Source organism: Sorex fumeus, unplaced genomic scaffold, assembly GCF_029834395.1.
Source record: "Sorex fumeus unplaced genomic scaffold, SorFum_2.1 ptg000265l, whole genome shotgun sequence".
Taxonomy (NCBI): Eukaryota; Metazoa; Chordata; class Mammalia; order Eulipotyphla; family Soricidae; genus Sorex; species Sorex fumeus.
Genome location: NW_026606322.1, coordinates 29,190,252 through 29,334,430, shown reverse-complemented (window position 1 = coordinate 29,334,430; position 144,179 = coordinate 29,190,252). Strand labels below are relative to the sequence as shown.

The following is a 144,179-nucleotide window of genomic DNA, read 5'->3' as shown; positions in this document are numbered from 1 at the left end:
CACACCCAGAGTGGGGGTATGGGGGTCAAAGGGGGTGGTGATCACTCTTTCTGGTGGTCAGACCCTCGGTGGTACTTAAAGCTACATGCTGATGACATTGCCAGGAATCCCTTGCAGGGGACTAGAGCGATAGTACAGTGGGTAGGGCATTGGCCTTCCATGCGTCCGACCTGGATTCAATCCCCAGCATCCCATATGGTCCTCCAAGCACCACCAGGAGTAATTCCTGAGTGCAGAGCCAGGAGTAACCCCTGAGCATCGCTGGGTGTGACCCAAAAAGCAAAAAAAAAAAAAAAAGAAATCCCTTGCAGGGGCCAGACCTTGAGGCCACTGACCCAGGTTCCATCCCCAGTACCACAGATGGTTCCAGAACCCTGCCAGGAGTCAGCCCTGCGCACAGCCAGGTGTGACCCAGAAACAATAGAAAAAGATCATTAAAAAATCATCGAGGGGGAGGCAGGGAGATAGTACTTAGGCTACGGCACCAACTGGACAGGCAGCTGGAGCCGGGAACCTGCTTCAAACTCAGCACCACAGTGACGCCCCAAGCACAGAGCCAGGAGTCACCCCGAGCACTGCTGTGGCCCCCAAAAGCAAAATACGTATCTAGATAGATAGATAGATAGACAGATAGATATAGATAGATCCATCACTGGCAGGGCAGGAGAGATAATGCGCATGACTGATTCCAGTTTGATCTCCAGATGTTTCCCTTAACCAACCCCCCCCCACCACAAAGTGATCCGTAAGCACACAGCCAGGAATGAGCCCTGAGCACTGCTGGGTATGGTCCCAAAGTAAAAATGTGTATAAAACACTGGTAAAAGAAAATGTGCAGTTTAAAGTTAAAAAATGAAAGACAATTATTGTTAACAGTCTGGGATGCAACTCAACCGAAGAGTTCCTGACTGACATAGAAGGTTGGGTTCCATCCCTGCACCATACACACACACACAAACACTTTCACACATTCTTACACTACACACAAACACTCAGACACGCAACCACACATTCTTACTCCACATACACTAACACATACACCCAGACACACACTCTCTTTTTTGGGGGCGTCACAACCAGCGATGCATAGGGGTTACTCCTGGCTCTGCACTCAGGAGTTATTCCTGGAGGTGCTCAGGGGACCATAGAGGATGCTGGGAATCGAACCCGGGTCGGCCGCGTACAAGGCAGACACCCTACCCACTATGCTATCACCAGCCCCTAAGACACACACTCTTGCACCACACACTCACACTCTAACACACATACACAAACACACTCTTACATTCTAACATACACTTCACACTCTTACACTCTTAAACATACACTAACAGACACAAAAACTCATATATATGCACACACACACTAACACACTCATACACATACACACTCATTCACACTACCATACACACACACACAATATCACTGGTCACCAAGGGCTTCTTGCCTGAGGATGGATATTGGGGTGATGAAAAAGCCCAGGAAGGTTATGTAGGAAGCCCAGTGATGTCCACCCCTCAGCCAACCCTTCCAGTATGACTTAGAAGACAGGCCAAAGGACTGGGGTTGCTGCTTTGCCTATACCAAGCCCCAAGCTCAAGTCACAGAACCAGATGCCCCCCCAGCACTGCAGGATGGAGGCCTGGAGGTGCCCCCAGTACCATTGGCTGGGCCCTGAGGTCCCCCCAGCACCAAACCCATCCTATCACATGGTGACATGGTGGCCTCAAGACCATCCCTTCCCCCACAGCTCCCTACGCCCAGCACTGCTGGCAAAGCAAACAGCCTTCAACTACAGAGAACAAAAGCAAAGAAGTGTCCATCTGTGAAGGCCAAGGCCGGCCAGCCATTGTGAGTGAAGTGGTCAGCAGAGAGAGAGAGAGATCAGGAGGTGAGGCCATGGCCTGTGGCTGACCCTACCACCACACCAGCCCCGTCAGTACAGAGCCAGGAACTGGCTGTGAGCACCTCCGAGCATGGTCCGACTCCATGCCTGCTCCCCATCGGACCCCCCAAAAAAGGGAAGGAAAAGCAGAGAATAAAAAGAAGCAGAGGAAAGAGCAGAGGACGAATGGCGCAGTTTTCAGCATCTCTTCCTCGTCCTCCCTCAAGAAGACCCTGACAACACAGCCTCTCTGTGGAAGGGCTCTGGTATCCTTTAAGGTCTCGTACCTTCACCACAGAATCATCAGAGATGTTAGGCCGGTTTGGGGGGTGTGGGTGGGTGGGTGTCGGGATCAAACATTGCAGGGGGGCGGGGGGGAGGGTACAACCATCATGTGAAGCTCTTTTTTAATCGTAATAATACTGTTGGGAAAAAAAGAAAGAAGGAAAGAAAAGAAACCAACAGAAATGACCAGGGTGCAAGGCTGACGCCGTGTGATCCGGGCTGTGCTGTGTTTTCACTGAAACGCCAGTTTGTAGAGCAACTCTCCCACTTGGCTGCTAACAGGCTCTGAGCAACAGCAACACCTTCTGCAGAATTGGCAGGGACAGCGTGGTGGAATATTTCAGAAATTTCAAGGCAAGGGACAAACAAACAACCACACACACACACCCATACACACATGCACACGCACACATAAAATCCCTCCACTTGTACTTGGAGGGGAAAGAAGGAGCTGGGACTGGAGAATGAATAACATCCAGGTCTCTGGGTGGAGGTTGGGGGGGGGGTCTGAAAGGAAGCCTCTTGGAGGTTTGTTTCTGAGGGATCACACCCAGTGACGCTCAGGGGTCACTCCTGTCTCTGCACTCAGCAGTCACTCCTGGAGGTGCTCAGGGGACCCTATGGGAAGCCGGGATTTGAGCCCCGGGTCGGCTGTGTGCAAGGCAAACGCTCCACCCCTGTACTAACTCTCCGGTCCCCAGTGCTTCGGTTTCTTTTACGCTATGTGTTCTTGGGCAAGTTACTTGATGACTCATCTGTGTGTGTATATGTGTGTGTGTGTGTGTGTGAGAGAGAGAGAGAGAGAGAGAGAGAGAGAGAGAGAGAGAGAGCTGAGCAGGGCTGCTTCTTTAGGTCACACCCTGCAAAATGCTCAGAGCTGGCTTCAGGCTCTGTGCTCAGGGACCATTCCTGGTGGGGCTCAGGGGATTGTACATGGTGCTGGGGATCGAACCCAGGTTGAATGTGAGCAAGGCCAGTTCTACCTTCCCTGCAGCCCTATCTCTAACCCTCCTGAGATTTTTTATTTTTATTTATTTATGTTTGCTTCTGGGGTCACACCCAATGATGCACAGGGTTTGCTCCTGGCTCTGCACTCAGGAATTACTCCTGGCAGTGCTCGGGGGACCATATGGGATGCTGGGAATCGAACCCGGGTTGGCCTGGATAGCACAGTGGGTACGGCAAATGCCCTACCCACTGTGCTATCGCTCCAGTCCCCCTCTTGAGATTTTTTAAAGCATCGTGCCCATGTGCATTTTGGTCACTGGGCTCATGGGGTGCGGGGCTTGGTGCATACTTGGTTGTGGTGCACGAGACGACTCAGTAAGCCAGAGAGTATGTGTTTGTTGTGATGCAGCCATGCCAGGAGGCAATGCCATCAGGAGCGAGCTCGGTGCTCATGGGGGCAGTGCCTATGATTAAACCCTCACACCTGCGAAGCCGGTGACCTGCAATGGAGCCCTCCTGGGCCAACATCTGTCACTGAGATCTCAGTTGACATTTCTCTCCCACTATGACACTGCAAATATAAGAGAGGGAAATCAGTGTTTTCCTTCTCATCCTTATCTACCCCGTCCTTCCTCCTATTGTATCCACAGACACACACACCCAAGTTTTATTATCACTCTTTATAAAAAAATGAGCGGGCTTAGGCGTGCCATAAAAATAACGCTTCAATGGGGGATGGTTCAGAGTTAGGACAGAGAAGCTTGGGTGAGTAACTTATTCACACAATCATTCGGGAAAATAATATGTAAGGCCTTAGAGTGTGAGCCCTGAAAAGAAAGAGAAGGAAAGAGGAAAGGAGGAAGGAAGGAAGAGAGGGAGGGAAGAAAGGAAGACAAAAGGAAGGAATACAGAAAGGGAGGGAGGGAGGGAAAGAGGGAGGGAGGGAGGGAGGGAAGGAAGGAAGGAAGGAAGGAAGGAAGGAAGGAAGGAAGGAAGGGAAGGAAGGAAGAAAGAAGGAAGGAGGGAGGGAAGGAAGGAAGACAGGGAGGGAGGAAGAGAAGGAAGGAAGGGAGGAAGGCAGGAAGGAAGGGAGGGAGGGAAGAAAGGAAGAAAAGAAGGAAGACAAGAAGGGAGGAAGGAAGGGAAGGAAAGAAGGCAGAAAGGAAAGAAGGGGGGAAGGAGGGAGGGAGGGAAGGAGGGAAGGAGGGAGGGAGGAAAACTTCCAGCACCCGCTGGCTGTATTTTCTCCCTGGATCTGGTGTCCAGAGGTGCTCAGGGGCTACTGCTGGCTGTGCTCAGAGGTCACTCCAGGTGGTGCTTAGGGGCCTGGTGCCAGGCAACGAATATACAAGGTAGCACCTTAACCCCTGTGATCTTTTCCTGTCCTCCCCCAGGCTTTTATTTTTAACCTCCACGAATCTGTAAGCCTTTTATTGAACCCCCCCCCCCCGTAAACAAAATCTCTTCGTTGCACCCATGTTACCTTGAAGCAAACGTGAATTTGAAAACAAGAAGAAAAGAAGTCAAACCTAGTGCCACACAGCCCGTGGGAGAGAGTCATGGAGTAATTAGGGTTGGTGGATATGAGGAACGCTTTCATTTGCAAAGAAGCTGACACTGGTGACATTTGTAACATGCTGCAGAGTAGCTGGGAATTGAGATCCTGAAACTAAACCAACTGTAAGAAACGTTTGGCCTGACTCCATCAAAGCCACCGTCAGGAGATAATCACAGGTCCATTTGAGAGCAAAGATGGGCTTATAATTATCTCCCCAGCCTCTCTGAGCATCTCTGGGCAATGAGAACAAGTAACATTCATTGATTTAAACAGGGGTACCAAGTTTATTGGGGGGCAGAGGCATACTCGGCAATGCTCACAGGCTAATCCTAGCGCAGTGCTCAGGGGACCACATGTAATGCCAGGGATTCTGACAGGGGTCAGTGGGATGCAAGGCAAGTGCCTTAGCCTAGGCAGTCTTCTGAGGAACTTGCAGGGCCAGGGATCAAACCGACCCCTGCATGCAATCATGTGAGGGGGAACACGTAGTACTGTGGATGGAATAGATGGAACCAGGGTGGCCCACATGCAAGGCAAGTGTCTTATGGAAATTATGGGTTACATGACCTTGTGGACAGATTATTGGGCCCATTGGAGATGCCCAGGATGTCCCTGACCAGATGTGTTTTCTGTGTCACAAAAAGCCTAAGCAAGGGGCTGGAGCTATAGTACATCAGGTAGGGTGTTTGCCTTGCACGCAGCTGACCCGGGTTCGATTCTCAGCATCCCATATGGTCCCCCAAGCACCACTAGGCCTAATTCCTGAGTGCAGAGCCAGGAGCAACCCCTGTGCTTTGCTGGGTATGACCCAAAAAGAAAAAAATAAAGCCTAAGCAAGAAGACCCAGGGAGTGTGGTCTAATGGTGAGCACAAGCAGGGGCATTCTTTTACCTTCCCCCAGCATAGTGCTGACTCATCAGACAAGAGTGCTGACTCATAAGATGAGAGTGCTGAGTCATCGGAAGGAAGCAGAGTGCTGAGTCATGGAAGGGAAGCAGCCTACCTTGGCTAGCTATAGAGCAGCCACTGACAGACACCGGACAGGAGAGGTTGTCTCTCCCCCGAGTTCCAGACACAACCCCCCTCTCCTCCCGGCCTGCCTCTTTCCTGATTCAGTCCCCTCTTTGGAGGCCTGAGCGCCCGTCTGCCCACCTCCGTTTCCTTCAGTGACCTCACCTCGCTACTGCGTCCAGCTCAAAGACCGTGACCCTCAGGGAGTCACACTTCCTCCTGGAGGGCACCCAGAGATTTGGAATTTAGTACAAAAGCAAAACGCAGAACCCTTGACTCAACACTCGACATAGCAACGGCAGAGCGTGAAGTCGAATTAGGTGCTGGTCCCCAGTGCAAGATGCAGGTTGCATGCCATCAAACTGGCCCCCGGTGTGGAGGCAGCTGAACAAGAGCAGGATTGTCATGGAAACACCCCCCCCCACACACACACACACATACTCCTACTGGTGCTTATTAACATCCCACTGAAGCTGAGCAGGTGACTTGAAGGGGCATTAGCAACCCCCACCCCTCTCCTGCCACGAGACTGGACATTCTAAATATAGACAAATACCACAGTAGAAGCTTTCCTGGCAATGTCACATCAATAAAAGATTTTGTTTTGGGTCCAAAGAGATGATACAATAGATAAGGCACTTGCCTTGGATGAAGCCCAGCCCAGTTCCATCCCAGCACTTGCAAACGGTCTCCCATGAACTGCCAGGCATGAGCCCTGAGCACTGCTGGTGTGGCCCCAGGCAATCCAAAAAGCAATAGAAAATATTTTTTTCTGGGAGGTAGTTAAACCATGCATTATCTCAGTTATTAAAGATGTAGTATGTGAGAAAGATTGGCTTTGACTTTTTTTTTTGCTTTTTTGGGTCACACTCAGTGACACTCAGGGGTTACTCCTGTCTCTGCACCCAGGAATTACTCCTGGCGGTGCTCATGGGAACATATGAGATGCTGGGAATCGAACCTGGGTCGGTGGCGTGCAAGGCAAACGCCCTACCAGCTGTGCTATTGTTCCAATCCCAAGATTGGCTTCGAAATAGCAATCACAGCAGGGAAGTCTCTTGCCTTTCATGAAACCAACAAAGATTCAATTTCTGGCACTTCCTGTGATTCCCGGAGCCCCTCCAAAAGTGATCTCAGAGCACAAGGTCAGGAATAAGCCCTGAAATTAGCTGGTGGCCCAAGAACAAGAAAGAAAAATTAGGGGCTGGAACGATAGTCCTGCAGGTAGGGCGGCTGACCCAGGTTTGATTCCCAGCATCCATTTGGTATCTCTAGCCCACCAGGAGTGATCCATGAGAACCATCAGGTGTGGCCCAAAAACAAAACAAAAAGAAAGATTAGTTTCAACTGTTTCATCACATATAGCAAATTATGTATCTATCTAGGACTGCAAAGAGTTTTTCTGAGTTTTCATTCACTTAAGACAGCCGTGACTCAATTACACAGTTTAACTTCACTGTCACTGTCACTGTCCTCCCATTGTTTGATTTGCTAGAGTGGGCCCAGTAACATTCTGAGACTTGTTACTGTGTTTGGCATATCGAATACGCCACAGGTAGCTTGCCAGACTTTGCTGTGCAGGCGAGATACTCTCGGTAGCTTGCTGGGCTCTCTGAGAGGGGTGGAGGAATCGAACTCGGGCTGGCCATGTTGGCTGCATGCAAGGCAAACGCCCTACCTGCTGTGCTATCGCTCCAGCCCCTAGTTTAACTTCAATTTATTGTATTTTTTTAAATTTTTTGCTTTTTGGGTCATACCCGGTGATGCTCAGGGGTTAAGTCTTGGCTCTGCACTCAGGAATTACTCCTAGCAGTGCTCAGGGGACCATATGGGATGCCGGGAATCGAACTCAGGTTGGCCGCATGCAAGGCAAATGCCCTACCCACTGTACTATCACTCCAGGCCCAATTTCATTTTTTTTTTTTTGCTTTTTGGGTCACACCCAGCGATGCACAGGGGTTACTCCTGGCTCTGCACTCAGGAGTTACCCCTGGCAGTGCTCAGGGGACCATATGGGATGCTGGGAATCAAACCCAGGTTGGCCACGTGCAAGGAAAACACCCCACCTGCTGTGCCATCTCCCCAGCCCCCCAATTTCAATTTTTTTAATTCTAGCTATTCTTTTCATGATGCTGGTCACTCTTCTTGAAGATGCTGTTTCATTTGTATGTCTTTCACTTGATCACTTAACTTCCCGTTAGTCGTTGATTTGCTCGAGCGGGCGCCAATAACGTCTCCATTTGTCCCTGTCGCGTGCTAGTGTAGCCCAATGGCATCTGTTCGCTCCGGGAACATGAAGGGCCTCAAACCGATCATTCATGATCTTGACGAAGAAGTCTGACCATCTGGAAGGTGGGCAGCCACGCGGTCTTTTGACATCCCGTGGAATCCAGTCAGTAACAGCTCTAGTCCAGCGGTCGTCTTTAAATCTCATTACGTGACTAGCCCATCTGATTTTCGACACCTTGGCATATGAGACAGCGTCCCTGATTCTTGATCGTCGACAGATGTCAGAATTCCGGATTCTCTCTCTCATTTGAGTGAAACGTGATATTCCAAGCATAGCTCTTTCTATTCTTCTTTGGGAGACCTGAATAGCGTTCTCATCTTGTTTGCGTAGGGCCCAGGTCTCTGAGGCATATGTTAATGCAGGAAGAACAGTGGAATCAAAGAGATGTGCCCGGAGCCGGAGGTTCTTCGTCCTCTTAGCTATTTCTTCGACACTCTTGAAGGCGTTCCAAGCCGCTCTCTTCCTCCTGCGCAGCTCAGGTGCCAGGTCATTTGTCATGTTGACCTCTCGACCTAGGTACACATAGCTGTTGCATTCGGAGATGGTCGTTCCATTGAGAGCGAATGGGACGTCAGGAACAAGGCTGTTTCTCATAAACATTGTCTTCGTAAGATTCAGCTGTAGTCCTACCTTTCCACACTCACGGTCAAAGTCGGCCAGCATTTGTGCCGCTTGGCTGATGTTTGGTGTTATTAAAACAATGTCATCAGCAAAGCGGAGGTGGTGTAGTTGCCGACCATCTATCTTCACTCCCATTCCTTCCCATTCCAGTCGTCGCATGATGTTCTCGAGGGTGGCACTGAAGAGTTTCGGTGAAATGGTATTACCCTGCCGCACCCCTCTCTTGACATCAACGATCACTTCTTTGTAGAATGGTGAGATCCTGGTAGTGAATCCGCAATACAGCTCATGGAGGATCCTGATGTATTGGGCTTGAATGCCCTGATTGGCTAGGGCTTCAATGACCGCTTCTGTCTCAACAGGATCAAAGGCCTTCTTTAAATCAATGAACGTTAAACAGAGCGGCATCTTGAACTCCCGAGAAACCTCAATGAGCTTGGTTATCGTGTGGATATGGTCGATGGTGCTGAATTCTTTGCGGAACCCAGCTTGCTCGCATGGTTGTCCTTCATCTAGTGTTCTGCCAATCCTATTTAGGATGACTCGAGTGAACAACTTGTAGATGACAGACAATAGGCAGATCAGGCGATAGTTGCCAATGTCATGGATGTCTCCCTTCTTGAACAGTAGTATGGTCCTGCTGGTTTTCCATTGGGATGGAACCTTGCATTCAGAAAGGTAGTGAGTGAAGAGCCGAGCCAGTGTATTGATGAGTACTGACAGCAGGTTCTTCAGGTGTTCAGGTCTGACCTTGTCTGGGCCGGGTGCTGTTTGTTTCTTTACCGACGAAATACGACATATCCATCCTGTGGAATTTGGTATGTCGGCAAGTGGACATGGCTATCGAAGAGATTTGAGTAGAAGTCATGGATAATCTTCTCCATTGCCGTTCTGGAGGATGTGATGGATCCATCAGGACGTCGGAGGGCAGTCATCTTGGTCTTATAGTTGGCGAAGGACAGGCGGGCGTTACGAATACTTTTCCCGGCTTCTGCCGCATCTACCAGTACTTCTGCTCTTCTCTCTTTGAGGTCTTCCTTGATCGCATCTCTGCACTGCTTTGAGAGCTCGGACATTAGCTTGCGGTTGCCTGAGGCATGCGCCAAACCACGCTGGCGAATTAGCTCAAGAGTTTTCGAAGATAGGCAATTTTTTGTGGCTATCTCTCTCTTGGCGTTCCTCGCACATTCATGGAGGTGCTAAACCAGTCGATCGTATTCCTCGTCAATGTTGTCAACAATGGCATCTTCCCATGTTGCTGCAATAAATAGTACCAAAGAGTTCCCAGTTGGTGGTCATTCTGGGAGTTCTCTTTTTGAACTTTGCAGCCCTTTCTCCCCGCTCTGTGAAGTAGAATTTTGCATGAAGGAGATGGTGGTCCGATCCCGTTCGAAATTTTGGGACAACAGCGACATCGGTCAGGCAAAACCGTCTATTGAATATGATGTGGTCTATTTTGTTGTGGAATCGTCCACCGGGAGACTCCCATGTCCATCGTTTAGATTCTGCCTTCTGGAACTGTGAGTTACCATGAATGGTCTTGGTCGACATGATGAACTCAGACAGTCTCTCACCCTGTTCGTTCCATTCTAGGCCATGGGTCCCGATGTGAAGTTCTTCAGCTGATCTTCTCGGTCCTATCTTGGCATTAAAATCACCCACAATGATCTTGTAGAAGGTGTGGTCTTCTTTATAGAACTTCTCTAGCTCCATGTAGAACTTCTCGATTTCTCTTTCATCATAATGAGATGTTGGTGCGTAGACAACGAAGATAGAAACTGCAGGCAGTGAGTCACATCTATTCAAATGTAAACGTTCGATTCGGGTTGTTAGGCATTCGAATGAATCAATGCTCTTGGCCAAGTTTGTGTTGACAAGGACACCGACGCCTCCAACACCTCTTTTATCGCATGTTCCGAGGAACAATTCTTCTCCAGTGTTGAAAACGGCATGGTGAGATTCGTGCCTTCTTGTCTCAGTCAGACCAATGATGTCGTACTTGATCATTCGCGCTTGTACCATCAGGTCCTCGATGGATGCATCTGATGCTAGTGTACGTGCATTGAAAGTACAGACGATCATTTTTGTCTTCCTTCGTTGTGGCAGCCTACGTCGGCCTTGAGATTTTGTCGGCCTCTCCTTTCTTATGAAACAAAAACAACTGGTTCTATTCAGGCCAATGATTGCAACTTTGGGGGGACTAATAGGATAAGAGTCAGGTGTAGCTCTTCAGATTGAGTGACTACAAAACCTCTAGGAAATTCTCAGGACAAGACAATACACAAACTCCCCATAACCTCTCCATCACTCAGGCACTGAGAAGCTTTAATCTCAATGTACTCAAAATGTTAGCTTTTCACTAATGCTCCAGAATTTTCTCAAAGAGGGCTTTGATGCCATGGATTCTTTGCTTCAGGAAATAAATAACAATGTTTGCAGAAACCTTGGGAGATTGTTATCATTCCCCTAGTATATCACTGCATTTGGGACCAGAGTACGCCCAGATCAGTCATATAATAAAACCTTTGATCAGGAACCCAGGTGTTCCTTTTGTGTAAACCACTGTTTCTGAGAAAGTGCGATGGAGAACTGTTTAATGCAGAAGACGCAGTTGTTGGAGGGGTGTTTGCATGATGGAAACTCAATTCTGAGTCTTATTTCTGTTCCTCAACACCAGACAAGTCACTAAATTCTCTTCTGCATAAGTTTTTTTTTTAATCTATAGACAGAAACTCTAATAGTAGTAAAGAGTCTTTTAGCAAGAGAATGGCATGCGGGGCTGGAGAGATAGCACAGCGGGTAGGGCGTTTGCCTTACACACAGCCGACCCGGGTTTGATTCCCAGCATCCCATATGGTCCCCTGAGCACCACCGCCAGGAGTAACTCCTGAGTGCAGAGCCAGGAGTAACCCCTGTGCATCGCCAGGTGTGACCCAAAAAGCAAAAAAAAAAAAAAAAGAGAGAGCAAGAATGGCATGCAAGAAAATCCTTTTTGGGGCCCGAGCAATAGTACAGCGGGTAGGTCGTTTGATATTGAGCATCCTAATTGGTTCCCTGAGCAACAACGGGAGCAATTCCTGAGAGCAGAACCAGGAATAACCCCTTAGCATCACCAGGTGTGACTCCCTCCCCCCCAAAAAAAGCAAAAATCCTCTTTTTAAAAGATGGATCCTGGGGCCACAGTGATATAGTACAGTAAAAGGGGGGTTGCCTTGCACGCGACAAACCCAGGTTCCATCCCTAGCATCCCATGTGGTCCTCCAAGCACCGCCAGGATTAATTCCTGAGCACAGAGCCAGAAGTAACCCCTGAGCATTGCTGGATGTGACCCAACAAGCAAAAAATAAATTAATGAATTATTTTTTTAAAAATAGACCCTGGAGGAAAAAAATAGACCCTGGGGCCAGAGAGATAGCAAGAGAGATAAATTGGATGCCTTCCACGTGACTTATATGGGTTCAATCCCCATATCCCACATGGTATCCAGAGCACTGCCAGTAGTATTTCTGAGTGCAGAGCCAGGAGTGACCCCTGAGGATTTGCAGATATGACCCACCGCCCCCCCCAAAAAAAAGGCCCACAGCAAATTTGCTAAAGCACTTCCTTCCTATCTTCTGCTTACAAGTGTGAAGAGAGGTGAATTTTCACAGCAAGGAGCAAAAGACAGGTGAATTGGGAGTGAAAGGGAGATTATGGAAACACTCAGCGAGAATTCAGAATTCACCTTAATTATGAATAAATTTAAAAATAAAAATAAAGATAGGGCTGGAGCAATAGCACCACGAGTAGGGCATTTGCCTTGCATGCGATCGACCCGGGTTCAATTCCCAGCATCCCATATGGTCCCCCAAGCACTTCCAGGAGTAATTCCTGAGTGCAGAGCCAGGAATAACCCCTGAGCATCGCCGGGTGTGACCCAAAAAGCAAAAAAATATATATATATTAAAAATAAAGAATCCTCCTTGTGGACATTTGCTTGAAGGTTCAATGCTGTAATTCAAAGCTAGGAAATATGCTTATCTTGAGGCCACACCTAGCGTTGCCCAGGAGGTCAGGAATTGCTCCTGGCGGGCTCAGAGGAGGATGTGGGGTACTGGGGACTCGAGTCCAGGCTGGCCAGTGTAAGGTGAGCACCCTGCCAGCTATACCATCTCTCAGGCCCCTTGGAGAGTCTTCAAGCACCTTTTATAGGAACCCTCTGAAGCCAAGACTTGTGGAACTTGGTGAAACCAGGGAAGACTCGGACTCGGCGTGCACTGGTGACACCTGCTGGCCGAGTGTGACATGGCATGTGCAGTCTGCAGTAAACGGAGGGAGTCTGGAACCCCTAGGGGCAGAGGGGAGAACTTGGGTCTTCCGTTTGGACACACCTGGCCCTGCCCACTGTGCTCTCTCTCCCGTCTTCCTTGTCTACTTGACTGTATTTATTTGGGGGTGGGGGGTGTCATCACACCCAGCAGTACTCAGGACTTACTGGTTCTGTATTCAGGGATCACCCCTGGTGGGCACCCTCCCCCCTTCGGCCCTCCTTGTTTAATAAAACAGGAACGTCCCCGTAACTAACTCGGGAGGCACCTGGTGGTTTAGGGGACGCCCCAGGTGTGTGTGGCTGCAGTCGCCTGCCTGAGATGGAACAAGGGGACCAGATTCTCTCTGGATTGGACCAAGTCAGGAATTGCTCGGTGCCTCAGTTTCGCCCTCGGTGGTACTAGAGGCAGGTTTGCAGCTATGTGGCTTTGGCATAATCATCATCATTGTGGACTGCAGGAAAGCAGGACAGAGAGTCCATAGAGTGACCAGAAAATGATGTTGGACAGCTGAAATAGGGCCAGAGTGATAGTACCCAGAGCGATAGATAGTACAGCAGGGAAGGTGCTTGCCTTCGTGCGGCTGACCCAGGTTTGATCCTCAGCATCCTGTAGGGTACTCTGAGCCGACCAGGAGTCGTCCCTGAGCACCAAGCCGGAGTAAGCACTAAGCACTGCCAGGTATGGTCTCAAAACCAATATAATAATAATAATTTTTTTATTTTTTTGCTTTTTGGGTCACACCCGGCTTTGCACAGGGGTTACTTCTGGCTCCTGCACTCAGGAATTACTCCTGGAGGTGCTCAGGGGAACATATGGGATGCTGGGAATCGAACCTAGGTCGGCTGTATGCAAGGGAAACACCCTACCTGGTGTGCTATCACTCCAGCCCCCAAAATAATAATGATAATAATAATTATTTTTATTATTATTTCAAAAAATAATCAAAACAGAAATGAGCCCTTTCCAAAGCTCACAGTTGAAACTTGCCTTCATTCTTGCTTCTCCTGAGGCCAACCAAGGTTCTATTTTTTTTGTTTGTTTTTTGGGTCACATCCAGCAAAGCACAGGGGTTACTCCTGGCTCATACACTCAGGAATTACTCCTGGCGGTGCTCAGGGGACCATATGGGATGCTGGGAATTGAACCCGGGTCGGCCGCATGAAAGGCAAATGCCCTACCCACTGTGCTATCACTCCAGCCCCGCCCTCCGGGTTCTATTTCTGGCACCACAGATGGTTCCCTGAGACCCGCCAGGAGTGATCCCTGAGCACAGGAGGGTGTGCCGAACCCTCCCCCCTCCCCAAAAGAAAAGAAATCTACAAGAACGAGAGAGCAGAAAGAGAGGGTAGGGGGGAGAGAGAGAGACAGAGAGAGAGAGAAAGGGAGAGGAAGAGAGAGAAACACTGAGAGAGAGGGAGAGGGAGAGAGAGAGACAGGGAGAGAGGGAGAGAGAGAGAGAGAGAAAGACAGAGAGAGGGAGGGGGAGAGAGGCTTGCCTTTAGAACACCCACGTTGAGTTCATAGAATGTGGGGAGCGGCAGGCCAAGGAAATATGTCTTAGGAAGCCAGACACGTAGGGAAGATGGATGCAGAGTTTATGCTTTAAATAGCAAATCCTTGATGTGGCCCCTGCCACGGCCTGCCGTGTCTCTTTATCTAAACAGAGCAGCCATGGTCAACCCCCCGGCAAGTGCCATCCGCCATGGCCTGTCCCTTTCAGCTGGGCATTGTCATCACTGGTGGCTAAGCCGGAAGCTTATCAGGATCTTGGAGGATCAACTCCCTCCTGCCGATTGCATTTAGATCGGCAAGGGTCCTGACAGGCCGGAATAATGGAGGAAATTTCACGTGCGAAACTTAATCAGGATCAACGGAAAGGCCGGCACACAGGTTCAGAATACCAAGTGCTCAGAAATCGCTGACAGTGAAAAGGGCCTCGAATGTTCTGTGCTCAAGTCGAGCCAACAGGAGGGCTTGGCTCCCTCCTGTCCAACACACTTGCCCACCTAAACTTGCGTGTTTCCTGGGCCTCTTCTGAGCCTTCCAGGATTCTGGGGTCTTGTGCGAACCCCTTGGCAGGTGTTGCCTGGATATCATTACCAGGTGTGACCCAAAAAGTGGGAAGGGAAGGGAAGGGAAGGGAAGGGAAGGGAAGGGAAGGGAAGGGAAGGGAAGGGAAGGGAAGGGAAGGGAAGGGAAGGGAAGGGAAGGGAAGGGAAGGGAAGGACAAATCTGGCCATCAGGTGAAAGTTGCCACCGGCTGCCAGAGATTTTTAAACAGCTGCTAAAAATAGTCCCCCTGCAGGGCACCTGTGAGCCGTAGCAACTAGCCCAGAGACAGGAGAAACACTGCCACTTTATTTTTATTTTATTTTGACTCTTTGGGTGACACCCAGTCTTATTGACACCCAGTCTTACTCAGGGGTTACTCCTAGCTCTGCACTCAGCAATGATTGCTGGCGGTGCTAGGGGGACCCTATGGGATGCTGGGATTGAACCCTGGTTGGCGGCGTGCAAAGCAAACGTCCTCCCCGCTGTACCATCACTCGGGCACCAAGTGCGGCCGCTGTAAACGGGGCTCCCCAGTGGAGTGCCACCGGCCACAGGTCCACGGAGCCCTAGAGAGGTGGCTCGTCTGCCAGACGGGTGGGCTGGGGCAAATGCTTGCGGAAGCCGAGACACTCCTGGGGGTGGGCCCGAGGAAGAACAGTGGGGGCGGGTCTGCCTTGCGCGTGGCCAGCCCAGCTAAGACCCGCAGCCCGGCTTATGGCCCCCAGAATTCCTGAGCGCAGAGCCGGGGCCCCTGACATTTTAATCCGCCAGGATGGTGACAGTTTCAGTGCCCAGAACCCCCTGTGTGCTCCTGGTCCGGCCCCTGTGGCTTTTTCCCAGCCAAATGATGCCGTTCCTCTGTGTCGGAGCAGGCTGAGCCTGCGGTCACTAAGGTCCCCACCCCCACCTCCTGGGAGCTGTTGGCAGACGCAGCTTGGTGTGTGCCTTGAATCGGGGGCTTGCCTCCTGCCCGTGGCCTCGTCAAAGGGAGCTAAGAAATAAGCCCCAGGTGCGCCCAAGGCCAAACTGACCACAGCTAAGCTGGACAGGCCAGGCTGTTGGTCCTTGGTAGGGGAATTGTTGGGGGGCCGGGCAGCACCTGGGCAGAGCCGGGCGAGGAAGAAGCTGGCGCTGCCCCAAGATTCTGACAGGATCTCCTGTGTCCTGTGTGGAGAATGGGCAGTGTCACGGCCAGCCACTTTCCTGAACACTAAACTCCATCAGAAGGTGCCAGAGCCTCAAGGGACAGGGAAGGAGCCAACCCTTCTCCTTCTACACCCGATGGGACTCGGAGATGACGCCTACAAACTGCCCCCAGCTACCTTTTTTTTTTTTTGCTTTTGGGTCACACCTGGGATCCTCAGGGATTACTCCTGGCTTTGCACTCAGGAATCACTCCTGGCAGTGCTCAGGGGACCATATGGGATGCTGGGAATTAAACCTAGGTCAGCTGCGTGCAAGGCAAACGCCCTACCCGCTGTGCTATCACTCCAGCTCCACCAGCTACTTATTAAGCAACTACATGAGCCACGATCCAGACACACACACACACACACACACACACACACACACACACACACACCTCGGAACTGAGCAGCTCGCTGCAGAGATCTCTCCAGACCCTAATTATTAATATTTTAGAATTCCTAGAGCAGCGTGCACGACATTATATGCTATGCATAACAAGCAATGCAAGACAAATTGTCTGGCATTGCCTTTTCGACAGGTTTGAGTGGTGGTGGGACTGTTGTCAAAATATTGAATGTAATCATAGCAGAGTAGCAGAGAGAGAACATTGTGGAAATTGTCTGCCACACAGGCAGGGGAAGGATTGGAATGGGGTAGGGGGAGATACTGAGGGTTTTGGTGGTGGAAAATGTGCACTGGTGAAGGGATGGATGATTGATCATTGCATGACTGAAACTCAAATATGAAAGCTTTGTAACTGTATCTCACAGTGAATCAATAAAAAGGGAAAGAAAGAAAGAAAGAAAGAAAGAAAGAAAGAAAGAAAGAAAGAAGGGGCCAGAGTGATAGCACAGCGGGTCAAGTGCTTGCCTTGCACACTGCTCACCCCGCTGACCAGGGTTTGATCCCCGGCACCCCAGATGGTCTCCCAAGGACTGCCAGGAGAAAGCCCTGAGCACTGCCAGGTGGGGCCTCAAAACCTCAAATAAAAAACAAACTGTAACCAGGATTTTTATTGGGAGGGGTCACACCCTGCGATGCTCAGGGGTTACTCCTGGCTCTGCACTCAGGAATTACTCCTGGCGGTGCTCAGGGGACGAGATGGGATGCTGGGAATCAAACCCGGGTCGGCCGTGTGCAAGGCAAACGCCCTAACGCTGTACTATTGCTCCAGCCCCTGCTATGTATTTTTAAAAGTAAATTACTACTTATTTTTTTTCTTTTTGGGTCACACCAGCTGATGCACGGGGGTTACTCCTGGCTCATGCACTCAGGAATTACTCCTGACAGTGCTCGGGGGCCATAGGGAATGCTGGGAATTAAACCCGGGTCAGCCGCGTGCAAGGCAAATGCCCTACCCGCTGTGCTATCGCTCTAGCCCCAAATCACTACTTCTTTGGCTCACTTTATCTTCAACAGAATGGTTAGTAGTTGGCTGGTGAGAGTGTTCAATCCGACGAGGCAACCTGGACCTGGCAATCTTTCAGCCATAGCTGATACTTGGTCAGAGTATTTCATCTCAGAAGGAGCTTGAGGCTTTGTTTAAAATCTGGAGCTTCTAGGGAGCTGGAGAGATAGTACAGCAAGAAGGGAGTTTGCCTTGTACCTGCCAACCCAGGTTCGATCCCCAGCATCCCCGATGGTCCCCCAAGCACTGCCAAGAGTGATTCCTGAGCACAGAGCCAGGTCGGACCCCTGAGGGTGAAATCCAAAATATTTTTTTAAAAAATCTGGAACTACTGGGGTACTAGGCGAGTGGGTAAGGATGCAAACTCAAGGTATTCCCCATTCTTATTTACCCCAGTGACACACACATATTTATATAGCAAAGTACATTAGCATATGAGCTTGTGATGGTTATACATGAACATTTCAGATATAATTAAATGCTTCATAAAGCATTTCATTTCCATCACATTTTATTACCATCACCCAGAACAGAGTACTCTATCTAATAAATATTAATTGCTTGGAAAAACTGAGCTAATATTTTATTAACATTTCTGAAAGGATGTTATTCAAACAGAAACATCGGATCTAGATGCTTTAGGCTTAAAACAGTGTTAGCATAACAACTTGCCCTCACATGAACAATGATTCTGGGTTGACACATGAAAGAGAAAGCAAGTAAGCAAATAATCCAGTGGGAAGGGCAGGTAGGGTGCGGGAGAGACAGAGAGCACTGTGAGAGACAGACCAGCAGGTAGGGCTCTTGCCTTGCATGGACCGATTAGGGTTCGATCTCAGGCATCCCAGATAGTTTCCTGAGCCCCGCCAGGAGTGATCCCTGACTGCAGAGTCAGGAGTAAGCCCTGATGAGCATCACTGGAAGTGGTGCCAAAACTAACAAACAAAACTATCAAATTAAACTGGCTTCCCGTCTCATCATAAGGATTAGATGAGTTGATATAAGCAAAGGGCTGTCTAAGGTCTTATTTATTCCTAAATAAACATAACAAATATGCTTATTCCTCATCAGTTCATGGCTAAAACTACCAGTTAAAAACTACCAGTTAAAATCCCCTTTGGGGGGCTGGAGTGATAGCACAGCGGGTAGGGCGTTTGCCTTGCATGCGGCCGGCACTGGTTCGAGTCCCAGCATCCCATATGGTCCCCTGGGCACCGCCAGGGGTAATTCCTAAGTGCATGAGTAAGGAGTAACCCCTGTGCATTGCCGGGTGTGACCCAAAAAGCAAAAAAAAATAAATAAATAAATAAATAAATAAAATCCCCTTTGGTGGCTGGAGGGATGGATGGTATAGGGATTAAGGCAGTTTGCCTCGCATGTAACTAACCCTCATTTGCTCCCTGGCACCACTGAGGATCCCCTGAGCATCACTGAGAGTGACTTCTGAGCACAGAACTAGGAATAGCCCCTGAGCATCTCTGGGTGAGTTCCTGGCACCTAAAACTCCCCTTTGGCAACAAGAAAACAAAATTCAGAGAAATCAAGTGCAATTAGAGCCAGATATTTAGGCGGTCCATCTTTGCTAAGTGATCCTGTAGGGAAGAAGGCGAGACCTCCTAACTGAAAAGTCCATTTCATCTTAATTCCATTGAAGTTTCTCCAGTTCAAGTGCGGAAGAGGCTGTCCAAGACTACGGTGAGGTGGTGGCGCCATCTGCTGGTCACACGGCAGCAATTCTGTGACCGCCAGAGCCGGATTTGTTTGCAGAGGAAAATAAACTAGCAGGTCCTAGAAACATCCTTCACCGACCACCAGGTGTGACGTGTATAATGCGGCACTCACCATTCCGTTTTGTGTTTCCAGAGAAGTGTGGGCTGAAAGTTACTCGCCTGAGCTCCAGTCCCAGAGCAGCCTCCTGTCGGAGGATCTGACGTACTCAGCTGGTCTGAGCTCCATCTCTTCAGCTCCCCTAGAACCACTCACGGAAACTTTGAATGGGGTCTAGGAATACCTGGGAATACAAAGAGGCTTTTAGGGGACTGGAGTGATAGCACAGCTGGTAGGGCCTTTGCCTTGCATGCAGCCAACCAGGGTTCAATTCCCAGCATCCCATATGGTCCCTGAGCACCTTCAGGAGTAATTCCTGAGTGCAGAGCCAGGAATAACCATTGTGCATCGCCGGGTGTGACCCAAAAAGCAAAACAACAACAACAACAAAAAGAGACTTTTAAACCGTGCCAGGCTGTGCCAGTCAATTCCAGCCCGTGCCAATGTGTGCCTGATGATATCAAACCCTACCATCCCATGCCAGTCCATGCCAGGCAGTTCCAAGCCTTACCAAGCAGTGCCATAATGTGCTGGTCAGTGCCAACTTATGCCCAGCTTATGCCCGTTGGTGCCAGCCCATTCCATCTTGTGCTAAACTGTGCCAGCCCATGTCAGACCATGCCAGTCTGTTTTAGTCAGTACCAATATGTGCCTGACAATCCCAGGCAGTGCCAAGGTGTACCGCCTGTGCCAGTCATTGCCAACCCATGACATCATGTGCCAGGCTGTGCTAGTCAATGATGAGTTGTTCCAGTCTGTACCAGTTGACATCAGGTGATTGGAACCTTGCCTACCAATGCTATATTATGCCAAACCATGCCAACCTGTACCAGCTCATTCCAGACTGTGCCCAACCTGTGCCAATTGATGCCAACTTGCACCAATCTGCACCCTGTACCAGCTCATTCCAGACTGTGCCCAACCTGTGCCAATTGATGCCAACTTGCACCAATCTGCACCAGTCAGTGGCACCCGGTGCCAGTCCATTCTGGGCCTTGCCAACCTGTGCCAGTCAGTACCAGGTGATTCCAGCCTGTGCTGGTCTGTACCAATCCATGCCATGCTGTGTCAACCAATACCAGTCTGTGTCAGTTTTGCACATCAGTGTCAGATTGTGCCACTGACGTGCCAGCACATATTACAGGTACCAGCTCATGCCAGCCAGTGCTGTTTATGCCAGGAAGTGCCAAGCTATACCAACCCCATACTCTTCTGTGCCAGTCAGCAACCAGTCCTTACTGGGTTCAGCCAGGTTGTGTCAGCCCATGTCAGTTGACATATGCCAGACCATGTCATCCTGAGTCAGTCAGTGCCTGCCTGTTTTGTGATGTGCCTACCTATGGCTGTGCCAGTCTAGGCCAGATTGTACCAACCCACAGCAGTCAGTGTCAAATGGTGCTAGCTCATGCCAGGCTGTCATCCTGTGTCAGTAGGGCTTACTCCTGGCTCAGTGCTCAGGGATCACTCCTAGCAGTGCTCGGGAAACAGTATGCTGGGGATTGAAAACAGGTCAGTCTGGTGTCAGGCAAGTGGCAAGTCCTACCCACTGTGCCATTGCTCCGGGCCTACTTTTCCTATTTCTTAGTCTTGAGGTCTTATTCTGATTAATGGATCTCTTTTATGTGCAACATGTTACTACACCGGCAGTCATTCTGGTGAATCTTTCATCGCATTTAACTATGCTAACAGTATCCGTTCCTAGAGATCTTCTTGTGGGCTTGATTGGTTGTTTCTCAGTTTGGGGGCCGCAGCTGGTGGTGCTCAGGGGCCACTCCTGGTTTGGTGTTTTGGACACCATGCAGTGTCGGAGAGAGATCCTGAGCCTTCCGCATGCAAAGCATGACGCCCAGGGTGCCATACAATCTCTCCAGCATCACCTTGCTGGTTTCTTTACAATCCGAGTAATTACTATCATGGCTGTGGATTATTACATAAAGTGACACAGATTACAGTCAACCGAAGAGTGGCCCAGGGGCGGCTCGCAGGGCTGAGCACAGGCTGTGCGTGGTTTGATCCCCAGCACCAGAGAGTCCCCACCCCACCCCCACACACACATAGTTAGAAGCAATCTCTTCTCCAACGATGCTGGGGTAGACCCCCAGCACCACCCGATATGTCCCTCCAAACAAAAGCAGAAGGCCAATAAAATGACAACATAAATAAATCAAACTAGTTGAGGAAAGAGGTATGTAGGGTGGGGTCCACACAAGCCTTAGCTGTCCTTTCCCAAGGATTTCACGGCCAATATCCTTCTGTAGGTAACAATACATAGGGGTACGCCCGCCCCACCCTCAGGGGAGCTTTCATACACCTCTGTGGCCAGAGCATTTGTTGGGTTTGTCCTGGAGGCTGCCTGACCTGAGTCTCCATGTCTGGAGGGTGGGCTGCCGCTGCATGATCAATACTCTCACCTGGACTCCCAGTGTGACCCTTTGGCACGATCCAAGATGCCCAAGTCAACAAAGGCAGTGTCTCAAGCTGAACATCACAGCGGCATAAGAGTGAGAGTCCAGGGACTGGAGCAATACCACAGCAGTTAGGACGTTTGCCTTGCACATGGCTGACCTGGGTTCGATTTCCAGCATCCCATATGGTCCCCTGAGTACCGCCAGAAGTAATGCCTGAGTGCAGAGTCAGGAGTAACCCCTGTGCATCACTGGGTGTGACCCAAAAAGCCAAAAAAAAAAAGAGTCATAGTACAGTGGGGAGGAATTTACCTTGCATGTGGCTGACCCGGGTTCAATGTCCAGCATCTTATATGGTAACCCAGAGGAGCACCAGGAATCATTTCTGAGTACAGTGTCAGGAGTAATCCCTGAGCATCACCGGTGTGACCCAGAAGCAAAATTTAAACAAAGAAAAGGGGGGGGGGGAAAGGGCCGTCTCCTTTATGCTGAGGACATGGCCAGCTCTCTTGAACAAGTTACTTATTTTAGGGGGAGGTTTTGGGGCCACACCTGGTGGTGCTCAGGGGGTTAGTCCAGGCTCTGAGCTCAGGAATCACTCCTTGGGAGAACATATGGGATGCTGGGTTTCGAACCCAAGTTGGCCTCATGCAAGGCACGCGCCCTCCTTGCTTAACCATCGCTCCAGCCCCGCAAAGTTCTTTACTCCAGTGCCCTTGCCTTGAAGAACTGGGAGGCCAGCTCTGCTCACAGTCACAGATGAGACCCCCACAGCCCACAGTAATGAAGAGTGTCCCCCACCCAGCTAAACACAGGAAGGGGAACTTCACGGAAAGGAGAAGAGGGCCTGGAACAGCAGCTGGGGGTGTGGGCGGGGCCAGTCCGCAGGAAGAAGCGCAGGGCCCAGGAGGCTGAGAACAGGCTTTGCAGGAAGGAGCGGTCTGGGTTCAAGCCCTGGTGTCCAGTGGTCCCTGAGCACTGAGCCTGGAGTAGCCCCTGAGCATCTCTAGACATAACCAGAAGCTAAAATGGAAAAGGAGCAGTCATTCCGACTACTTAATCACTTAATCACTTAACTTCCCGTTAGTCGTCGATTTGCTCGAGCGGGCGCCAGTAACGTCTCCATTTGTCCCTGTCGCGTGCTAGTGTAGCCCAATGGCATCTGTTCGCTCCGGGAACATGAAGGGCCTCAAATCGATCGTTCATGATCTTGATGAAGAAGTCTGACCATCTGGTAGGTGGGCGGCCATGGGTCTCTTGACATCCCGTGGAATCCAATCAGTAACAGCTCTAGTCCAACGGTCGTCTTTAAATCTCATTACGTGACCAGCCCATCTGATTTTCGACACCTTGGCAAATGAGACAGCGTCCCTGATCCTTGATCGTCGACGATGTCAGAACTCCGGATTCTCTCTCTCATTTGAGTGAAACGTGATATTCCGGGAATAGCTCTTTCTATTCTTCTTTGGGAGACCTGAATGGCGTTCTCATCTTGTTTGCGTAGGGCCCAGGTCTCTGAGGCATATGTTAATGCAGCAAGAACAGTGGAATCAAAGAGATGTGCCCAGAGCCGGAGGTTCTTCGTCCTCTTAGCTATTTCTTCGACGTTCTTGAAGGCGTTCCAAGCCGCTCTCTTCCTCCTGCGCAGCTCGGGTGCCAGGTCATTTGTCATGTTGACCTCTCGACCTAGGTACACATAGCTGCTGCATTCGGAGATGGTCGTTCCATTGAGAGCGAATGGGGCGTCAGGAACAAGGCTGTTTCTCATAAACATTGTCTTCGTGAGATTCAGCTGTAGTCCTACCTTTCCACACTCACGGTCAAAGTCGGCCAGCATTTGTGCCGCTTGGCTGATGTTTGGTGTTATTAAAACAATGTCATCAGCAAAGCGGAGGTGGTGTAGTTGCCGACCATCTATCTTCACTCCCATTCCTTTCCATTCCAGTCGTCGCATGATGTTCTCGAGGGTGGCACTGAAGAGTTTCGGTGAAATGGTATCACCCTGCCGCACCCCTCTCTTGACATCAACGATCACTTCTTTGTAGAATGGTGAGATCCTGGTAGTGAATCCGCAATAGAGCTCACGGAGGATCCTGATGTATTGGGCTTGAATGCCCTGATTGGCTAGGGCTTCAATGACCGCTTCCGTCTCAACAGAATCAAAGGCCTTCTTTAAATCAATGAACGTTAAGCAGAGCGGCATCTTGAACTCCCGAGAAACCTCAATGAGCTTGGTTATCGTGTGGATATGGTCGATGGTGCTGAATCCTTTGCGACTACAGATCGTTCCAACTATAGAGCAGTCAGTGTGTTTGTTTCTGCTTATTGACGATAGGAGAGAGCGGGGCTGTGTCAGTCCGGGTGCAGTCGACACCACGTCCTTCTCTGGGTGCATCCCTAGGGAGCACCACCTTCAGTCTGTGTGTGTGTGTGTGTGTGTGTGTGTGAGAGAGAGAGAGAGAGAGAGAGAGAGAGAGAGAGAGAGAGAGAGAGAGAGAGTCTGAAAGATTAACCGCCCTCTTTCTGTTTATCAAATTGCATTTCCTGGTGCAGTAAGGATTGGTTTTCTTTGTGTGCCAAGGGGTAAAATTCACCTCCTTGTTTACTCTTCTCTGTTAGCCATGGGACTGTTGTTGAGCACCCCTCAAGGAGCAAGTTCACCAGGGCCTTCCCCTGCAGGGGAGCAGAGTGGGGTGAGCTCACAGTGCTGATCTCCAGTCATGGCACCTGAAGGAGGGGACAGGCCCAGCTCCTCTCTCTGTAGCCGCGGGCCCAGCCCAGTTGTGTGTAGGGGCTTTGGGGGGAGCTTCTCTGCCCACCGTCCTTAGATCAGAAGCTGGGGCTGCGCGCACCTTTTTTCTTTCTTTCTGACATGGAGCAAAGGAGGAGGAGGAGGAAGAGGAGGAGGAGGAGGAGGAGGAGAAAGAGGAGGAGGAGGAGGAAGGGAAAAAAGGAGGAGGAGAAAGAGGAAGAAGGAGGAAGAGAGGAGGAGGAAAGGAGGAGGAGGAGGAAGAATAAGGAGAAGGAGGAGAGGAAGAGGAGGAGGAAGAAGGAAGAGGAGGCAGAGGAAGAAGGAGGAGGAGGAAGAAGAGGAAAGGAGAAGGAGGAAGAAGGAGGAGGAGGAAGGAGGAAGAGGAGGAGAAGGAAAGGAGAAGGAGGAAAGGAGAACAAGGAAGAAGAAAGGAGGAGGAAAGGAGGAGGAGGAGAAAAGGAGGAGGAGGAGGAGGAAGAGGAGAATTATTTTTTAATTTTTATTTGCTTTTTGGGTCACACCCTGCGATGCACAGGGGTTACTCCTGGCTCCTGCACTCAGGAATTACTCCTGGCGGTGCTCGGGGGACCATATGGGATGCTGGGAATCGAACCCGGGTCAACCGCGTGCAAGGCAAACGCCCTACCCGCTGTGCTATCTCTCCAGCCCCGGGGAGAATTATTTTTTAAAGGGGTGACAGGGATTAGTACAAAGGTGGGGCCAGAGCTATAGTACACAGGTAGGGTGTTAGCCTTACACAAGCTGACCCAGGTTCGATCCCCAGCATCCCATAGGGTTCCTCGAGCACCGACAGGAGTAATTCCCGAGGGCAGAGCCAGGAACAACCCCTGAGTATTGCCGGATGTGACCCAAAAAGCAAAAAAAAAAAAAAAAAAAAAGGTTAAGGGATCTGCCTACAGCACCCTGCCTGTGGCTGAGTGGCCCCCAGCACCTCTACGGTTCCCCAAGCACTGCTAAGAGTGATCTCTGAGCACAGAGCCCTGAGCACTGCCAGGTGGTCCCCAAACAAAACAAAACAAAACAAAAGACAAATCAATTAGAATTCCCAAACTCAGTTGAACGAGCCTTAGCAAGGGATTACTTGGGGCACCAGAGTGGAGAAGGCGATTTTCTTCCTCTCCTTTCCCTTAAGGGGTGGAGGAGGAGGAGGTGGAGGAAGGAAGCCAGCAGGCTCTAGCCAGGGGTGTAACTTGAAGCTTTTTTTTTATTAACAAATATTTGCCGAGCACCTATGAATTTCAAACCAGTGATGGGAGGAGGCCTGGCTGCGGGGAGGGCACGGGCACACAACAGGTTGTGGGAAAAGATCAGACCGCTCACAGAGGAGGGGTGGACTCGGGCAGGGAGCCACTGGCTGGGTGTCTTGTGTGCATGCCTGCCTGCCTCTGCACACACACATGAACACATACGTGCTTGTGCCATGCATACGTATATAAACAGGCCTGCAGGTGTCTGTGCATATGCACACAAAAGTTGTATGCATGTATGCATGCATTTCAGTGCATGTATGTACATAGGTACACAAGTAGGCAGGTTTTCATGTGTCTAAGTGTATATAAATGTGTGCCTTTGTGCATGTGTGCATGTATTTTTTGGTGTATATGCATGTATATATGCATACATGTATGTATTGTATGCATTGTTTCCCCCCTCCCTTTCCCTCTTTTTCTTTTTTTTTTTTTTTTGCTTTTGGGGTCACACCTGGCGATGCACAGGTTACTCCTGGCTCATGGAGACCATATGGAATGCCAGGAATCGAACTCGGGTTTGCCACGTGCAAAGCAAACGCCCTACCCACCGTACTATCACTCTAACCCCTCTCCGTTTCCCTTTGCAGTGGTTGTTTTGTTGTGACGACCAGGAGTGTCCACACTTAGTTGCAACGCTTGTACATTTGCCTTCTTTAAATCACACTCTGTTGCTGGGCTGGCTCTCTCTCTCTCTCTCTCTCTCTCTCTCTCTCTCTCTCTCTCTTACACACACACACACACACACACACACACACACATTTTCAGAGCTCCAGGAATCACAAAGTCTCTGCGTCCTGGATGGCACTGGGGTATGTGGGGTGGTGCCCAGCCCCGCGTTCTTAGAGCACAAGACAGGCGCTCTATCTCTGTGCCCTCTGGGACTCAATGCTCCGGAGACCCAGATTAAAATGCAGAGCCCAAGGAGGAGGATGGCCCAGCCATGCTGAGAACTGCTGCCGGGAGAGAAGGCCCAGCCCTGACTGTGCCGGACTCATGGGCTCAGCGAAGATGAACCAAGCGCGCCCAGAGGCCCCTTCCATGCCTGGGGAGAGGGGAGACAGGTGTTTGAAACCGAATTCCAGCAGGGCGAAAGGAAGAAAGTCACAGGTTGGGGAAAGAAGGGTCTGGAATCTCCTGACAGTGCTGGAGTCTTCCTCAGAGCCCTTAGGCAGACCAGAGTAGTTTTGGCAAGTGGAGGGACCGAAAACCCTCTGATTTGCAGGGATGTGAGCTCAGCTGAATTCTCCCTGCAGGAGGGGCCCAAGGACTCTCCCTCTGGGGCATTAGAGCCCACTGGGCATGACTCTATGGCAAGCAGGGCCCTAGGGGGTGCTTTGGGAGATGGGGTGGGGGGAGGGAGGTTTAGATCTGGGAAAGGAAGAAAGGTGGCTTTGCTCTCTGAGGACTGGTTCCCAGGCAGTCCTTCGGCCACCGCCTGCCTCTTATGTAATTCGGAGCTGCCTGTTACGTAACTGTGGAGGTTGCTGGGGTCACATTCGGGACCAAAGTCACGGCTTTATTCTTGATGGCTTTCAGCCACTGACTTAGCTCCCTGGGCTCCACACAGGCCTTCTGGATGTTATTGCAGGGGCTGGAGAGGGAGTGAGAACCGTACTGAAGGCGCTTGCTTAGCACACAGACAGCCCTGCTTCCGATCCACACACGGCCCTTGGTTCAGCACCAGGAATGATCCCTGAGCTCAGAGCCCGAGGAAACCCAGAGCACTGCCCAGTGTGGCCCCAAATCCAATGGGGCCTCCCAGAAAAAAAAACTCTCAACCTCCCCAAAAAAATAATTTTTTGGATGTCTTCCCAATATCTTTTTCTCTTTTTAAAAATTTTTGTTTGTTTGGGGGCCACACCCAGCACTGTTCAGGGACTATTCCCAGATTACTACCCGAGGGTGACTCTCCTTGGTGCTCCAGGGGACCATGCAGAAGCAGGGAACAAATCCAGATTTCCTACAGTGAAATCATGTGTTTTGTTTTTGCTTTTTGGGCCACACCCGGCAATGCTCAGGGGTTACTCCTGACTCTGCACTCAGGAATTACTCTCGGTGCTGCTTGGGGCACCATGAGGGGTGCTGGGGATCAAACCTAGGTGGGCTGAACGCCAGGCAAACGCCCTACCCGCTGTACTATTGCTCCCGCCCCTGGATTTCCTACAATGAAACTGTTCAGGCCTTTGATCCGTCTCTGTGGCCCAGGAACATGAAGGGATTTTTTTTGTTTCTTTTTGTTTTTTGCTTTTTGGGTCACACCCAGCAATGCACAGGGGTTACTCCAGGCTCTGCACTAAGGAATTATTCCTGGTGGTGCTCAGGGGACCATATGGGATGCTGGGAATCGAACCTGGGTCAGCTGCATGCAAGGCAAACACCTTCCCTGCTATGCTATCGCTCCAGCCCCGAACATGAAATTTTTTGATCAATAAAACAGAGAGTTGGAGAGAGCAGTGGGACTAAGGCACTTTCCTTGCATGTGAGCAAGGCAGGTTCAATTCATGGCACTGCATATGGTCCCCTGAGCACTACCAGAGCAGATCCCTGAGCAGAGAGGCAGGAGTAAGCCCTGAGGACCACCGGGCATGCCTCTCCCACCCTCATTCCTACCGCCCACTCCCCAGAAAGGCAGCCAACAGGACTGGATAGTTTAAAGGACTGAGCACGTGCTTTGCATGCACGAAACCTGGGTTTGATCCCGGGCACTGCATGGTTCCTGAGCACCGGTGGGAGCGACCCCTGAGCACAGAGCTTCAGCAGCTCCTTGAGACCACTAGGTGTGTCCTATGACCCAAAAGCCAAAAATAAATAAATAAATAAATAAATAAATAAAAGGTGGAAGGAAGAAAAAAAAAAAGAAGCAAAACAGCTTCCATGGTCCTTGGAAGTCTTCAGCTTCACCTTCACCCACCCAGGACATTCAGCAACTTTCCCAGACCTCCTGCAGAGTCCCCTCTCATAGGGCTGTCAAGGGCAGGGCAGCAGCTCTGACCAAGTACTGCGGAGATTGAGTGTGACCTCCTGTGACAGCACCTGCAGTGCCCAGTCACTGCAGCGACATCAACAGAGGGAAGGGAGGAGGGAAGCAAGGGGGTTACTCCTGGCTTTGCACTCAGGAATTACTCCTGGTGGTGCTCGGGGGGACCATATGGGATGCTGGGAATCGAACACGGGTTGGCCATGTGCAAGGCAAACCTTCCCAATTCATACAGGTCGGGCAGAGGGGCAGCTTTAAGGCCACACATGGCAGTGCTCAGGGCTGACTCCTAGCTCTGTGCTCAGGGATCACTCCAGGCAGTGCTGGCTGGGGGGGACCCTCTGGGGTGCCATAAATTGAACTGGGGCCAGCTCTGTGGGCAAAGCAAGCGCCTTGCCCACTCTACTAGCTCTCCAGCCTAGTTCCATAAAGTTGTACTCTGGCATTCTTTCAAACAGATGCCAACTTTTTTTTTCTTTTTGGGTCATACCCAGCGATGCACAGGGGTTCCTCCTGGCTCTGCACTCAGGAATTACTTCTGGCGGTGCTCGGAGGGACCATATGGAATGCTGGGAATCGAACCCAGGTCGGCCCTGTGCAAGGCAAATGCCCTACCTGTTGTGCTATTGCTCCGGCCCCCACAGATGCCAGCTCTGGAATAACATTTTCATGCCCTGACTGTGTGTGTGTGTGTGTGTGTGTGTGTGTGTGTGTGTGTGTGTCCAGAAACTTCACCCTGCAGGATACTGTGATCTACTATGATCATATAAGGTGCTCCCCCCACTCCCATTCCAGCCGCACAAACAGAATTTCCGCACGGAGCAGGAGATTCCCTTTCATTGCAGGTATCGGTTTTCAGACAATCTCCTGCCCTTGGTTTATATGAAAGATCAAGTTTCGTTCAAAGGTGAGAACAACCACCTCCCCGCCAAAAAAATTCACTCTAAAATAGATCCAAACTACATCGGAGCAGCAGTAAAGTGGGAAGAAACGCAATTCAGACTTACTCCAAGTCCATAAGCAAACAACAGCTCATGATCATGAACAACCACAGGACAGGAAATATACAAACTAGGATTTTGTTTTGGAGGGGTGTGCTACCACCTGAAGGGCTTGACGTTTTGTTTCTTGGTTCTTGACTTTTATTTAATTTTTGCTGTCAGACATGGCGCCTTACATAAGCAAGGTTTATGCTCTACTTTTTTGAGCCTCATCCTCGGCCCAGGATCTATCTAACTCTTTTTCATTTCTTGGGCCGCTTCTGGCAGTGCTCAGACTCCTGGCTCTGTGCTCAGGGATCACGCCTGGTGGTATTACTATTATATATACTACGAGCTGCTGAGCATTGAACCCATGTCAGCAGTTGGATGCAAGACAAGGATCTTAAGCCCTATCCTCTCTCACTCTCTCACTCTCTCACTCTCTCTCTTTCTCCTCTCCTCTCCTCTCCTCTCCTCTCCTCTCCTCTCCTCTCCTCTCCTCTCCTCTCCTCTCCCTTCCCCTCCCCTCCCCTCCCTTCCCCTCCTCTCCTCTCCTCTCCTCTTCCCCTCCCCTCCCCTCCCTTCCTCTCCCCTCCCTTCCCCCTCCCTTCCCCTCCCCTCCCCTCTCCTCTCCTCTCTCTCCTCTCTCTCTTCCTCTTCTCTCTCTCTCTTTCTCTCTCTTTCTCTCTCTCTCTGGCTCCCAGGACTTTGTTTATTTGTTGTTCTGTTTTTGTTTGGTTTGTTGGTTTGGAGGTCACTGCCGGCAGTGCTGGGGGGGGGGGGGGAACAAGACCACGTGGCACCAAAGGTCAAATCCTGGACTCCCATATGCAAAGCACCTGTTCAACTCTGCACAGCCCTGAAGGCCCAATCACCTCTGGGGTGGCCCAGGACCTTGAGCCCTGAACAGTATGCATTCTCAGTTCCTTGCTTTGAACCACCGACCTGATTGTCTAAGAATCCTCAGTGGGCCCCCCTCCGACCTCATGAGTACCACTGGGAGGTCTACCCCTCCCCCAAAATACTTTTTCCGGCCAGAATGGGTTCAAAGTAACAAAAGATCCAGGTATATGGGAGAGAGGAAGCCAGAGGGAGTTCAATGGGCTGGTCCATATACTCTGCACGCAAGAGATCTGGGTTTGATCCCCCAAACTTCCTGGTCTTCTGAGTATCAGTAAGTGTAGCCCTACAACCAAAAAAAATGGGAGAGGGAGGGGAAAAGCCCATGTAAGAGTGAGTCAACACGAGAAAGACTTACCTGGCTGTTGACTTACCTGGCTGTTGCCGCTCTGAGCCCAGAAATACAGGCTGGAGAAGACGAAGAAGTAGAAGCACGTCCAGAAATCTCAAAAAGTGCAGCAGTCCGACTGATAGAACAGTGGGGAGGGTGTTTACCTTGCACATAGCCGACTCAGGTTCAATCCCGGGCATCCCATGTGCTTCCCCTGAGCACCGCCAGGAGTAATTCCTGAGTGCAGAATCAGGAGTAACCCCTCAATATCACTGAGTGTGACCTCCAAACCCACCCATCCCCCAAGAAAGAAAATTTAAGAAGAAAGAGATATGCCAACCCTTTGGTTTTAGCCGCATGAGACATCTAACCTCCCGACACGTAGGAGAATCAATGAGTCCTTTCCAACCACTATGTGTGTGGTAATTTGCTCCAGCAACAGTTGAAAACTCACTGGTCTTGCCAGCCACTCATTAGGCACTATACAGTTCAAGATCCAAGATCTAAGAGGGCCCACATGGAAGGCCCCAATTACTGGGTAATCAGCATGCTCTCTTTCACTAGAAAATGTGAGTGGAAGCACACGTGAGAGCACACACACACACACACACACACACACACACACACACACACACATACTAATTAGGAAAGCAAACATCCTTTCATCTCATACACATTTTATTACCATCAAACCTCCCGGGAATATTTGGGGGTGGGGTTGAGCACAGCTGCATTGGCTCTGTTCTCAGGAGTAACCCCTTGGGGGGCTCCATGAACACTCTGAGGTACCGAGAAGTCCAATCAGGATGAACTGCGGGAATGCGCTGTGACTGGTGGGCCATCTCTCTGGGCCCTCTCAGGAATGTTTTGTGTTTTATTTATTGTTTTGCTTTTTGGGTCACACCCGGTGATGCATAGGGGTTACTCCTGGCTCTGCACTCAGGAATTACTCCTGGCGGTGCTCAGGGGACCATATGGGATGCTGGGAATTGAACCCAGGTTGGCCGCATGCAAGGTAAATGCCCTACCCACTATGTTATTGCTCCAGCCCCATGTTTCATTTTTTAATTTAAAAAAATGTGGGGGGGGGGCTGGAGCAATAGCACAGTGGATAGGGCGTTTGCCTTGCACGCGGCTGACCCGGGTCCGATTCCCAGCATCCCATATGGTCCCCTGAGCACCGCCAGGGGTAATTCCTGAATGCAGAAGCAGGAGTAACCCCTGTGCTTCGCCGGGTGTGACCCAAAATGAAAAAAATTGGGGGGGCGAGGGCCATACCCAGCAGTGCTCAGGGGTTACTCCTGGCTCTGAACTCAGGAATTACTCCTGGCCTTGTTCTGGGAACCATATGGGATGCCAGGCATTGAACTTGGGTGGGCCGTGTGCAAGGCAAATGCCCTCCCCGCTGTGCTATCTCTCTGGCCCCTGCAATAGTTTGAAAAGCGATTCACTCTTTGACAACCTCAGCTTCTTCACATTCATGCAATATTTTTCATCTGGAAAACTAAAGTCAACAATGACATTCCACTCACATTCTCCAATTTATGAAGAACGACAAGTTTTCTGCCCAGCTGAACTGGTTTGACTTGTCTTGATAAAGTCGGGCCCGATTTCTCACTGAAAGCCAGCTCCTTCCCCTGCCAATGGAGAGCTTGGCAGCGGGAAGCAGACCAATGCTGTCCACAAACAGCATATGCAGAACTGAAAGGATGCAATTCACGTCAGGGGCTAAGGAGGTGACTGGGTTGGGAGAGCACTTGCCTGCAATGTGCAAGGCCCATAGGACCAAGCCCCGAGCATTGAGCCAGGAGTATTCCTGAGCTTTAACAGGTGTGACCCAAAAGCCCAAGAAAAAAAGTATTGATTTTCAAGAGTGATGAAAGTCCATGTTTTGGGTACCAGAGCAATAGTACAGAGGGTAGGATATTTGACTTGCACCTGGTCAACCCAGGTTCGATTCCTGGCATACCATATTGTACCCTGAGCTCTACCAAAAGTAATTCCTGAGTACAGAGTCAGGAGTAACCTCTGAGCATTGCCAAGTGTGACCCAAAAAGCAAAGAGAAAGAAAGAAAGAAAGAAAGAAAGAAAGAAAGAAAGAAAGAACTACCATGTTTAAAATGAATGTAAGGAACCAGAGAGATAGTACAGTGGGTAGGCATTTGCCTAACATGCAGGCAACCTGGGTTCGATCCCTAGTATCCCAGATGGTCCTCCAAGCCCCACCAGGAGTGATCTCTGAGCACAGAGCCGAGAGTAAGTCCTGAGCACCATGAAGTGTGGCTCGAAAATAAAATAAAATAGTAAAAACTAAAAAGAATGTGATTCTGGGCCCTCTTCTATAAGGCAATCAAAGGTTCACTCACATCATTGGTGTAAGAAACCTGTTAGACGAGGAAGAGTTTGTTCGGATTCACAGGGAGGCAAATTGTAATATTTTGTAAAAAATATAAATCAAAATTCTCTAAGGGCCTTAGATGCTGTGTGTTTTGTTTTCATTGGACATCTTATTGATTCTGAGAGTTGACAGACAAGATCACAACTGGGATAAAATCTCATTGTAGGCTTTATTATTTTGTGGTTGTTGGTTTTGGGGCCACACCCATCATTTCCTGAGGGCTACCCTAGGCCTTGTGTTCAAGGGTCACTCTGAGTGGTGCTCAGAGAATCATGAAGTGCCAGGCATGGAGCCCCAGCTTCTTGCTTGTGAAGCATCAGCCCACTGAGCTCTCTTTCTGGCCCTCATTGTCATCTTATTTTGTAGGGGTGGATCGCTCCCGGCTCAGGGCTTATTCCTGGCTCTATGCTCAGGATCACTTCTGGCTGGTTCAGGGGAACCATATGGAGTGCTGGGAATTGAACCTGGATCAGACACAGCAAGGCAAGTGCGCTACTCACTATACTATCTCTTGACCCCTTTCACTGTCATCTTTATTTTATTTATTTATTTGTTTATTGCTTTTTGGGTCACACCTGGCGATGCTCAGGGCTTACTCCTGACTTTGCACTCAGGAATCACTCCTGCCAGTGCTCAGGAGACCATATGGGATGCTGGGAATTGAACCCGGGCCGGCTGCATGCAAGGCAAATGCCCTACCCGCTGTGCTATCACTCCAGTCCCTCACTGTCATCTTTAAACTGAATTCCATGGCCAAGTGTTCTGACCGGGGTTACAGAACACCTTGCTTGCTTATCTGGTTTTTACATTTGTAGGCTGTGATTGGCTTTTACGACCTTAATTCCCAGTTTATAAAGGGGGGCTCAGGGCCAGAGAAATAGTACAGGTTGTTAGTGCTTGCCTTGTCCAGTTCAATCCCTGACATCACATAAGTTCCCAGAGTACCACCAGTGCCAGAAATAAGCCTTGAGCACCACCAGGTATGACCTCACCCAAAGCAAAATAAAAAAATAGTCACAGCCTGCGTGGTCTGCAAACCAAAAATATATATATATTAAAGTAAAATTTAAAAAACAGGCTCATGACCTCAGCCTGGTTTCCTAATAAGTACATGTGAGGAAGCCCAGAATGCTCTCTCAGTGGGCTGGAGCTCATGTTTTGCATGTAGAAAGCTCACGCTCAACATCCAGCACCTCATGGACTCCCGAGCACTGAGTTGGGAGTACCCCCTGAGCACTGAAGGGTATGGCCCAGAGCATGTGAGGACCAATTGAAATCCATGTCACAGAAGCAATTCCTGGCTGTGGCTCTCGGTGCCATGGCAGCCTCTGTACTCACGGAGGACCCAGGGGTGGGCAGGAGCTATGCAGGGCAGGGCAGTGGGCAGAGACGCCAGCCCCCTATGGGTGCAGCAAGGTGCAGGTCTGGGACCAAACTGGCAGGTTCCTAATGAAGTGCAGAACCAAATCTGCCCTTTGGCCCCAAAAACCGTCCTCCTGCCCACACTGGCCTCACCCCAGCAGCATTCAGTTGAGAAGTTTAATCTTTGCCTTTGAACTTTCCTTTTAATCCGCAACCCTGAGCTTTCCGTCTCAGGCCACACCCTCCTGTTGTCACGGGTAGGGCACACCTGGACAGACCAGGAGGCCTGAAGTGGGAGTGTCGAGGGGAAAAGACATGCTGAAGGAGGGTATCCCGGTGAGAGAGGGGTTGGGCTGGCAACGTTCTTTAGCTCATTTGGCTGCATTCAGCAGTCGTGGGACCCAGAAAGACGGAGGTGAAGCAGCCAGCCCTGGCCTTTGTTTTTTCAATTCGGGGCCACACTTGGCTGTGCTCAGGCCTGACTCCTGGAGCTCAGGGATTACTCCTGGAGGTACTCGGGGGACCGAACCAGGGTTGGCTGTGTGCAAGTTCTTTGGTGTTTTTTTTTTTTCTTTTTGGGTCACAATCGGCAATGCACAGGGGTTAACTGCTGGCTTTGCACTCAGGAATCACTCCAGGCTCATGACCTCAGCCTGGTTTCCTAATAAGTACATGTGAGGAAGCGGTGCTCAGGGGACCATATGGGATGCTGGGAATTGAACCCGGGTCAGCCACGTGCATGGCAAACGCCCTACCCGCTGTGCTACCGCTCCAGTCCCCCAAACAAGGACTTCTTTCAAATTTTTCTCATGAATCTTTTTCAGAGAAGAGACCGATTTCCCGAAAGATTTCAAGTGACATCCCTCTGGATAGGATCAGTGTGGAAGTGGGGGTGGGGGGAGGAATAATCTCAGTTTTCCCCAGTGATTCACCACTGATAAGCAGAGTGGGGTGATCCTGATCGGTTTAAAGCATCAGGATCTCCTTCAGACAGAGTTCTAACAGTGGGGACAGGGACATGAGGACAGTCAGGCAGGACCCAGAGGAATTGGGAAGGAATTTGGAGGGTGGGTGATTTGCTTGGAGGTCCATGCAGTGCCGGGGGTCACACTGGGTGTCCAGCAGGCCAAACATACCCTTAGCCTGTTGAGCCATAGTCATTGTGAACACACATTTGGTTTGGTTTTGAATGGCTTTGGGGGAACGTAGCTCGAACACCAAGTTCTGAGATGTCAAAGTTCAAAGGGCTAGAGCACTTGGCTTGTAGATCACAAGCTGGAGTTTGATCCTGGGCATCACATTGTCCCCCCTGCACGTTTGGGAATGACCCCTAAGCACAGGGCCAGGAGTAGCCCCTGAGCACCACCAAAACCCAAAATCAAAATCAGAGGCCAGAGGGATAATACAGCAGTCGAGGTGTTTCCTTGTACACAATCCCTGGTGCTATAAAGGATTCCCTGAGTATTGCCGGGGTGACTCCTGCTGGGTGTGGCCCCAAAATAAAACAAACTCAAAACAAGATATTCTGGGGGGCACTCTGTATGTGTGTGTGTGTGTGTGTGTGTGTGTGTAGGGTGATTTGGGGACACACCCAGCTCTGCTCAAGAGTTCCTCTTGACTGTGCATTCAGGGATCACTCGTAGTGGTGCTGAGAGGACCATATGGGATGCTGGAGATCAAACCTGGGTTGGCTGCATGAAAACGCACTAATTGCTGTACTATCTCTCCAACCTCTATTGCTTTTTTTTTTTTTTTACAGTTGCAGACTTACACATTTTTGTGCTTGGGATTCAATCATACAATGATCAACCTCTATGGCTTTTAATTTAAAAAATTATTTTTAATTAAGGAAGCTGACTCTCTAATGGAGGATGTGGTGTTGGAATATTTTTTTTTGCATGAAACCTTGACATTATCACTACTCTGAATCACAGTGCCTAAATTAAAATTTAAAATTTTTTAAAAATTTTAAAAATTTTAAAAATTTAAGTTTTAAAAAAAAATTTTTGGGGGGCTGGAGCAATAGCACAGTGGGTAGGGCGTTTGCCTTGTATGCAGCCAACCTAGGTTCGAGTCCCAGCATCCCATATGGTCCCCTGAGCACCATCAGGAGTAATTCCTGAGTGCATCAACCAGGAGTAACTCCTGTGCATCACTGGGAGTGACCCAAAAAGCAAAAAAAAAAAAAAAATTGGGGGGGCTTACTCCTGGCTCTGTGCTCAAGGATCATACCAGTGGGCTCAGGGGACCAACCATATAGGCTCCTAGGCATCGAACCCATGTCAGCTTGTATGCAAGGCAAGCACCCTACCCACTGTACTCTCTCTCTAGTTCCCAAAATACTGTTTTTTTTTCTTTAAACTCTCCCGCCTCCTCCTGTCCCTTCTGTTTCACCTGTACCTCAGGTGCCATGGTCGCTGACATGATTTAAGCAGAAATTTAAGCACAGTGAGTCAGTGAGTCCTCAATTTCCCAGATACCCTTCTCATCTATGGGTACAGTCACTGACTCACCATGGTGCCAGAGACTCTGAGCCCCTCACATCCCCAAATAGAGGAACAAAGGCCCCACCTGTTCCATAGGAAACCAACACTTCCCCTTACTCCCATGTTCTTTGCTATTTGGGGCATCCACAAAGCTGCAGCCCCCCGAACCCACAAGCCAGACTGCCAGCTACAGCATCTGCTGGCCTTGTTCTTCCTCTTCTGCCCTGGTTTCATGTTCCTGTCCCTCGTCCACCTGGTGAGGGGTCACCCCCATCTTTAGGTTGGATGCTTCCAAGCCACTGGCTAAGGATTTTCTGGTTTGCCTTAGTTTGGGGGCCACATCTGACAGTGCTCAGGAGTTACTCCTGGCTGTGCACTCAGGGTTCACTCCTGGAGGGCTCAGGAGACTATATGGGATGCTGGGATTAAGCCCTGGATCGGCTGTATATAAGGCAAATGCCTTATCTATTGTTCTCTCTCTCTCTCTCTCTCTCTCTCTCTGGTCCTCTGGCTGGGTTTTATGGAGAAACTTCCCCCCTAGATTCCTGCCACACTTGGTTTCTGGGACCCCCTGTTGAAAAAGGTGCTTTTGTTATTGTTTTTGGGTCACACCTGGTGGTGTTTGGGGTTTACTCTTGGCTCTGTGCTTAGGGATCACTCCTAGCAGGGCATGGGGGGCCGTATGTGGAGCTGGAGCTGGTTCTCGGGTCGTGTGCAGGCCATACCTGCTGTACTATGGCTCCAGCTCCTGGAAGAGATTTTGTGGGTGAGCCTAGTAGGACTTGAAGCTAGGGAGATAGATCAGGACCTCCGACATTTGCCTTGCATGCAGACAGCACTGTTTTGATCTCCAGCACTGCATGGCCCCCAGACTCAGCTGGGTGTGGTCCTACGTCTATTCTCCAACTAAAAACAGGCCTCGCTGAGGTTTAGGAGACTGGGTGCAAGAACTGAAGATCTAGACCAGGGTTTGACCTGAAGTATAAAGCCATGATCACTAGGGTGGCTGTGAAGACTGTGGGATGCCACAGGGCAGAGGGCAGGGATGGAGGGGCATAGTTTCACTGTGGACATAGCCAAGTGCTCTGAGACACTGAAGATAAGAATGGGGGATTGGGGAGAGGGCTCAAATGCATCCTTTGCTTGTGGGCGTCCTGCTCCATTCTCCCCCCCCCATACCATATGGTCCTTAAGTACCACTGGGAGTGATCCCAGAGCAACAGAGGGTATGGCTCAAAAATAAGGAAAGAAGGCGGAGTGGAGACAGTACTGGGTTTAAGGCACTGGCTGTGCATGTGGCTGACCCCAGTTTGATTCCTGGCTTTGCATGTGATCCCCTGAATGCCATCAGGAGTGACCCTTGAGCACTGCTGGGTGAGCCCCCCACAACCAAAAAGTCAATAATGGGCCCTGGGATGACTCAGTGGGGGATTACTTATCTGGCAGACATGAGAATGTGTTATCAGTCCCGGACTCCACCCTGCATTGTTGAACCCTGACTGTGGTATCTTCACACCACTACAAGTGTAAAATCTTAACACCAAAACCAAGAACAGGGACACCTGCCCCCCCTCCCCCCCCCACATGCACACATCACAACAAGAACTACAACAGAGGAAGAAGGAGGAAAAATAACTACAGCCACTACTTCACCTCCTACAGTCACCTCAGGCAGAGAGCTAACTTGAAGATTAAAATTCAATTTCCAGGCCAGAGCATTTAGTACAGGGGGTAAGGTGCTCGCAGTGCACACAGCAGAGTCAGGATTGATCCCCGACATTCTATATGGTCCCTAAAGCACTTCCAAGAGTAATTCCTGAGTGCAGAGCAAGGAGTAACCCCTGAGGATCACCAGGTGTGACCCAAAAAGAAAAAAATAATAATATAAGTAAATAAATAAAAATAAAATTCAATTGCTGGTGCTAGAACAGTACAGTGGGTAAAGCGCTGGCCTTGCACTCAGCTGACAGGGGTTTGAGCCCTGCCACAAGTGACCCCTGAGCACAGAGCCAGAAGTCAGACAAGAAAGAGAAAAAGACAATTTACAAAGAAAAAAAAATGTGGTTGCCTTAGGCTTGGGATGGGAAAAGTGATTAGCAAAGAATTGCAGGACAAACTTGTTCATGGAAAATGTCCTAAAATGTCCTAGGTTGCCACCAGTGACCACTTTTAAAAATCACAAAGGTTGTTGAGTCTATTGTGATGGGAGTTTTTTTTCTTTTTGAGTCACACCTGGGGATCCTCAGGGGTTACTCCTGGCTCCGCACTCAGGAATTACTCCTGGCAGTACTCGGGGAACCATATGGGATGTCACGGATCGAACCTGGGTCAGCTGCATACAAAGCAAACTCCCTACTCACTGTACCATGGCTCCAGCCCCTGATGGAAGAATTTGATAGTTTATAAATTTATGTTAATAGGGAAGTTTCCCCCTACTAATTTGTTTTGCAGTACCAGGTATCAAACCCAGAGTCTCGTGCCTATTGTTATTTTTTTTTTTTGGTTGTTGTTATTTTGTTTTGGGGCCACACCCCCAGAAATGCTCAAAGGTTACTCCTGGCTTTGCACTCAGAAATTAGGCCTGGCAGTGCTCAGGGGAGTCATATGGAATGGGTTGTGTGCAAGACAAATACCTTACCGGTTGTACTATTGCTCTGGCCACTTCATGTACATTAAGTTATGAGCTTTACCATGAGCCACATTCTCACCAGGGGTTTCACTTTTGAAAAAAAAAAAAAGCTACTGGGGAGTCAGAGAGATAGCTAAAAAAACTGGGGGGTGGGGGCATATGTATGTAGTGTATGTAGGGGGCCTGAGTTTAATATCCACTACATGTTCCCCTGAGCAATTTGCCTAGAGTAGGCCCCCAGCACTGCTAGTGTGGCTCCAAAATGAATGGATGAATGAATGAATGAGAGAGGGAGGGAGGGAGGGAGGGAGGAAAAAAGAAAGAGAGAGGGAGGAGCGATCCTCTGGGGGATTGTGCTGCTCCATTCCTGCATCCTTGGATACCTAGATACTTCCGACTCCAAGTTATTTTACTTCTTACAAAGCTTCTCCATTCCCTTTCACTCCCGTCACCATTTTCAAAAGTAACTCAGATATGTCATAATTCCGTGGGATAATCTTCTTACAGTGGTTACCTACCGGTCACAGCTCCTGGCTTTTATGACTAATATTAAGTATCCGCCACCCTTTATTTTTGGAGGGTGAGGCTTACACCTGGTGGTGCTCATGGGCTACTCCTGGCTCTGAGCTTGGGGAGCAGGTCTCGGCAATACCTGGGGATCCATCCTGCATCACTGGCAATCTACTTAGGCCTCTTGCAAGCAGATCCTTCTGGTCTCAGTCCTTCTGGCCATCTCCCTGGCCAGCCAACTCCACTCTGAACCAGTTCGAATTTGCTTCCTACTGGTTGGGCATATTCGTTTCTTAGCATCAAATTCTGGACTCTGCTTCTTCTGGATTTCCCCTAGTTCTGCTATCTTTCCAGAATTTACTTAAGTTTTTCCTAGGCAAAATCACCCTTTGTGACAAGTAACTTGTGACTAGAAAATTTTGGTATTTGGGCTGTTAGTACAGTGGGTTGGGCACTTGCCTTGCATGCAACTTACCTGGGTTTGTTCCCCAGCATCCCATATGACCCCCCAAGCACTGTCAAACCTAATCCCTTAGTGCAGAGCCAGGAGCCACAGCTGGGTGTGGTTCATAGGCAAAAACCCAAACAAACCAAAAAACCCAACAACCATAAAAGCCCCTTTTTATTAACTGAGGAGCTGAAGGTGCAGAGGGAAAAATAATTGTTTTTACACTGAAGAAAAATGCAGACAGAGAAAAAGGAGAAACAAATCCTATGACAGGAAGAAACAGGCTGGGGGAGATGGCCCAAAGGTCTGAGTGCAGGCTTTGTATGCAGAACCCCAGATTCTAGTCCTGGTGCCACGTGCTCCCCCAAACACTGCCAGGAGTGATCCCTGAGCACTGCCAGGTGTGGATACCAAATTTAAAAAAGTTTTATTTGGCTTTTTTTTTCGGGGGGGGGTCATCACACCCAGTGATGTTCAGGGGTTCTAGCTCTGCACTCAGAAGTTACTCCTGGCAGTTCCCTGTGTACATTCATTTAATTTTATTTATTTATCAAGCTACCGAGAGTATCTTGCCCGCACGGCAGAGCCTGGCAAGCTATCCGTGATGTATTCGATATGCCAAACACAGTAACAACAAGTCTCAAGATGGAGACGTTACTGGGCCAGCTCGAGCAAATCGATGAACAACGGGAGGACAGTGATACAGTGAAATTTTATTTTATTTTATTTATTTTTAAATTTTTTTTAATGCCACAGTACTGCTATTTATTCAGCCACTGATTAGCTGATTGAATTGGGCATGAACTCCAACTTAATTTTTTTTTCATTTTTTTATAATTTTATTTATTGAGTCACTGTGAGAACAGTCACAAAGCTTTCAGGTTTAAGTCTCGGTCACAACGAAACACCCCTACCTTCACCAATGCCCATTCTCCACCACCAAAAACCCCAGTATACCCCATCCCACACCCTCCCCCTACCTGTGGGGCAGATGATTTCCACATTATTCTCTCTCTACTTTGATTACATTCAATAGTTTGACACCAGACCCACCGTTATTATTTGAGATTTTACCTCAACACTCAGATCTGCTGAAAAGGCAATAGTAGACAATTTGTTTTCTATTGCTGGTTACAAATAACATATGATGTCACGCGGCTGCAGTAGTGGCTGCGTGATTTTGAAAATTTTAACACTTAAATCTGGAGGGATTTCTGCCAAAACCTGCTGGGTTCCAAGATTTGTTCCTGAGTCTCTGGGGTCATGGCTGTTCAGCAGCTTGATCAGGAGCCAGAAAGGCTGTTCAAGGGTGGCGACTTGGGATCTCGTTGGGATGGGGAAGAAAGGGCTGGCTCCACCCCCATCTCATGAGGTCCCGCGTGTCTTGTCACTGTGGGACCAAACCTGACTGTCCAATGGCCTCTGGTGGATGGTGGCACCGAGTTGCCAAGGGGGAGCAGGTGAAGGGACAGCACCCTTTCCCCCCTGGGGTGGCCCAGTGACAGTAACCTACTGCAGGGACCGGACGCATTTCTGTCAAAAGCCACTGGGTCTCGAGATTTGTTTCTGAGTCTCTGGGATCATGGCTGTTAAGCATCTTGATCAGGAGCCAGAAAGGCCATTCGTGGGTGGTGACTTGAGGTCTTGTTGGGGTGAGAAAGAAAGGGCTGGCTCTACCCCCAACTTGCAAGGCCCTGCGTGTCTCATCACTGAGGGTCCAAATCTGACTGTCCAGTGGCCTCTGGAGGATGGTGGCCACTGGGACGCCAGGGGAAACAGGCCAAGGCACGAAACCTATTCCCACCTGGGCTGGCCCAGCACCAGTAACCTACTGCAGGGACCGGATGCAGTTCTGCCAAAAGTCGTTGGGTTTTGAGATTTGTTTCTGAGACTCTGGGATCATGGCAGTTAAGCAGTTCAATCAGGAACCAGAGAGACCATGCCTCCAATTATATAGCTGAGCCAGAGGTGGTTTGTGCGTGTGTCTCCCACATACCTAACTTTTGGTCGTTTACTGTCTTGGTAAACTTTGCCCCAAGATTTTGGGGTCTGGCCAAAGGCACAGCAGCAATTTTGGGGTATCTGAAAGTCTGAAGGTGCCATCAGGCTGCTGATGCACTTGTCTCACAGGTACAGATTGACCTGCTGGCGGCACCATACCCCTGTACATTCATTTTAAACATGGAATTTTCCTTTCTTTCTTTCTTTCTTTCTCTCTTTCTTTCTCTCTTTCTTTCTCTCTTTCTTTCTTTCTTTCTTTCTTTTGCTTCTTGGTCACACCCAGCAATGCTCAGGGGTTACTCCTGGTTCTGCACTCAGGAAATATTCCTGGCAGTGCTTGGGGGGACTATATGGGATGCTTGGAATGGAACCCGGGTCGGACGCGTGCAAGGCAAATGCTCTCCCTGCTGTACTATCTCTCTGGCCCCCCAAATATTATTTTTCCTTTCTTTTTGTTTTTGGGGACACATCCAATGATGCTCAGGGTTTACTCCTGGCCCTGTGCTCAGGAATCACTCCTGTTCGGCTCAGAGGATCATATGTGGTGCTGGGGATCACGCCAAGGTCAGATTCACACTAGACAAGTGCCTGTCCTGCTGTACTTTTTTTTTTCTTTTTGGGTCACACCCGGCTGTGTACAGGGGTTACTCCTGGCTCTGCACTCAGGAATCATTCCTGGCGGTGCTCAGGGGACCATATGGGATGCTGGGAATCAAACTCGGGTCAGCCGCATGCAAGGCAAATGCCCTACCTGCTGTGCTATCACTCCAGCCCGCTGCTGTACTAACTCTTGGCCACTCATCTTTTTACTTTCTATTACTTTTTATTTGGTGGTAGAGTGGTCATTCTCTAGCACTGCTCAAGGAGGCCTGGGGGACCAACCCTGAAGATACTCAGCCTGGCAGTTTGTTCAATGGACCTGGCAGTGCTGGGGCCAGAGGACCGTACTTGGTGTTGAAGATTTTCAGGATTGAATTCAGGCATTTGCATATACAAGTCATTTGAAAATGTCCTCTGAGCCATCTCCCTGGCCCCATGTGCCACGTTATTATTATTATTATTATTATTATTATTATTATATTTTGAGTCACATATGACAATCTTCAAGGGTTATTACTGGCTTTGAGCTCAGAGAAGGGGACCAAATGGGATGCTGGGGATCGAACCTGGATTGTCCGCATGCAAGGGAAACGCCTTACCCACTGTACTATGGCTCTGGCCCTTTTCCTTTTTTGGTAGTCGAACAGGGACACACCTGGTAGTGCTCAGGGGTTATTCCTGGATCTGTGCTCAGGAGTAACCTCTGGTGGTGCACAGGGGACCTTAGGTGGTGCTCGGGATTCAGATTTGAACCAGGGCTGAGGTGGAGGTAATGTCATACGTGGGGCAAGTTCCTTACCTCCTGTCCCACCTCTCGGCCCATGTGCCACATTCTGACCCAGATTCCATCTGTTCTTGGACTCAAAACAAGTCCAAGCTCCTCTGGGATTCTCCTGACTTCAAGAGATAAAGACTCCGTGGGACTGACCTGGTTCAACTGCAAATTTGTGAAAATTACACGTTTGAGTCCTATGGTCACACCCTAGTCTGGGGCACATGGATTCTGTGACTAGATTATGGGGTAAGAGTAGCCCAACGCCACTCAGTCTCAGAACTTCAGGATCAAAATGAACAGGTACCAGCCAGAGATAGGACAGCAGTTAAGGCACTTGCACTGCATGTAGTCACCTCCTGTTCAATCCCCAACAAGGCATATGGTGACCCCAAGCACTGCCAAGAGTGATCCCTGAGCACAGAGCTCAGAGTAGCCCTGGGCACTGGTGGGTGTGGCCCCAACAATCCTGTCACCACCCCACCCAAGTGAAAAGGGGGAAAAATAAAGCATTAGGCCTGTCCTAACTTTCTCACAATGAGGGCAGAGATAGAAATCCTCTTTTCTGTGTGCTACAATTCCAGAGGCGATAAGTGAAGATTAGGTAAAGGTAAAGGTAAAGGCCCTCCCGTTGATCGTCGATTTGCTCGAGCGGGCCCAGTAACGTCTCCATTGGAGACTTTTGTTGTTACTGTGTCTGGCATATCGAATACTCTCGGTAGCTTGCCGGGCTCTCTGAGAGGGGCGGAGGAATCGAACTCGGGTCGGCCATGTTGGCCGCGTGTAAGGCGAACGCCCTACCCGCTGTGCTATCGCTCGAAGATTGCACTATGAAAACAATTCTGGCTTCTGTCTTAGGAAAGATGCTTGGCCAGAGGCAGGGGGCAGCAGGGGCACACTGGGAATTTATGGACTGATGTGTGTTATGTGTAGTAAGATGGGCCAATGGGAGTAGAATAACATCCAGCCTGTCTCTTCTCTTTCCTCCCTCTAACCTCTAAGTCTGTGTGGAATGCAGTGAGGCCTATAGTCACAGTGAACATCAGCCCCCCGCCATTGGCTTTGTCCAGGCCCCGAAAGCAGTAGTCAGGATTATTTGGGCAGAAAATGTCCAGTTTTGGGTACTCAGTTCTCATTCAACAGTGGAAGTTCTCAACTGGGGTGTGTCTGTATCCACTCTGGAACATGTGGCAGTCTCTGTAGACATTCGAACTTCATAGTTTGGGGAGGAGATGCTAGAAATCTGGAGTGAGCAGACCTTCCCTAAAGCCTGGAGAGAGAGCTGAGAGGAGGCAGTTCATGCTTTGCAAGTGGGAGACCTGGACTCTCTCTTCGATGCCATGTGGTCCCCTAAGCACCTAGATAGGAATAGCCCTACAATCTCCTGGTATGACTTAAAAGTAAAACAAAAAAAACTTAAAGTTTCTCAAACATAAGGATAATATATAAAATTCCTTTGAGAAGTGCTTAAAACAACCTACTGTAGCTGGAGACAGTCCAGGGCGTAAGGCACTTACTTGTCTTACATGCAGCTGACCTGGTTTGATCCCAGGCACCATAAAGAATCATCTGAGAGGGGGCTGGAGTGATAGCACAGTGGGTAGGGTGTTTGCCTTGCATGCAGCCCGACCCAGGTTCGATTCCCAGCATCCCCTATGGTCCCTTGAGTACTGCCAGGAGTAATTCCTGAGTGCATGAACCAGGAGTAACCACTGTGCATCGCCAGGTGTGACCCCAAAAAGCAAAAAAAAAAAAATCATCTGAGAACAGCCAGGAGTGATCTCTTTTTGTTTTGGCACCTCAGCTGGTGGTGCTCAGGGCTTACTCCTGTGCACAGGAATAGGTCATGGGGAACCATATGGGGTGCCAGGGTGCCACACATACCTGGTTGTGTGCAAAGTAAGTGCCCTATTCTCTATACTATCACTCTGGCTGGACATTTAAAAATATGGGTTTAAATCTATTGTATCCTGGAACGTAGCTCAGTGGCCAAGGCCCTGGGTTCGAGTCCTTTTACTGCCAGACAAAATAACCCACCTCCTACAGGTGGAGCCTGGCCACCCAACAAGGAATTTTCTATCCCGCCTCCCCTCCAAAGTCAGCAGAACACAGGCTGAGTCATCCAGCAGAGCCCCAGAATTCCTCAGTTCTGCTATCAAGGAGAGGTCAGACTCTGGGTGGAAGCACCTCTTGGTTCCAGGCTCCACCCCCAAGGCAGAAGTGGCCTCTAGAGTTTGCGGTCCAGGTCAGGGACTAACTGGCCCAGAAATGAACCTCAGGGTCCTAACATCTATAGGATGCATCCTTCTGCTCCCCAGACTTAGGGCTGTCCAGGCTTGTCTGCAAGTCTCAAAAGAGACCCGTTCCCGCCCCAGGGCAGCTCTCTGGAACCGTGGCTTGCCGACAAATTTTTGGCAGTTAACTGAAATCTGATTTCCTGGAACTCAAAGGAACTTCGGCCTTGAGCAAAAGCCTTTGACTGCCATTTGCACATTCATGCAACTGACTAGCACTGGGCCAGTTATTGGAAACAAATGCTGGGGAGAGCTGGAAGCAAAAGGAACAATGTGTCTATTTGAAAGATGGGAGAACATGCATATTAAGTCTTCTTGACAGGGAAGAACTTAGACTCCAAGAGCTATAGTACTGTGGGTAGGGAGTTTTCCTTGCACCCAGCTGACCTGGATTTGATTCCTGACATTTCGTATGGTCCCCTGAGAACCACCAGGAGTGATCCCTGAGCAAAGTCCTGAGCACAGCTGGGTGTGGTCCCCAAAACAAAACAAAGAGAGAACTTAGGGTACCAGATTGATAGTACAGTGGGTAGTGTATTTACCTTGCACCTTCCTGAGTGTTTGTCTTGCACAGGCCCTCCCGGGTTGGGATGCTTGATCCCCAGCATCCCATGTGGTCCCCTGAGCACCACCAGGGATGATTACTTAATACAGAGCTAGGAGTAACCCTTGAGCATTGGTGGGTGTGGCCCAAAAACAACAACAAAAAGGAATTCAGCTTCCAAGGTCTAAGTAAATTATGGACACAAAGTGGAGCTCTACTGTGGGGATGTGGACCCCTCTGTATTTCCTATTGGCCTTGAATTGGGCTTCAATATTCTACCCTCTTATGAAAGGGAATCCTCACTTTTGGTATTGAAATTTTACAAAGTCAGTGGGTTGGAGTTGTCCTTCCTCAGTCCCTTCTTATCCCTCTCCTGGTCCCCACCCCTTTCTTTTCAGGACCCCTTTTCCTTAGTTTTGTTAGCTTCAGCTCTCACTCCCAACTGGCATATCTCCCTGGGCATGAAAGTCACCCAGACATCAGCTATTGACAGCCTGGCCCAGATCAGCTGCAGTGAAGTGACTGGCAAAATGGGACAGAGTTGGGATTGCCAATTTGAGGTTGCTAGCATAGGTTGGTGAGAAACAGCCACTTGGGGTGCAGCAAGCCCTCTAGGTAAATTTACATACAGGCCTTTGTGCGTGGGGGGTGAAGTGGAGGATGGTTCTCCCCTCTGCCCAAAACCCAGGGCAAATGCTCAAAGTAGTGTCTCCCCAGAGAAATCAAAAGAAAAGGGAGGGGTAAGTGATTGTTTGATTGCTTCATGGATCAGAGTACATGCTTCCCATGAAGAAGGCTGTTTTTTTTTTGTTTCTTTTTTTCTTTTGCTTTTTGGGTCAGACCCAGCGATGCTCAGAGGCTCCTAGCTGGGCACTCAGGAATTACTCCTAGCAGCGCTTGGGGACCATATGGGATGCCAGGGATTGAACCCGGGTGGGCCTGTGCAAGACAAACAAACACACTACCTGCTGTACCATCGCTCCAGCCCTGAAGACTGAGTTCTACTCCTGAACCGCCTAGGTTGTCTGAGTACCGCCGGGGGTCACTCCCATCCCCAGTACCAAGCCTGGAGTAGAACCTGAGCATAGTTGGGGTGGGTCCCCCAAAATAATTTAAAAGGATTTTCCCAACAAAAGTGGTTGCTGGGGGAAGGTGAGCCTGGAGAAGTCTTATTCCAAGTCATATTATTGCATATAAATACATACTGATTGCAAAAAATACTCTTAAGAGAATTTGCTCTTTTATGCCGAACATTTTTTTTTCGGGGGTGGGGTAGGGCAGGGCACACACCTAGTGATACTCAGGATTTACTCCTGGTTCTACTTTCAGAGATCACTCCTGGTGGTGCTCAGGGGACCATGTATGGGATGCCAAAGATCAAAGGGGGTCAGTGAGACGCCTAACCTGTTGTATTATCTCTCTACGCCCCACCCCCACCCCAAGCCCAGCTCTCTTAAGTATTTCACAGCTTGGTCTCTCTCTCTCAAGCCTCTTCTCTGCATCCTGTTCTCCCTAGAAAACCTCTCTCTTTCTCTTTGCACCCCCCCACTCTAAAGATGCCCATGTTCTCTCTTGTACACACTCCTCTTTTTCTCTCCCCTCAGGTCTAAGTAAACTTCATTCAACTAAAAATATCTTGCTTCACTTAAAAAACAAAACAGGGGCTGGAGTGATAGTACAACGAGTAGGGCGTTTGCCTTGCACGCGACCGACCAGGGTTAAAGTCCCAGCATCCCATATGGTCTCCTGAGTACCACCAGGAGTAATTCCTCAGTGTATGAGCCAGAAGTAACCCCTGAGCATCACCAGGTGTGACCCAAAAAGCAAAAAAAAAAAAAAAACCCCAAAAACAAAATAAAAAACAAAACTTCGAAAGCCTGGGGAGATAGTACATCGGGCAAGGTCCTTGCTCTGCAGGCGATCCACTGGGGTTCGACCTCATCACTGCATAGGGTCCCTTGAGCCATGCCAGGAGTAAGGAAGGCCTGGGCATTGCTAGGTATGAATCCCCCACCCACCAAAAAAAAAAATAAATAAATAAGGAAAAAAAGACATTTCCCCTTCTAAAAACATTAGATTTCCGATGGTATCCACATTTTCCTGCTATCTTTCTAGACAATTCTATGCACACAAGTAAAAACGTACTAAGACTTAAAAACAACCACCACTACCCATAGCAGGAGCTGGAGAGGCAGTTCAACGAGGGAGGTGTGCGCCTGGATTTGATCTCCGAGCTTGACCGGGAGTGATTTTTTTGAGCACCGGCGGATATACACCCCTCTCCCCAATAAAATAAAATATAAAATAAAATAAACCTACACCGAACCGAACTCCCAGCCGCACAGGAGTTTGCTCCGCTCACTCATTTCGTAACGCTTGCGCTGGGCGTTCAGTTCGCTTTGGGCGGGACTCTCGCATCCTCAGCCCCCGACCCCTGCACGGCGCCCCGGGAGTCCCCGCCAACCCGCGGGATACCCGGACGCGCGCCCCTCGGGAAAGCTTGGGGCGAGGGCCGTGGGTCCCGCCAAACAGAGGGCGACTAACGGAAAGCGAGCGCTCACCACCCAGCTCCTCTGACGCGCTAAGAGCAATGAAAAAACCAAAAGCAAAACCAAACGAACAACACGGGGACGAGGGCGTGAGGTGAGAGACCTGACGCACCCTCAGAAAAGCAGTTCAAGGGGAGGGATTTGAAAAAAAAAACAAAAACAAAAAAACAGGGGCTGCTGGAGCGAAAGCACAGCGGGTAGGGCGTTTGCCGTGCACGCGGCTGACCCGGGTTCGATTCCCAGCATCCTGTATGGTCCCCCGAGCACCGCCAGGAGTAATTCCTGAGTGCAGAGCCAGGAGTAACCCCTGTGCATCCCCGGTGCAATCCCCTCTCCCCATAAAGAAGAAAACAAACAAAAACACGACGAAAAGGTCAGTCAGAGGCGTCCCATTTTCTAAATAAGTGAGATCCCCGTGAGGACCAAAGTCCCTTTCGAGTGGTGACAACCCCGCGCCCTTCACGACGCAACTCTAAGATTTCACTTTCCCGCTGGCAAGCTGCGCCACGCGGGGCACCGAGTCCCTTCAGCACCTCAGCGGCGCTGTTTTCCGTGGAGAGTTCCAGGCTGCAGCGTCTTTCCACAGCCCGGGGCGGAGGGAGCCAGCGGCGCCGGGGGGGTAAAGTTCCCCCCAGCCGAGCATCGGTCCCGCCCCCAGTCGATCCGAGCCACTCACGTCTCGAGATTCCGTCGCGGGCGGGCTGAGCTCGCGGGCGGCGATTGGTTCCAGGCCAGGGTGGGCGTGGCGCGGAGGGAGTCTATAAAAGCTCCGCGGCGCGGCGCCTGAGCTTTGCGTCGGCGTTTCCTGTGGAGGTAGCGGCGGCGGCGGCGGCGGCTCGTGGTAGTGTCGGACCCGCGTCGGAACCCGGAGCGGCGCGCGCCCCCGCGAGTCATGGCGACCAAGGCCGTGTGCGTGCTGAAGGGCGACGGCCCGGTGAAGGGCACCATCCGCTTCGAACAGCAGGCAAGGGCGGAGGCCGGCCCCGCGCCCGCCCGCGCTCCACCTGTGCCTCGGCTCGCGCGTCGGCCCTCGGGGCCTGAGGCGGCCGTGGCCACGCCCCCGCCGCGCGGGCCCGCGCTCCTAGGGGAGCCGCTGCCCTGAGGCCCCGCCACGCGCGCGCCGCCGCCGCGGAGCTGCTGAGTCACGGGGCGGGGCGGGCCCGTAGCGGCGGGCGAGGCCGGGTGCGAAGCGCGCGGATCCCGGGGAAAACAGTGGGCGAGGGAGGCCCGTTTGCCGCCCGGGGCCTGTGGGCGCCGGCCGGCCCGGGACCTCAGGGCCCCGCTGGCCACTTGTGATTCGCGGAGTCGAGTGGCGCGCCCCGGCCCGAGGCGAGGCCTGACGGGCCCCGGAGCATCGGGGCGTCGCGTCCTTCAGGGGTTCTCTAGGATTCTGCAAACTCGGGTCCCGAAAAACTCCAGCCCTCCCCGGCGCGGGTGAGGGGGTGTTGGGAGGTGGGGCCCCAGCGCGCGACCTCAGTGGTGTCTGGATGGAGGTTTGGGGGTTGGTTTCCGCGGTTTAGGGAGGGTGGTGAGAAGTCGGGATGCCGGGACAGCCAACTGCAAATTGCCCTCGGGTTAGGGCACAGCTGCCTCCCCTCCCCCCCCCCCCCCCCCCCCCGTTCTCTGAGGTGAATGATTTAGCCGGTAGCCCTAAAGGGCAAAGAACATTGCCCTGGGCAATGCCCCAGAACCCCGAGATCGAGGCCCAGCCTGGTCTCTGCGTTGGGGGGGGGATGGTTTGGTTTCTGAAAAAGTGGGGTTTTTTTTTGTTTTTGTTTTTAATGGGCCGGAAATTTGGGGGTGACACCCTGCCGATGCTCAGGGGCAACTCCTGGCTCCAAAGTTGCACCTTATGGGGCTGGTGTCAGGGGCTTGGTGCTGGGTGGATGATGGGTGGGGTAGATTGCAATTCCTTCCGTGTGGCGCCGGAATGGAACCCAGGGCCTCACACACGAAGAGCAAGTGGAGCCACCTCCGTGGACCCCAGAATCTTTTTCTTTATTCCTTTGATTTTTTTTTTTTTTTAAAAACCTAGGTCGAGAGTGCAGCAGGGCTTTTGAAAAATGTGCGTACCAGCTCTCGACTCACAGTTAGGTAGGAATCTGATCTGGTGCATGCAGGCTGAGCACCGCATATCTTAGTTTCCAGAGGGGTGCTTTGGGGTTGCACAGGAGTTGTTTGGTAATGAACCCCTCCCCCACCCCCAGGTGTGTGTGGTCACTACATGGAATTGTCACTTGTCCTTGATAGCTGAGTGCCTTCTAGCCAGAATGCTCCCTAAAGGCTTTGCAATTGCACACAAATCTGCTCTTTACCTAGAGGATCAGGATAAAAAAAAAAAAAAACACCTCTTTTTCATTTTTCCAGCCCCTGGCACTGAATAGTGTTACTCAGGGCTTATTCCTGGCTCTGCTCAAGGATCACCACTGGAGGGGCTTGGGGAACCAGATGGGGTACTGTGTCTGCATGGCAAACCCCTGCCTTAGCCACTGTACTGTGTGCTGCCTCAAACTTCTGACCACATCATGGAAACAAAAGCATTCTGGCATGTGCATTGACCCAGTCCAGTCCCTTTACTCTGGCCCCTGAGGAATGACTCAACTCGGCCCACCTACCCGGGGTGGCTGTCCCGCCTTGGCCGTCTGGGGCCTGTCCATCTCCCTTCGCCCAGGACTTCGTTTTGGTGGTGCCATTTGTACTTCCCGGATAAAGCACCTTTAAGTGTTACTGCAGTAAAGATTAAATTGGCATCCCACTGCATCTGGCGTCTTGAATGTTGAAAATTTGAGCTTTTGAAAATGAAATTTACAATTTTTAAAAATTAAAGAAAAGTTACCTATAAGCCCAAATTCTTGACTTGTCTGGAGGTACTGGGAGCTGTGCCCATCCTGAGCCTTTATTATCTCCAAGTTGGACTTGTCGACATCTCCTTTCTGCTCCCCTGAACTATTTTAAATTCACAACTCTTTTTTGGGGGTAGAGGAGTTTGGGAACCCTGTGGTGCTCAGGGCTTACTCCTGGCTCTGTACTTGTACTGGTGGTGCCCTGGGGCCCACATGTGGTGCCAGGAATTGAACCAGGGTCAGCTACACACAAGGCCATGTGCCTTTACTCCCAGTTCTCTCTCTCCACCTGTTTTATAATAAGAAAACAGAGCTGGAGAGTTGTGCCTGACAGTTTACTGTTGCTGCTACTAAAGTCGACTCTTCAGGGCATTACCAGTTGAAAGGAGACCTGGAAAAACCTGCCCTATGGGTTTCTATATGCTCTTAATGGCTCAGTGTTGCGGGGAGAAGGGATAACAGTCACAGTTGCTTTTCCAAACATTAAAGGTGGAAAGAATCAATATATTTATTTGCCAAAAGAAAAGTGAAAAAGGGTAGTCATTGGACAGGGCTTTTTATTCAGTTGAAAATTGCTGTTCTTTCGGTCTAATAATACAGTAACTAGTGATTGTTTGCCCCATTTATGGTTTGGCTTTTTTTTTTTTTTTTTAACTAGGGCTGGGGAGTGAAGATAGTGGCAATGCCTGTCAGTGCTCAGGGCTTACTCCTCACTCTGCACTAGGTATCTCTCCTGGCAGGGCTTAGGGTGTAGGGGAATCAAACCTGGGTTAACTGTATATGGGGCAAGCACCCACCCACTTTACTGTTGTTCCAGTCCCTGCCTTGACTATTTAAATACTAAGTACTCTCCACCCCCAATAAAATAAAAACAAGCCGAGGTAAAACTAAGACACTATCATCTGTGTGTTACATGTGTGGCTTGGGCTTGGGTTTATGTTGGTTTCCTAGATGTCTTAGCTGTTAGTTCCTTGCCGTGTGCAGGTATTCGTAAGCCATCACTGTCACCTCTATGGTGAACTTCTGTAGTGGTCGTAGTATCCTTTCGCTCTTGGGTTTTGCAGCGACATCTAGCGCCAGTCAGGGATTATTCCTGGCTTTGCACTTTGGACCATATGGGGTGCCAGGGATTGTACCCGGTCGACTGTGTGTAAGGCAAGCACCTTACCTGCTGTACTATTTCTGTGACCCAGATTTCGTTTTTTTCAGAGTTTCTAGAAAACAGCAGCGCCTCTGATTTGACTAGAATCAGGCTCGCTGGGGCAGCGGGCTGGGGAATATTCTGACTGTGAATCAAAATTACCTCTGCTAGAAATTCACACACCCCACCTCACCCTAGGGGAGTGGAGAACCTCGGAAGCCCTGTGGACATTTCTAGGGTTAAAGGCATGTCTGTAATTGCAAGAAGAAAGCAAGGGCTGTAAAATTGCTTGTGCCAGCAGCTTTTGGGTTAAACTGATGCAGAGTTGAGGAGGGGGGTGGTGCTGAGGATGGGAGCACAGATTTGGCTGTTTGGCTACAGGAATCCTGGGTTCAGTCCCTGGCACAGTAAGGACTCTGGAACACAGCGGGGGAACACTAGGCAGGGAGGAGCCACTGAGATAGGTATGGTAGAGGAACCAAAAAATAAGCCCAAAATTAGATATGTACACGTGTTGGTATGCAAATAGGACCTAAAACACATCATTTACACGTTGCAAGGGAGTCCAGGTGTGAAAGCGTGTAGATCCCCAGTCTATTGATCACTGCAGGAGTTAGTACTGTCTGTGCCTGTGCTGCTGGGGATCAAGCCCAGGGCCTCACATTAGAGATGTGCTCTGCTGCTGAGCCATACCCCTGACCCTTTCTGTGACTCATGCTGCCTGCCCCGGCTAATCCTTGACTGTAAGTTTAAGTACCGGGTGTAATGCAGCCGAGCAGCTTACTGGAGGGTCACTCTGAGTCCTGGGTCTTGGACACAGGTTTCCTCTGCTAAACCTGTGTTCTTCATTCTTGTCCCTGGTGCCGTGAACTCTGGTGCTGTCTCTGTTGAGAAGCACCGGGCCTCACACTCCTTCCTCTTCTCTCCGATACAGGGGAACGGGCCCGTGAAGGTGTCGGGGTCCATTTCCGGACTTACTGAAGGCCAGCACGGATTCCATGTGCATCAGTTCGGAGATAACACGCAAGGTGGGTGCTGTGCCGACCAGGTCTCATGCATGATGAACTAAATGAATGCTCCTCATCTGCGCATGGTACAGTCTGATGACTGTGATGACACAGTCTGACACACACTGTGATGACTGAGTGATGACTGAGGCCTAAGGCAGGGGATTGGCAGGGGATTAGCCTCCTGACTGATTCTAGACGCAAAGTTATGGAATGGAGAGAGAGATGTTTTGTTGTAATATTTGATTGAGTCTTCTTCTGTCTGATTTTAAATAAATAATAGAAAGTTCAGCATTTCTTCCCCTGTGCTCTGATCCTAGGGGGTGCTGTGAGTGGGAACCCCCTGGCAGCTGGAGATCCTACAAGGGAGGGTGTTGGATATGAATGGGAGACAGTGTAGAACTGGTGGGCTTAGGGCTGAAATGTCTCCTTTTCTCCTTTTGGGGTCAAAAGCCAGTTAAGTTGCAGTATTAGTACTTTTTAAAAACTCATAGTTTGGGGGTCTGTGATGAGCATTAGCTCTATTTGACTGCAAATGAGCTTTTAAGTGTTTTATAATTTGCTTCTTGTAAGTGGTGATCCACTGACCAGATTCCAGCAGTTAACAAAAGGTTTCAGGTTGTGCTTGGTTCCCTCTGCTTTGGTGGGTGCGTGCTTGGCTGGCTGACTGGCCTCTCGGCTTCAGATCTCCCTGGCTTGCAGGAGGGTGGGGGTGTGGAGTAGAAGCTTTGAATAGTGGAAATCTACCCATGGATTTCTCTTGGGATGTGATTGAATAGTATCCCCAGAGCCTGAGGGCCACTTTACATAACAGCCTGAATGGTGACCTGTGACTATTCTGAAATATAGCCTTGGACTGCAGGCTCAAGGACAGGGCCCAGAGAGCAGAGCTTGCTGTTCATGTGCTGTTGGGGAGATGGTGGCGATACTGTTCTTTTGCAGTTGAGATCTGTGCCCTGTGCCCAAGACCGTAGTCTTGGGAGCTAACAGTAGAACCTTGGGGCCAGAGATTGTAGAGCAGGTAACTTGGATGCAACCAACCCTAGTTTGATCCCTGCCACTCAGGTTTTTCCACCCCACACACAGAGTCAGGAGTAGGTCCACATCTCTAGGTGTGACCCAAAAATTAAATCATCAAAGATGGGGACTGGATTGGGCCTTGTTTCTTACAGCATAGTAGAAAACCCAAGGCCCCAAGGAGTCTTTGTGCTCTGCCAGTGTTGTAGAACTCATCTCTCCACACTGCCTTTTTTGGATGCCAAACTGCTTGTTAATATCATGCCAGAAGTTAGGTGTTTTCCTCATGTGAGGTGTAGCAACGACCAGTTTCTTTTTAGAAGTTATTTTGAAATTTTGATTCATAATTTGGTTGTTTTTTTGTTATTAGGTTGTACCAGTGCAGGCCCTCACTTTAATCCTTTTGCCAAAAAGCATGGTGGGCCACAGGACCAAGAGAGGTGAGTGGCTGAGGCTCAGCCCTATGGTAGTGCTAGGGGGCGGCCTGGGAACACACATGCAGGCTTCATGCTATAGTCCTTCCATCTGGTGCATCCCTCCCCTCTGTGTCATTCCCTCATTCCCCTCTGTGTTGGGGTGAACAGTTGACAAATGGGACACATAAAAATAGTTTGGTTTTGTAGCATTTATTGAATTTAGAATACAAAGGGAACTCATACAGGAAATGTCATGAATAACAGTAATGTCAACTCTAGTAAGAAGATAAGCCATCATTGAGATATAGGAAGCTTTGCAGAAATTTGATACTGAAACTTTGGTGAGATTCCCAGCTGTACAGTTTTTGAGAGTGCTCAGGAAAAGGCTAGTTTTAAGGACACAGATTAATTTCTCTGAGAGGTCTGGGGGCAGAGGGTGGCATTGTGGGGGGGGGGGGGGGCTCAATTAGCCTTTTACCAAAAAGGAATAGGCCTAACTCGCCGAGAGTTTACCCTTTGGTTACCAAACAAAGAGGAGCCCCCAGTCCTACACGCTCTTCTCATGCATTTTGTTGTAAAGCCTGTTTGCCCAGCCATATGTTGAGAATGTGTAGTTCTTTTAAATTACATCTGTTAGCCTGCCCTTGCACCTGATGGTTTATTTTAAGTATATGAACTGTTCTGATGCTTGGTGAAATAGGAACCCTGCTCATCTCTCTGATAACCTCTCCCTGTCAGACATGTTGGAGACCTGGGGAATGTGACTGCAGGCAAAGATGGTGTAGCCACCGTGGATATTCAGGACACCATGATCACTCTCTGCGGAGATCATTCCATCATTGGCCGCACCATGGTGGTGAGTGGTCGGACACGGGGGCGTGGCAGTTTCTCAGGGATCTTTTCAGGACCTCGGGACTCTTCAGCCTGTTCTCTACATAAATCCTGCCTAGAGTAGGAAAAGCAGTTCTTTTGTTGATCATTGAAGATGAATTACCTAGTGGTTGGGAGCACTTCCACTGAGAGGCACTAGTAAAGCAGGTGACATTTTATCAGACGACATCTGAACTGTTGTCATCTGGTTTCATGACCACCACAATTGACCTCCTCAGTTGGGTTTCCTTCCCCCTTGCCCTTAGAGGATTTTGCTCAGTCTATACCTGAAAGCGGTGGTGGTGCAGAGCTGAGTATGACTAGCATTGACCACTGTAGGTTTGTGTCCTTTGTTTAGCATGGGAGGCAGTTGCCCTGTTAACTGGGGTGGGAGGGTGCATGGGCAGGACCTGGTCCGTGCAGAACACCAAGTGCCAGTGCGTCTGTCCCCTCAGGAAGTAGCTTTCAGTTGGCCCATTAGCTTTGTTTCTTGCTGGTCAGTGGGAAGCAGAAAAAGGACTGGAAAAAATTTTTTTTAAGTAGTCTTGCTCGAGAGCTTTTTAAGGCCACCTTTTATAGGTAGGGCTCTATTTCCTTAGGCACCACTTTGATAGTTTTTCTTTTAGTTCACCTTTTTCCCTTAAACCAATTTATACTGTGAAAGACACTATTAACTCTAGCACTGACATTCCTCTAGGGGGCTGAGCCGCATGAGGTGCCTGTCAAGTTTGCGTATTTCATGTAGAGACTAATAAGCCCAGTGTTCTAAGTGACCTGTGTTTTTGCATTAAGAAAAAGGTTTAGTATTTTTAATCACGAGTCTACTCCTTATGATTATAATGTTCTTTCTGATAATTACTGGACATCCTTCAGTGACGCGTTCTTGGAATTTTTTGAAGGTCCATGAAAAAGAAGATGACTTGGGCAAAGGTGGAAATGAAGAAAGTACAAAGACAGGAAATGCTGGAGGTCGCTTGGCTTGTGGTGTCATCGGAATCGCCCAGTAAACATTCCCTAGGACATGATCTGTGTCCTAGTAACTGTTATCCTGCTAACTGTAGAAATTCCATTCAGTAACATTAAACACTGTAACTTAAAAAAGTATAATTGGTGTGACTTTTTTTTAAATTGCTTAAAGTGTGCCTATAATAGGAACTGATTATGAACACTTGAAAGATTTGTATAATTTTATAAAACTCAATTAAAACTTATGTTTAAATGAACTATATGTTGCCAGACTTAATCACCTATGGGTAGTAAAGTTTTCACATTTCAATTCCCATTCAATCCTGCAACAAACAAATACCCTCTATAGCACAATTCTTTGAACTTACTAAAATTTTAAATTAGCTGGTACTTTAATACTTTTTTTTTTTTTTTTTGGCCACAGCCAGCAATGCTCAGGGGTAACTCCTGGTTCTGCACTCAGGAATTAACTCCTGTGGTACTCAGGGAACCTGTGGGATGCCAGAGATTAAACCTGGTTGGCTGCATGCAAGGCAAGTGCTCTGTCCACTATACTATCCAGTGTATTATCAGCTATTTTGAAATTGTTTTAAATAATATTTTTAACTATTTTAAAGCAATCTTCACCAATAGATTGACCTTTTGTTAACTTTAGAATTTTTTTCTCTGCCTAGCTACTTATTAGTACTTTGAACTAATAAGTACTTAAATCTAATTTTTTAGATTTTTTGAGAGCCCATTGATAACTTACTGATATTGTAAAGGGCAGGTTAAAGCCTCGGTTAGCTAAGAGTGATTTAACTACCTGCCAAATGACACATCCAAATATACAGTTAATTATTAGAGGTCACCAGAGTTTAGTTTTAGATGATCCTTTTAAAGAAATATAATACAAAGTTATAAAATGGAACCAAGAAAATAATTGTACATTTTGGTTCATGAAGAATTTAAACATACACCTAATAAATTCAGGCCTATTTCTCTTAATGTAAATACTAGATTTTAAGTTTCTGGGCCACACCTTGCAATACTCAGGGGTTACTCTTGGCAGTGCTCTGGGGACCATATGGGATGTTGGGGACTGAACCCGGGTTGATAGCATGCAAGGCCAAGTGTCCGATACCCTGTACTATTGCTTGGCCTCCAATACTAAAAATTTTTTAAGACAGTGCTTCATCTAACTCAGGTTTAACTGGACCAGTTGTTTTAAGTTTGAAAATTTTAATGTTTTCTAACAGAAACCTGAAATCTACAAGTCTCATTAACTATAACTATGTGCTGCAAGTGGAAATCATTTAGAAAAAGAAAAGCTATTTGAAAAAACAGTTCAGTGTTTTTAAGTTCTCTAAACAATTGCATTCCCAAATGGTTCAAACCTCTGCTGAAAAAGAAAACATTTCACCTGAGAAGTCTTTTTATGTGCAGGATGACTGGAAGCAGGGACTTGTTGGTGCCCTTCGAAGCAGCCATGAGGTTTTGCCGTGTACAGGTGGTATGGTCTTAATACTGTCAAATGAACATACGGGCCAATGTCCTTTAAGTCAGAATACTGATGTACCTTTCTAGAAGCATTTGTTAGCATCTGTAAATTTTTCAGTGGGCCAATCTAAAGATCTGAGGACCAGCCTGGACACTGCTATCTGCAGTGGTGAAATGGTATCATCTTACTTTCTAAAGGCAGGAAGAGCAGCACATTGCTCTAGATAACCACACAAAACAGCTACCTGCAGAGTGCTACTTTGAAATCAAGTTGGTGAAGTAGTCTCACTTTGGGGCCGAGGCCAAATAAAACATTAGCTGCTCATGAGGCACACTGAAACGGACAGGTTTCATTCCAGAAGAAATAACCACATCAAGGCCAGGGATACTTCGACTGTTTAACAGTTTGTCTTTTCCTTGGCACTGGGTGGGCAGTCCGAGGTACCTGTGGTCCTGTGCTACTTCTGAGAGGTCTGATTTGGCTTTGAATGTCTTCCAGTAATAGATAACCTACAACTATCTTCTCCAGCCGACTTAAGCAAAAGTGATGAAGTAATTTTCAGATGGCAAAGAGCTCAGTGTAGCTTTGTGTAGCAGGAGTGCTTAACCATAAGGACAACAGGCGAGGCATATAGGAACAGCAGGGACTAAACCTAAGCCCTTAAACATTTAAGACAAAAAAGCTTTGATTGCAAATGTTTATCTTAGTTTCTTGCATGTGTGAAGAAATTAATGGGATGGTAAAAACACCCACCTTCTAAATAAGTAACACCCAAGCAGCCAGATAATTTCTACTATAAAGATAATGTTGGAATCCAATTTTCCCCCGGCAAAATTCTCTTTACAAATTAGAGCAACCAGAAAGCCAATGGCAGAAGATAAGACCTTGACTGAATTGCAAAACCAACATTTCAATTAACATTAAACCTCTAAGCTTTACCTTATGACTGAAATGCTAAAAAAAGTATTACAAGTGAAAACGTGTCTGAAAATAAAGATGTCTATTTCCATCAAATAAACAAGTCTAATTTAGACTCCCAATACAGTATTAACAGCGCAAACGTCCATGGTGAACAATTCTTTTTCCACCTTAAAGCAATGTAGGAAGAATAGCACACATTAAAGTTTGTTACGAAAATAGAGTTTATTAAAAACATCCCTATTGTTTTGAGGAGCTTTCACCGTTACCTTGTCTTAAATTAAAAAAAAAAAATAGAGAGCACTTCTAATTACGATTTGTAAACTTTTTAAAGTCAAAACTTTTAAAAAGTTACAGCAAAAAGGGTAATATTTATTCATATTTTCAGTATTTTTTGTTATTTTGTGGCTATTTTTAAATAGAAGGAAAGCAATCAAATTGCTTACAATTCCCCACCAACTACCGTGGGGCTGTGGTACAGCGGGAGCAAATATAATACAGCATCTGTACATCTCAAGCTCTACACTCTGGAGGTGTCCCTGCACGAAGGGCAAATTCCAGTCTCTAACGAGGAGCTTCTGCTGAGCCAGAATTCTTCTCAGGGTCCATGGACGAGGTAGCCGCAGCAGGAAGCTCTTCGGCGGGTTTGACACCCGCAGGCTCAGACTCCCCTTTAGCCAGTTCAGGGAGAGGGTTGACAGGGCCCACTTGGCTAGCGGGAGGTTCAAGGGTTTTGTTACCACCCGCCCTGTCTGTCACCTCCAGCTTCTCCTTCCCTCGGTTCTCTTCCTTCTCTCTACGCGACTCTCTATCCCTGGAATCTCTCTCTCTGTCTCGGTGCCCGCTACAGCGTCTATTTCTCTCGTCCAAGTCTCTGTGCCTGTCCCGGTCGGGGCTCCTCCTTCCCCACTCTCTCCTCTCCCGCGTGCTATTCTCTCTATCATCGTTCCGGCTCCCGTACCGGTCCCGGTCATTTTCCACCCTATTTCCGAATGATCTTCTTCCGAACCTGTCTTGGTCTCTACCTGAATTGAACTGCTGCCTGCTATCATTCCGAAACGCTTGGGGCTGGGGCTGCGTCGGCGGAGGCTGCTGAGCTGGCGGCGGCTGCTGCTGCTGCTGCTGTTGCTGCTGCTGCTGTTGTGGTGGCTGCTGCTGCGGCGGCTGCTGCGGTGGCTGTGGTGGTGGTGGCTGCTGTTGGGGAGGGGGCTGCCTTCCGTCGCGATCTTCAGGACCCCCAGGGCCGGGCCCTGGGCCTCCGAGCCCTGGCATGCCACCCGGCCTGACGAAAGGGCCATGTGGTGGGAAGGGCCCTTTCATTCCATGAGGGGGTGGCATTCCGAAGCCCCCGGGTCCCGGGGGTGGACCTCGATGCATCATATGTGGCGGCATGGGACGAGGTGGCATCAAAGGGAAACGCTGCAAGTGAGGGGGAGGCATTCCTGGAGGGCGCTGGAGTGGGATCAGGCCGGGCCGGGCGCCGAGAAGACCGGTGGATGGGGCTTGGAGACCAATGACGGGACCAGGGCCAACTCCTTGGGTACCTGAAAGGCAAGCAAAGATGCAAATTAGAAAAGTCAAGCAAGGAGACCAGCCCATTTTCAACTGTTTCCAGGGCAGCTTGAATGGAAAGGTCATTCAGTCCAGAATCTTCACCTATCGTACTGTTTGCACTCTGCCAGTGGAAGGACTCAGCAAAAGAATTGTGGCAAGCGTCTTAAGGGTTTGACATGCTACAAAAAAAGACAAGAGTTGGGGCTGAAGCAATAGCATAGCGGGGAGGGCGTTTGCACTGCACGCGGCCGACCTGGGTTTGACTCCCAGAATCTTATATGGTCCCCCAAGCATTGCGGAGTAATTCCTGAGTACAAAAGCAGGAGTGACCCCTGTGCATCGCCGGGTGTGACCCCCCCCCCAAAAAAGACAAAAGTCATCTGCTCCACCGCCCAGTGCATAGGCAAAGCCGACCTAGTGAATCCTGTTGAAAGCGACAGTGACTGGTTTTCTTCCTAATTCACAGAGGCACAGCTCATGACTGAGAGAGAAGGGATCACCACTGAGCACAACCCAAGTAATGGAGAAGGGAGCACTGAGTTCCAGTTTCTTTCTTTGCACATTTATACACAAGGCGAACATCCTGCTCAATTAGGGGGTCTAATGGAAATGTTTCAGCACTGCCAGAATATGCAAGGGCTGCGAGCAAATGGCTACATGTGTCCTCTCGCCTGGCACTGTTTGAGTGTGAAACCTGGGACACTAAGACTGGCCGCATGCTGTAACCCCCCCATACCCACCGTGGTGCCTTTATTTACTGCCTGGAGCTCTTCCTACAACTTACATTAGCAAACATCTAACAACTCCTGCTAGTTTCTAGATTTTCCGTAGAATCAACAAGGTGATGAAACAAGAAATATCAGCATCAATACCTACAGCTCCAAGTATGTAGCCCAATCTGTTCTGTGACTGCAACATTCTCATAGTTAGTGGACAGTAGCCAAAAGAACAATTTTTTTTTGGGGGGGGGCACACCTGTCAGTGCACAGGGGTTTACTCCTGGCTCATGCATTCAGGAATTACTCCTGATGGTGTTCAGGGGACCATATGGGATGCTGGGAATTGAACATGGGTCAGCCGTGTGCAAGGCAAATGCCCTACACACTGTGCTATTGCTCCAGCCCCAGAAGACCGTCTTTTGGGGGCTGGAGAGAGAGTACAGCGGGTAGGGTGCTTGCCTTGCGGGTTCCCAGAGCCCTTCAAGAGTGATCCTGGAGAGCAGAGCCAGGAATAAGTCCTGAGCACCACCAGGTGTCTCCCTCTGACCCCCCAACCTCGTCAGAATGCTTGATTAAAACTGGTAAAATACAACTTCACACAGGGGTGATCCTGAACTCATGCCTCAGAAATGGGGATACCATTTACCTGACAGTCAATGGGACAAAGTACCTAAGGGTGAGGAGTCAAACAGTGTTTGACTCTACCTTTTCTGGACCATGTCCCTCTTGGACCCCTTCCTGTCCTCCCCTCCTCTATCCTACTGACTGGCTCCCCAGTCTTGTGCCCACTTACAATTTTCATCTGAGCCTCCTTGGAATATCTTGGGGGCCCACAGGAGGTGTGGGCAGAGGTTTGGCTCCTGGTATAGAAGCACTGACATAGCACATACGTAAGAGATGAAATGATGTCTCACATTCTTTCGAAGGATATGAAATACAACATTAAAAATATGCAGAAACATAGGGTCTAAAATTCTAATCATTAATATCTCATAAAGGACTCCCCTGGGGGCTGGAGCGATAGCACAGCGAGTAGGGCGTCTGCCTTGCACGCAGCCAACATGGCCGACCCGAGTTCGATTCCTCCGCCCCTCTTGGAGAGCCCGGCAAGCTACCGAGAGTATTCGATATGCCAGACACAGTAACAACAAAGTCTCCAATGGAGACGTTACTGGGCCCGCTCGAGCAAATCGATGATCAACGGGAGGGCCTTTACCTCGAGCAAAGGACTCCCCACCCACACCCTCAAAGTCAAGCACTTGTGTAGTTGGGAAGAATGTCCACACACTGGCTCCCAGGGCAGGGGGAGAAACTCTTACTGCTAACGTGAAAAGCCAGAAAATGTGAAATGTGTGAAATCAGCAAAAACCAGGCCCCTTTCATAAGTTCTCTCCATTTTTAGGAAAATCTCACAGCCAGAGACACGGCTCAAAGGGCTGACCACGTTTTGTATGCTAGAACCCCTGGGTGTGATGCTCGGCACTGCATAGCCCACTGAGCAGTCTGACCCCCAGACAGAGTGCTCCCTCAAAAAAAGGAGGAAATTTTCAGGTGATATACACAGAATCATGACTTATAGTCTAGTACCGGATGGAAACTGTCTGTGGCCAATTGGAACCTTTAGAGAATATTAATGGGTATCTAACACAAGCACCTAAGTCACATCCTTGCTCTCACACTGAAAAGAACTTGTAGCATGGTTCCAACAACTGTGGACTTCAAATCAAATGGAAAGCAACCTAAAATGTACGCCTTTAGTTTTCCAAAGAAGTGATATATAGAGTTGATTTTCCTCTTAGACTTCGAAGGCTAAAGGGCCATTGTTCATACTGTATTTTAGAGGTCAGTGTGGTACATCGAGTGGCTATTTATGGGACCACTGGCAAAATCGGCAGTAACACAAGCAAAATGACAAAGGAAGAAGTTCAAATTATCTTGTTAAAATTCAGGCACCTTTTAGAGAAAACAATGGGAAATGGTGGGCTGATTCCCAATTTTGATGAGTGGCTCTGCAACTAGCAACAAAACATGGCAGAAGCACCCTGAATGTTGTCCAGAAGAGATCAAATGGGCAAGAGTTTATAAAATAAAGGCAGCACTGAAGGACATTACTTTGATATCCGTATCCTGTTTAGGAGCTAGAGCGATAGCACAGCGCGTAGGGTGTTTGCTTTGTACGCGGCCAACCCAGGTTCGATTCCTCCACCCCTCTCGGAGAGCCCGGCAAGCTACCGAGAGTATCTCGCCTGCACAGCAAAGTCTGGCAAGCTACCCGTGAAGTATTCAATATACCAAAAATAGTAATAACAAGTCTCACAATTTGTGATGAGATGTTACTGGTGCCCACTCAAGCAAATAGATGAACAATGGGAGGACAGAGCTACAATGCATCCTATGTGGGGGAGGGTACTTACAGATGGACTTACAGTGCTTATAGTGCAGTCAGTTAAACTTCCTTTAAAGTACTTTGTTGGGGGGAACACCTCTGGTGGTGTTGGGGTGGGACTCAGGCCTCCTGCATGCAAAGTATGCCATGTCTTCTCCAGCACTAAAGCCCACTTTTATCTTTTGGGGTCACACCCAGCAGTGGTCAGGCCTTATCTTGGCTCTGCACTCAGGAATCACTCCTGGCTCGGGAGACCACATGAGGTGCTAGTGATCAAACCTGGGTCTGACATGTGAAATGCGAGTGTTATACACGAGGTACTCTATTTCCAGCCCCTAAAGCACATTTTAATAAAGAAATATTTATTCTATCCATGCGAAAATTTATATTTGGGATTTATTTATACAAATTCCTTACCTGACTCGTATATAAATGGATCTTCCTTATGTGCTGTTAGAACCAGCAAAATTTAAGATTCCTTGGGGCAGAAAAATGGCTGCAAGGACTACAGCATATACCTTTGTGTGCAGAAGGCCCGGGTTTGGTCTCCAGCACCCCAGGGTCCTCTCCAAGCACCCTCAAGTGGGGCCAAAACCACCAACCAAAATTTCAAAATCCTTGGCAAAATATCCCCTATAGATTTGCGCTCAGACAAGAGGTTTTTTTTTTTTTGGGTCACACCCGGCAATGCTCAGGGGTTACCATATGGGATGCCAGGGATCAAACCCGGGTTGACCACGTGCAAGACAAACACCCTACCCGCTGTACTATCACTGCGATCCTCAGCGGTGGTTTCTTTTCTGATCTGTAGCATTTATGTATATATGCATACATAGTTAATGATATTTCTTTTTACAATGAGTATGTATTGCTTTTATACTAGTATATTAAAAAAAAACCCTATACAGTGGCACAAGCCTTTGATAAGTAGAGATGTTCTAATTTCTATTAAGAAAAGTTTTGGGCTGGAGAAATAGTATTTGCCTGCCTTGTATGTGGCCACTCCAGCTCGATCCCTTAGTCTCACTCAGGAGTGACGCCTGGACAGAGCTGGGAGTAGTCGTTCCCAAATACCCCCAGTAACAGCACCCAAATACCCCCAATAAACAAACCTACTATGCACATGAACTAAATAGTGAATAAACGAGATCTAAAGGGCATTCAGACATTACAAGTATGATGTACAATATTGTTTTCTAACTAAAAATGAAGACCTACTCCTAAAATGAATTAATATAAACATTTAATGTGCGGATACAAAGCTTGGAAAAAGTTCTTTCCTCCCAACAGTCCAGAATCCTGTAGAAAGAGACAACTAAATTATTGTAAGAGCAGGGATGAACTAAAATGGGAAAGGAGGTGAAATCCGAGGGATGTCTGAGTTGGGTATCAAGGGAAGGGACATGAAGCCAGTAGAAGAAAGGAATAGCATTCCGGATGCGGTGTTGTCCTGAGAACAGAATGTCCTTTGGACTACAGAGGAGGAGGCTTACTAATGAAGCAGCCAGGTTTGCATGAATACATATTATCCATTAAAAGAAACGCTGGCTCCTGTGATGAAGGAATTGGGCTGTATCAATTCAGAGGTCTTCTAAGCCTGGAGAATGGGAACAGGAGCTTTAACCTAAAGGGAGGAGAAAAATACTACGATATCTTTGACCCTTTTAGCTTAAGAGGATGCTGGAAAGGAAGGGGGTGTGGAGGCAATGGAGAATAAATCAGCTCTCACCCAGAGCACCTAAGGTCAAGTGAGAAAAGTGAAACAGAGGAGCTATAACAGCTGCCACGGATTGAAGACATTTGGTGCAGAGGACTGACAACACACAAGAACACACTCTCCACTTCCAATGCCAGTAAAGAAATCAAAGCAACGCAAATTTAAGAGGAACATTTGGGAAACATGATTTTTTTGGGTCACACCCAGCAATGCACAGGGGTTACTCCTGGCTCTGCATTCAGGAATTACTCCTGGTGGTGCTTAGGGGACCATACGGGTTGCTGGAAATCGTTGGCCGTGTGCAAGGCAAACGCCCTACCTGCTATGCTATAGCTCCAGCCCCAGGGAAAAATGATTTGTAATCGATTTTAAGTAGTAATATTGATCTGAAGAGGTCTGGACCTGAGGGAAAAATGTACAAAGACTTTATACATACTGAGACTTTCAGACACAGTGAGCCTGAAGAAGTATTAACTTACCCAGACAACAGAGAAAACAAAAAAGGGAAGAGACTTTGAGAAAGCTCTCTTTAGCGAGCTGGAACAAGCCTTTTGATATGGTGCAATGGTAAATGCAATGCCATGCATGCACAAGACGTAGGGCGGATCCCTAGAAAATACACACACACTGCCTAAATTAACAGCAAACAGGAATTAGGCGAGCCAACAGGTAGCCACGGACATTAGAAGGGCTGCTGAGAGTATGCCAGATTAATAGAGGTGCACCCTGTCCAAGACCCCAGAGTACGGTCAGGAGACCAAGTCACTGAAGGTCTCAAGTATTAGAGGAGTGACCAGTTAAATGAGTTGGGAGCTTTCAGAGCGTGTGAATCTATGCAAGACCACTGGAGAATAAGCAAGGGCTTACTATGTGCAAAGAGAAGGGAAATGGAAAGGAAGGGGCCATCTAAAGGGGCAAGGTTGTCATCAACTGTTCTTTGGCTGAGATCCTGCTTCCAGTCTAGTATAGCCACTCGCACTTGGACCTCTCATCACCAAAAAAAAAAAAAAAAAAGAGATCACTTCCAAATTCTCATCTACGGATACGCCTGCATCTGACCTTCTTTCCAGGAGTCTTTAAACTCATGAGGACTTGGCCACTAATGCCCTTTATCTCTTTACTTTTCTTCTTACCTGGCTTGGAGTCCACGGTTATCTCTCACCAGTTACCGGAAAGCCCCCAGTTTTAACGGCAAGTCTCTTACCTAATTTATACAAATATGTGGATGGGGTGGGGGGTGGAGGATCCTCCCCAGTACAGACTCTAAGTAAAGGGTCAGGCAGAGCACCAGGTGATAAAAGTCCAGGAACAGAATGTGGAAAGAGTTCAATCACTGGCACTGTACCAAACCCCATCTGTGTGACCCCTATCAAAATATTGTGTGTGTGACACCCCCTGGTATTCAAGGGACAATATGGGATGCCAGGGACAGAACCTGGGCCTGCCGCACACATCAAGGAGCCTATCCACTGTATTGTTGTTCCGGATCCTATCAAAATACTATTTTAAAATGTTTAACTATAGCCACAGGCGATCACTAAATCAGGAGAGCAAAATTTTTTTTTTTTGGTTTTGGGGTCACCTGAGCTCCGCTGGTGGTGACCCACCTGGCAATGATTAAAAGATTTTATGTGGTGCCAGACAGTTGTGTGTAAGACGAGCTCCTTCACACCTTAACTATCACCCAGCAATTCAATATATCTATATCTATATCTATTTGGTCACTCCTGGCTCAGGAATTACCCCTGGCGGTGCTCAGGGGACCATATGGGATGCTGGGAATCAACCTGGGTCGGCCCAGTGTGCTATCGCTCCAGCCCCCCCCCCCCCAGCAATTCAATTTTAAGTCAAATCATATGTTCCTAGACATCTAGTTCACATGTTAATGTTCCTTCCTAACCCCCTCTCCATGTTGTGTTTAGAACTTCAGTGTGAAAATATACAGCTTGCAATCCACCCATATAACTTATGGTTTTTAATATACTCAGAGTTGACAATCATCAAGATCAACCTCATTTTTCGTCACTCAAAAACCAGAGTCCCCCTTCCATTAATACTCCCCAACCCCCCCTTTCCCTCACCTCCAAAGGATCACATATTTGGTCTCTACATTCATCTCTGCTGAACATTTCATAAGAATGGAATCCATGTCACCCTTTGTGACCCCTTTTTGACTGTGCATCTCTTCTTTTATCCATGTTGTAGACGTACCACACACACCAGGGCTTCATTTCCTCTTCAAAGGACAGCATCATGTTTTATTTATCCTAGCTGGCTTACCATCAGAACAAGTCTTCATGCATCCTTTTTCAACCCCCAACCTACCACTAAACATACTAGTGGACCTGGAGCATCCATTATTGAAAATGTGTTCCAATAGCGAAGTTCTTTTATTCAAACCCTGAACTCATGATCTCGCCTAATGGAGTTCAAATTGAGAAATAACTTTTCTTTTGGCTTTTGGGCCATACCCAGTAGTGCTCAGGTTTACTCTAGTCAGGGCTCAAAGGGCCACAGAGGGTGTTGGGGATCAAACCTGCGTCAGTCACAAGCCAGGCAAGTGCCCTGCCTGCTGTAATATCCCTCCAACCCCATGGACCCCCTTCTTGTACATTTTCCCCACAAACGGCAATGCCAGTAACAGGTGGTATATTTTTTTGATGACTGAATAGAATCCACCTCTTTTCAAGGACTACCCCATTTACCATCCCCTATATATAATACATCTCAGATTTTCTTCCCCCGCCCCTTTTTTATTCCAGACCACACCCGGCTATGCTTGGGACTTACTCCTGGGATATTCCAGGCAGGGCTCAGGAGACCATACGGAATGCCAGGAATTGAACAAGGGTCTTTTGGGTCAGATGCAAGGCTCCAGCTCCAATCTCCCATTTTCTTCATCTCTCATTCTGTTCTCATACAATCAGTTCATTCCAATGCAACTACTTCTTACTCAGAGTCAGCCCACAGCCTTCATTGTGCCAAATCCACTGGCATATCTTAGCGCTTCCTTAGCCTACTGGCATCAACGTTAGTGTTTCTACCTGGTTATCTCTCTCCTAGCCTACTGGTGGCGCCAGTACAGCACTCTCTGTTGACTGGACAGTAGAGAATAGTAGTTAAAACAAAGGCATTGCAGGAAAGTGATGTTCAAGTCTGGCTTGGCCATTATGGAGTTAGGCCATTGGGCAGTTAGCTCTTGATGGGTTCATCTCCCAATACTGAAGTGTCACACCTCAGGTTAAATAACCAACCTATACAAATCCCTTAGAAGAGTGCATATCATATGGAACTGTGTCAGTATGATAAACTGTTGGCATTATTACTGACTTTTAATTACATTTATCTGGTAATCTAGGAAGCTCCAGTGGCTTTAAATATTATCTGACAACTATACCTGAATATCAGTTAAAAAAAAAAAACAATAAAACCCAGTGGTTTAAGTTTGATAGTCTGTTCTCCCTGAAGGTCTCAGGAATGGAAATTACATTATATCAGTTGCTCATGCCCAAAGCTTAGCCATTCCTGACTTCTCACATCCCATAAATATGGCAATTCTAAAAGAACGCTCTCATCTTTGTGATCTATTTAGAATCCAGTACTTACCACCTCTGTACCAAGCCGTGCCTATTACCTTTAATCCTATGCACCACGGGCGAATCAAGTTAGTCTAACCATTTTACTTATGTCTATAGTTTTTATCATATTAATAGCCATAGAAATCCCTTTAAAATCCACACAAATCCATGAACATTGCTCAAAACACATCTTTTTGTACTCAGCGACCACTTCCTTTCTTCCCTTTTCTCACTCATATCAAATTCACTATATTCCTTTTAACATGTCAAGTTTGTAAATTCCAACCGTCTTGATTTTTCTTTAACTGAAAATTATTTCCATATTACACCCCTGGATATCCTATTTATAGCACATTCTGGACCTGAGCAATAGAACAATGAGCCGGGTGCTCGTTTTGTATGTGGTTGACCCAAATTAGATCTCAGCACCCGACGTGGTCCTGAATCTGCCAGGAAGGATCCCTTAGCGCAGACCCAGCACTAAGCTCTGAACACAGCCAGGTGTGGTTTCAAACACAAAATGATGAAAAAAACTTAAATAGCACATTCCGTGAGACATTCCAATCTCTTATTTGCTTTACTCTCACTATGGGAGTATCTCTCTACATGAGACTATTTACTTATTTTCTAAGTCTACCTATACTAGACACTCCAGAATACTACATTCAAGTTTACAGCAACTCATTATATATAGGATAGCCCGTTAGTAGATGACTCAATATTTCAGTCTACACTGAAACACAAGTTCCGTGACAGGCCTTGTTCATTTAGATATAATTAGGACCCAGAAAGGGGCAGTGCACATAGTACTGAAAAAACACACTGAATGCCTTAACAAATGATAACCAAATGCATCAAGAAGATTCCTCTAGTGGGAAGGAGCAGAGGTTACTCGGTCCAGGTTTCTCCCCCAGGGTGATGAGTCTTCCACTGTAAACCTATGAAGATCTAAAACTTTAACTGTTTTTTTTTAAGTAAAAAACTTTCAGAGTTGCAATTTTCTTTTATAATCTTTCAATACTAGTCACAGTTCCATTTAAAAAGATGGTTGACCCCCCAAAATTGTCACCATGGCCTTTCGCACAACTCCAAAATAAAATCTTCTAATTCACCTTTGTTCTCCCATCAGTGACCTGATACAGCGAGGCATAGGTATGCGTGGTATGTGTGTACATGCATGTTCACACACTTCTAGTATTGTTTTAGATTGCCAAAAAAAAAATTCACTATGAGCACAAACCCATAAGTGTACTTGTTTTTGTCTAGACCCACCAATAAACATTTAGGATACAACTGTTTTTAGAGTAGGAGCTTTGGGGAGATGAATTAGTTCCGGGCCTTCATGGGACTCATTTTGGTTGAGTAAAACACTCTGAACACCACTAAGAGTGACCCCCTGAGCAGACAGCGGCTCTCAAACACCACACAGTGTGGTCCCAAAAACAATAAAATTTTAATAATGCTTTAAGAGCTTTAAAAAAATTGCATCGTACGCTGAAATTACACATAATAGTATGCGTATTGCAAGGTATCTTTGAGAAATGAGGTTTTTAATAATGATATACAAAATATGTCTTAGTACATAAAAAACCAGACTCTCAAAAGGAAATCAGAAATCAATGATCTCTTTAAAATAATTTGTTCATCTTTTTAATTTTTTGGTTTCGGGGCCACCCAGTGGTACTCAGGACTTACTCAGGAATCTGAGCTCAAGAATTACTCCTGGAGATGCCAGGGATCAGACCCAGGTCAGCTATATGTGAGGCAAACTCCAATCCCATTGTTCATCTTCTATTTTACAAAATAATGTTCAATGAGTCTTGTCTTATTAATTTCCAGTAGTTTATTTGTAGATGCTTTGCAGAATTTTTAAATTCTTATTTGGCAAAATGAGCCATGGTTTAGTTAAGAATTTTACTATTTATGTCAAAAAAGGTTTGGAGTATACTATATAGCCTAACATTCCTGTAGGAAATTTGTTAGCTGGGGAAAAAAAAAATCTTACCTGAAACTCGTCACAGCAATCTTTGTCAATCAAAAATGACCTAGAGTCCAGAGTTTTTGGCCCTCCCACCTTTCTCAAGGCCCCAAACGTGGCTATCCAAGAGAGATTTACACTCAGAGGACACTTTTAAGATTGGAATTCTGCAGGCTCAGAAGCTCAGGAGATGGAGACAATGTGTTTTAAGTGGCTTCAAGTTTTTGCTGAAGCCCTTCCTTGGGTCTGAGGTGCTTCATCTTCTGAGAGGATAAGTATATTCACACAGAAATTCATATCCAAGGAAAACATTAGTAGTGGAGTTATTACTGCTAATTACACATAAGCTCCACAGAATAATACTATGGTGAAGACACACTGGTGACTATTTGAGAACCATTTCTATTATGAAATACCAATGGAATAATAATAAAGCAGTATTTTTAAAGTACCAAATATTTAAAAACTTTCCAAGTGAAGCACTTTCTTTTTTTTTCTTTTTGGGTCACACCCGGAGATGCAGTGATACTCTAGGCTGTGCACTCAGGAATTACTCCTGGCGGTGCTCAGGGGACCATATGGATGCTGGGAATCAAACCTGGGTCTGCCAAGTACAAGGCAAATGCCTATCCACTGTACTATCACCCCAGCCCCACTGTGAAGCACTTTTTGAGAATAAGCAAAGTCAACAGGTTTTTGGAGGTACTTAATCAAACACCTCATAAAGCCCTCTTATTTACTATAATAACACATTCAAGTTCACGATTAAAAAATACTGAAATACAGTATTTAAAAAATATTGTTTAAATTAAATATTTTTAATTATTATTTTAAATTTGAAATTTTTTAATTAAGTTTTTAAATAATAATGCATATAAATTCATCAGACATCATGGGAAAGATCCTAGACTTTTTAGAATTATCTACAGGTTTCCTTTGAATGTTATTTATACTAACAGACTGGTGCTCTTATGGTCTAATTGAAACACTGTTAGAAGTTACTAAACACATTAAGAAACAAAAATTTTGTAAACAGAAATTCAAAACTAAGTGAAACCACAAAACAAACACCAGTTTTAAAGTAATTACTGAACAGTGAAATTGCTAATCATCTAGGAAGTTTTAAGTATTATTAAATATTGCATAAGAGAAAACCACCTGTTTAAATATCCACAAACCAATTCTGTCCATAAATTTCCTGTGTCCACATCTGGGAACATCAACTTAAACATCAACTCAAAGTGAGGCCATGCAGGTATGTGTAAAGAGTAAGCTTGAAGTATGTATTACTGTCTAATAACAACCTGCAAATCACCAATTTATGGCTTCTGTTTTCCATCTTTAGTAACAAATTTCAGGAAGCAATCTTACAAATACCCCTTTCTCAGTCATCGATTTCACCATTATCTATGGCAGTGTGACAAAATGGTGAGAATCTTTGCATACTGAAAATGAATAAATGTATTTGGCAAGAGAAGCAGCTTTAATTTTCCACAGAAGGACTGAATCCAACTTAGCATATTTTTCCTTTAAAGGGTATTCTGGATATAGTGTAACAGAATAGAGATACGTAACACAAACAAACATTTTTTGGTGTATTTTTTTTTATTGTTTAGAACACTGAAGTAACCCAAATCCACATTTACAATAAATTTTTAATAAAAATAAGCTTTACATCATATTAGATACATGGAATACAAATTCTTTATAAAGTACATACACTTAAACAGTAAAGAGAAAAAGCTGAATTGTTGTATCTTTAATATTCCTTCTCTCCTAAAGGATCAACAACTGTAGACTGTTCCTTTAGTTTTTACGAAATCACCATTGTCCTGCTAGTTATTTTGGAGTGCAAGTTACTAAAGAATTTTAAGACCACGTAATGATGAATTATTACTGTGCATCAAATAAATGATACTTTTTAAAATATCAGTTACTCAAATAATACCCCCCAATGGAGGTACAATTATCAATAAATTTGGCAATGCGGGCCACCTCAGGCCCCAGTCCAATCACAGACGTAGATCATCATCATTAACAAAATAAGGCACACTGAAGTCTGTCATTCAAAAAATTCTTTAAACCAAACGTACCTAGAACACCCCTTAGACCCCTACAAGTATAATTAAGACTCACTCTAGAATTTTGGGAGATCTGTTGAACATCTGTTTAGCTCTTGGTATTTTAACAATGTCACTGTCACATTTCAGAGATTAAGGTACAAGAACACAGTTAAGTCTCAGTGACGTATTAACCTTCCATTGTAAGAAAGCTGAGTATCATTTATAGGTAAAAAGACATACTTCATGTTAAACTATTTAACTAAAATCACTATGACCAATGTATTTTCTCAGTAAGTCGACTGATGACACATAAATGTGCGAACTTATTATATCCACTCTAACCTATCATAAAAATACTTGAGGCAACTAAGACTTCCCCTCCCTAAAAAGTCTGCTTCCTCTGCATATGGTTTAAATAAAAGGTAAAACCCAAATCATAGTTAAATTAACCATTTTAGAATTACAAATAAAAACGTTCTTCTTGAGGTATTCCAAACATATCTACGATTCCTTACCCGTCCCACCAATTCACTGAATGCTGACTCCATGGCAAGCCCCGCAGCAGCTGTTTTTTTTTAAGTGTTAACCCACTGAATCATTCCTAGCGTGGAATATCCTTTATTTACAAATAAACTGAAGTTGAGTATAGAGGTTTAGGTTGGAATTTACCCAGGGCAACAAAACACTTCTTTTTGTTATCATAAAAGGAAACACTGAAGCACCCAGGGGAAACCTGGAAACAACTTCAGAGTTCTACTGCTCCACTCTGTGGCTAACAGCCAGAACATCCCTTACCACCCATCCTTCAGAGCTGTAGCTACTTATGGCACATGATTACTTTATTCTTTTACCAAAATAATAAGGCTAGGTTTGGATTTTTGAAAAACCCTCCTTTATTTACAGACATTCAAAAATCACTTCTCAAATTCCCTGATTATTCTCTTCAGGATTTCTAAGAGAAGGAATGCAAGTGGTTTCTTGGTAAAAAGAATCAACCCCCAGCAGAGCTGGGGCACAGGAGCCAAGGCTACTATCTGCAATGTCCATCCCACTGGTACAAGCTTGATATTCGGAAACTTGGGCCCAGACAGAAGGCTAAAATCATAAATGGAACTGAAATACTGCACTTTAGTTCTAAGTGTTTTTTAATGCTAAGCCAAATTTTAACCTCTCAGATTTGAAATAGCCTTATATTCCTAAATTTTGCATCAATAATTATGGACAAAGATAATAAGGATATAAACACCTCTGCAATGATAACCAGCCAACTAACCATCCATCCATCACCCATACACTCACTCATAAAGCAAATATACCTCTTCTGGAGCTTCCATTCTAGGGAGACGGGGATCCAATGAAATGCCAGGTAATGACAAATGTTAAAATACTTAATTTTTCCCCCTAGAAGTGCTTAGCTTATCCAGTTAATTTTTCACGCTCACCATATGTTCGCCTGTCGTTTGTTTCATGTGTTGGATAGACTTAAATCACATACTACAGTAGTGATGTGAAATAAATGGCAGAATTTTTGAGTTTGAAGTGTTAAATCAGAGACAGTTTCTGTCTGTTTCGTCAAGAATTTTGAAAGTAATGACTATTAAACTCTTGGAGACGATGACATCTTTGTTCCCTCAAGGACTCTACTAAGCCAAGGTAGGCAGCATAATATACACAGGCTTTCTTAACTGCAGCTGGTCTATAATCCATGGAGGCTAATTTCATTTCAAAGAGAATTCATAATCAGGGGTGTGGGCATGAAGTGAAGGAATGGCATTGATCAGAAATTCTCTAAGGCTCAAGATTATTCTGTGCTGTGCAATGATCTTATTTCAAACGGGAGAGATAGAAAAAGTGATCTCCCTGAAGATGTTAATATTTTCCAGCTCCATCTAGCATATGATTTGTTAGGACAGAGATCTATTGAACACACCCTTATTAAACCATTTCCCATCATGATGATGACTACTTTGCTATATTACTTGTGCCAATTTTACCCAGTCCGTGTACTAAGAGAAGTAAAATTCAAGTTTATTGTAAGGCTAAGCTCAGTCTTGGAGAGGGTAGAAGACAGCATGCCATTTAAAAACAAATTTTTATTATGTATATATAGTACATGCACAAAGTAAAAATTTCCAACAGGTGAAGATGGAAAGTAAAAGCCCTACATCACAAACCAATGCCCCAAAACCCTACTTCTCAAATGCAATCAATATGCTCTTTCCTAGAAAAAAAACACTAAGATTATGGAAGCAAACATGCACACAAATACACCTCTGAAAAATACAGTGGGCTTACAGGACTAGAATATCATAATAAATAAAGATGACTAACTATTCACTAGGAAATTCAAGTGTTACACTTGGAAGCACCAATTCAGAAATAAAAATTTATTAATTTAAAAGATGGCTATTTGTTAAGAAGTAAACAATATTATTCATTAGTAATTCAAGCAAAGGCAAGGCCTCTTAGGCATGTAAAGTCAACCATACTTTCCTTGACTATATAGCTGGAAAATGGAGCTCAACAGATAAAAATCCATAAAGGAGAAACTGAAGGGTTGGGAGAAAGCATTGCCCCAGACTGCAAAATGTCACTCAGATCACAAAGCCATTTCTTGCAACATAGCTAACATCACTTCTTTCTAGCTCAGAGAACATTATGAAACTCCAGGGGCATTTTAAATATGTAAAAATTGGTACAGACAAAAAAAATTTCTCATATCAAAGAAATATAGAAGATCAAGAATTTTGGTAATTAGGAGCTTTCTACCTATTCTTTCGCATAGAGATTAATCACTTTTCAAGATCAAACTAAGGCATGCAATTCCAATCTCCTATTCAGAACCAACTTGATTTCATCTTTCAAGTTGTCTCATGGTCTACTGTATCTTGAGACAAAGGAAGAGGAAGAATTTCCTCAAAGAAAAATCTCAGAAAGCATTTTACCACAATTAGCAGAGCTACTTTCAAAAAAGCTAACTTGTGGGGGAAATAAACCAATGATATAAAAATTAACTTACCAAGAAGTGAAACAGGCTGGGTTACAGGAGGGGTAGGCAGATTCGTGGGTGCGGCAGGTGGCACGGCAGAGCCATACATTTTCACACTGTCACCAGACTCGGCGTTTCCTCTAGCCCCAGATACCACTGTTGGAATGGGATTTCCAATAGATAAGTCTTTTGTAGTGTCTTCATTTATACCAGCGATAGTGGCTAAGGAATATAATTACATCAACATGTGAAGCTGAATAATTATCTCCCTGGTCAACATTATTTTGCCGTATATACTATGGACCTTATTATCGGCCCAAATCTCCCTCCTACTCTCAACTCCAGCGGGCAAGTGAACACAAAGGAAAAACATGCTTACAGTTTGGGATGCTTATTGGTGGAGTGTGAGGAGGAGGAATGGATACTGGTGGAGTTATAGGAGGTGGGGGTCCAGGAGGGAGAAAACCTAGAATAAGAAAAATACTGTCAACTTACTGGAGTGTTATTTCATTTCAGGCTCTTAAAGATTGCCATCTCAAACAACTTAGTGTACCTGGTGGCAAATGCATTGGATTAAATCCTGGGCGCAAAAATGGTGGAGGTGGTGGTGGAGGAGGGACACCAGGACCAAAGCCAGGAGGGGGAATTCCCATAGGAGGCGTGAAAGCAGGTGGCTGGAGAGCACCGACGACAGGTGGGCCTGGCTGATGTGGTGGGACCTAGGGAGAGGAAAAGAAATGAAACCACGTAGTGACAGTGGGCAGAATATAGCTCACGGGGATGGCAAGCACAAGACCCTGAATTCTACTCCAGGCACTCCAAGACCCCAGGAGCACCACTGCAGTGGGTGGGTCCTGACAACATTGTTGAGTAGCTTCAGATCCCCAAGAACTTGTCTGCATATCCCACACCACCAAGACAAAATATATACTTATTGGGAAAAAATTTCTTAAAAAGAAAATTGTTCTTTTTTTTAAAATGTAGGAGTACTGGTATTTATTCAGTCACTGATTAGGCTGATTGAATTGTGCATGAACTCCACAGAAAAAAAACAAATTTGTTCTTATGTGAAGTTACATACCAAGTGAGTAAGTCAAATGAAAGAATCATATTTTTGTTCTTTATGTCAGCAAACTGACATCACACTTCACCAACAATTATTTGTCTCCTGACATAGTATGATCATAAAATGTTTCATCATTAAGATGGTATGATCAGTCAATGTGGAGAGTTGTTGGTACCTTAAAAGTGGTTAAGACTACAAGGTCCTAAGGCTGCTTGGCCTCCAATGAACTACTAGAGTACTAGTGTGATCTTCAGCAAGCTATTTATGCCTTCCGAAATATGTAGAATGGCAAAGTGCAACCTCAAATAACTCTGGTATCTACAGTTTAGAGATGGTCTGACCCATGTCAGCAGGTTTAAGAGCAATATCATCCACTCAAGCTTACCCAGAACCTGCAGTGGAAGGGTGCGCATGTATAGCTCCTATCTAAGTAATATTCCCCTCACTTTGAGAAAACCACTTTTGTGATAACTTAGATTATCCTGATTTGGATTCAACGTGAGAAACTAAGAAAGGCACTAAAAGAAAATTCTAAGAATGACATCAAACCATAGGTCAAAAAATCTGCAATTTTCATCAGAAAAGTTTTTAATCATTTAGTGTTTATCATGCAATAGGAAACATGATTATCTCATTTAATACTCAAAACAACTCTAATATAGGGAGAATACCAAGGCAAATTTAGGAAAGGAATTTGCATATTCACAGGAGGACCTGACAATTAAATGACTTGCCAAAAGTCACACTACTGACTATACATAACTGAACTGCAATTTACATCTGTCAAAACTCAGGGTTTTTAGAAATTCTGAATGCAATAGTCCATCAGACAGTTAAGACGTCACAGCAATAAGCCCCGAGCATTGCTGGGCTTGGGCTGAAACACCCCCTGCCCCCACCACAAATAAATTCAAGTTCCTTCAACATATAAAGTCCCTAAATACCCAGTAAGGGGAGGAAGGGGGGAGGAAGGTAACTATAAGCAAAATATAAGAAACCTGCTTGCATGTCATGCCTAAAATATTTTAACACAAAACACTGATTAACATTTATTCTGGTTTTGTTACCATTTGCTTTGGATATGATTCTAGACATGTATCTGCAATCAGAATCACAAAGACACCTTTTCAGACACTCCAAGTTTCAATGTCCCATTCTCACCTGTGGAGGAGGTACTGTGATAGGTGCAGGAACTGGCATAGGAGGGACAGGCACAGGTAAAGGTTTAGGGACAGGTGATACTGGTTCTGTGTGAGAAGGTTCTGCTCCTCCATTCTGAGCAACCTCATTTTCAGGTTTTTTTGGAATTCCTTTCCAATCTGTGGATATTAAAGGAGAGTAATTTAATAGTAAATGTCTACCCTGTTCAGCTTATAACTTTAAATCTAGAAAGGATTTTTAAAATATTGAGGATATAAAACTCAGAAGAAAATCCTATGCTTATTTTACAGTAGCTAGAGTAACGAGCAGCAATAGCAAATATAAAAAAGAACACTTACTATGGTGCCAAGGTTCTATTATAGGGCCTTTTTGTTGTTCTTTGGGGACCATACCCAACGGAGCTCAGGAGGCATATGGGGTACTGGGGATCAAACCTAGGTCAGCCAAGTGCAAGGTAAGCACCCTTACCTGCTGTAGTATTTCTCTCACTCCCAAAGTTCTAAGGATACTATATTTATTTCTCGATCCGAATATAGTAGGTTCTAATACTATTTCTATTTTATCTGACAATATAGGAAAATTTGCCCATGGGCAAATACCCACTGGCATAAGACTGAATCCAGACACATATAGCTCTAGAATCTATGTTCCATTTGTATATGTGTGTGTGCGTGTGTTAGTGTAAGCAGGGGAGTGTCTTTTTGGGTCACGTCTGGAGATGCTCAGGGGTTACTCCTGACGATGCTCAGGAGACCAATATGAGATGCTGGGGAGTGAATCCAATGAATCTGGATTCAATCCACTACACTACTGCTTTGGCCCCTAGGGTCTATGTTCTTAAGCACAACTTTTATTGTTTGGATTTAAGATCCTGGGAGGAAGAATTCTTTCCACTCTGGACAAAATATCCCAGAAAGTTTGGCACACAGGTCAAAATACATATCCATTTAAGCAGAAACCTAGCCTCAAAACTTGTAAGTGAAAGCACCATGTAACAGAGAGGAAGTACCGGGACTGTCAGCATCACTTGCTTTGGCCCTCAAACCCTCTCTCTGCTAGTGTTTGTCTGTCTACTTGCACTCCATTCTGCTATGCCACTCCGTGACTCTGTTCTCCTTGCCTGTACTCTATTCTATCAATGTCTGGGTCATGCCCATATACAATGTAATGCTGCCTACTGGAATTCCACTGTCTTATCTAGTATTTAAAAACCCTCAATCACAAATAATGGCACCTTCTCATCCTATATATGGTTTCTTGGGCTGTAGAAAAAGTACTGGGGGTTGAGGTGCTTCCTTTGACTGTGACAGACCCTAATTTAGTCCCCTGTACCACAAAGGGTCCCACGAGTACCACTAGGAGTGACCAAGTAGACAGAACCAGAGTTGGATGCATGCAAGGCATGCAGCTTAATCCTGTACTCTTACTGGCTCCATGACATTCATCTGACATGGTATAGTTTTCAGTAAAAAATTCTAGTACTACTAGATTTATCAACAACTACTAGAATAATTATTTCCACAGCCAGAGAGACAGTAGAGCGGGTAAGGCGCTTACCCTAGATACAGTCAACCTAGGCCTGGTATTTGTCCCTGCCAGGAGTGATCGATTAAGTGCAGAACCAGGAGAAAGTCCTGAGTGCAGTCAGGGTGACCCCAAACCCAACACTTGTCATGTATGCAGGCAACCCAGGTTTTATACTCAAGGCCACATATGGTCCCCTGAACCTGTGAGAAAGTGATGACTGAGTGCAGAGCAAGGAGTAAGCGCTGAGCACTGCCAGGTGAGGACCGAAAACAACAAAACAAAATCCCCACAATAAGTATTTTATACATATCTACATTTGTCCACTACATAAAAACTATACTAGCACAAGACCACATTTGTTATTTACCATTGAACCCGTAGTGTATAACATTGGGTACTTGGGAAAAAAATATGAAAAACTACTTCCTAGTGCAAAGAATAAACTTTGTATTTTATTAGCCTGACAAAAAATAGATGAATTTTTGAAAGAAATGAAATGTTTCTTTACCTGGATTAAGTGTATCACTGTCTAACATTCCTCCTTCACAGAAACTCTCCAGTTCTTCAGGCTTGACTTTGTCCCATGGAACATACGTAACACCAAGTTCTACATCCCAATACTGCTTATAATCTGCCTTTATTCCTTTGTTTAAGGCCCAGGCAATCTATTTCACCGTTAGTTAAAAAGAAAAGACACAAGGAAAATTATTATATACTGTGCATGAACTGCTCACCACTCCTCTAATCAGACTCAGGCAGCAAGGGTCAAGGAATCTGGCCTAGCTTTTTTTCTGGGTATCACAGCTGTATTTATTTGGCACCAGGAAAGGGATTACCCTTTTATCCCACTTGGTCCTAGAATAGAAATTTGACTGGCATCAGCATCCTACTCCTCCAATAACCCTTGCCATTCAACCCAGTTTATTGAAAATGACTATTTCATATCCATTACTTTGAAAAGGATGTACACTCGTCATACTGTGGATCACTTTAAGACGTGGTGGATACTTCAAAAATTCATCAATACCAGACCAGTAAATTTTGTGGTATAATCTAAGAGTAGAACAGGATATCCTGACATTAAGAAAACACTGACTATAGTCTCTTAATGGAAAAATTCCCATGGACCTATAGCTTTCTAACATTTAATGATAATTTTAAATTGAGATGACAAGCTTTAAAAATGAATTATGGAATATAGAAACTTTAAAAAACTGACAAGGTGAAGTATTCTACTAACAATGTAAAGTATAAATTATATACTTTGAATCAAGCAACATGCCTAACATTCCAAATTATGTTAATATCTTGGAGATAGCAGTTCTCCAAGTCCAAGAATGTAGTTTTTAACCAAGTAAATAATATGCTAAACAATACATTTTAAAAAATTACCAACACATAAAATTATACCTTTATAGATTTTTGGTTCACTTTGTAATTTCCTCGGCTCAGTTTCTGCAGGGCGCGATAAGCGTCTTGCCTATGAACCATAACAATGTAGGCACAACCTCTGGGAGGAATCATCTGCTCCAAAATAATTTAACATTACAAATTATAGCTAAATCAAAGAAGCAACAAGATAAAATAGCAACAAGTTCCAACAAAAGACACCCCGCCACACAGTGTGTGTGACACAATGTGCTCTATATCCTAAAATTAAATCACCCTACAAATTGGAAATACAAGGTTCATCTTGATTATTATTTATTTAGGAACTGATCTACAAACCTCCTCCATAACTATATACTTCTATAGAAAAAAGATTTTAAGTTAGGTACAAGAGATAGCTCAGTGGGCTGACCACACGCTATGCATGCAAAGGCCCAGGTTCAATCTATGACATTGCCAGAAAAGACCACTAAGCCCAGAGCCTTGAATAGCCTGTGAGATGGTGTGTGGCTCAAAGTAAAACAACACAAAAGAATAAAGAAAAAGATTGAAAAGTCTAAAGAGAATGCTAAGTATGGACTCACACTGTCATTAAAGTAATTTAACAAACACTCACGTTAATTGCTTCAATAGGACCAAACTCTTCCAAGAGACTGGCAACATCCTGCTGGGTAGTCCTTTTGTCCAGCTGTCCTACCCAGAGTGTAGTGCTACACACTAAAAAGAAAATAAAACTATAGTTATGAAAATATACAGATCTGATAATAAGCAGCACTGCATTAACATAAAATAATCATGAATTACACTGATTTCACAAGATCAAGTTGCAAATCCCAGGAAGTTCTGAAAAATTCTAGAGCCAAGGTAGTGGTTAACTTACCGTAACAGAACCAGAATAAAGACAAGATACAGATTAAGGAGAAAAGCTAAAACACAAAAAGTACAGCCTTAAAAAAAATTAAAGATTTCCACCTATGAAGCCTGGGAACAAAGAAAATTTAACACAAGTGTTAAAATGTTGCCCAAGTGTTAAATGTTGTTCATGTATCTGGTGTACTCTGTATTGTAATTTTTTGGCTGCCTAAAAGCAGATAAAAACCTAAAACTTTGTTCATGTCTGTATTGTAACTTTTTAGCTGCCTAATAGTAAATCCAAGGGTCTACAACAAAGCCAACAAGATACAAAAGTGGTATTCTGCTAGATTATTAAACAGTTTTTTAACCCAATCATGAGCTTGCCAGGCTCTCAGAACAGAGAATCGAACCCAGGTAGGTCGCGTGCAAGGCAAATGCCCTACCCGCTGTGCTATCACTCCAGCGATAATAAGTATGCATTAAAAAAAAAAATTAGCACTTGCAGTACTAGAAACAAAACCCAGGACTTCATACATGCAAGGTATATGCTCTTCCACTAATCTATAAAAACACTTTTATACCATGACAAAATAAAACTGTGCAGTAAATGCATAGAATATAAAGGTTAATTTACCACTAGCAGTTTCTGGTTTGATCTGAGGGAGGCCTTTCTGCCGGCGTTCTCTTTCTTTTTCTCGATCCCGTCTCTCTTGGGATCGAGATCTAGGAGAATGTCTGCGTCTGTCCCTGGATCGAGATCTAGAACGTCGATGCCGAGACCTTCTTGATCTAGAACCTGATCGAGACCGTCTTCTTTTTGGTGACCTAGTATTTTCATGAGAAATAACAGATAGCACATAAAGGAAAAAAATGGGAAAAATAAGTATGTTGATCTGAAAAAGAATAGTTTATGATTGGATATGAAAGAATAACCATGATCCCAGAGGCACACAAACCAATCTCAGAACCCAGCAGCTTTTGGCAGTAATCCCTCCAGACTTGTTACTAGAAAGAAATCTAAAATCACGTGGCTGCAATACTGGCCGAGCAAGTGAAAACAGAGACAGACAAATGGGACTATCTTAAACTAAGAAGCTTCTGCACCTCAAAAGAAACAGTGACCAAAATACAAAGACAGCCTACAGAATGGGAAAGAATATTCACCAAATACACATCTGACAAGGGGTTGACATCAAGGATATACAAGGTACTGGTTAAACTACACAAGAAGAAATCACCCAACCCCATCAAAAAATGGGGCGAGGAAATGAACAGAAACTTTCGCAAAGAAGAAATCCGAATGGCAAAAAGGCACATGAGAAAATGCTCTACATCACTAATCATCAAAGAGATGCAGATCAAAACAACAATGAGATATCATTTCACACCACAGAGACTGGCCCACATCCACAAAAACAAAAGCAACAGGTGCTGGCGCGGATGTGGCGAGAAAGGGACCCTCCTCCACTGCTGGTGGGAATGCAGGCTGGTCCAACCCTTTTGGAAAACAGTATGGACGATTCTCAAAAAATTAGAATTTGATCTCCCATTTGACCCAGCTATAGCACTCCTGGGAATATATCCCAGAGAGGCAAAAAGGTATAGTCGAAGTGACATCTGCAATTGTTTGTTCATTGCAGCACTCTACAATAGCCAGAATCTGGAAAAAACCTGAGTGCCCGAGAACAGATGACTGGTTAAAGAAACTTTGGTACATTTACACAATGGAGTACTATGTAGCTGTTAGAAAAGATGAAGTTATGAAATTTACATACAAGTGGTACTACATGGAAAGTATCATGTTAAGCGAAATGAGTCAGAAAGAGCTAGATAGACACAGAAAGATTGCATTCATCTGGGGAACATAAAGCAACAAAACAGGAGACTAACACCCAGGAATGGCTCAGATTAGTACCAGGAATTTTGCTCCATGACTTGAAGGCCAGCCACATGTGCTAGATGAAAAGAAGTTCAGATAGAGAAGAGAGCACCAAATAAAGGGTGTTGTGAAGACCCTCCCAGGGTGGGAGAGACATGCTAAAAGTAGTCTATAGACCAAACATGATTGCCACTCAATGCCTCTCTGGCAAAACACAGTACCCAAAAGAAGAGAGAGAGAACAAGGGGGAATGCCCTGCCACAGCGGCAGGGTGGGACGGGGGGATGCTAGGACCCGTGGTGGGGGAGGATCGGCACTGGTGGAGGGATGGGTACTTGATCATTGTATAACTGAAACCCAAGCACAAAAATTTACAAGTCTATAAATGTATTTCATGGTGTTTCACTAATAAAAAAAAATGATTTAAAAAAAAAGAAAAAAAAATAAAATCACGTGGCTGCAATAGCGGCCGCAACATCTTATGTGTTTCATAATCAGCAATAGAAAACAAATGATCTAATGATGTCTTTTTGGCAGGTCTGATTGTTGGGGAAAATTCCAAATAATAATGGTGGGTCTTCTGTCGTAATACTGAATGTGATCAACGTACAGAATAAAGTGGAAATCTGCCACACAGGCAGGGGGAAGGGTGGGAGGGGGTGTATACTGGGGTCCTTAGTGGTGGAAAATGTGCATTGAAGGGATAGGTGTTTGATCATTGTATGACTGACCGAGACTTAAACTGAAAGACTTTGTGACTGTTCTCACGGTGATTCAATAAATAAAAAATTTAAAAAAGAAATAATAGCAGGAAACTTATGCCTAAGAATTAAAACATTTTCAAAATTAGGAAGTGTTGGGTAACATTGCTTTGTCCTTCAAGAAGCTTAGGTTTTATCTGGTTACACCCACCACAGTGCTCCAGAGGCACTTCCACTTCCATTGTGTTTACATGTAAACATGTAAACAGTCTTTGCTATGCTCTCCTTCCTACCCAGTTAATCAGCTTTCCCCTTAATCAGACTTTGTTAGTTTGTAAGATCAGTTTCCCAGAAATCTATGATTTTATATGTATGAGTGAAATATTGCCTTTCTCCTCTCCTTATGCCTTACGAACAGTTTACTTTAAAGTAATATCCTTTTTGTATAGATACAGGAAGACCGTTAACATTATGCTTTGTAATTTAGGATTTGATTGGCCTTGAATATTATTCACTCCCGGGCATCATCTTTCTCGACTTAAGCCTCAGTTGCCCATAGTTCCTAACACCCCAAAAGCAGGGTCCCGACGAGGGACTGAATGGACCCAGGGCAAGCAGTGAGCTACCCTGGCAGCGAAATGGGCCAGGCCAAAGTGCCACGATTCTTAACTATAAGTTAAGAGTTTGATCATAGACAAATGCTGTCATGATCCAAAGGTAACGACAAGACTAGGATCCTGTTAGGGGTGGGAAAGACTATCTGGCCTGAGCACCGTAGTCTGAGATCGAGATGGCCCTAGGAGAGCAATTCTATAAGTTTAAGATATTTCTTACTGTATCCATACAAAATGATTTATATAATATTTTATATGCTTGTTGGACAAGGAGAGGAGAGGCACGCCCATGGAATTCTGCTCTAGGGTGGGTCCTCCTGCTAAAGAAGGATCTGTCCTAGGAGCGGTCTTCCCTGAGGCTAAGATTTCTACCCCTGTTCATCTCCACCCCTATTGATTGTGACCACACCTATGTGTAATTGTTCCCCCAATTCCTCAGGAGAGAGGATTTAACTGTACTGTAGGAGGGAGACAGGGGCAGGAGAAGGAAGAAGAGAGTTCAGAGAGGGGCAGGAGAAGGGAGAAACAGAGAGATAGAGAGACAAGGGGAGAAGAAGAAAGAATCAGAATAAACTACGACTAATACCAACCAGCCTGGCCCTCGTTCCTTCCCCCGCCTGACCATCGCCATCGACCTCTCCGGGGTGGTAGAAGGGTGAGACTACCGAACGCGGGTGGCGGGAGAGATAGAGCCGCCGCCGTGTGGGTGCCGTGCCCCCCATATTTGTGTGAGTTTACACAAGGAAGGATATACTTTTTAAAAGTTGCTAGCTATAAAAATATGCCTGGTCTCCAGACTGCTGGTCCAATATTAACATTGTTAATGCTGATGCTGCTAAACCACATTCAAATGTAAGCTGTGGATGGTACACGTTGGCATCAATGTGTTGTTAAATCATTTCCCTGCACTGTATGAAGCTAATATCACTGAAATATACAGGTATTACTATTATATTCTTGGTGGTTTGTTCTTCGGGAATTAAAATCAATCTGTTTATAGTATTACTTTTTTTTCATCTTGGGCAAAAATTTGCTTACAAACTCTGAACTCATAATTTTTATAATCCCACGACTATCTGTGCAAAGGCAAGAGAGTATGCAAAAGACTTCGCCCCATGCCACATAAACATGTTGATATGCCAAGTGAGACTACGTTGTTATTGCTCCACTGGTAACTGCACCTGAAGTGCTGCTGCCAAGGATGAAACCCAGGGCCTCCCAAAGGTGTTCTACCAGTAAGCCATATCCCAGTACCTTCCAAGTTATCCTATAACCAACGAGTATCTAAAATCATCATAAGTTGCGGTCGGTGTAATAGCATAGCAGGTAGGGCGTTTGCCTTGCACGGAACAGATCCGGGTTTGATGCCCGGCATCCCATATGGTCTCCTAAGCACCACCAGGAGTAACCCCTGAGCATCGCCTGGTGTGACCCAAAGAGCAAAAAAATAAATAAATAAAATGATCACAGTTGATTTTAATCTTCATGTCTCCCATAAAGGGGACTGGATTGGAAACATTTTCTAAAATTACCTCGATGCTGACCTTGATCTCGACTTTCTGTTATCAGATATATGCCGTTTAACCTCTGGAATACAAGGCTGTTCCACTTCCATTTCCTGAAAAACAAACAAACAAACAAATATTATTCCATCAATAGATGTGCAAGAAAAAATAACAGAGGCAAAAGAACAAATTCTGAAACGTTTTAAGTTATTAACTGCTTGTCTTAAAAAAAGCAGTTCTCTTTTGGTTACTTTGGACCATGTTATTAATTTAATGATATCAGTAACAGTTACTGAAAAACCATTTTTCTAATCTATGGAAAAAATAATATTTTTTTCTTATGTTTTTGGCCCACACATTGTGTATAGAACTTATTCCTGGCTCTGTGCTCAGGGAATCACTCCTGGTTGTCATTGGAGTGCTGAGACCCAAACCAAGACTAGATCTGGCTGCATACAAGATAAGCAACCTAACACATATACTATCTCTCTGGTTCCCTCAAAAGAATTTTTACATGATTTACAAGATTATAGCTGCTATTTATAAAAAAAAAAAACCCACCCCAAACAAGAAAAAATTACACGCAAACTATAAAATGTTGGCAAAGTTATGATACCCATCTTCCATTTTAAAACTTTAGGAGTTAGTTTATGCTCATTTTTTCTTACCAAAAAAAAAAAAAAAACCCACAATGAACCAGTAATCTGCATTCAAAAACTATGTATTAGAAAGATCATCTGAGAATGGTGTTCTACCTGATGTGCCTTCTGTGTAAGTGGTTCATTCTGTGCTTGAAAAGAAGCCTGGAAAGGTGGTTGCACGGGTGGAGTAGGAGGAATCACAGGCTGAGCCATGGGAGGAAATGGAGGCGTTGGAAGAAGGCCAAACCCTGGCATCTGTCCATTAGGAGGAAGTGGAACCTTCCATTAGAAAACAAAATAAAAAAGTATGTATGTAAATCTTAATTGCTTCTAAAATATAGCTAGGAAAAATCCTACTTTGTTAAATATTAAAATATATGGAATGAATTTTGACCAAAGGAAGAAACGACATGACAGTGATTGATAATATCTAAGGTATAATTTTCACATAACTGTCACACAGACAAGCCTAAAGGCAAAAGCTCCCTATAACTCAGTTCAAAATTATAAACACACAGCTTTGTCTTACATGTTTACAGACATACCCCCATTTATATAAGAAAGCAATATGACAGGGGCCAGAGTGATAGTACAGCAGGTAGGGTGCTTGCCTTGCACGCAGCTGACCTGGGTTCAATCCCCAGCATTCCATATGATCCCTGAAGCACCGCCAGGAATAATTCCTAAGTGCAGAGCCAGGAGTAACCACTGAGCATCACTGGGTGTGACCCAAAATGGAGGGGGGAAAAAAAAAGCAATGTGATAAGATGGATTTAACACATTATTCCATATGTAATGTTTTTGGTGGTAGTGGCGGTTTGGGCCACTTCGAGGGGTAAATAGGGGTTCCTCCTGGCTTTGCACTTAGGGAACACTCCTGGTAGGCTCAGGAGACCACATGGAATATATGGTTTGCCAGGAATTGGACCTGAATCAACAGCACGTAAGGCAAGTGCCATACCACTGAATTATCTCTCTGGTACTAGGGTTTATATTTTTAAGTTTTCTCCAAAAGGGATTTTAACTTCTATGTCCTCTTCTTTGGTTTTGTTTTTGGGTTACATCTGGTGATGCTCAAGGGCAAAGACCCAATACATTCTCTTAAATTAAAAAAATTCCCCCCCCCAATTTTTTGGTTTACTTGAGTGGGTACCAGTAATGTCTCCATTGTGAGACTTGTTGTTACTGTTTTTTTTTGGTATATCAAATACACCATGGGGAAATTGCCAGGCTCTGCCTTGCAGGCAGGATACTTTTGGTAGCTTGCCAGGCTCTCTGAGAAGGACGAAGGAATCAAACCCGGGTTGGCCACGTGCAAAGCAAATGCACTACCTGTTGTGCTAGTTTACACTACTATTAATATCGGTTTCTCATAGACATAATTCTAACACCACACTCATCACCAGTGTACTTGTCTCCCTCCCCCAAGGACTACAGCACCCCCCCCCCAATCCAATTAAATTTTCTGGGTCAGGGATACCCTTTATTTATCATAATAAAAAAATTACTACATATTAAATTTGTTCAGTTTGTCTTCTGGGCCGAACCTAGAGGTGCTCACGGCTTTATATCCTGGCTCTACTCAGAGATTACTCCTCCTAGTGGGCTCAGAAGACCATATGGATGCCAAGGATAGAGATTGATTGGCTGAGTTACATTCAAGGCAAGCACCCCCCACCTGCTGTACTATTGCTCTGGCCCTCTTATTTTTGTTTTTTTCTTAAATTTTTATTAGTGAAACACCATGAGGTACAGTTGTAGACTTACAAATTTTTGTGCTTGGGTTTCAGTTATACAATGTTTGAATACCCATCCCTCCACCAGTGCCCATTCACCACCACCAGTCCCAGTATCCTTCCTACCCCCCAGCCCCCCATCCCACCCTACCTCTGTGGCAGGGGATTCCCTTTTGTTATCTCTCTCCTTTTGAGTGCTGTGGTTTGCAAAAGAGACGTTGAGTGGCAATCTTGTTCGGTCTATAGTCTACTCTCATCACGCATTTCCCACCCTAAGAGGAACCTCCCAACACCCTTCATTTGGTGCTCCCTTCTCTATCTGAGCTGCCTTTTCCCCTAGCGTATGAGGCCGTCCTCAAAGCCATGGAGTAATCCTCCTGGTACTTATCTCGGCTATTCTTGGGTGTTAGTCTCCTATTTTGTTACTTTATGTTCCTCAGATGAATGCAATCTTTCTATGTCTGTCCCTTTCTTTCTGACTCATTTCGCTTAGCACGATACTTTCCATGTAGTGCCACTTGTATATGAATTTCATGACTTCATCTTTTCTAACACCTGCATAGTTCTCCACTGTGTAGATGTACCAAAGTTTCTTTAACCAGTCATCTGTTCTCGAGCACTCAGGTTTTTTCCCAGATTCTATCTATTGTAAAGAGTGCTGCAATGAACAAACAAGTGCAGATGTCACTTCGACTATACTTTTTTGCCTCTCTGGGATATATTCCCAGGAGTTGACCCTCTTATTTCTGCATTCCATTGCCAATACCATTCCAGTGCCAATACAATGAAAAAACCTAGCTATAATGTCATTGTATTAGCACAGATTGTTTTTTACATTTTAAAATTTTGATTTTAAATTTTCAGTAATCATTAAACATTTAGAAAGGATTCAAGCCTTTTTGCATATTGCAAATGACTTAAAAACCTGAGTGTTCGAACATTATATGATTGTATGGTTTCAGCCGAATGTTGTATGATTGAAACCCAAACATGAATAATTTTGTAAATGTGTATATAATGGTGATTCAATAAAAATGGGGGGAGGGGGGACGGGACAAAAAACAACCTTCAGACTTCACCATACAGTCAAAGCACTATTTCAGCATCATATTTCCAAGTAAAAACTGCTCTTCAAGTTTGTATTATACTTTGCTTAGAAGAGATCAATGGGAGTAACAGTTTTCACTAATCAAAAGAATCCAAACAGGAGTGGCTTTTACAAACTGAAGACCAAAAATGAAAACGGTATTCACTGTATGCTTTTGAACTTATTTCATCACTTCGTCTTTTGTAAATTTTCCCCACAAAGTGACAGACAGGCCCGTGCCCTACCAATCACATCCTTCTTTTGGTCTTATTTTACGTGTTATTTGGTAGATTATTTTTATTTTGGTTTTGGCCACTCCTGGTGGTCTCAGTGACTACTCCTATCTCTGCACTCAGCAGTTACTCCTGGAAGGGCTTGGGGAATCATACGAAATGCTGGGGATTGAAAATGAGTCGGCTGCATGCAAGGTAAGCATCCAACCCACGATACTATCACTGTGGCCAGAGTCGGTTATCTTTTTTTTCTGTTTATTTATTTATTTTTTTGGTCATACCCAGCAATACACAGGGGTTACTACTGGCTCTGTACTCAGGAATTACTCCCGGAAATGCTCAGGGGACCAATATGGGATGCTGGGAATCGAACCCAGGTTGGCTGTGTGCAAGGCAAATGCCCTACCCGCTGTGCGATTGCTCCAGTCCCCGGTTATCTCGAGTGCAAGAATCCATGAAAATTTTGCCATAAATTAATGGCAATTCTCTTTGTTTTATACTATTTTATGTAATGGTATTTTGAATAGCAAGGAAAACATAAAAGAAATGAACATCACATGAAACAAACATACTCTAAGAGAGTTTTCGGTAACTCCAATTTAAGGCTATAAAATGTAGTATTTTCTAAGGGTGTGTATTCAATAAAAGTAACACACAATTGAAAAAAGTAACACATATTCCTAGATCACAGCACTGCAGAGCAGGTATTTTAAACACCACCATGCTGCCTTTCTCAACTCTCTAGCTCCACATTCAAGTTTTTGGAATTCTATATTTGAGAATTTACTAAGACAATTGCCATGAAGAAGTTTTCTACTGATGGCTGTAACTCTTAAGTGTGAGAAACTACTTTTATTGCAGATTTCAAATGAAACACTGACAACTAAAAGCCCCATAAGCACAATAACACACAGACACACAAAGAATCCCTTGCAAGAGCTGTGCAATTATACAGACCAATTTCCTAAAACAGAACAATATATAACCTCACTCTAAATGATTTTAACTTTTCACACTATAAACATATAATACTTAGCATTCTTGTTTTTGTTATTACAAAACCCAAATCAAAATAGTTATGTGCTCACCTGCTTTTATGAAGCTATACTACTTTAGCCATGACAGAGCTAAGTAATAGTGGCAAGGAAAGCTCAATTCAGACACACACTCTAATGCACATCTTATACCGCAGGCACAAATACCCCAATACCCCACAAATACCCCAATACCTGATGGTGCACTGGATCCTGCTGCATCGGCATCAGTCGAGGCTGAAACTGCTCCATAGTCTGTGGCTGTGGGTATGCTGGCTGCTGCATGCCATCTCCAGGAAATCCACTAAAAAAGGAGGAATTCTCTTTTCATTCCCTCAAAATTACTTGACATTCTTAGCCATACTTCTATTACAGAAACAAAAGATGTCTATATCAATATTATCAGCAAGTCTTTTTAATTTTAAATCTGGCAGGATCCCCTCTCCCTTGGGGGAAAAAAACCCCAAGTAAAAAAATTAAGAAGAGACTCCACAGGAAACAAAGGACAGTGAATGCCACTGCCATTAGGCTTTCCAATGACCACCAGCCCTATCTCTTAAGGAGTCCGAAGCAAGTACGTACAAGGGTGCTTGTGGGGGAGAAGTGGCAGGTGTGGCGGCGGCAGCAGCGGGCATGGCAGGAGGAATAGGAGGGGCAGCAGCAACGGGCACAGTGCCGGCAGCAGCGTCTTCTTTCTTTGACTCTTCCATAGCTTCTGGCTCATCGTCATAATCAAATCTATCAAGTAGCTTCTGAAAGAGACATATCAATAAACCAATGAAAATATTAGACTGTGATTCACTACATGAAAAAAAAACTACAAATACAAAGCATTTAAAAAACTATGAATACCACCATTAAAAACCCTATCACTCTCATTTTTCTCTCTTTGTTTTTGGGGATGCTGGGATCAAACCTGGGTCATCCACGTACAAGGCAAGCACCTTATACACTGTGTATCACTCCAGCCCCCACACCGTCATTTTCTAACAATCTTATTTTCTTGCATAGTTCTTACGACTTTTGCTCATATATATTAGCAATTTTATGGGATTCAAAAAAGCACATCATTTTAATTATGCCTTTCTTCCCCAATTACAAGTGTATTTCGTTGTTTACTTTTGTTATTTTATTGACAGAATAAAAGTAATTTTATTCTAAAATACTGAGGGTAAAATGTTTTGTACACATGAAAATGATGTCTATTTTCAGTCAGCTGTATGATGCATGATGTATGATGACCTTCTTATCCACTATGAACACCCACAAAAAAATATCTCTGGGCTGCATGCTGAAGAATATACTTCTATTGGGGCCTGAGCAGGTAATACAGCAGGGAGGGTGCTTGCCTTGCACGCAGCTGACCCAATTTGATCCTAGGCATCCCAGACAGTCCTGAGTACCACCAGGAGTAGATACTGAGTGAAGAACCAAGAATAATCCCTGATCATTGCTAGGTGTGGCCAAAACAAACAAACAAAACAAAAAAACAAAGAATAAACTGATAAAAGACAGAACAAGTAGATGGTGACGGGGGAGAAGTGAAGATGTGGCTTCAGTGAGGTAGCACTTGCTTTGTCAGTTACCCTTTAGCAACCTAATAACCAGCACAAGGTATGGAGCCTCTGGCATACTTCAACTAGATGCACAAGTCCTAGTGAGAACTGCATCAAAGTACATGTGAGCCCAACAACAAAGAGGGCAACAAAAAAAGGATAAATATGCTTTAAAAGATTTTCTAAAAGTCCCTTTGAAAAATGAGAGAAAAGAATGGGCTGGAAGATGGCTTAAAGAGCTAGAGCACAGGGAGGAGAGCCAGATGGGTGTGATCCCAAAACCAAAAAAGAACAACAAGCGGACTACACATTTTGGTAGATTACAAACATGATACTTGATTATCATAAAGTCTGCAAAAAAAAGAAGTCTGCAATATTAATATATGTTTTCTTTTCTTTTTACAGTCAAGAACAATAAAGGTTTGAGTGACTGAGGAAACTGGAATGGGAAAGAGGGGAAAAAAACTGAAACCAAGATCATACTAAGTGAACAGTACATATGACGCACTTGTCCTCTTCAAAGCATGTCTTCAACATGCAACAGTCATGCTTTTCTCTTGAGCTGAGACCACCAACCTCAAACCCCAAGTTGGTACTGTTCTCTCTAAAAATTATAGTTGTACTTTATTGGACGACACCTGTTTCCTTTACAATTGTATGCTATATGACTGTAAATTTCTACTATATCTTGTCATGTAGAGCAATCTACTATGGCCCTTGCACTTAACTTCTTTAAGCTCCATGGCAAGAGCAGACACAGGTTTAGAGGTAGGTCTACTATCACTATTCCAGTGGAGCACACCAAGAACTCAGCATTACCACAATGGTGCAACAATAGAAGCAAAGATCAGAACTGTGCTAATTATAACCCTCTAACCTAAAACTTTAAGGCTTATGCATATTGTTTTTACAAAAACACAAAAATTAAACTTAGACTCAAAAACAATTTGTTGCTGTATCTGTGATAACCAAAGGTGATAAAAACAAACTGTCCCAATCAAACTTAAAATGAATTCTTTTAGTTGAAGGAATAGTATAGAATTCGCTGTCTCAACTTGATAGAATTAAGAAAAAAAAAAAGGCAAATTCACTAAAGGTAAAATTCTAGAGGAATTAAATTCCAATTTACCAGATAAGGATGTCACTAACTTTGCTAATTATAATTTTTCCATAAACCCAAGCTACTGCCATGATAAAAACACACAAAATAGGTAAAGACATTGTGGAGTACATGTCAAATTTAGTAGCTACCTAGAGTCAACTAGAAAACTAAGCATCTAATACTATGATCATGCATAAGAAAATTTTTCTCGGGGCTGGAGCAATAGCACAGGGCGTTTGCCTTGCATGTGGCTGACCCAGGTTCGATTCCCAGCATCCCATATGGTCCCCTGAGGACCACCAGGAGTAATTCCTGAGTATATGAGCCAGGAGTAACCCCTGTGCAATGCCAGGCGTGACCCAAAAGCCAAAAGCCAAAAGCCAAAAAAAAAAAAAAAACCTCAAAGGCATAATTAAACATGTCCAATTAAAAAAGACTTTAATTGAGCTTCTGTACCAGCATGTTTAAATTTATAAACTCATAGGTTTTTAAATTTCTGCTTAGGTCTGTCTGGAAAAACACGATACTTTGCCCACGCGCCCTCACCCTCCTGTACTTCCAGATGCCCTAGCAGTCACACCCACATTTTATAGTGGCAGCAATGTAAACTCATCCATAGGCCCAATTCTACAGATCTTGGAATTCCTGGAGAACACAGCTACTGCATATGGCCCCGCAATACTTCCACTCTACAACACTAACAGCCCAAAAGGAGCACACCAAGTCAGATGGGAAAGTAACACACAAGTCATCTAAGCCCAATGAACAAAAACAGTAACAAAGCCTCAACTAGCAACAAAAAGCTTTGTAAACCCTCAGACAAGGACTTATGTTGACCCCATGGTAAGATACAAAAATTTTCACTTTTTTACTGAAATATTTTTAATAATTCCATTAGCCATTTACTTTTAACAAGCAACAGAGAAAAATTTCTTTGTGCCCTTTAAGAGGGCAGCCTTGGGGATGGTTAGGAAAATGGGGACACTGGTAGAGGACATTGGTGGTGGGACTGGTTTTGGAATACTGAATACCGTTAACAACTATATTATGAACAACTTTGTAAACCAGTGTTCAAATAAAGTAAAAAAAATTTTTTTTAAAAGTATGCTATGATGGTGAAGTTTATGTGTCCGTTTGGACAGATTATGCTGCTCCCTCAGCTGGTCCATTATATAAAAAGGTCAAATATTAATCTAGACATTGCTGAGAAGGTGTTTTGAAAAAGTTTAACTTTTCTTTTTGTTGTTGCTTTTTGGGTCATATCTGGCAATGCTCAGGGGTTGGTTACTCCTGGCTCTGCACTCAGGAATTACTCCTGGTGGTGCTCAGGGGACCATATGGGATGCTGGGAATCGAACCCGGGTCGGCCACGTGCAAGGCAAACGCCCTCCCCACTGGGCTATCTCTCAAGCCCCCAAAGAGTTTAACTTTTTTAATACAAAAACACCACCTCTGTCACAGCTAGACAACACAATGGGCTGGAGGGCATGCTTTCACAGGAAGGAAGCAGGTTTAATCCCTGGCACAACCAGTAGTGAGAATCAAGCTGGGGTAGCCATATGAATAAGCATGGGAAATGAGGGAAGCAAAAGAGAAAGGGAGGAAGAGATGAAGGGAGGGAAAGGAGGGAGGCAGGCAGACTCATTTTCTAACATAGATAAATCACAATTACCCGAAGGCTTAAGGAACAAGGACTTAAATCCCTTCAAGATAACAAAAATTCTTGCCTTAATTTTCTGCCTGCCAGCATACCCTACTTTTACTTTTAACGAAACACTTTTAGTTTTCCAGCTTCTACAAATACATTAGCTAATTCCTTAAAAAAAAAAAAATCAATCTCTCCCTCCCTCTCCACACTTTAACGTATCATTGATTCTGAACACACAAAGTTATAATCTCAAAAAAAAAAAAAGATATGCACAGAAAAAAAAAAGTTCTAAGCTTAAAAGAGAATAAAAGTTAGAAGTACATAAACTGTTACACAAAATCAAGTACACATGGAACAAAGCAGTAAATTATACTATAAAAAATACCAAGGGGCAGAGGAAATGGACCATGATGACAATGATAGTTGGAAATGATCACTCTGGACAAGAACTGAGCAAGAAAGTAGACAAAGGGACAAACACAATAACCTTTCAGCACCTGTACTGCAAACCATAATGTCCAAAGTTTCGGGGGAAGAGTACAGAGAACGAACAAGAGAGCACAGGAGGAAAACTGGGGACATTGCTGGTGGGAAACGTACACTAGTGAAGGGATGGGTGATGAACACTGACTGAAGCCCAAACATGAACAGTTGTGTATCTCACGGTGATTCAATAAATAAAAACAAAACAAAACAAAAACTCAAGTGACAAATGTTGATTCCCAAAAATATAAAGGTTAAACAACATTGTAAAAAGAGATTCTGGGGGCTGGAGTGATAGCACAGCGGGTAGGGTGTTTGCCTTGCACGCTGCCGACCCAGGTCGACTGGGTCGACCCGGGTTCAATCCCCAGCATCCCATATGGTCCCCTGAGTACCGCCAGGGGAAATTCCTGAGTGCAGAGCCAGGAGTAATCCCTGTGCATCACCAGGTGTGACCCCAAAAGACCCCCCACCAAAAAAGAGATTCTAACAGGAATGAAGAGACAAACATAAATATACATATACAACAGCAAAAGGGGATGGAAAGATAGTACAGCAGGAAGGAAGGGCACTTGCCATGCACGCAGCAGACCCAGGTTTGATCTCTGGCATCCCACACGGTCCCCCAAGCCTGGCCAGGAATGATCCCTGAACAAAGAGTCAGGAGTAAGTCCTGAGCACTGCTGGGTGTGACCCAAAAAACAAACAGACAAAAGACAAAAGCAGAGTCATTTGGTTTAATAGTCTAACAGGTTTCTCTGAGCTGTGCAAAACTATGTCCTTAGTGATAATCCTTTAAAAAGCCTACAACCAAACAGAAGACAGTGATCCAACCCAAGTGCTTCTATTGTAAATATTTGAAAGCAAAAAGAACAGCAACAGAAGAGAGATCAATAAAAAAGATCTATAGTAGTATGGCTAAAATATGATGTGTCTATGTGATGGAAAATTCCTAATAAGCAGATGTAAAAATGTAGATCTAAACCTGTTTATGTTAACAGTGGAAGGAGATTATTATGAAAACAAGCAAACAAAAAAACAGTATGTATGAACCATAATGCCCAAAAGGGAAGGGGGAGGGAGAGGGAGAAGAGGAGAGTGACAGAGAGGAGGGGAGGGGACGGGTGGGGGGGGGGGGAAGAGAGAGAGAGAGAAAGAGAGAGAGAGAGAGAGAGAGCGCGTGCATAAGCACGCATGCAAGTGCTCGAGGGCACCTGCCAGAGACAGGCTGGAGGTGGGGGAGGTGGTGGGAGGGAAACAGAGAACATTGGCGGTAGGATATGTACACTGGTAGAAGGATGGGAACACTGTATGACTAAAACCTGATCATGAACAGTTTGCAGCTGTATATCTCACAATGAATCAATTAAAAAAACAACAACAATCAAAACTCCCAACCCATTATGCATGTGTATACATAAAGAACAAATGAAGAAAAGCAAAAAGCCACAAGAAATCAATTCTGAAAAGATATACACAGCCAACTGTTATAGTGGTCACTTCTAATAATGTTCTCCAGTTGATTTTATACTGTTTATTTTTTTCTTTAGCTGAAAATGTTAAAGACAACTTACTAGTTTTGCTGTTGAAGGGAAAAAATTCCTCAAACCATATCACAATTCAGAGAAGCTAGAAAAGGGATAATTTTCACATGCCATCCAGAGCGATATAAACAGAAAGGTGGGTTATGTGAGAGAGGCGTACCTTGTCAAACGCAGTTTTTTGTTCAGGCTGGGGGAAAGCAGCTTTTTGCTCAGGTGGTTGTGTAGGAGCTGTCTTTAACTGAGCTGTCATGGCCTGAACCTGAGCCATCACAGCATTGTCAATGGCAGGAGACTGTGGTTTTGGGGGTTGTTGAAAAGTCTGAAGAATCTGTTGAAGCTTAAAGAATGGGAAAACTGATAAACCACCTAACAAAGTATAAACATAATATCCAAAGTTAACTTACCAAAACCCCCCCAAAATCTATTATAAACCAGAAAATAAATTTGCTGTGAATACATCAGGAACACAATAGACCCAGCTTAAAGTGCTAAAAGCATGTTGGCCCGAATGCTAAAAATCATGACCAAAGACAAGGTTAAAAAAAAACAAACACTGAACTATTATCTCCAGTTTGAGTAATTTTGAAAGCAACTGGAAATACTAATTGTGTACAAGAGTACGAGCAGCTCTGACAGTCCCTTCAAAGAATGCTGCACTTTCTCAGTGGGAGGTTCCCATGCCTTTCACTTTTTCACAATTCTCCTATTATTCCTATATGCCACTAATTTCCTTCTGATGAAGGCTTCTCTAGCTGAAAAAGCAAAATTATCTTCTCCTTTGAATGTGGTCAATTAGAAGAACTGACAACAGCACCCACTGCACACAAGTTAATTTTTTCATGTTTACCTGTTGCCCTTGCGTTGACTGAAACAGTTGAGCCACAGCAGCAAAGGCATCAGAGCTTGGCAGCTGTGGTACAGCTGGTACAGAGTTCGTAGTGGCTTGTGGGGGTTCAGAAGAAATTTTAACTGGAGGTGGAGGTGAGCCTGAAAAAGAAAAAGATAATACTTCCTTCCATTGAAGGGTGAGGGAAAGAGGAAGAGAGAAGGGCCTCCCCAAAGGCCCCAGTGGTGCCGAGGACCTCAAGATGTACTCCACTGAAGCCCTGCAAGGCTGGGGCCTGCCTGGGTCAGCTGAGGATACTCAGGAGCCTCCAAGCCTGTACCCATTGATGGTCAGGGGACCATGCGATGCCAGAGATCAAACCACAGTTAGTCACATGCAACTTACCTTAACCCCTGTACTAACCGACTGTATCTTAACCCCTGTACTATCTCTCTCTGCCATCCACCATTCCCTTCTTTTGAAAAAATTCCATCAATATAACCAGATGACAAATTTTTATGTGTAAAGACATTATACCATTTTCTAAGCTCACAGAAAAATCTAACTATACATACCTTCATTATTCGTCACATTTTCTGCTACTGGGGCAGCATTACTGGTTCCTGCTGCCATGTCCAAAAGAGGCTGAATAATTTCAATTTTGAACACTCCATTTTTTTGCCACAGGTTTAGCACACGAACTATTTTACTCTGTTATGAAAGTATAAATATACATTAAATATTTACATGACATTATAGCTCTTAAAACTGGGGACACACCCAGCAGTGCTCAGGACTAACTCCAGTCCTGACTCTACACACAGAAATCACTCCTGGTGGGCTTAGGGCACCACATGGGATATCAGGTGTCAACTGGGCTGGCTGTGTGCATGGCAAATGCCCCGCGCTGACTGTACTATTGCTCTAGGCCCAGTGTGATCTGAAAAAAAATTTTTTAAAAGAGGGAGAAAAATTTAAAAAAGAAAAAATATATATGTAGCCAAAATATATTATAATGATATACTTAAAAGTTTATTGCATTTTAAGCTAACAAAGGAACCCCATTACTAATAGTTTTATCTCGCCCAGAGAGATAATAAAGCGGGCAGTGCACTTTCCTTGCACGTGACTGACCGGGGTTCAATTCTGGACACCCCATCTTGTCCCCAAAGTCCTTCTAGAAGTGGGCCCTGAATGCATAAAAAGTCAAATCTCAGTAAATGAATTTCTTTAGGCGATTCTGGTTTGAATTTTTCTTTTTTATTTGGGGTAGGGGGTGATGGGGGATATACACACATACCTGGAGGGGTTCAGGGGGACCATACATGGTGGCTACAATTGAACTCTGGTTAGCTGTGTACAAGGCTAGTGCCTTACCACTATAATCTCTCTCCAGCCTCTCTTCAAAATGACTTTAATAATTAGCACAGCGGGTAGGGCGTTCGCCTTACAAGCGGCCAACATGGCCGACCCGAGTTCGATTCCTCCGCCCCTCTCGGAGAGCCCGGCAAGCTACCGAGAGTATGCCAGACACAGTAACAACAAAGTCTCCAATGGAGACGTTACTGGGCCCGCTCGAGCAAATCGACGATCAACGGGAGGGCCTTTACCTTTACCTTTACCTTAAAAGTGGGCTGTACTGGCAAATCATTTTATGCATCACTAAATATGAAGAAAATCCAAACATGTCATTATTCAGATATAACTAATTTCTTACTAATTTTTTTCTCTTGTTGATCTTCCTTACAACTGCAGTCCCAAGAATATAAACAGAATCCTTAACACTCAAATTTATATACTGCTTACTGTAAAATGTCCTCATTATTTATATTTTGAGTAGGTTTACCAATGTCATTTCCATCATTTATTGGGACTGCCATCATGTCTTTTTGTAGTCAGTGAAATCAGTTACATAAAAGGAATGTCATCGTCTGGTAACTAATGAATAGCACTCAAAACCATCAATTATCAGTCCTTTCATTCTATAGTAAGCAAAAAGATCATTCCATAAAGTCTCCTTTGAAAAGACATGGTATGATCTGGAGAGAGTACAGTGGGTATGGTGCTTACCCTGCAGAAATGCCCTGGATTTAATCTCTGGCACTATGTATGGTCCCCTAACTTCCTTCAGGAGTGATCCCTGAGCACAGAGCCAGGAGTAAGACCTGAGCACAGCCACTTGTGGTCCAAAATCAAATAAATTAAAAATTCAGGTAAAAGAGATTCTTTTGCTCTTTCAACAACACAGCATTCATGAAAGACTTCCCAAGATAGAAGAGAAATAACATGATCAATACAGGAAAAAAAACAAACTGGACTTTGTTTCAAATTCACAGATGACTCTCATTGTCTTTTGAGCAATAAAGAAAACTCCAAATATCTAATACACATTTCAATAGATTCAATATTTAAGTAGACGAATCTTATATAAAATAAAGACAACATGTTTCAATTCTTAAATTAATGATACCTTATCTTCAGACGGACAAAGATATAAATATTGGAATGTGGCGGTTATGTTTTTAGAGAATCTTGGCCCAAAAACATCTTTATCAGTTCCAAATTGATGACGAGACTGTCGTACAATTGAGTCAATAACGTATAATCCCGGAACTTTGTATTCTGGTTTACACTACAAAACGCAAAGTTGTAAAGTCAATGCAAGAAAAGCAATATCAAAACATGAAGCCCTTTAATTTCACTTTCATGTAATTATGTCCAATGACTTTCTATTCCTAATTTTTGAATGCTTAGCTCAGTTACTGGCTAAATTGCCAAATTTCACACAGGTTTTCACACACCTATCGTATCTTGATACGTGTGTACCCAGTATTTTAGTTTTTTTCTACCCACACATAATTCCCAGCATTACTTTTCATACAACCCCCCTCACTGTTACAATCGTTAATATATTTTATCTTGCTCAACAATTATTTTTTAAAATTTTCGTTAACAACACAAAGAATAGCATGAGAAACAAAAGGTGTTATTTTTGAATACCAAAATAACAAGATGAAAATAATAAATGCTTGCAGCAGCATATATACTAAACTTGGAACAAAATAATAGGTAAGAGGAACCTACATAGATTTCTGATTGTGTAATCTTTCAAGATGATTTAGCAATAAAAGAAATATATTCTTAATTTTTTGATGGGGAACACACTCAGCTTTCTCAGGTGTCACTCCTGGCTCTGTGCTCAGGAATTACTCGTGGTGGAGTTCAGGGGACTATATGAGACAAGAGGATTGAACCCAAGTTGGCTGCGCACAAGACAAGTGCCCTACCACCTGTATTATCTTTCCATCCCCAAGAAATATATATTTTTTATGTTGCTTTTTTGGGTCACACCCAGTGATGCTCAGGGGACCATATGGGATGCTGGGAATCGAACCTGGGTCAGCCGCGTGCAAGGCAAATGCCCTACCTGCTGTACTATTGCTCCAGCCCCCAAGAAATACATTCTTAAGAAAAGAAAATGAGGGGTTGGATTGGTAGTATAGTGGGTAGGGCATTTGCCTTGCATGTGGCTCAGCCGGGTTTGATTCCCAGCATCCCATATGGTCCCACAAGCACAGCCAGGAGTAATTCCTGAGTAGAGAGCCAGGAGTAACCCCTGTGCATGGTCAGGTGTGACCTAAAAAGCAAAAACAAAAAACCAAAACCAAAAACAAAATGTCTCTACCTTTTCCCATAAGGCTATGCAATAAGTGTAATTAATCAAACATGAAACAAGAAATCAGGTCGAATAAATCATGTGATGAAATACTTCATGACTATGATAAATTCAGAAGGAAAAGAAAAATCATACATTTTAATTTTTCATTATTTTACACGTGCAAAAATTAGAAAAACTGAAGGCAAATACAGTTATTTGGGCTGGAGTGACAGCACAGAGGGTGGGGCATTTTCCTTGCACGCAGCTGACCTGGGTTAGATTCCTCCGTCCCTCTCGGCGAGCCTGGCAGAGCCTGGCTAGACACCCATAGTGCATTCAATATGCCAAAAACAGTAACAAGTCTCACACTGGAGGTATTACTCGTGTCCGCTCGAGCAAATCAATGAACGAAGGGAGGACAGTGCTATAGTGCATAGTTATTTGGGTGGGGGATGTAGGTAATTTTACCCCCCCCCCCCCCATTTATGTGTGCTTTGATATGCTATAAAAATCTCATCCTCAGGTCAGGGCTGGAGAAAGTACAGCAGGGAAAACTGACCTGGGTTTGATACCTGGTTTGACCTGACACCCCACATAGTCCCCTGAACCTGCCAGAAGCATGATCACTGAGCTCAGAGTCAGCCAGAAATATTCCCTGAGCACTGCCAGGTGTAGCCCTAAACCAAAACAAATAAGAAAACGAAACGAAACGAAACCAAACCAGTATGCCATCGTTACCCTCTCTCCAGCACTATGAACAGATCATGCAACAAAGACATTTCCACATATATATGTTCCTCACAGCATTACTTTGGGATGGGAATTGAAAATCAAAATGTTTACACAGTTCAAGTACTCAAAAACAAATGTGCAAACCCGAGTTATAAAATAGCACACAACTGTGAAACTGAAAAATTATTTAATGGTGGCAGAGAAAATTGGAAAAATCTTTATAAAGTGATTTGATCTGGAATCCTCTAAGATGAATTAACTGTCACACAGTAGACAGGGCAAAGGACATTCTCAGGCTTGGATGAGCTTTGCCTCCTAGACAAGAAACTGAAGTTCACAGTGCCTACACCTCCTACAAATGCTCAACCCACAGACTCATCTGGGAGTAAAAAGAACCTCTACTAACAACTATTTTGTACAGTGGCATTAGAAGCAAGCACCTAAATTACAACTTACAAAGTAAATCATATATACAGATCCCAAATAAATGAGATAACAATGGGTAGTTACCTTTTTGATGAACTTTTCTACTATTTGAACTACATGCTTATAAAGCTGAAAAGAAAAGGAAATTAGAGTTGAATTCATGTAATTCTACTTTCAATAATGCAATAAATTTAAATCCTTGCAATGTCCACAATTTGAATAATTCTTAAGATGATATTGAATGAGAAATAATCCAGTCCGCAACTGAAAAAATCTTAACCAGAAGTAATAAAATAGAAAGCTACAAAAATCAGGATCAGAGCAAATAGAGTAGGGCACTTGCCTTGTAAGCAGCTGACCTGAGTTTGATGCCCGGTGTCACATATGGTCCCCCAAGTCCGCCAGGAGAGATTCCTGAGCAGAGCCAGGAGTAAGCCCTGAGCAGAGCCGGGTGTGGCCAAAAACCAAAATAGAAAAAAAGAGAACTACAAAAATAATATCTCATGCATCAATTATGTAAATATACATAAGTGGAAATATATAAAGAAAAATACTAACAAAGAGAAAAACAGGTTTTGAAATGCTAAAGCAAAAACATTGTGCCACATTATATGCCTTTAACAAAAGCTAGTTAGTGCTCTATAATTCAGGCCTGCACTAACTTACAAGGTGAATTCTCATAATTACATTTTCAAAATTTCAACATTTTTCAAATGTAGTTACCTTAATAGCCTTAATAGCAGCTTTTGTGATGAGTATCATCTTGGCTCGAGAGATGGGAGGTTTCATATCCATAAGTGAAAAGAGCTAAAAAACAAAAATTAAAGGAAAAATCAGTTTAATTACCAAGTTACAAAGATATTGCAATCTATTAAGCAAACAACAAGCTTTTGGGTCAGAGAGATAGTACACCTGGTAGGGTACTCATCTTAAAAGAGGGCAACTGATTTCAATCCACAAAACCCGTAAGTCCCCTGTGCAAAAAGCTAGGAGTAAGCTTCGAGCACCTCTGAGTTCAGCCAACAACCCCCTAAATCTCCAGAACCACATTTTTGGTCACCAAGCACCACCAGAGGTCACTGCTGAGCACAAAGCCAGGAATAGCTGGGGGGATGGGGTTGAGAGAGAGAACTAGAAAAGACCACATTAAAAAACAGCAAAAAGAGGTGTGTGTCAAGCTTCGGGCGCCTTCTCTGTTCAGCAGGAAGGGGTTTGCTAAAGCTGTCAAGAATAAGGCATACTTCAAGAGACACCAAAGTGAAATTTAGAAGACAGCGAGAGGGCAAAACTGATCACTGTGCTCGGAAATGTTTGGTAATCCAGGATATAAATAAGTACAACACACCAAAATACAGGATGGTAGTCTGTGTAACCAAGAGAGACATCATTTATCAGATTGTTTATGCCCATATAGAAGGAGACATGACAGTTTGGGCAGCGTATGCTTATGAACTTCCAAAGTACGGTGTGAAGGTTGACAAATTATGCTGCAGCTTACTGTTTTGGCCTGCTGTTCTCCAGGCTTCTCAACAGATTTGGCATGGACAAAATTTATGAAGGCCAACTGGAGGTCACTGGAAATGAATGATAGACAACCTGGTGCCTTCACCTGCTCTTTGGATGCAGGTCTTGCCAGTACTGCTACTGGAAACAAGGTTTTTTTGACTGTGAAAGGAGCTGCGGGTGGAGACTTGCCTATTCCTCACAGTGCCAAAAGATTCCCTGCTTATGACTGAGAAAGCAAGGAATTTAAAGCTGTAGTACACTGGGAATACATTATGGGGCAGAATGTTGCAGACTATATACGTTGCCTAATGGGAGAGGATGAAGATGCCTACAAGAAAATCTTAACACAAAGAACAGCATAACTCCAGACATGATGTAAAGGAAAGTTCATGTGGTTTTAAGGGGCAACCCTGTTTATGAGAAAAAACCTACAATGAAATTTAAAAAAAGAGTTGGAAACATCCCAAAATGTCTCTTGCAGGGCCAGAGCAGTAGTATAGCATGTTTGCCTTGCACATGACAGACCAAGGTTCAATCCCACAAGGCTTCTAAGCCCATCTAGAGTAAGACCTGACTGAGAACAGAGTACTGGCGGGTGTTGCCTCAAAACAAACAACAAACCAACTAACCAACCAACCAACAAACATACAAAAAAAAACCAGTAATATGTCTCTTGCCCAAAAATAAGATTTAATAGTCCAGAAGCAAGCAAGTCTTCTCAGAGCTCAGGAGCGGGCAATGAGGTAGCTTAAAATTTAATTTAAAAAAATTATCTTTTTGGGTTTTGGGGGTCACACCCAGTTATGTTTAGGGATTACTCCTGGCTTTGCATTCAGGAATTACTACTGACAGTTCTTGAGGGACCATATGCCATGTAGAGGATTAAATCCAGGTTGGCAGTGTACAAGGCAAATGCTCTATCTGCTGTACCACTGCTCCCGCCCCATGATTTTTCGAAGACATTAACAAACCTACTGACCAAGCCAGGAAAACAAACCAAAAAACCCCACAAAAACAAACAAAAAAACCAAAATACAGCAAAAGAAGGGGCTAGAGATGGCTGGGTACTTGCCTTGCACATGGCCAACCTGTGTTCAATGTCAATCCCCAGCATCCCATATGTCTCTCCCACCCCCCCACCTTGCCAGGAGTAACCAAGAGCACTGCTGGGTGTGGCCCCCAAACAAAACAAAAAAACACAGCAAAAGGGCTAGAGTGATAGTTCAAAGGGTAAGGCATGTGCCTTGGAAGCAGCAGACAGGAGTTCAATCCCTGGCACATCATATGGTCCCTCAGCACACCAGGAGTGTTTCCTAAACTCAGAGCCAGGAATAAACCCTGAGCACTGCTGGGTATGGCACCTCTCCAAAAATAAAGAGGAGACGGCTGAAGTGGTATACCCCTGCCCAGCATGCTTGCAATCCCTGACTGATCCCAGACAAGTATGTGCCACCAAGCACATCCACTGCCCCCACACCCCCAAAACAGGGCAGGGTCTGTTGTTAGACCTACAGGGGCCAAGATGCAGGGGCTGAACAAGGAAGTGGCCCTAGGTCCCTATTGAAAAAAAAAGAGGGAAGGCAAAAAAAAAACATTAGCAAACATCCAACTTGCAGCAGAAAATCCACAAAACTACCGAAGAGCCCAAAATGATTCAGGGAGCCACTTACACACGTGCTAGGGGCCAGGGGCATGAAGGCGGGGGAAAAACCTGAGACATGTAAGCCCTGACCACTCAAAAATGACCTGAATGAAAACAAAACCACTCAATGTAATGTTAATCCAAATTAGAGATTTTGGAAATCTTAAATATAGTTATTTTGGAAAAACACTTATTAAATCAGGCAAAATATTTTAAATGCCTCTATAAAGCTGAAGTTTATAACTTCTTGATTTTGCCAAGAATCAAGGATTAGCAAATAGCACTGTAAATCCTATCAGGTGTACTTATAAGCCCTGATAACAAATATGCTTCCTTCCTATCAAAGCTTAAAACTCAACCAAATTAGAATAAAAGCCCACAAAGAGCTACAAAGATAAAATTCTGGTATTTCAAAACTTGATGGGGCTGGAGAGATAATAGAGGATGAGGCACTTGCTTTGCACCCATGCACTACCAGGAATAATCCAGAGTGCAGAAATAGGAGTAACCCCTAAGCATTGCCAAGTGTGACCCAAAAACCAATAAATAAATAAATTCAGCAGGAGCTGGAATAATGACAATTTGTTGTTTTGTCATAATACTGAAGGAAAAAACCCAACACTGAAAATACCCGACTGAGACCAGCATTTCCTTTGGGGGCTCCTCCCACATCCCAAGATCTGCAAGTAACATTCACTGATGTGCCAAAATTGTCTCAGCCTGAGTGAGCTGAGCTGAGCTGAGCTGAGCTGAGTGACTGTGTGCACAACAATATAAAGATATTCAAAGATATGCCTCAGCCTTGAGCTTTCCAGAAAAGCTCTGGCCATCCTAAACTAGAATAAGCCAGGCAAAAAAAAAAAAAAAAGGAACGAAGAAATATTACTTTAAATATTCAATTATTTAAATATTTTGAAATCTTTAATGTTTGTGACCATCAATATGCTGTGCAGAAGCTGTCACAGGAGTTTTTTTTTTTTAAATCAACTGTTCTATGTTAAAAGAACAGTGATTTTTTTTGGTCATTTACCTTAAAGATTCAGACCCCAAGAGCCTATGCACGAAGTTAAAAGGACTTGTTTGATGTGATGGACTGTTTTGTTTTTGTCTTTGCTTTATCAAAGGCACAACTCATCTGGATATTTATGTAAGTTTCAGAGGTTTCTAAGCACTACCAACTACCAACTGGAGCGATATCATAGCAGGTAGGGCGTTTGCCTGGCATGTGGCCGGCCTGGGTTTGATTCCTTCGCCCTTCTCGGAGAGCCCGGCAAGCTGCTGAGAGTATTCCGCCCGCACGACAGAGCCTGGCAAGCTACTCGTGATGTATTCGATATGCCAAACACAGTAACAACAAGTCTCACAATGGAGACGTTACTGGTGCTCGCTCAAGTGAATTGATGAACAACGGGAGGACAGTGCTACAGTGCAGTGCTACCATCATTATGTGAAGCATATTCTCTTTTATTTTCAGTTAATGGTCTTTCAAATTTACTAGAAAATTAAGAAACTAGAGTCTCTTCTCAGAGGAAACAGGTAGAGAACTTCTACAGGTTTTCAAAGACATAGATAACAAACATTAAATAACATATGGAATGCCCAATAATCAATGTTAAGAACCATGTATCTTTTAAGCAGAGCAATGTATACTTTTCCATTGATAATGCTGGTACAGAAAAATGGGAGAAATAAATACAGGAACTGATTTTTTTGTATTTTATTTTGGGGTCATACCCAAAGGTGCTCAAGAGTAACCTCTGGGGTGGCTTGTGGGGCCCTGCGTGGCACTGGAGTTTCCAACCAGGGTCTCTGCAGTCTCAGCTGCAGGGGAGCAAGTGCCTTACCTCCTGAACTATACCTCCAAGCGCAGAAATTTACTTTTTAAAAAGACTGTCTGAAAAAGGAGAAAAGATTCTCCTGTTATTTTATTTACTAACATAATTAAAAATTTCTGAAAATAAATGCTCATTAGTTGAAACAATTTAAAATACTTTAACTTAAATATAAATGCCAAAAAGTATCAACAGTGGGGGTCAGAGTAAGGGGCTTGCCTTGCACTTGACTAAACCTTTTGATCACTGATGTGGCATATGATCTGCTGAACACTGCCAGGAGTGATTGCTGAGCACAGAACCAGGAGTAAATCTGATCAACCATTGCTGGTTATGGCTCACCCCTCCCCCAAATCAACACCCGAATGAAACATACATTAAGCAAGGGCAACTTTTTAACTAGTAAGAATTTATAAAATTTATCTAGTTCTATTTTTCTTCAAGGATAAAGTTTTTTGTTTGGGGGAGTAGTTTTTTGGTCCTTATCTTTGTCATAAATCCTAACAATAAGCAACTGGGCCAGAGAGATAGTTCATGGGTTAAGGCACTTGCCGTGCATACAGTCAAGCCCAGTTTAATCACCAGCATTGCATGTGGTCCCCATGCACTGTTCAGGAGTTATCCCCGAACACAAACCAGGAGGAAGCCCTGAGCACCAGTGAGTGTGCCTCCCTCCAAAACTCAGCACCAACTAACCACTTCTCTGGTCATTATTAATTCAGATATTAATAGTTTATTATTATTTTTTGCTTTTTTGGTCACACCTAGTGAGGCTCATAGGTTACTTCTGGTTTTGCACTCAGGAATTACTCCTGGTGGTGCTCTCAGGGGACAATATAGGTTTCTGGGGATCGAACACTGGATGGCCATGTGTGAGGCAAATACTCTCTCAGCTGTACTACTGCTCCGGCCCCCAGAGATTTATATTTTAAGCAAACATAATCTATTCATTTAATATCCCAAACAGCACTTATTTTATCAATAAACTGCCATATTAAAAACAAATCAGGGATCAAAGAGGTAGCTCCACACACTGACATGCATGCTTTGAGTCAGGAAGGCCCAAGTTAGATTCCTGTGCTGCATGGTCCCACGAGCACCACTGAGGGCAATCTCTGAGCAGAGATCTGGGTGTGGCTGCCCCCACAAAACAAACCATCAAACGAGCATGAAAGATGGACCAGCAAACATCTCAGTAAGTTATCATGTTCTACATTTAAGCTCTATTTCTTAAAAATTTGGAGTAAATCATATAGCAATATAACCATTACTCCAGCAAAAGAACCTTCAAGTGCTATATAATCAAAGACAGGAGTAAACCCCTACCCCACTCCATTCCCCATCCCCCCCAAGAAACAAAAAAACACCACCAAAAAGACAGTAGAAGGTCAACATTTGCCAGTGGCAGGGTAGAAGTGGATATGGCCCCTGAGTACTGATAGTTATAATACAGCGAGGCCTCTCTCACCCTGACAAATAAACCCCAGCTTGGGAAGAAAGAACGCAATCAACACCTGGATGTCATCTGTATATATAAGGTTAAGTTGAATTTGGTGGTGTATAACTTATTTAATCATAATAACATTTCACACAAATTGTCCCCCCTGCTTTTAAGATGATGCTCAAAATCTGCTCTACATGATGTCTAGGAAATGACCATAACCAAAAAGTGATAATTCTTAATCTCACAAGCCCTGAGTAGTACTATGCTGCTTAATATAAGCTTTACTTACATTAACAAAATAATCAAATAGGCATTTGTGCCTGTTTTTGAATATTATATTGTTAGGGATAATGGATGACGCATACTAACTTGATTTCAATGATTACTGAATCCCCAAGAACTCTGGAAGAGACTAAAATATGGATACTGAACACTGAAGAGTCTCATGACAGAATCTGAAAGGTCACAGAATGAAATCACCAGAGGGTTGAGAAAGAACTTGAAATAGAAGGAAGTCAAAGAGCAAGCACTAAAGTAGGGTATGATCCAAATTCCAATGTAATACAGAACCTGGCTTCTGAAAACTGTGGATCATGGGGGCTGGAGAGACAATACAGGTGCTTGCCATGCACACAGTTGACCCAGGTTTGATCTCCGACATCCCACCTGGGCCACGAAGAGTAAGTCGTGAGTGTAGAGACAGGAATGACTCCTATGAATCACCAAAGACGGCCCCAAAATAAACCAAATGAAGCTAGAGAGATAGCATAGCAGGTAAAGCGCTTGCCTTGCACACAGCTAACCCAGGTTTGACCACCGGCATCACCTGGTTCCCCAATCATCACCAAGAGTGATTCCTGCATACAGAACCAGGAGGAACCCCTGAGCATAGCTGGATGTGGCCCCACAACAACCAAACAAAAAAAATTGTGGATCCCATACAGAATCACAAAATTGAAACGTGAGGGTTGCAAAAACTTGGTAAACAATTTAAGACTTTCTGGACAGGCAGACCAAACATTCACTAACAACCATACAATGAATCCAAGGTTTTTGTAGTAGTACTTGCCTATATAAGTTTAAAAAGCCCTAATGTAGTAACACAAAGACAATGGCAGAAGATCTTGGACACTTTGGTAATGAAGGTATAGTAACTACACATCAAAACACTGACACTTTTGTAATCATGTTAGCTAAACTATAGTAGTTTTCAAAAAACCCATTCTAGCTGATCAATAAGTAATGATGTCATGAAAAAAAAATTTCAAGTCCTGGTAAATGGACTGGAGCAATAGCACAGAGGGTAGGGCGTTTGCCTTGCATGTGGCCGACCTGGGTTTGATTCCTCCACCCCTCTTGGAGAGCCTGGCAAGTTACCAAGAGTATCTCGCCCGCATGGCAGAGCCTGGCAAGCTCCCTGTGGCGTATTCGATGTCAAAACAGTAACAAGTCTCACAATTGAGACATTACTGGTGTCCGCTTCAGCAAATCAATGAACAATGGGAGGACAGTGACAGTGCTACAGTGGTATATAAAAAGGTGTTGGCACAAATGAACATCTTTTCATGCTTTGCAATTGAGGGGCCAGGATTCAATTTCCAGGCAATGCCAGGTGTGGCACAAAATAAAAAACAAAAAAAAGGGGTTAACTGAATCTGTGCTTGACCATTTCCTAGTATACCTAACAATAAAGTATATAGTGCTTTAATACATAAACACAGAGGAATAGTACACATCTATATTAAAGGTAAGAATTATGCAGCTAATATATATGTATATACATACAAAAACAAAATAGAACAGTGAAATATAATTGTTACGAGGGCTTAGACCCAAGAATTTTTCTTACTTTCCAGAGACATAAGATCTAATTTTTTTTCTCCTCTGTGCAAGGCCAAAGACTAAGTGGTGAAACTTGGAGACACTACGGTGTTAGGGTGCTTGACTAGTATATATCCGACCCTGGTTTGATTACTGGCATCACATGGGACACCCCCCACCCCCATCCAGTACTGCCAAGTGGCCCAGGTATCTCTGGCACCAAAGGATCCAAGCAGTATTACAACAATGGGTCCTCGCACTGAATCACCAACTCAAATGAGAACCGCTGGTGGCACTCAAACCTCCTATGCACCACGTAGGAGGCAAAAAAAGGTGAATAAAACAAATGTAAAAACCCAAACCTGAAAGCCAGATGTACCTGAGTGGAAGGAGCACTTGTCTTGCCCCGACCCCAAATAACAGGGGGATAGGGTGGCAGCGCCCACACCTGGCGGTGTTCAGGGCTTAGACCCATAGCCTTAGTGTTTCTGACCAATAGCCAGTCTAAGCCAACAAACTCCCAAGGAAAAAATGCCCATCAGCTTCTTGTAGACCTGAATATTACAAGACTTAAATAAAATATAAAAGTACAACTTCTACTAAAGAAACCAAACAAAAACCAGACATTGTGATTTTCTGGAGCCAGAAAGACTTTGTTTTGGGTCTCTGTACAACAATGTAAGTAACTCTGGTCAAGTTACTTTTATAAACAGCAGTGTTCACATGTAGCACTATTTACTTCATAGCTATCAATGAGATTTTTTTTAAATATATAACTGGTATATAGGGGCTGGAGTGACAGCACAGAGGGTAGGGCTTTGCCTTGCACGCAGCCAACATGGCAACACAGGTTCGATTCCCAGCATCCCATATGGTCCTCCAAGCGCTGCCAGGAGCAATTCCTGAGTGCATGAGCCAGGAGTAACCCCTCAGCGTCACTGGGTGTGACCCAAAAAGCAAAAAAACAAAAAAACCTGGTATATAATACTCCACAGAACCAATAAATTAAAAGATTAAGTTCTTGTCAGCAACAAACATTAAGTTTGACTTTTTTGCTCCATCACTAAACAGCTATAAGAAAAATTAAAATATAAACATACTCCAACAGCGAATATAGTAGCATTAAAAGACTTTCTGGTTTTGGCATATCAAATACACAATGGATAGCTTGCGAGGCTCTGCCATGCGGGAGGAATACTTTCCGTAGCTTGCCAGGCTCGCCGAGAGGGATAGAGGTTTTTGGGGCGGCCTCTAATCGCCCTTGTAGGTGTTCCCATGGTTCAAACCATAGTGAACCCTATCAAATATGGTGTGGCAATTCTGGAAGATGAGTATCAAGTGTCTTAAAATGTGTTGTGCGGCCGCTTCGATGGTCAGACTTCTTAATCAAGATCCTGAATGATCGGTTTGAGGCTCTTTGTGTTCCTAGAACGAACAGACGCCATTGGGCTACACTAGCATGCAACAGGGCCAAACGAAGACCTTACTGGCGCCTGCTCGAGCAAATTGATGATTAACGGGAAGTCAAGAGATTAAGTGATCAAAAGACTTTCACAATTATATAATACTTTGGAGTTGCAATGGGCAGGGCGTTTGCCTTGTATGCTGCCGAACTGAATTAGATCTCTAGCATCCCATATGGTCTCCCAAGCACCATCAGAAGTAATTGCTGAGTGAAGCACCAGGAGTAACCCCTGAGGCTTTGCTGGGTGTGACCCAAACAAAAAAATAAAAACACAATTATATAGCACTTGGATAAATAACCCACATGGTTCTGGGGCCAGAGAGATATTCAGTGGGTAAGGAGCTTTGCCTTGCATGTAGCAAACCCAGATGCTATCCCTGGTACTCCATATGGCCCAATGAACAACACCCCTAGGAGTGGTACAAAAATAAAAAAACTAAAATGGAGTTAAAAGAATAGTGCCCTTATAGTCATGTTGACTTTATGTTGGGTTCTGACAGTCCTTTAATATAGTTTGGAAATCATTTTCTGCTATTTGATGTAGTAGCTATTCTAATTAGCTTGTAATTTTTTTAAAAAAATCAATTTTATGTCTTCTTCCAACTCAGTGATATTTTTAAATTATAAAGAAATGAATCTAACTGGATGATTTTATGTTATATTCCATGGACAGTGCCAACCTTAATACTCTATGTATTTTTCTAATTGGCTCAGAATAAAATCATTAACAAAAGATTTTTTTCTGAAATGTTTGATTTATAGCATCATTAGATAAAACACAAATGAAAAATTTTACTTTTGGTTTATTATGAAATGCTAGCAAATCTCTGACTCCTAGTGACTAGAAATTTATTTGAAAAAAAAAATGAGGGGGGGCTGCCAGTAAATAGTACTGCAGTTAGGCAATGTGCCTGATGCAGATTCAACTCCTGCACCATGATTCCTTGTGCACTGCTGGCTGCAGTCCTGGAACTCGGCACCACCACGATGGCCCTGGGAGTTCCCAGCATAGCAGTGCAAAAGCAGCATCAAACCCTGGGGCCTTGGGTTGAACTGATGGCCCAATTGGCCCAATTGGCCAAGAATCATGATGGGGCCAGAAAATTCTGAGCCCCCACAACAACAACAACAAAAAACCCAAAGCTGCCCTCAAAACGGACAAGAGATGAAAGTTACAAGTATTTAGCGGTTTTCCTTTTATTTTGAAATTGGGCTTTATAGGCAATGAAAAAAAATTAGAAGGCTACATACGTGTCACTATACAGCACTGTCCCCCATTGTTCATTGATCTGCTTGAGTGGGCCAGTAATGTCTCCATTTTGAGACTTGTTACTGTTGGCATATCGAATACGCCACAGGAAGCTTGCCATGAGGGCGGAATATTCTCAGTAGCTTGCGGAGCTCTCTGAGAGGAATCAAGCCGGATCAGCAGTGTGCAAGGCAAACGCCCTACGTGCTATGCTATTGCTCCAGCCCCATATAACCTTAATGCTTATTAAAACATAAGCACATGTTTTAAAAGTGCATGTTAAAATTCTTAAAAGATAATTAAGGGGGGAAATCTTTTAAAATCATCTTTTTCACAAAGATGCTTTGTTCATTTAAATAAAACCTGAAAACAAGCCCATAAATTATTAGTGGAATAATGGGTTAAGGGATCCTTCACAGTAATCCCTTTTTCTTACCAGGCATTTCATTTTATGCCTTTAACAGATGCCTGGTTAATACTTTCTTAATATTGGACTACTGAACCAGGGGGATGGGAAAGGGAGTTGTGGGGGGGGCAAGTATTCTACCCAAAAGTATAATACCGAATATGAATTTATCAAAATGTGGGACAGTAAGAGATACAGTGAAACTGAAATAGCAGTAACTCAACGACAACAAAAAACTCAAAATACCAATTGATGAATATGGAAAAACTGTCTTACCAATAACCAAACTGAAAACAATGAGATACAATTCTATTGCAAAGAGGGCATTCTTCTCATGAGACCCAATGGACAAGTTTTCACTACAGAGATAGATAAAGCTACATATCAAGCACTAAAAATTAGCCATATCTTTAAGCTGAATTGTTCTATTTCTACACATGTACTAAAATGTTAATACAAAATTGTCAAACAGTTACTTTTTTTATTTTGGGGCTGTTAAGAAAGCATTTCCAGCAGTGTTCAGGGCTTTCTCTTGACTATCCTTGGGAGTCCATAAAGGGTGCTGGGGATTGAACCCAGGTCAGCCACAAGCAAGACAAATGCCTTACCTGCTGTTTCTCTCTCAGACACTTAAGAAGCTATTTTCTAATTACATTTACTTAATGTGCATTTGTTTTAAATTTAAAAATTAAGACTTATAGATTAAAAAATTTAAACTTTGAGCTGGAGTGATAGCACAGCGGGTAGGGCGTTTGCCTTGCACACGGTCAACCAGGGTTCGATTCCCAGCATCCCATATGGTCCCCCGAGCACCACCGGGAGTAATTCCTGAGTGAAGAGCCAGGAATAACCCCTGTGCATCGCCGGGTGTGACCCAAAAAGCAAAATAAATAAATAAACTTTAATGTTGCCTGACTAAACGTGTTTCTCTAGCTGCTGCTGCTTCTTTTTTTGCTTTTTGGGTCACACCCAGTGATACGCAGGGGTTTACTCCTGTCTTTGCACTCAGGAATTACTCCTGGTGGTGCTTGGGGGACCATATGGGATGCCAGGGATTGAACCCAGGTCGGCTGCGTGCAAGGCAAATGCCCTACCTGCTGTACTACCACTCTGGCCCGCATTTCTCTAACTTCTGATCACAAATATATGAATTCCACACTGACACTGTCTCTTGAATAAACCTTCTCTTAGGTTAGCAGTTATTGTCTATTTAAATCAGTATCTTGTAAACATTTAACAGAACTTTTCAAAATTACAAATACTTTATATAAAAATCTTGGGCTGGAGCGATAGCACAGCGGTAGAGCGTTTGCCTTACAAGTGGTCAACATGGCCGACCTGAGTTTGATTCCTCCACCTCTCTTGGAGAGCCCCGCAAGCTACCCGTGATGTATTCGATATGCCAAACACAGTTATAACAAGTCTCATGATGGAGATGTTACTGGGCCCGCTCAGGCAAAGCGATGAACAACGGGAGGACCGTGACAAAAATCTTAGTTCTCTAAATCCATGACTAGAGTCACTTAACAGGGTATAAAGAGTACAGCAGGTAAGGCACTTGTCTTGCATGTAGCTGACCCAGTTAGATCCCAGGCACCAAATATGGTCCCAAAGCCAGAAGTGATCCTACCTTAAAAGAAATCTTCTGTTAAAGAGGAAACAGAAAACACCTCCCGAATTACACCTGGGGTTACTACTAAGTAGAGTCAGAAGACCCAAGGGGTCTAGAACTATAGAACAGCATGTAGGATGTTTGTCGTACATGTGGCCAACCCGTTTGGATCCCTGGCATCCCATACGGTCACTGGAGCACCACCAGGAATGATTCCTGAGCGCAGAGCCAGGAGCATGACCCCAAAAAGACAAATAAATAAATAGACAGAAGACCTGAGCACTCCCAGATCCCCCACCCCCTCCTTATAACTGAAAACCTGGGGATATAAATCATGCCAATATCTGTACACTGAAAACACTTAACTACTATATATTCCCTGTAAATTAAATTACTTTCCACTGCGTTAAATCCTTTGAAATGAAACGTTTAACCAATTTTCCACTTGCTTAGAGGAAGGTATGGCAATAGACAAACCTGGTATTAATATGAAAAAATAAAGGGGGAGGGGGGGAAGACATTCCACATAATTAGAGGCAGGCACCGGTGGAAGATTACAGAGATTTACCTTTCTTGGGGAAGGGGGTGCGGTGCATGGTCTCAGGGGTCACTCCTGGCAGGTTTGGAAGACTATATGAGATGTCATGTGCAAAGCTTTAGTACAGCCTCAACCCTCAGAAATCTACCTTTAAAGAAAAATCTTCCCTTAAAGAGCAAACAAACTGTTGAAAACACCTCCTGAATTACACTTGGGGCTAGTACTAAGCACCTGGGAAACACTGACTTAAGAGAACCGTTTCATACTTCAAAAGCAAATATACACTGTTAATATTAAACACGAAGTAACTTTTGTGCAACGGTAATTCACATGTGCATTTAAAAAATTCTAAGAGAATACAGTGTAAGATGGCTAACAGTAAACTATCTGCATAATCTCCCAGTTTCAGTATTATCAAACCCTAATTCTGTTAACATCTGTTGCAGAGCATAACTAATTTTGCAAGTTATTTCTGACTTAAGATATGCCCTATATATTCTTCATTTACAATTTCCTACTCCTCCTATCCTCTCATACATAACTTTTTACTTTTGAACCAACAGTTACCTCTCTTGTCAAAGCTTTTAACCTATGCACATGCAGTTTATTGCAGTATCTTTATTTTGGCTCAGCAAACTACAATCAATCAATCAATCAATCAATCAATTTACATCCTTTCCACTTAAGAAACAGACCAGGAGTTGACTATAGAATTGTCAAATATTTTATCCATGTCCTTTCCTTTTACTTGCAGAGGCCCCAGATTTCAAAACCAGTTTTACTGTTACTGCCCCCTTGCCCGAGTCTAAAACATTTAGACTTCAATAAAAGTCCAAATATAAATTGGTTCCATCAGGGAATGGAGTGATTATATAGCAGTTAGGGTGTTTGCCTTGCCTAAGGCTAACCCAGGGTCTATCCAAGGTACCCCATATGCTCCCTGGAGCCTGCCAGGGGTAAGCTGAGCACCGTTGGGTGAGCACCTTGCCCCAAAAGGTACCATCATGTACAAATGTGTAACCTAGAGCCAGAAAGATATCAACTAAGCATATTCAAAGCATGTGTGAGGCCTGGGTCCTGTGAGGTCCTTCAGGTGGCATATAGGGAATAGCCGAAGCACAGCTGGCTGTGGCCCCAAACTGGCCGCACCCTCTCCAGTATGTATTTAATAAAAACTTTCATATTTTATTATTAAGTTATGATGACTGGATCATGCTCAAGCATAGGATTAAAGTGAAAATATTAGTATTCTGAAATTCCCCATCAATTACAAATTCTAACTAAGTACAAGTTAGTGAGAAACAGGAAAACCTGAAAAGTGTATCTTCTGGGTACGAGGTGGTGGGCGGTGCAGGGTAATCCCAGCAATAGTCAAAGGAACAATGAGGTATTGGGGAAAGAAACCAGAGCTCCCACATGCAAAGCATGCACTCCAACAAAAATATCTCACTCACCGTCAACACTGACAGCATCACTACAGGTGATTTGAACTACCAAACCTTGTTTTGTTTTGGGGCCACACCCAGAGATGCTCAGGACTTATTTCTGGTGGGCTTGGGGGACCATATGGGATGCCAGGGCTCTAACCCAGGTTGGCCATGTGCAAGGCAAATGCCCTACCAGCTATACTATTGCTCTGGCCCCTCAAAAAAAAATTTAGAACAGCCATGTGAGAGCTAAGGACAGGGCTCAGACAAACTTCTTTTCAAAGTCCACACCCTGGAACTGGAGAGATAGAACAACAGTTGGTCTTTTTGCACATGACCAACCTAGGTTGATCCCAGCATCCCATCCCAGTTCCAAGTCCCACCAGGAGTTAATTCCTGAATGCAAAGCCAGGAGTAGCCCCTAAAACCCAAATGAACAAAAGAAGTCAACACCCAGCAACATAAGGTCATACCTGGTGGGTAGGCATTTAGGGGACCATGAAGAGATACAATTCATGGCCTTTGCTCATGCTAGCAATGTGACCTATCACTTGAGCTACAGAGATAAGACTTACTAAAAGCAGGTTATAAGACTACACATCAAATCCCAGAATTACTATTTCTACGTTATGTGACCTCAGAAATTCACACTTCTAGGGCTTTCTTACATCTAAAAATCAGAGATAGCAAAAGATGCGCACACACTCAGAAGAACATTGGCAGGCTTCTGGTTGGGTATCAGCAAACACAGGATTTATCTTTCAACTATCCCCACTAGATTACTTCCTAAACTAAACCTATGACTGTAAACTAGAGAGAACAGGAGTTATGGTACTTACCTTGCATATTGCTCACCGCATTTTGATTTCTGGCACCCCCATATGATCCACTGAGCACAGAACAAGGAGTTAGCCTTGAGCCATCTCTGGGTGTGAGTCTCCCCCTCCCCCCAAAAAATCAAGGAAAAATAAAAAAGATGACCTTAAAGAAGTTTTTTAAGAGCACAAGTCATAATACAGTGGGCAGCATGCTTGCCTGCAGTCAATCCTAGTTCCATACCCGCCTCCTGCCCCCAGTACCCAATATAGTCAGTCCTCCAGCCCTCCAGGAGTGACTCTTGAGTGCAGAGGCAGGAATAAGTCCTAAGAACAGCTGGATGTAGTGTCCAAACAAACAAAAATTCTAAATATGTTCTTCGAACAACCTGATCTTTTTGATTCAAGATCAGCAATGTGACTGAGAGAACCAGTCAATAACTAGTATTTTCCTACCTGATAATAAATCAGATTCAGCGAAATAAAAAAAATGTCTTAAAACCAGCATTTTTTGTATTTTTTATTTTGTTTGTTTTGGGTCACACCTGGCAATGCACAGAGGTTACTCCTGGCTCATGCACTTAGGAATTACTCCTGGCGGTGCTTGTGGGACCATGAGGGATGCTGGGAATCGAACCCAGGTCGGCCGCATGCAAGGCAAATGCCGTACCCACTGTGCTATCACTCCAGCCCTTTTCGTACTTCTTAAAAAATAGCTTCCATGTAATCCATATACCACTAAAATTTACCTTTTCAAAGTGTACAATTATGTGATTTTTACTATACTGAATTGTGACATCTTTGAAACTATTATTTTAGAATATCTTTCTTCTCTCCTACCAAAAATTCCATACCCACAATTACTCTCCATCTTGCCACAACCAATAAATTTACTTCTCCACTGACTTAGATTTTGTGTGTGTGCTCCTAGGGACTGAATCCAGGTGACCCCCATTCTAGGCTTGCACTGTATCTGTGAACCATAGTCCCAGTCCAAATTTTTTTGAGGGGGGAGAGAAGGGAAGAGGGCAGAGGTTGGGATCCAATGACAGTGCTCAGGTATCATTCCTGGAGACGTTGGGAAACATGGGTTGCTCTCCAGTTGAATGCGGGTCAGCCATGCTGAAGGCAAGTATCCTACTCGCTATACTCTCTCCCTGGCCCCACACTGAATATTCGTAATAAAAAGCCTTACCTTGGGATCCTATGGCAAGGGTTGACCATTGTATGTAACCCAGTACAGCAGCCCAGGAGGCTCCCAAGTATTGCTGGAGTGAGTGCAAATAATCTCTGACACTGCAGGGCTTAAGCAGCATATCCTCAGGCTGAGGACTGAACTACTCATCCAAAGTTTATTGACTAAGAATCACCAGGAGGTCCCCACCCAATGACTTTTCTTGGGAGGGAGCCCACACCTGACAGTGGATTTTTTTGGGGGGGCGGCGGTGTCAAACCTGGATCTCCTGCATGCAAAGCCAGTACTCTATCTCACACATTGAGCTAACTCCCAGTCCCCTATACCCTTAAACAATGGCATATGTCTTTAGAAAGATTTTAACGTATTTGCAACTAAACCCCAAAGTTTGCTTCCCTTACTTAAGTGATTTATCATTCAGCATCTCATAATTAAAGAGAACTAGGTGATAATAAGGTCATTAAAACTTAGAAAATATTTTCCCCCGAAATGTTTAAAAGACACATTGCCGTAAAATTCTTATCACAGGTTTTCAATTAAACAGGTATAACTACTGCTAAAACTCATGTCTGAAAAAGTCAAATGAGATTAAGAACCTTGAGAAATATTGGGAAAGCTGCAGAGGAAGATTTGCAAATTATCAACTATTGTCCTCTAAGGCACACCTAGAACAGGGTAAGAGTCCACCCAAAAGCAGGTTAGAAGCAGGCAAATTCTCCTAAGATTTTTAAATACAATATGACTGATTTAAAAATAGTACAGCAGGTAAAGCGCTGGCCTTACACGCAACCATCACGGATTCTATCCTCAGTATCCCATATAGTCCTGACCCACCCCTAGCACCACCAGTGAATTCTGAGTGCAAAGTCAGGAGTAGGTCCCAAGCATAACAAAAAACCATGCTGTCACTAAACACTAACATTCTACATAATATCAAAGACTATTCTTGGCTGGAGCAATAGCACAGCGGTAGGGCATTTGCCTTACAAGCGGCCAACATGGCCGACCGGAGGTCGATTCCTCCCACCTCTCGGGAGAGCCTGGCAAGCTCCCCGTGACGTATTCGATATGCCAGACACAGTAACAACAAAGTCTCCAATGGAGACGTTACTGGACCCACTCGAGCAAATTGATGAACGGGAGAGCCTTTACCTTTACCTTACCTTTATTCTTGGCTAGAGAAAAAGTACAGCTGGTAGGGCATTTGCCTTGCATATAATCAACCCGGGGCTGGAGTGATAGCATGGCGGTAGGGCGTTTGCCTTACAAGCGGCCAACATGGCCGACCTGAGTTCGATTCCTCCACCCCTCTCGAAGAGCCTGGCAAGCTATTGAGAGTATCTCGCCCGCACAGCAGAGCCTGGCAAGCTATCCGTAATGTATCTGATATGCCAAACACAGTAACAAGAAGTCTCACGATGAAGACGTTACTGGGCCTGCTCGAGCAAATCGATGAACAACGGGAGGACCGTGACTGTGATAATCAACCCAGGTTTGATCCCAGGCACCCCATATGTCCCCACAGCCCCAGTAGGGGTGATCCCTGAGCACTTGTTCAGAACTATAAACAAGCCTAGAGCATTGCCTGCTGTGATACTCGATTTAAAAAACGGGTTTGTTTTGGGGGGGGGGGGGCAGGGGGAACAGGGACAGGACCATGTGCACAGTAGTGCTCAGGGATCACTCCTGGAAAGCTCATGGAACCAGATGGGCTGTCAGGGACTGAAATTAGATCAGTCACTGCAAAGCAAGCTCCTGACCCACTGTACCATCTCTCCAGCCCCATCTTTTTGTAGACACACTTGTTTGTGCTCCTCCTTGATGAGTTTAAACTACCTTTAAGCATCAAGTCCGCATATTTTTATTATACATCCTTTAAGAAGCCATCTATCCTAAGTGGAAGCACACAAGGAAACCCTGTAGTGCTACGTGCATCATTTGGAGAGTGACCTCCAAGGTTTGTTTAGAAGAGCATGTACTCTTCTTAGGCTCTAGCCCTGTGGTTCCTAGCTGTATTCCTGTGTTTAAATAGTACATTCAAAATGAGTGTGTGTGCAACTCTTCTTTCCTGAACCCCCAATCCCGTCTAAATATTTACAATCAAGTGGAATCAGTCTTGAAGACAGCTTGCATATCCATGAACAAAAATGACAAAGGATGCTAGTACTACACAACAAAATTTAAGTGGACATTTATTTATACCAAAATATAAAAATATTTATCCAATAGAGCCGTGGTGGACCCAGAGTACCTTTGGGTGTGGCTCTGATAGACCACCCCCAGCACCGCAGGGCTTGACACAGCACCTAACTGTCAATCAGGTTTGAACACTGAACCATTACCCACACTTGGACAGAATACTGGTGAGAAAGGCTCCACGAGACCTAAAGTAATAACAAGGACTGATTCTCTGCCCCTCAAAATACATTCTTGGGGAAGAAATAGTACAGTGTGTAAACTTAACCTTACACAGAGTCAACCTGGGTCCATTCCCTGGCACCCATATGGTGCCCTAATCCCTACCAGGAGTGATCCATGAGTACAGAGCCAGGAGTAAGCTCTGAGCCCCCAAACCAAAATAAACAAAAATTTAAAAATAGAAAGAGGAGACCTGAGTGATGATATAGCAGGTAAGGGTACTTATTTTATATATGCCAACCCAGATTCAATGTCTATCACCACATCACCAGGAGTGGTCCCTGAGCACAGAGTCAGGAAGAAGGCCTGAGTAAAGCCAGGTGCATGGATAAAAACTATAATAAAGTAAAAAGCTATTAATTACAGTGAAAAGTTTGAGCTCTCAAAAAATCAAATAATTTCATGACACTAAATTGTTCCATTTTTGTTTTGGGGCCACCTCATCTGGTGCTCAGGGTTCAATTCTGGCTCTGCTCAGGAGATCAGGGACCAAACGGGGTGCTAGGAATCAAACCTGGGTTGGACACGTGCAGCAAGTCCCTTAACCATTGTACTATTGCTCCAGCAGTTAATTACTCTTAGTAAAATACTAACAGAAATGTAGATATGCCTTATGGTCTAACTGCAATAGATCTTGGTATGGCCTAATCCTAACAAAAATTAAATTATTTGTCTTTTCTGACTTAATAGGAATGAAACATTAATTAACCAATATTACCCAAAATTGATCTGTCAATAAGCTACTTATCCTTTAATATATATTATTACTGGCCTGTTTTTAGCCCAAAATTAAAATTGTAGGCTGTTCTAAAGCAGAATTGATTAAGGGTCAGAGATAGTAAGTGGCTAGGCACTTGCCTTGCATGCAGCCACCCAGTTTGATCCCTGGCACCACATATGGTCACCCTGATCTTTCCTGCCCTGACGTGATCCCTGAGCACAGCCAGGTGTGATCCCAAAACAAAACAAAAGCTTGTTATCAGAACATTATAAACCATCCCAAAGGTTTAGGAATTTAATAACTTTTCCCCTACAATGTTATGAAGGGATATCTACACTATAACTGAGAACAGAATGTGTGTAGACATCTGTAAGTCAACTTTTCTATTTTTCCAATTTTTTCCCCAAAATAAGTCCTTACCAAGTACTGATATAATTTTTTCCTGAAACAAAATGATAGCCCAGGAAGGGGAATATTTTCACCAAGAACAAACAGCAAAGTTAAATGCAGGGAGAGAAAAGTCAGCTTTACTTCACTCATCATATAGTCGAACCTATACTGTAGGATAAGCATTTCTCAAGAATCAAAAAAGAGTTACCTATAACTTTTAATTTCCGAAATTCCTTTGCTAACAGTATAACATGGTCAAATGACATGAAAGCAATCTCTGATTTTACATCAATCCTTTTCTCTTGGTCTCTGTAACTCAACTATTGCTGTCCACTTTACTTTTTTTTGTTTTGTTTTGGGAGGCCACACAAGTGCTAAGGAATTACTTCCGGTGCAAAGCTCCATGGCCGTGTGGTTCGTACCTCTAGCCCTTTAAGCTATGTCTTCCTCTACACCAAACACAAGCAACAAAAATTTAACATTCTGTTTAACAAAGAACCCAAAAAGAAATCTTCACCATATAATCTAAACTCTCAAAGATAATTCCATCAAGAAAGCAATAGGAAAAATTTCCCCAGTCATACAAAACATTACAAGTGAGAACAGGAAGGAAGAGGGCAAGTTTCCTCACTGAAAGGTAACACTTTACTATTCCTCTGGGTCTCTGGATTAACAAGGTGATTCAGGACTAACAACACAACTGGTAAAAGTATACCAACATGATTCTTACATTAAGCAGTCATAAAGCTTCACTCGCCTGATTTTAAAGATAAAAATTAATATGGAATGGAGGAGATAGTAAACAGATAGGGTGCTTGCCTTGCACAAGGTTTACCTGGGGCCAATCACCACATATACTCCCCCTGAGCCCCACCAGGAATGATCCCTGAGTGCAGAGTTGTTTTTGGCATATCGAATACACCACAGAGAGCTTGCCAGGCTCTGCCATGTGGGATGGAGGAATCGAACCCAGGTCGGCTGCGTGCAAGGCAAACGCCCTAACCACTGTGCTATCACTCCAGCCTGGTTAGTAAGGGTAAGACCTTATAAATTACTTTGAGGGCCGGAGTGATAACAGGGTGCTAGCCTTGCTTGTGGCAGAACCAGGTTCCACCCCCCACCCCCATGAGGTCCCCTGAGCACTGCGAAGAGTCAGGGGTAATCCCTGATCACTGACAGTTGTGACCGCCAAACAAAACAAAAACATATCTTATATATTCCTCTATAGACCAGCAAAGCCTAGCACCCTTGCCTTGAACACTATCAACTTCTCTTTTCCTTCATTCTTTAGCAATTTCTACTTGAATTCCTTGCAACCAAACCTCTAGAAAAACCATCTGCAACCTCTCATCACATCTCTTTCATTACTGAACCTCTCCTCATTCCCCACAAGTTCTAGTGTCCTTTTAAAGTTTTCACCTGTGACCCCCCCCTCCTCCACCAGGTCACAAAATTATTACCCTGAGGCAGCAATTAAGATAGGGAGCTTTGTATTCAAATCCCAGCCCTGCCATTAGCCAGCAGTAAGCCCCTGGGTAATTATTATTTAACTTATTTAAAAATCAGTTTGTCTGCAAATGGAGGAAAGGCTGTGGAATATTAAATGTACATACATAAAGTGCCTCACATGGCATATATGCTTATTGTATATTAACTCCTTTTCTCTCCCCCTTTCAATTTACTCTAGGACACACCCAAGAAGGCCTCCTAGACATCAACATCTATTTCTCTGTCTCCACTTGGTTGCTTTCAAGTTCTGGGTCTTAATATACCCAACTGCTTGTTCAACATGCTCACATGACTATTTCACTCAAAACTAATTCAGTTTACTAGAGAAACAACTATAATTTCTTCACTACATGTTTCTGATGACACCTGCTTGTAAGCCCATCAGATGACAAGACAGGAATTTCCCTGACCCAAATGCTTCCCTCCTCTCTTAGAGAAAGACCATATTTACATTTTACGTGTTTTTCCTACTACAATTCCCAAACCACCAATCTTCACCAAACTGGGCTTATTTAATATCTATAATCAAGTAGTGTTTTGATTCTATCACCCAAACACTCAAAACTTTCACTTCAGTTTATCCACTGCCTAGAAAGTGGAACTCAAACACTTTAGATAGACATTAAGTATCTGAACTGGAACTACTAAACCATCTTCATTTTTCAGGGGCCTAAAGAATCAGACTACTTACTATTCACTTCTTTTCATTGTTATTTCCTTCACTTTCTAATATTCCACTGATTCCCCCATAGCCATCCCACTAATTTTTATTAGGGTCCCAAAGGAAACTGGTTGATCACATATTGGAGTTATTGACCAGGGCCCAGAGATAGAGTACAGTGGGAAGGGAGCTTGCCTTACATGCATCAATCTCGGGCATCCCATATGATCCCTATAACACAGCCAAGTTTGGCCACAGAAGACAAAAACCAATGAAGTCATCTACCATAGAGCTAGAGCAATAGTGCAGCAGGTAGAGCCCCCCCCCCCCCCATGTCCCCACATAGGGCGCTAACTCAGAGGGCTGGAGTGATGCAGAAGCCCTGGGTTTGATTTCCAGCACCCCAGGGTATGCTCCTGCCACCCCCAAATCCTTCGGAGCCAGGTAGACAGCACACATGCTTTACATATCCATGCTCCAGGTCTGTTCCAAGACACCAAGGTTCCCCTGAGCACTAAGGTGGAAGTTGTTCCGTTTTAAACTAGGCTGGGTGTTATTCCCCCAAACCAAAACAAAGTTACCTGCCTATGTTTTGTGTCATCTATTAGATTAGGTTTCTAGACGACAGAGTTCCTTGGTAGTCTTCACAGTATTGAGACCAGCAGCTTTGCAAAGACTTGTGAAATGAAGTTTAGGAGATTTGAGGTTAAAGGGAACTAATCAGTAAATACTCATGAACTGGTAGAAATAACTGAGAAGCACCACAAATGAAGCAGACACAAGGTGGATTTTAAGGTCAGACTACCTTCTTCCAAAGTTTCAGTTTAGAAGAAATTGAGATTTATAATATAAGCTTATATTATATATAACATATATATTAAAAACATATCCAACCTATAGATCATAAAATCAGGAAAGAAAAAAATTTGGGGGGGGGGGGCGCATACCCAGCAGTGCTCAGGGATTACTCCTGGCTGTACTCAGGAATCACTCCTGGCAGGTTCAGAACCATAAGGGATGCCAGGGATTGAACTCCAGGGGACATTACGCAAAGGACCACCTTACCCCTTGCACTACCTCACAGGCCCCAAGAAAGTAAATTAAAAAAAAAAAAAATTAAAGAGAACACACCCAATGTAAGAAGACCATCATTTTGTACATTTTCAAAAGAAGTGACTTCTTCAAGGGGTCACTAACTTTCCCAGTTTTGGCTGTTCAAAGTAAAAACTGACCACACTTCTCAAAACTGAAACTTGGTTTAAAAAAGGAATGCCCAATGGGATCATAGCCCTATTACGGTGTATAAGGTGTTTGCACAGCACCAGACTTGGGTTTGATCCCTGACACCACTGGGTGTGACACCCTCCACCTCTGAAAAAAAAAAAAGGGCAGGTTAAAATTAAATATTTCCGACGTTAAGGATACTCAAAGAAACTTTTTTGCTCACTAAAAATGCTATTAAAATTTTTAAATTTTTGATGCTATTAAAATATTCAATAAATTCTTATCATAGAAAAGAAATGCACTTAAGATATTTTTAAGGAGCTGGAGCAATAGCACAGCGATTACGGTCGAGGCAGGTTTGCTCCCCAGTATCCGACGTGGTTCCCCAAACACCGCCAGGAATAATTTCTGAGTGCAGAGCCGGTAGTAATTCCAGAGCACTGCTGGGTGTGGCCCCCAAACAAAACAAAATAAAACAAAATAGATTCTCCCCCTCCCCCGCCCCCCAAACGGCGGCGTTCATAGAAAACCTCAATCAACTATCTGTCAAACACCTGCTACAGGAAAGTGAGAGGAAGACAAGCACATTAATGGCCTGCCTTCGCGGAGCCAACACGCTCTGCCTTCAGGAAACAAACTCAACTTCGAACCCTATCACCACATAGTCTTCTAGATATCACCCCCCCACCCCCATTAAGAAAATCTTCGTTATCTGGAAAATGCCTAACTGAACTTTGCAAGGCACTAGCCCCGGTTGCCAATGCCATGGCAGTTAAGACATTTTATTGTGCACATCAGTCGAAAAGCGAAATCATTCCGAGTAAATCCTTTTTTTAAAAAATAAAGTCAATAAACAGCCGCAGTGGGCCCGGAGGGCGGGCTGGCCCGGCACCGGTCCCTTCCAAGTGCCAAAGGACGACCGTGAAGAGCGGCAACGACGCAATCCCACTCGAGGAGGGCTAGGTGCTGCGAGGCGTCCAAGCCAGGCTCCCGCAGCAAACTGGCCCCCTGGGGGCCCCTGATCTTCTCGCGGGCCGAAAGATCTCTCTCTTCCTTCCCCCACAACTTTAACCCTAGAAAAAGGGAAAAGGTGGTAGCCCCGCTGCCACCCCCCCACCGCATGACAATAGGATCCATTTCAGAAGCTGCACTTTTGCCAAACATCAGGGGTCCCGCCACCCCTCCCCACCCTGCCTCTCCCTCACGTCGACGCCGAGAGAAAGGGCCAAGTTGGGAATCACTGCACCAAGAAGAAAAAGGAAGAGGGGAGAAAAAAAAAAGTGGGGGGGGGGGGGGAAGAGGGAAGAAAAAAAAAACCAAAAAAGACTTGCAAGAAATGCCTGCAGACTTAAAAGCCCGGGCGCCCGACGGCTGCGGGACACCACCTTTGTTCGCGGGCTGGGGGCCGTTTTTTGTTTTTTTTTTTCACATGTAAATGCTCGGGTCTGCGGGGGCCGGGGATTAACTCCGGCGGGGCGGGGGCGCGGGCGCGCGCGGGCGGCTCGGGGCGGGGCGGGGCGAGCGCTCGTCCCTCCCATTCAAGTTTCCCGGTGTCACGGCGGGGCCGCCCGACCCCCCGACGCGGGCCGCGCGCGCCGGCCTCCGGCGGGCTGGGAAACTGGCGGTAGTGGTGGTGCGTGTGTGCGTGCGTGTAGGGGGGTCGCCGGGGTTCCACCCCGTTCCCAACTTGTGTAGAAACGCTGGGGTGCGGGGGGAGGGCTGAGGCGGGCTGTAGGGGTGTGGGGAGAAAGAGTTGCAGCTGCACACACACACGGAGCTGCCCCAACTTTTCTCCCCGAACCCGGGATCAGAGTCCAGCGGCCCAGAGCAACAGGAGAGCCGAGGCCGTCGCCGCCGCCGCCGCGCGGAGGCTCCGGCGCGCGTGCCCCCCCCCCCGTTGTCGCCGCACCCCAACCCCCTACACACACACACACACGCACACATCGCGGGGCCGCCCCGGACCCCGCCGGGTCCAAGAAACGAGTCTGCGGGCCGCCCAAGGCGCGGCGATCTGAAACGCGGCGAAGTTCGAGCGGAGCGCGGCTGGGGCGGGCGGCGGTGGCGGGGGGAGGCCGCCAGGGGGCGAGGGGCGCAGGGCGCTGCCCCCGGGGTCGCCAGGCGGCGCGGACAGGGAGGGGAGGGAGGGTGCGCGGCCGGCCACTCCTCGGCGGCGTGCGGGGGGGGGGGGAGGGGGAGGGGGAGGGAGGCCCGCGGGCCGGCACGCTCCGTCCTCAGCGCTCCGCCCGGCCCGCCCGGCCGCAGGCCCCGCCGGGCCCCGCACGCTCCGGAACCGCGGCAGGAAGCGTCCCCACCCGGACCCGACCTTCTTCTCCCTCCCCAAAGCCCGCGAGCCCGCGCGGCGCGGCGGCGGCCCCCCTCTCGCGGGGCTCCCCCGAGCAAACCCCTCACCTCCTGGTTGAAGGCGTTGACGGCGTCCATGTTCGCGCTGCGGCGGCGGCGGCTCCGGGCCCCGCCGGTCACATAAGCAGCTCGCGCCGCGGCGGAGCGGGGTCGGGGTGCGCGGGGAGGGGCGAGGGGAAACGGGCCGGGCCTGAAGGGCGGCGGGGGCGGGGGACGGCCGGGCGGGAAGCCGCTGCGGGCCGCGGCGGCGGGCTCGGCGGGGCCCCCCTCTCAGTCCCGTTCCGAGGCTGAGGAGAAAGAGGCGGCGGCGGCGGCGCGGGGCTCCAACATGTCCGTTTGAGCGCGGGCGGCGGCGCTCTGCGGCTCGCTGACACGGGCGCCGGCCTTCCTACACACACACACACACACACACACACACACACGGACGCGCACACCCGGGGCGCCCTCACGCACTGGCCCCCACTGGCCCGGCCGGCGAGAGCGGGCGGGCCTCACTCTCCCTCGCTCGCCAGCGGGATGGCGGCAGCGGCCCGAGTCCACGCCGCGCGGAGCACCCTGGGACGGCTCGGGCCTCCCGGCGCTTCCTGTGCCCGGCTGCCGCCCCGCCCCCGCCGCGCCCGGCCCCGCCCCCGCGCGCCCGGCCCCGCCCCCGCGCGCCCGGCCCCGCCCCTTGGCCCCGCCTCCTCGCTGCCGCCGCGCACGCGCCTGCGCGTACCCCCACCTCCTCCTCCGCCCCTCCCCAAAAGCCAGCCGCCGACGCGGGACGCCGGGTCTCCGCGCAGTTTCCCGCCCGCCGCGCCCGCCGACTCTGGAGGCGACCTGGCTGGCGGCTGCTCTTTCCCCGGGCGCCTGGGCGGGCGCGCGGGGCCCCGGGAGCCGCCCGAGAATGGGCCTGCCCGCGCGCGCGCGCGCGCACACGCACACACATACATACATACATGCGCGCGCTTGCACGCGCGCACACACGCACGCGTGCAAAGGCACACGCTGCCTCTCGGTGGGCGCTTCTGCCCGAGCGGGCTGGGCCGGGCCGGGCGGCCGGGTGGGCACCGCTCTCCGCCGCTGCCCAGAACAAAGGGCGCTGGGTTTCACCTCGGCCCGCCGCGGGGGGGGCCCCTTTTCGCAGACTCCCCGGGGTGGGGGTTGCAGTGCCGCCCGTTCAGCCCTGGGGAAGGGGCGCGGGTGGCCCTGCTGCACCCGAAAGCACCGGATCATTCGCTCCGGACAGAGGCAGCCCCCAACCCCGGGCAAGGCACGTGCGGCGGGAGGAACGGATTCGCACGACTCTCCACACCGCGTTGCCCATACCACGTTGGGGTTTTATTTTTTTAATGTATTTATTTATTTTTCTTGTTGGGTGTAAACGCTTTGCCTCGATTCACTTTTTTTTTTTTAACGGCAGGATCCAGGCTCCACCTGGAAATCAGAGAAAACTTCCGCCTGCGAGACAGCTCCAGTGAGGGTGCACAGGCGCAGGAGGAGCGGATAGTGAGTGGCTCACGTATGATCCATGTTTAGGGCAGAGAGCCCGGTGGGGGGTTGGGGGGACAAAGTCCGGGAAGACTTCTCGGAGGGAGCCGATAGCCGAGCAGCAGCGGCTGCAGCGGTTGGAGTTGCCTGACTGGAGCTGGTGAAGTTCTCTGGCAACACCTTCCCGCTTAGGAGGACCAGGTGGAGATGGGGGAGAGAATTAGAAACAACACCCCCACCCCATCCTTCTGCCGGTCCAAAGAGTTCGGATTTTGTTCCTAAGGCGGTGGGGGAAATCAACTGCAAAATTAGAAGAGAAGGGTGATGTCAGCACCACGTGCTCTAGATGAGAAAAATGTGAAGCGTTGCAAGGGTGGAGCCAAGGAAAGATGGGCTGGACCTAGAGGAAATTGAGGGCTTATGGTGGTGCCTGTTGCCGGGAGTGGAGGGGCAAAAGGGCCGGGAAAAGCAGTAAGGACTGAGATTAAGGAAGAGGAAAGTGGCAATGAGGAAAATGTCAACGAAGGTGTCAAGGTCGAGCTTGATACACTTCCTGGGTAATGGGTTTAAAAAATCAGCTCAGGGGACTGGAGTACAGCGAGTTGAGCGTTCGCCTTGCACGTGACCCACCCTGGTTCCATCCGCTGCATCCCATTTGGTCCCCAGAGGCCACCAGGAGTGATCCCCGAGTGCAGAACCAGGAATAACTCAGCACTGCAGGGTCTGGGCCCCCCCACCCCACCAAAAAAAAAAAGTAAGTTTAGGGACAATATTAGGAGGGAGGGAGGAATTGGAAGAGAGAAAAATGGTTAACACTAGTAAGTCACTCACTCACTACAATCTACTCAGCATGCAATTCTGTGTTGTTTTCTTTTCAACTCCCTCACCGGCTCCTGTACAAGTGACTATTTAATAGTTGAAGTTGGGCTTCCTTCGTGTGCTCAAGGCCAGGGAGTTTCCTCCTGGGGCTTGTGGAGTCTGAGCTGCCCCAGGGACCAAAAAGTGAAGATGCCTGGGAGGCAGTTGGATGAACACTTGTGGAGTCAGGAGAGATGACAGCTAGCAGGTAGACGCTATTAGCTACGGCTGGAGGTGGGAGGAGCTGAAGTTGATCAGAAATGGTTTCTGCAGTGGCAAAAGAATGCCCACCTGGCCACCATGCAAGTGTGCAGCCCTGGTTTCAAATCCCCAGTGACCCATATTAAAAAAAAATAGCGGTGGGGAGGGGGAAGGGGAGAACTGGGAGCACAAGTTCCCAGGGGTTTTGGAGTAGGAAGAGACTGGGAAAGTTCCTAAGCACTCTGTGTGGTCACGCAGGCTATGGAGATCAGCAAGATGGGAAAGTACCTCACTGGGACCTCAGCAGGCACATTTGCCAAAACAGCCAGTGCAGAATCCAAGCTCGAGAGGAGAGCGTCAGGAGATGGTTTCCAGGGACTTGGCTGCAAAAGCCATGAGGGAACAGGGGTGGGACAAAGGGAGAAAGTGCTTGTCTCTCTCTGAGACCCACCAGGGGGCTGGGGTGTTGCACAGCACAGCGTCAGAGTGCCTGTCTTGCATGTGTGTTTTAGGATCAATCCTTAAATAAAATTACTTCATTGCACTGTCGCATTGTCCTCCCGTTGTTCATTGCTTTGCTCGAGCGGGCACCAGTAACATCTCACAACAAATTGTGAGACTTATTACTGTTTTTTGGCATATCGAATACGTCACGGATAGGTTACCAGGCTTTGCTTGCAAACAAGATGCTCTTGGTAGCTTGCCAGGCTCTCTGAAAGGGCGGAGGAATCAAACCCAGGTTGGGTGCGTGCAAGGCAAACACCCAACCCCCTGTGCTATCACTCCATTCCTACTTAATTGCAAAAAAAAAAAAGAGAGACTGGGGCTGGAGCAATAGTAGAGCAGGTAAGGCATTTGCCTTGCACGTAGCCAACCTGGGTTCGATTCTCAGCATCCCATATGGTCCCCCCCACCCCCCCAAGCACCACCAGGAGTAATTTCTGACTGCAGAGCCAGGAGTAACCCGTGTGCATCGCTGGATGTGACCCTAAAAGAAAAAAGAAATCTGACTAATGTGTCTTGGAGGGGGCGTACAAACTGGTTCTCAAGGACTATTCTTGACTCGGCATTTGAGATTGCTCCTGAAGTGCTCAACGGGCCATAAGGTATCAAGGATTGACTCTGGTCCAAAGTGCAAAGCATGCAGAAATGTGAAGCATGCTCCATCCTGTTGAGCTATCTCTTTGGCCCCAATGAAGTGTTGCATTATTTGTTAAAGAAACAACCCAAATAGGATCTAAGTAATCTTTTCAGGCCCACCCTTATATCTATTAGATGTCCCTTCTTTTTTAAAAAAATTTTTTTTTAACTTTTGGTTCATACCGGTGATGCTCAGGGGTTACTCGTGACTCTGCACTCAGGAATTACTCCTACTGGTGCTCAGGGGGCCATAAGGGATACTGGGGCAAACACCCTACCACTGTACATTGCTTCTCTTTTTATTGTTGCAGTGACAGGGGCTCGCACACAACTAGCCACAGTACCCGCAAAGTGGCCTCTGAGCTCTCATGCAGCATGTACACAAGTGCTAAAAGAGGGTACACATGCTTACACTTTTTTTTAAATTTGGTTTTGTTTTGGCCCATACCCAGTGATGCTCAGGGCTTACTCCTGGCTCTATGCATGCCTGGTGGGGCTCGAGGGACCATGTATAGTGTCCAGAATCAAGCTGGGCCAACTAAACGCAAGGCAAGCACCTACCTGCTGTCCTATCTCTGTTCGTACCTCACATTTGGGTCACAATATTCACCACCCTGTACTTAAAACACAACTGGGAAGGAGAGAGAACAAAAGGGAATGCCCTGCCACAGAGGCAGGGTGGGATGGGAGGGTGGGGAGGGTGGGAGGGATACTGGGATTAGTGGTGGTGGAGAATGGGTACTGGTGGAGGGATGGGTACTCAATCATTGTATAACTGAAACCCAAGCACAAAAATTTGTAAGTCTACAACTGTACCTCATGGTGTTTCACTAATAAAAATTTTTTAAAAATGGGGTTGTGATACTCTCCTGGGTGCCCACAATTCTAGCAGTTTGCTCCCACATACCCAGAGGCAGTGTACCAGACATTACTTACAGTTTGCTGTCCCCCAAATGGTATCACACTTGCAAAACTGGGGCTCTCTAGGGACCCATCCCAGGGATTCCTCTCACCCCCACTCTTTATTTAAACTCTCTGGTTTACGAAGTTGTTTATGATGTGTTTGTCACAAGCGTTCGATATTCCAACCCCAATCCCATTACTACGGTCACATTCCTCCACCACTGTTCACAGTTTCCCAACCACCCCTCAAGGCTGCCTCTGAAATAACTTTTTTTATATTGCTTGTTACTGCTAAGTGGCTAATAGAGTGATCAAAAAATACTTTGGGAAAAGAAAATTTCTGAAAATTGTTATGCCTCACCATGGGGATATTAAATCCCTGTCTTGAGGGTTGGCTAAGCTGCTGTTGCTAGCTAAGCCTCTTGTGTGAACGTCTTTGTTAAATCAAGCTCAGTGGGCTTCCGTGTTACATTACCCTCCAAACTGGTGTGCTCCTACTGGGCTGTCAGCATTGTAGAGCTTGGAGATGTCCTGCGCCTGCGAATACGCCTTCCGCTCAAAAAAGTCCAGAATGTTCAACTGGGTGGTGAGTTTACACGGTGTGCCAGGGATTTTTGTTTCGTTTTCTTTGTCTGGGGAGGGGGATGGCACACTTGGCTGTGCTCAGGGTTTACTCCTGGCTCTATACTCAGGGATCACTTCTGGCAGGGCTTGGGGGAACCATATAGGTTACTAAGATTAAACTCAGATTGAGGCCTGAAATGATAGTACAGCAAGCAGGTAAGGCACTTGCTTTGCATGCAGCCCACCTGGGTTGGATCCCTGGCACCCCATATGGTCGCCTGAGTCCCACCATGAGTGATCAATGAGTGCAGACCTAGGAGTAAGCCCTGAGCACAGCCAGGTGTGTCCCCAAAACAACAACAAAACCAGAGAAATTCTGATTGGCAATGTGCAATTTAAGCACCCTGCTTACAGTACTATCTCTCCAGCCTCTCCAAACTTTTTAAAAATAGATGTAGTATCCTTGGGCCAGAGTGATAGTCAAATGGATAGAGTCGTTGACCTGTGCACAGCTGACCTGGGCTTAATCCCTGACACCCAATATGGTGTGTCCCCCCACCCCCCAGCCCCCTAGAAGTGATCCCTGAGTACAAAGCCAGGAGTAAGCCCTGAGCACCACCAGGTGTGACCCCAGAACCAAAAAGGGAAAAAGAAAGGAAAAAGGGGGGAAAATGTATCCTGATACATACGCCCTCACCTTGAAGAGAACTTTCAAAGGTTCCCAACGAACCAGCGGGAGAGAACTGAAGGTAAGACCTGGGTTGGCCTTGCAGTGGCTGTGGGCGGCAGTGTTGTGTGTGTCATTGTGTAGCGATCTAACGCAAGTGGGAGGAGCAGAAGCTGGTTTCTAAAACCCTTAGGTGTGCTGGAGAATGCTGACAGTGGGATGTCCATTTCTGAATGACTTGGTTGGCGTTGATATGAATAGTTCAGGAGGTCTTTAAAACATTTTTTGGGAGGAGCCGGAGCGATAGTCCAGTGGGTAGGGCATTTGCCTTGCACGAGGCCAACCTGGTTTCGATCCCCATTACCCCATATGGTCCCCCAGCACTGCCAGGAGTGATTTCTGAGTGCAGAGCCAAGAGTAACCCCTGAGCAATTTTTTTCCATTAAAAAAAGGATAGACTGAAATGTAATCACAAAAGTTTGTAAGTCTGTAATGTCATGGTGATTCATTAAATACAATTTTTTTTTTAGAAAGGGTAGAAATAGAAGACCTCCTGGGTCATACCCAAGTAGTGCTAAGGGTGCTAATCCTTGCTCTGTGCTCAGATCTTATTCCTGGCAGTACTCAGGGGACCCCAGGGTTGCTGGGCATGGAACCCCAAGCAGCTCCGTGCAAAGCAAGCGCCCTTCCTTGGCCACACTATCTCTCCAGCCGATGTGATTGGGCAGATTTTTCTCCCACCTCTCAGATTTCTGTCTGCTCTGACAGATAATGGCCATTCTTGATTTGGCCTGAGAGATAGTTCAAGCCTTCCAATAAGGAATGTAGGGCAAGGGCTGAAGCGATAATACAATGGGTAGAGCACTTGCTTTGCATGCGGCTGATCAAGATTTCATCCCCAGCACCCCATTTGGTCCCTGGAGCATCATCAATAGTGATTCCTAAGCACAGAGCCAGGAGTAAGTCCTAAACACCGCGGGGTGGGACCCAACTCCCCTTGCCCCCAAAGGAAAAAAAAGAAAGAACTTTAGGGCAGATAACAAAAAGTTACAAGGACTTGCCTTCATGAGCTGGAGCTCTAGGAATGTTGCCAGGGGCAGGGAGGGCTCCAGGCAGAGGCCAGCTTCCTGGGATTATTCTTATTGGAGGCCCTGGGTTCCACCCCAGCATTAAACACCATGCAAAGAGCAGAGGGTCCCAAGAGACTGACTGACTTAAAAAAAAATCATCAAATCACTTTGTCTGTTTTTGTTTGTTTTGGGGGGAGAGGGCCCATACCTAGGGATGCTTAGGAGTTACTCCTGGCTCTGCACTCAAGGAATCACTCCCAGCAGTGCTCAGGAGACCATATAGGATGCTGAGAATCGAACCTGGGTCTGCTATCATTCCGGCCCCACAAGTCACTTTTTTCGCAAACTCACTTCTCCAAGAACATAAACGTAAGGCGATTCGGTTGCTCATCGTGTCATCACGTAGGTATGGAAGCATACAGTTTTGAAAAGGCATTTGAAGTCAACTAGTTTTTCTGTTTTATTTCATCTACTTGAGGCCACAAGCAGCTGTATTTGTGGGGGACCAAGATCAGTGCCAGGGAGTAAACCTGGGGCTCCTGCATGCAAAGCATCTAATCCAGCCCTCTGAGCCATTTCTCTGGCCCTGAACTTGTATTATTTAGAAGGAGAAAGTGAACTTGATATTCCTGGTGCTCAGGAAGTCATGGGGTGGTTCATTCTCCGTCCTTTGCCTAAGAACTCACTCCCTTGCGAGGCTTGCTTGCTAATTCCACAGGTGTCAAGAATTGAGAAAGGAAATATTTCATTTCTGAGGAGCACCATATTTATAGCTAAGAACTTAAGAGAAAATAGGGTCAGTCACGTGCTTAACCAGGTTCATACCAGTGTGTGCCATGAATGTGGTCTAATTAACACAAACTGCAATGTTAATTGTGTATCCAGATTCATGTCCTTGGGCAGCTGAGATTGAAAGTGGGACAGAAAACAAGACGGTCAAATTAAGTAGAAACTTTATTGGAGAAAGGAAGGGAAGGACTGGCATGGGGTCTCCTTAAGCAGGAAGCTCAAGAAAATTGAAAATCTCTTTTTTTTCTTTGGTTTTGCTTTTGGGCCACACCAAGCGATACTCGTGGGGTTACTCCTGGCTCTATGCTCAGGAATCCCTTTTTTTAAAATAATTTTATTTTATTTATTTATTTTTGCTCAAGCGGGCCCAGTAACGTCTCCATTGGAGATTTTGTTGTTACTGTGTTTGGCATATTGAATACATCACGGGTGGCTTGCCAGGCTCTGCCGTGTGGGCGAGATACTCTCGGTAACTTGCCAGGCTCTCCGAGAGGGGCAGAGGAATCGAACTCGGGTCAGCCATGTTGGCTGTGCGCAACGCAAACGCCCTAGCGCTGTGCTATCACTCCAGTCCGTGTGTGTGTATGGTAGTGTGAATGAGTGTGTATGTGTATGAGTGTGTGTTAGTGTGTGTGTGCATATATATGAGTTTTTGTGCCTGTTAGTGTATGTTTAAGAGTGTAAGAGTGTGAAGTGTATGTTAGAATGTAAGAGTGTGTTTCTGTGTGAGTTAGAGTGTGAGTGTGTGGTGCAAGAGTGTGTGTCTGAGGGGCTGGTGATAGCGTAGTGGGTAGGGCGTCTGCGATGCAAGCGGCCGACCCGGGTTCGATTCCCAGCATCCTATATGGTCCCCTGAGCACCTCCAGGAGTAACTCCTGAGTGCAGAGCCAGGAGTAACCCCTATGCATCGCTGGCTGTGACGCCCCCCCAAAAAAGAGAGTGTGTGTCTGGGTGTATGTGTTAGTGCATGTGGAGTAAGAATGTGTGGTTGCGTGTCTGAGTGTTTGTGTGTAGTGTAAGAATGTGTGAAAGTGTTTATGTGTCAGTGTGTGTGTGTGTGTGTGTGTGTGTGTGTGATCTGAGTCTTCTTTTTTGTCTGTTTTTTGGAAAAAAAATTTTATTGAATCACAATGATATACACAGTTACAAAGTTGATGACTGGATTTCATCAGTCCTATAATATTCCAACACCCAGTCTTCACCGGGCTGGAGCGATAGCACAGCGGGTAGGGCGTTTGCCTTGCACGCAGCCAACATAGCCGACCCAAGTTCAATTCCTCCGCCCCTCTCGGAGAGCCCGGCAAGCTACCGAGAGTATTCGATATGCCAGACACAGTAACAACAAAGTCTCCAATGGAGACGTTACTGGGCCCGCTCGAGCAAATCGATGATCAATGGGAGGGTAGTCTTCACCAGTGTACATTTGTACATTTCCTTCCACCAATGGTCCCAGTTTCTCTCCCATATCCCCCCACCCCTATAACAAGAACTTCTCTCTCTCTCTCTCTCTCTCTCTCTCTCTCTCTCCTTCCTCCACCCTCCTCCCTCCTCCCTCCTTTTGGGTCTTATGGTTTGCAATACAGATAATGAAAGGCTATCAGGTATATCCATTTACCTACTTACGACACTCAGTTCCTGTCCAAAGTATGAGTCTTCTTTTTACTTGGTCTGCTTCCTTCTCTGGCTAGCCCTGTCCTCACCCAATATAGGACATTCCACATGCATCTTGTCTCCCTCTATCCCTAAGGGATCTACCTGCTTCCTTTTGGGGGGGGGGATTTTTGGGTTTCACCCATTGAGGCTAAGGAGTTACTCCTGGGTTGTTTGCACTCGTTAATTATGCCTGACAGTGCTTGGGGGACCATATGGAATACAAGGCAAATGCCCTCCCCGCTTTACTATCGATCTGGCCCCCCAGCTACTTCCTTTACGTCTCAACTCTTTTTGCAGGTGGTGGCAGGAGGTTGCTCCTAATGGTGCTGGGAGAACGTGCAACTCCAGGAATTGAACTTAGGGCTCTTGCATATGACACATGTACTCTAGCCCTTGAGTTATCTCACAGGCCCTGAATTGTTGTTGTTGCTCTCTTCCTCCTTTCTGCTCCTCCTCCTCCTCCTCCTTCTCCTCCTCCTCCTCTTCTCTCTCTTCCTCCTCCTCCTCCTCCTGCTCCTTCTTCCTCTTCCTCTTTCTTTTCTTCCTCCTCTTCCTCCTCTCCTCATTCTCCTTCGCCTCCTCCTTCTTCTTCCCCTTCTTCTCCTCCCTTTTCTCCTCCTCCATCCTCCCCCTCCCCCTTCTTTTTCTTCTCTTCCTTCTTCTCTTCCTCTTCTTTCATCTTCATTTTTGGGCTACACCAACAGAGCTTAAAACTTATTCCTGGCTCAGGGATAACTCCTAGCCATGCTTAGGAGGCCATATGTGGGACTGGGGATTAAAACATGCAAGGCAAGTGCTGTACCTGCTGTACTATCTGTCCAGCCCTTTTTCTTCTTTTAAATCACAGTTTAGTAATGAATTTTGTTAGATACTGTTTCTGTGTCTGTTCAGATGGTTATACAATTATTCCTTTTTTTTCTGTTAATACAATTAATTATATTGATTCAATTTTGCATGTCCAGCTAATCCTGAATAAACTCCACTGGTCATGGACTATTATCTTTCCAATGTCTTGCTAAGTTGAATTTGCAAAGATTTTTCCCAAGGATATTTTCTTCAGAACTAGAGAGATAGTACAGGGGTTAAGGAGCTTGCCTGGCATGCTTCCCATTCTGGTTTCATCTGTGGCACTGCCAGGAGTGATGCTTGTGCAGAGGCAGTAGACCCTGAGTACTGCCAGGAGGTCCAACTTCCTCCTCCCCCACCAAAATATTTTCTTTTTCTGTTTTAGGCCACACTCAGAAATGCTCATGGGTTACTTCTGACTCTCACTCAGAAATTACTCCTGGAGGACCATGCAGGATGGCAGGGAATGAACCGAGAACCGAGGTTGACCACATGCAGGACAAGTGTCCTACCTTCTGGATGTTGCTCCAGCTCCCCAAAGAATATTTTCATCGATGCTTATGAATGTATTAATTCATAGTTTCTTTCTCTTGTGAAATTTTTGTATCTCAGCAGATACTCATGCATGAATTGGGAAATGTTTTCTTCTTTGTGTTCTGGAAAAGTCTGTTTAGAATCATTATTACTTCTTGTTTGTGCTTTTGACCACACCTGATGGTGCTCAGGAATTACTTCTGCATCTGTGCTTTGGAATCACTTCAGGAGGGGTCTGAAGGCTCTATGTGTGGCGCTGGGGATTTGAATAGGGGCAGTTACATCCGCATTCAAAGTAAGCACCTTAATCCCTAAACTATATCGTCAACCCACTATTTCTTTTTTTTTTTTAAATTTTGTTAGAACTAGGACCATGGTGATAGCACAGCAGATAGGGCATTTGCCTTGTACAGGTTGACCAGGGTTTGATCCCTGGCATCCCAAATGATTCCCCGGGCACCACCAAGAGTAATCCCTGAGTACAGAGTCAGGAGTAACCCCTGAGCATTGCCAGGTATGATCTCAAAACAAAGAAATGTCCTTAGAACTCACCAGTGACTCCATCTCTGCCTGAACTTTTCTTGTATAGAATGGTTTGATGTTAATAATTCAAATTTAAATCTTAATATAGGGCTCTTTGGATGTTTTGATTTTGTTGGTTTTGGGGTCACACCTGGTGGTGCTCAACAACTGCTTCCAGCTCAGCGCTTCTGGGGTGCATTTCTGGCTGTGCTGAGATAGGCCAGGGGTGGGACAAGGCATGGTGCTTGGTCCTCTCATATGGGAAGCCTGTGCTCAGCCCTCTGAGTCATCTGTTCAGCCTCTTCTAATTCTTTTTATTTTTTTTTTTTTTTGGTTTTCGGGCCACATCTGGTGATGCTCAGGGATCATTCCTGGCAGGGCTCCGGGGATCCTATGAGGTGCCGGACATGGAACCGAGGTCGGCCATGTGTAAGGCAAGCACCCTCCCCATGGCACGATCACTCTGATCCTCTAGTTCATTTTCCTCCCTGCTGTTGTGGTAGTGGTGCCGGGGGACAGATTCTTGCCATGGTGCTCAGGGGTCCAGACACTTTCTGGCAGTGTTGGGACACTACCTTGCAGGTTGTACTTACACACCGGAGCGTGGTGTGCCACAGACCACACAATCAGTTGTGGTTCAGGATCACTCACAGCAGAGCCTCTGAGATGGTGGTCAGCACATGGGGTGATACCAGGGAACGAACTCCCAGCCTTAGGCCTGCAAGGCCCACACACCAGGCTCTACCAATGAGCAACAGGGCTACTCAGGGACCTTGAATCCTCTAGTTTTTTTTTGTTCTCTTTCTTTCTTTCTTTCTTTCTTTCTTTCTTTCTTTCTTTCTTTCTTTCTTTCTTTCTTTCTTTACCCAGCATACCCAGCAGTGCTCACTGCTTACTCCTGACTCTATGGCAGGGATCACTTCTGGTGGGGCTCAGGGGACCAATAAGGGGTGCCAGGGAATGAACCCAAGTCAGATGCATGAAAGGCAAATGCCTTACCCTCTGTACTATCTCTCTGTCCCCTGTATGTTCTTAAAATATTCCTGTTCAGGGGCTAGAACCATAGTACAGTGGGCAGGGCGTTTGCCTGCAAGTGGCTGACCCGGGTTCGATTCCCAGCATCTCATATGGTCCCTGGAGAACTGCCAGGAGTAATTCTGGAGTGCATGAGCCAGGAGTAACCCTTGAGCATCGCTGGGTGTGACCCAAAAGTAATATATATATATATATATGTATATATATATATATATATATATATAATATGTTCCTGTTCAGTGCAGGCATCTTCTTGTGGACCTTGCAAAGAAAGAACCTCCTATTTCTGGTGATGAGTTCAGTGGTTGGTATACTTTCAGGTTCACTGAGTTTTCACTGCAGCCTTTGTCTTTCCTTATGTTTTGTACTAAATTGGCTCTTTTCTAGCTTTTTATTTTCTTTTAAATTGTTTTAAGTGGGGGTCCCACTTGGCGGTGCTCAGGACTTATTCCTGGCTCTGAGCTCTGCGGGATCACTCCTGCCAGGGCTCAGGGGGACCATATAGGGTGTCTGGGATCAAACTTGGGTTGACCATGTACAAGTCAAGTGCCCTGCCCTCTGTATACTATTGCCTCAGCTTCTTTGTCTCTCTCTCTCTTTTTTTTTTTTTTTGTGCATCACATCCAGTGATGCACAGGGGTTACTCTGACTGTGCACTTAGGAAATACTCCTGGCAGTGCTCGGGGGGCCATCTGGGATGCTGGGGGTCGAACCCAGGTCGGCTGCGTGCAAGGCAAACGCTCAACCTGTTGTACTATAGCTCTAGTCCCTGCCCCAGCTTCTCTTGTTCTTCTTTGTATCCCTTCCCTTTAATATTGTTGCAGGTATTATTATGACTGATGATGATGAGCCGGAGCCCATCACACATGATTTATTCCTTGAATCAAAAGTTACTTGGAAATATTTTGCCAAATTTTAAAAATTAAAAAAAAGCTTTTGGGGGGGCACACCAAGCAGTGTTTAGGGCTTACTCTTGGCTCTGTGCTCATACTCCTTGTGCTGCTGGGTATCAAATCAGGGTTGGCCATATGCAAGTTTGACCCCTATTCTGTCT

At 45.7% G+C, this 144,179-nt stretch overlaps 2 protein-coding genes and 1 pseudogene across 4 annotated transcripts; 2 read left to right on the top strand and 1 right to left on the bottom strand.

Moving 5' to 3' along the window:
- Window positions 1-50,365: 50,365 nt before the first annotated feature.
- Window positions 50,366-58,109, top strand: SOD1 (superoxide dismutase 1). The gene is made up of 5 exons (XM_056109260.1): window positions 50,366-50,556; window positions 54,511-54,604; window positions 55,971-56,040; window positions 56,755-56,872; window positions 57,786-58,109. Exons 1-5 carry the CDS (start codon window positions 50,485-50,487, stop codon window positions 57,891-57,893), a joined length of 462 nt encoding a protein of 153 aa, XP_055965235.1. The 5' UTR covers window positions 50,366-50,484; the 3' UTR covers window positions 57,894-58,109.
- A 2,346-nt stretch (window positions 58,110-60,455) lies between these two features.
- SCAF4 (SR-related CTD associated factor 4) lies at window positions 60,456-131,281 on the bottom strand. Of its 3 annotated transcripts, none has more exons than XM_056109281.1 (20): window positions 130,922-131,281; window positions 105,361-105,444; window positions 104,722-104,766; window positions 102,292-102,453; window positions 100,397-100,532; window positions 99,843-99,982; window positions 99,156-99,332; window positions 93,245-93,414; window positions 92,858-92,966; window positions 88,687-88,851; window positions 87,959-88,044; window positions 83,867-84,057; window positions 82,994-83,094; window positions 82,399-82,512; window positions 81,497-81,653; window positions 79,462-79,619; window positions 77,788-77,953; window positions 77,614-77,700; window positions 77,265-77,456; window positions 60,456-61,794 (listed from the first exon to the last, which is right to left on the bottom strand). In XM_056109281.1, the coding sequence occupies exons 1-20, from the start codon at window positions 130,949-130,951 to the stop codon at window positions 60,815-60,817; spliced, it is 3,450 nt and encodes a 1,149-aa protein (XP_055965256.1). In that variant the 5' UTR covers window positions 130,952-131,281; the 3' UTR covers window positions 60,456-60,814. The 3 variants fall into 3 exon arrangements, with proteins under 3 accessions (XP_055965256.1, XP_055965259.1, XP_055965257.1); XM_056109284.1 differs by having other exon boundaries at window positions 77,265-77,390; XM_056109282.1 differs by having other exon boundaries at window positions 87,971-88,044.
- LOC130018423 (60S ribosomal protein L5-like) lies at window positions 105,750-106,890 on the top strand (annotated as a pseudogene).
- Window positions 131,282-144,179: the final 12,898 nt, after the last annotated feature.

Bases quoted from the DNA above. Each gene is read 5' to 3' on its own strand.
- SOD1 (XM_056109260.1), top strand. From the start codon at position 50,485: ATGGCGACCAAGGCCGTGTGCGTGCTGAAGGGCGACGGCCCGGTGAAG. The intron at 50,557-54,510 runs GCAAGGGCGGAG...TCTCCGATACAG, and splicing joins CCATCCGCTTCGAACAGCAG to GGGAACGGGCCCGTGAAGGT. The intron at 54,605-55,970 runs GTGGGTGCTGTG...TTTTGTTATTAG, and splicing joins GTTCGGAGATAACACGCAAG to GTTGTACCAGTGCAGGCCCT.
- SCAF4 (XM_056109281.1), bottom strand. From the start codon at position 130,951: ATGGACGCCGTCAACGCCTTCAACCAGGAG. The intron at 99,333-99,842 runs GTAAACATGAAA...CCATTCTTTAAG, and splicing joins AGTCAACGCAAGGGCAACAG to CTTCAACAGATTCTTCAGAC. The intron at 77,457-77,613 runs GTAAGCATGTTT...TATATTCCTTAG, and splicing joins ACCAATAAGCATCCCAAACT to CCACTATCGCTGGTATAAAT.